At 35.9% G+C, this 144179-nt stretch overlaps 6 protein-coding genes, 3 long non-coding RNA genes and 1 pseudogene across 18 annotated transcripts; 5 read left to right on the forward strand and 5 right to left on the reverse strand.

Annotated features, from left to right (window-relative positions):
- Window positions 1–9873: 9873 nt before the first annotated feature.
- On the forward strand, window positions 9874–37066 carry vangl1 (VANGL planar cell polarity protein 1). Of its 5 annotated transcripts, none has more exons than XM_042763921.1 (10): window positions 9874–10544; window positions 18342–18559; window positions 21571–21706; window positions 27561–27995; window positions 28816–28991; window positions 29970–30103; window positions 31831–31866; window positions 33585–33720; window positions 33847–34081; window positions 35040–37066. In XM_042763921.1, exons 2-10 carry the CDS (start codon window positions 18489–18491, stop codon window positions 35298–35300), a joined length of 1620 nt encoding a protein of 539 aa, XP_042619855.1. In that variant the 5' UTR covers window positions 9874–10544; window positions 18342–18488; the 3' UTR covers window positions 35301–37066. The 5 variants fall into 5 exon arrangements, with proteins under 5 accessions (XP_042619855.1, XP_042619859.1, XP_042619856.1 ...); XM_042763922.1 differs by lacking the exon at window positions 9874–10544 and adding an exon at window positions 11547–12121; XM_042763924.1 differs by lacking the exon at window positions 9874–10544 and adding an exon at window positions 16474–16496.
- A 7583-nt stretch (window positions 37067–44649) lies between these two features.
- On the forward strand, window positions 44650–45149 carry LOC122146245. The gene is made up of 3 exons (XR_006160905.1): window positions 44650–44747; window positions 44881–44948; window positions 45102–45149. It is a non-coding gene; the product is annotated as an uncharacterized LOC122146245 (long non-coding RNA).
- A 24-nt stretch (window positions 45150–45173) lies between these two features.
- On the forward strand, window positions 45174–46101 carry LOC109096163 (galactose-specific lectin nattectin-like). The gene is made up of 4 exons (XM_042764450.1): window positions 45174–45179; window positions 45351–45476; window positions 45636–45744; window positions 45908–46101. Exons 1-4 carry the CDS (start codon window positions 45174–45176, stop codon window positions 45970–45972), a joined length of 306 nt encoding a protein of 101 aa, XP_042620384.1. The 3' UTR covers window positions 45973–46101.
- Window positions 46102–51900: 5799 nt separating this feature from the next.
- LOC109095738 lies at window positions 51901–56323 on the reverse strand (annotated as a pseudogene).
- A 13905-nt stretch (window positions 56324–70228) lies between these two features.
- Window positions 70229–77881, reverse strand: LOC109095737 (sodium/myo-inositol cotransporter-like). The gene is made up of 2 exons (XM_042763926.1): window positions 77550–77881; window positions 70229–75005 (listed from the first exon to the last, which is right to left on the reverse strand). Exon 2 carries the CDS (start codon window positions 74726–74728, stop codon window positions 72602–72604), a length of 2127 nt encoding a protein of 708 aa, XP_042619860.1. The 5' UTR covers window positions 74729–75005; window positions 77550–77881; the 3' UTR covers window positions 70229–72601.
- A 1012-nt stretch (window positions 77882–78893) lies between these two features.
- On the forward strand, window positions 78894–82359 carry LOC109095990 (ATP synthase subunit O, mitochondrial-like). 2 transcript variants are annotated; one of them, XM_019109655.2, is made up of 7 exons: window positions 78894–79027; window positions 79585–79635; window positions 80000–80110; window positions 80214–80343; window positions 81366–81478; window positions 81663–81749; window positions 82118–82359. In XM_019109655.2, the coding sequence occupies exons 1-7, from the start codon at window positions 79001–79003 to the stop codon at window positions 82226–82228; spliced, it is 630 nt and encodes a 209-aa protein (XP_018965200.2). In that variant the 5' UTR covers window positions 78894–79000; the 3' UTR covers window positions 82229–82359. The 2 variants fall into 2 exon arrangements, with proteins under 2 accessions (XP_018965200.2, XP_042619867.1); XM_042763933.1 differs by lacking the exon at window positions 78894–79027 and having other exon boundaries at window positions 79558–79635.
- A 153-nt stretch (window positions 82360–82512) lies between these two features.
- LOC109060246 (protein dopey-2-like) lies at window positions 82513–112656 on the forward strand. 5 transcript variants are annotated; one of them, XM_042763930.1, is made up of 39 exons: window positions 82513–84023; window positions 89073–89243; window positions 90380–90561; window positions 90988–91158; window positions 91776–91965; window positions 92106–92204; window positions 92322–92445; window positions 92829–92938; window positions 93127–93238; window positions 93331–93448; window positions 94627–94746; window positions 94835–94943; window positions 95028–95237; window positions 95640–95962; window positions 96600–97003; window positions 97115–97185; window positions 97921–98118; window positions 98933–99085; window positions 99168–99268; window positions 99378–99568; window positions 100452–102099; window positions 102234–102333; window positions 102668–102838; window positions 102932–103048; window positions 103146–103280; window positions 103515–103570; window positions 104721–104825; window positions 105090–105156; window positions 105362–105515; window positions 105662–105744; window positions 105869–105978; window positions 106206–106355; window positions 107289–107350; window positions 107443–107571; window positions 107665–107801; window positions 107940–107995; window positions 108090–108224; window positions 109398–109530; window positions 111630–112656. In XM_042763930.1, the coding sequence occupies exons 2-39, from the start codon at window positions 89103–89105 to the stop codon at window positions 111873–111875; spliced, it is 6921 nt and encodes a 2306-aa protein (XP_042619864.1). In that variant the 5' UTR covers window positions 82513–84023; window positions 89073–89102; the 3' UTR covers window positions 111876–112656. The 5 variants fall into 5 exon arrangements, with proteins under 5 accessions (XP_042619864.1, XP_042619863.1, XP_042619862.1 ...); XM_042763929.1 differs by lacking the exon at window positions 82513–84023 and adding an exon at window positions 85826–86041; XM_042763928.1 differs by lacking the exon at window positions 82513–84023 and adding an exon at window positions 85826–86037.
- LOC122146144 lies at window positions 92148–94978 on the reverse strand. The gene is made up of 3 exons (XR_006160842.1): window positions 94840–94978; window positions 92393–92451; window positions 92148–92285 (listed from the first exon to the last, which is right to left on the reverse strand). It is a non-coding gene; the product is annotated as an uncharacterized LOC122146144 (long non-coding RNA).
- Window positions 112657–120607: 7951 nt separating the features above from the next.
- On the reverse strand, window positions 120608–123445 carry LOC109089768. Its single transcript, XR_006160906.1, has 4 exons — window positions 123419–123445; window positions 123224–123291; window positions 122837–122931; window positions 120608–120621 (listed from the first exon to the last, which is right to left on the reverse strand). It is a non-coding gene; the product is annotated as an uncharacterized LOC109089768 (long non-coding RNA).
- Window positions 123446–135892: 12447 nt separating this feature from the next.
- On the reverse strand, window positions 135893–137562 carry LOC109075316 (ladderlectin-like). Its single transcript, XM_019091241.2, has 6 exons — window positions 137487–137562; window positions 137275–137342; window positions 136893–136987; window positions 136574–136699; window positions 136304–136412; window positions 135893–136132 (listed from the first exon to the last, which is right to left on the reverse strand). Exons 2-6 carry the CDS (start codon window positions 137333–137335, stop codon window positions 136065–136067), a joined length of 459 nt encoding a protein of 152 aa, XP_018946786.1. The 5' UTR covers window positions 137336–137342; window positions 137487–137562; the 3' UTR covers window positions 135893–136064.
- Between the last annotated feature and the right edge of the window lie 6617 nt (window positions 137563–144179).

Here is a 144179-nt window from a genome sequence, read left to right on the forward strand (position 1 = left end):
AGCCATATGCCTCTTTCTCACATTTGACTCTCTGTATATATATGTGTATGTGTGAGGAGGGGAGGGGTGTGTTGTGGAAATAGTGGACCAGCTGACTTTGTTCACAAACAGAGGACAGAAATAAGAGGTTTTAATGGAATCTAATACTTCCCATCAGCCATGATCAATAACAGTCTAGCACATAATCGGTCTGAGAATGATATGTGAATCTTGAAGAATTCCAATGATTTCATTTTATAGTAAAAAACCTTTTTTCTCTCATCAAACTTGGTATTAAACTATACATTCATTTACTGATTATATTACAACTGTCTTTTCGAATCACATGCACAGACTACTTTAGGTGGATCTATTTGCCACTGACGTGTCTATTAGAGTGAAATAATCTTTACAGGTCTTTTATGAGAAGTTTGGCAATACATTAAACACATTGTCCCTTTTATCTTTTATGAGAAATATCTTATGAAAAAACTGTCTCTAATTGAGAAAAGTAAACCTCTTCAAGTCCGTTCTCTATCCATGTAATCGCATAATCTTGCATCTCACAACATATCATTACTAACTGGAAGATCATGGGTTGATAAATACTCACACAATACTTTCTTATGCACTACACTCTTAAAAATAAAACTTCATAAAGGGGTTTTTGCAGCGATGCTGTAGAAGAACCATTTTTGGTTACCAAAGAATCTTTCAGTACACATTTTTTTTTTCTTAGTGTAAAGAACAAAATTTTTTTTTGAATCTCAAAACCCTTTTTTTCACTAGCCTTTTGGTTCCATGGACGTTAAAGGAACCATAGATGACAATAAAGAACATTTATGTGTGTTGCCTCATCAATGTTTGTGATAAATCATTATTGTGACTTTTTAGATTTTGTGAAAAGGTTTTAAAATTATGTTGACTGAACTTACAATCATGTACATTACATAAGGCAAACAAAGGGTCATCTGCTGAAGAACACAGTCTTACAAATACATTTGTAAACAGGTAGTTGACAAAACAACATGGATGTAACATTTTTACTCTAATTTTTTACTCTGACTTGTTACAATTTCCTTTCAACTTTACACATTTTTAGTGATCTTTAGTGTCTTGCGTTTCATTTTAATAATCCCGTTGTATTACAGTGAACTTTTAGGTCAATTTAGGTCATAAAATGTTTAATTCAATTAAAAATATTAGAGGCAGGCTTGCCGTGACACTCCTGTCAACACTCCTAATATAAAAAGGATTTTCATAAAATATCATAACTAAACACCTAATTCAGCTAAAATGTTCATATGAGTAGCTGAAACTTTTACAAACAACAGCACCACTTTAACACAGGCGTACAACCCATGCGTTACTGCCAAACACTTGAGTCCAGCTCTAGCCTCAAGCGTTCATTTCAATCTGGTCGTGAAAGAACTCGCTGCGTTGAAGGAGAGAGAAAGAGGGGGTGGGACGGAGGTGTGACTCTCGTGGATAAGTGCATAAAGTGAATGATTTGTAGAGGGAGCGACAGAGAGAGAGAGAGAGAGAGAGAGAGAGAGAGAGAGAGAGAGAGAGAGACTTTAAAGGGAGCCAGTGGAACGTTATCTCTCAAATCATCAGAGGCACGAGGACAAGCACGCGTGGCTGTAAGGATGGCTGGAGCAATGTTGTCCTAATCCACGGGAAACAGAAAGGACAGCCTGAGAAGACACTTTCGTGTCTAATCGATCTTATCTGAGGACGCGTATCCATTGTTACCCACACACGGGTCAGAGGGCAACACATCTCCGAGCGTGCGTTACCTGAGCTGTTATTTATATCCATTCTGTAATTCTGCTTATGGAAATTTCATGATATAACAACACGAATCTACGCTGCCGGCTGTGTGGAATTTGTGGCGAGGAAAGAATTACTGAGAAATACTGTTGCTGATGCTGAAATAAATATTCAGAAAGCACAATGGACAGAGGAACATGAATCACTGACTGAAAACATACTTGATAAAAGGGATTTGGGGGAATAAACTGATTCTCGTCTAATTCTTCATCAACAGAGGTGAGCTTTAAATTAATTTAGTAAAATGTTGGTAATACTTTTTACTCATCTTCATGTAAATTGCATTATTCTGAATGATCAGCTATAACAACAGTCTATAAAAAATGTGTAGCTCCGCAAAGCAATTATGTACATCGATACTGAATACTGCCACGTTTTTATGATAACATCTTATTTTTAATCCGTTTAACCTGTCACAATAATTTCCACTGAGTTTTCAGGATTTCATGTGGATTTTGTATAATTAAAGTGAACAAGTGCAAAGAACTGAAAACTGCAGGTTGCCACTTTTTTCTTTAAAATTTAAGACAATTAAACGTACATTTTCAGTTGTAATGTGTAGAATTTTTACAGCGTTAGTTCAGTTGGATCACTCAGTAGTTGTGCAAATAACATGCAAATAAAAGTAACCTGAACAGTGCAATGTACAAATGCGTTAATTATAATAACAATAATAATAATAAACGCAATAACCATCTTATATACTTTTTTTAATGTTCCATGTGACTGAATCCATGAATTGAGATTCACGCACCATTGTGTCATCTGGAGCTATAGGCTTTGCATTTGCATTTGCAACAGATGGTCAGCTCTGACTTTGTTTTTTTTGACAATAATTGATTTCCATTAACTTTTGCATGGAACCAGTGAATATTTATAATCATCTACTGATGGTAATGTGTGCTGAGTGAGCTAAATAACAAATGCACTGACAACAACTAACAAACATTTAGTAACTACTGAACCGTTTTTAAAGTGACAGAAACGAATAGTGTTAGCTTAAAAATGATGGTAAAATACCATCATTTAATCTAGACATTCTATCCATTTCATGAGAAATAATCGTTCGTTTTGTTAGTTAATTATTCTTTGTTGTTTTATTTCAGTTATTGCACTGAATGTATTATGTACATTTGAAAAACAAATCCTTTGTATCTAATTCACCAGGGCAGTTAGCAATCAGTGCACCACTGAAGCCTTGATCAAACGGATCTGAAAATGATGCTGAGCCCCGATCAGACGGATCCTGACCTCACCTGGACACAGCCGGACACGGAGTGTCTGAACGTCATGAGGGTGGAATGTGTGGCTCACGAGCCCTTAGGGGCCGAAGATGGCAAGACTCGCGCACTCGTGCCAGCTGCGCTCACCAGAGAGGAGAAGAGACGGAGGAGGCGCGCGACTGCGAAATACCGTTCTGCGCATGCGACGCGCGAGCGCATCAGAGTGGAAGCGTTCAACATAGCGTTCGCTGAGCTAAGAAAGCTGCTACCAACACTTCCACCCGACAAGAAGCTGTCCAAAATAGAAATACTTCGCCTAGCTATCTGTTACATTTCTTATCTAAACCACGTTTTGGACGTTTAAACAAACTTTCGGCACATTTACCTTAAAACAAAACACTACAAGTGTGTATAAAGAATACTTTTATAGATAGCCTATTGAGAAGTAGCATATTCCAGCAGGTCACAAATAGCCTATTAAAAAAGAAGAAGAAAAAAGGGTAACACTTTATAATTACTTTCAGAAGTAGGCTATGTTTTGTTGTCTGTCTCCACTAATTAAGCCTACTACGAAAAAGGAAATCGGAACAAAAGGATGAGAGGCAGTGTTTTAGTTATTATAAAGCATTACCGAAAATTTTGCTTATCGCAATAAGTGAAGGTTGTTGTTTTTGACACTGTAGCAATCTTTTCAAAGATTAGCTACCCTGTTCAACATCCAATATCATAAGCACATTTGTGGCAATAATTTGTTGTGGAGATATTTGACTTGGGTTGGATATTAATTCATCCCATAAACGAAACATATAACATTTATCTTTCGCAACCCTGTTAAACCAAGCTGATTTAAACGCTACCAACCGTCTGGAAAAATGTATAGGCTACGTCTGGAACATGTGCTGGAACAAATCGTAATGTAGCTGTTAATTTATATTTTCTTGTTTATTTATTTATGGAGTAAATTAAGTTATGTGGGTGTCCTTGAAATAGCATATCTAAAGTGTTTACGTATATATGTAAATATTCAATGTTTTATTAATATTCCTATTTTAGACTGACGTCGTAGAGTTTTGGTGTAGCCTACTGTTGCTTTTCACTTGCACTTTTCATTGGCAGTTTTCTTAGGAGTAGAAGGGCCTTCGCTGTGTGTGCACTACGGTTATTAAAATGGTATTGCTGTTGATGTCCTCTCCTATGATAACGAGAAGCACTTCCCATCGGATAGGATCTATATTGCTGTAGTCTTTATGTTGTTTACAAAGTGCTCATAGATAGCGCTTTTGGGTACCTGATGACTTGTGGCGGATTAAAAGTACAATTAGACTAAATTAAGCCTACATCATAATCAATGTCCGATAAATAATTTGGCCATAGACATAAAAAGCGTGTTGCCTGCCTTCCAAGTCTACAAGCTACCCATAGACACTCTCTCTGCTGCGACCAAAAATGATCTCAAAGTAGTTTATTTTTCTTTTAGAAACTATTTATAGATAGCCTGTTTACGTGTTTCTTGTGAACCTTTTGGAAATTTTATAGTGAACAAATTATCTCACATCTGCCTCATATCCAAAGATCACCCTGTTAATTCAGGGGTTTGTCTGTCATTTTGTAGTGGAATAGCCAGTACACTGGTTTGTATCGCAGTTTTTCATATCTATTTTAGAATAAATAGAAAAAAATATTAATTCAACCCTGATTCGTCTGTTGTAGTTTTTGTAAAAAACTAAATGAAATTAAAGATATTGTGCCAATATATTCTCTGTTCACACGTTCAGACGACAACTGCAATGAACTAATGAACTATGGGCTCACATTACGAAATTCACTGTCGTAAAACATTATTTAACTATTAAAAAGCAATGAAAAAATGCCTTTTCATGCTGTCACACAACACATGCACAGTCCGCTCTGCTCACGGCCCAAAGGCGACTTTCTCCCCAGAGAGGAGACAGGTGCTTGTCCAGACGGGCCAAGGCAACCAAATTGCGACCCGTCTGCTGTCCCGTGGGAAAGAGCAAGAGAGCATGTGCGCGTGCGCGTGCGTGTGGTGTGTACGTGTCCAAGTCTTGGTCATATTTCACATTAAAGATTTTTACTCAACTGAGGGTGTTGCAACGTTAATGTCTATACCGTCGATTTCAACTATGATTGTTTCATTCAATCACTAAAGAAATGGCAGTCTGTGGAAATTTGTTTACAAGATAACAAATATTTTAAGTTTCAAAATTAAACATTTAACGTGTGGTCTAACAGGCTATTCCAGAAGGTACAGCATAAAGTTCTACACCCAGGCAAACAGGCTGATATTCCATGCTGGACGTGAACAGGCCTCGTTAGTGGATTATGTAATGAATGACCCTCATCATTTTTTTTTTTTTTCTGTGATTAACATTACTTTTTACTTTTTTTCTTTTTCAGTCACTCTCACTTTCTTGTGGGTCAGCCAGCTGTTTTTTTTTTTTTTCGTTGTTTTTTGTTTTCCGTATATATATATATATATATATATATATATATATATATATACATATATATATATATATATATATATATATATATATATATATATATATACACGGAATATATATATATACAGAATCTTAATTAAAATGTGTTTGATTTAAGCCTACATTTCAAAAATTTTGTGTCATAAAATTATATCGCGCATCCAGCTCAACTAACGCGATCGTTATAAAGGTGTTTCAACAACAATACACTTCCACTTGCATGTATTTGACAATCGGAAATATCAGATATTTCATGCCATAGCTAACACATTTGTGAATATTCTGAATAAAAAAGGAAAAATTACATAAAAGCAGATCATCATTCATTCGTTCATTTCAGGGGTACTATTTAATTACCATTTGTGCATTTCATTCATTGCGCCTTGACACCAGTTCAAAACTGAGTCCCAAAAGTCCGCGTAAGAAGCATAACACGTACAGACTCCATGTAGGCATATGATTCGCTCTTTTGTTGTTCTGTTTTCTTTCAGGATCAAAAATACAACAAATGAAAGCGTTTATCTGTATTTCCGACTGATGAGAACTATGCATATACATTCATAAATCAGTCGATTTTGTATTTTATTATGAGATATTTTATTCTAATGTGATCAGTGATTCAAGCACTGATGGACCAAAGAGCGCGCATTTCGACATTTGCAGTAAAAACTTGAAATATAAATTCTCAGAAAATGCATTTAATACCAATATATTGAAACGTCTGTTTTATATACTCTATTAATAAAGGAGTCCAGACATTGGAAAAATATCAGTCCACATGCGTTTTATATTTAATATGAGGGAAATAGACATTCATGCATGCGTGACACAAAAAATCTTTAACTTTTATGTAGCAAAATATTTTTTTAGTAATTCGGTCAATTACACTAAAGGTTATTACATTGTCTGCTATATATTTGCTTCTTATTTATTAAATATGGGCAAATTGATTGATAAAACATTGATCAAAATTAAGATACAATTTATACAAAACGAATATCTTTTAAAAAGAGTTTTCTATAAAACAAAACTTAATGAAGTCGTCAAAATCATGTTTTACCAAGAACAGCGCCGTGGCTAGGAGGGCGCCAGCGCCTCTGCCTTTCAGCGCCTATGCCTCGCGAGTGGATGATACCCCTGAAGACGCCTAGCAATGGTATACCTTTAGTGGTAGTATACCTTTAGTTAAGTTATACCTGAAGAGTCTTCGTAGCGCGCTAAGATACAATGTTATCGGGAAACGCAGCCCAGGTATGATGCGTTTCATGCGTAATGGAGATTCCAAAGCGCTCTTCTTTGGTCAGAACCTTGGAGAGCGATCGCGGATAGGTCTGTCCTATGCACCGAAACTTTTAACAATGCAACAAAATATTTAAAGAGCATCAAGCTATTAAAATCTATATTATGTATACGCACAGATAATATAACAGTAATAAATAGCCTGTTATATACTATAACAGGCTATTTATTAGGTTAAGCAGTGATTGGATAAAGGTTTTTTTTTTTTTTTTTTTTTTTTTTTAATTTAACATTTTTAATTTAAGGCCCACCCACGATTGGTCTGGCCCATCCAAAACCGGAATCCTGGCGCCGTGCCTGGGCCACACTGAGCTGTGCGTAACGGCCACAGAGGTGAAGTGAACGAGACAGAGGCTGTCCTGTACTGTCTGAAATGGTTAACTCTGTGGCGATGCATGTGCAAAACAGATTTAACTAATCATAAAGTCAATCAGGATAAATAACACAGCCTACTATAGGCCTACACTAACACCCCCCCCCCCAACCCCCAAAAGAATCCCGCCCCCCCTCTCACAATATAGTTCCCACGTCCCTGCCCTCATCCCCGCTGTAATACCATATGTCTGCGTGCATGTTACGGAGAAGGGTTGAATGCATTAGCCTTAAACTCAAAGAAGCCAGATTAGAGGTTGGCCCTTCATGCAAAGTGCCAGTCGAGCGAAGTATTTTATCAAACACGTAGGCTCAGATATCTATCTATCTATCTATCTAACTATCTATCTATCTATCTATCTATCTATCTATCTATCTATCTATCTATCTATCTATCTATCTATCTATCTATCTGTCTATCTGTTTGTCTGTCTGTCTGTCTGTCTGTCTGTCTGTCTGTCGCTGTCCCGGTTCAATCCATCAGATTTGTTAAATTATCTTTGGCCAGATGGAAACGGACGCATAAGAGACAGACGACTTTAAGGAAAACGCTAGAAAAAAAAACTGCTTAGAGGGGAAAACGAGAGTCAAGTCTGTTCTCATTAGCTCACATAGAAAGTGTCACACTCAGAACAATGCGACCCGGCTGCTCGCGCACTCTCAGACCATCTGTGCACGCGTCAGATTTTCATCACACAATGACACACTGACATAGTCTGCACATGGGTTTGTTGATGCATGCATTGAAGATTACAGAGTTGTAACCTTCCTTCGGATATTTGCACAGGATCAAACACACAAGGCAACCAGGATTGTATAAGAGATTTAGAATAATATTCAAAGACAATAAAGTTGCGGTTGCTCTACAGGCCGCCTGTGATTATAAAAGGTATTTGGTAAATGTTACAAAGCTATTGCATTTTAAAACAAAATATGAAGTACCATATTTTTTCAGTCTTTCTGCGATTTAATATATATATTGTATCCACACTGTATTTACAAAGTTGTATTTTTCACCATGATTACTGACACAATCTCTCTTTATAAAATGCATTAAATAACAATATCATTGACACCCATCGAAATACGTTGGGTGTGACTTGGAACAGAATTATCTATAGAAATAAAAATGACAACAATTAAATAATTTTTAAAAATGACACTTAAAAAAAGACACTTTTATGGGTGCACTGTGCACATTAAACAAATCAATCACAAATTGTTTAATATGATGTCGCCTGGCTCTCTTTTTATATTCATACGTGTCCAAAACTTAAGGCCAGTACAAGCTATCATAGACAATTATCCTTCCATTCAATCCTGGTCATGGGGACCTACAGCGCGCTGCATATATGTCTAACAGACCCGATTCAGATCATAAGCCCATTAGCAGAGAGCTCAATTAACTGAACTGAATGGGTTATTTTTAAGAGACATAAAAATAGTAAGTAGTGTAGTCAGTGGTTCAATTCACAGGATGGAGAAGAAAAAAGCCCTTGCTTACAGTCGAAGTATAACTTGTGTGTGAGGTGTTCGTAGTGCCACTTAGTGGACAAACCCAGTGTCATTTAATTTATCTGATAGATCTGTAAAATAAAGATAACAAATTAAGATACATCACATATTATTATTATTATTATTATTAATATTTTTAATACATTATTATTATTATTATGCTCATTATCAGATTATTATTCATAATAAAAACAATAATATTATTAAAATAAATAATAATTATTAAAAATGTATCAGGGTAGATGTGGGTGAAACTCACAGACTGATCTTTCATCCAGCAACTACAGTGTGTAATAGTGAAGTAGTGTAAAAAATAAACCAACCAAACAAACAAACAAACAAAAAAAAACTTTGCCGCACTCTATTGGTCAATAAGGAGAAGTATTTTTTTTTTCTTGTGTAAAAAGTGACGTGACGTGTAGCCGAGTATTGGTGCCCCATACTCAGAACTGCTCCCTTGTTATGCTGATAAAAGGCCTGTCATATGAAAATTTTATGACTTAAACATAGGTTAGAGAGAGAATGGCTTGTTTATGTATCAGTCTAAAATGTTTCTCAGTATTAAAAGTCAACCTGTCAGTCCTTACATATATTGTTAGTCATTTAGCAGGGACCTAGTACACTACAATACACAGATACAAATGGCTTTACAACAGGCCTATATGACAATGTATATTACCAAAGGTCAATATAGGGCTATGTGTTTGCAACCAAATTCTTACAGAATATATAGCCTATATTTTATAATTTCCTGATTATTCTTTGAGATACTGGACCATCATTCCATGCAACCTTATTTTGGTGACCATTGTGAACGAACACTGAAGAAAAGCTTTAATCGACAGGAACAGTGGAGGGAATATGTGGGGGAAGGAGCTATATTTAATGGCAGAAAGCTCTCAGCATCTCTTTCGCTTCATCAGTTTTTTGGAGTATGATAGCTGGGTGCCATCAGGAAGTCAGTAACGATTGCAGACACAGAGATGTAAAGGAAACAGAGAGAAACGGAGACAGACTGGGGTTTGTAACAAGATGTGGACATGAGATTTGACCTGATTAATATACATAACCATCATGTGCTATTGCTATGCAGTGATCCGACAACATAGACAACAAACAAGCAGTTGATACTGATTAACTTACATTTTTGACACAATTGGCAATTATTACAATTCAGACCAAAACAGATCCAAAGGAAGACAAAATCAGAATAAAATCCAACCGCATGTCTCAGAGCAACACACAAGTGTTTCTGACTAAACGAATCACCGTTTTTTGTGTTTTTGAATGAATGTGTTCAGTGAATGATCCACTGACGTACGAAAAACGAAGGTCGACTTGTGCTCCTGAATTAATTAGTGTGTTTGAACAAATCGCTTGAAGGAATGATTCAAAGACTCACTATTAAAGACAGTCCTTTGTCGCCATCTATTAGGTGAGACGATGTAACTTGCAAAAAGAGTCACTGAAATATCCCATCTAATGCAGCACAGAGTAGTGAGGTGATAAATAATTATTACATTATATATAAAGTTTACTGTTAAAATATTCACGTGTATTATTCAGTTTTGTGGTAAAGCATTCCAGTACCAGTGTAGGTCTAATTAGAGGCGATAACTCCCCCTAGCGCAGCACATTGTAATGAGTCTCCGTCGGTCACTCCACCTCCTCTGCCAGAGTGCATCGCCTTGTGTGCTCCGCCTGTAAAGGATAGGCTACTATCATTACTGCCGTCAGATTGGTCGCAATGCCTGGTAGTGTGTAAACCTGGGTATTGATCATCGAGTAATTTTATCGGGGATGTTGGCGTAGCCGCTGGGTAAGTTTCTTAGGCTACCGATTGTCTATTCTTTTGTGCTCACTGCATTGATCTAAATACAAGTAAACACATTTTGGCATTAGAAGATACTGGGATGCATGTTGTTAAAGTTCTCATGCCCAGCTGCTGTCTGTAAAATGACAGATTTAATCCATTGCTCATAGAGTATTGATTATAGCCCTTATGACAGGGTTAAAACGAAAATCATTAGTGATGCTTCCTGACGAGACGTCAAAGATTAACCCGTTATATTCACTGTGAAAATCAATAAGATTGATACAAATAACACAACGCTTAGATACATTTTATGTAATTTTTCCTTTAATACTAATATAAAAAAAACAGCAAGAGCATTTTTTTCCTAATGTGCAATGGGATGGCTCCTCACGATCATTATTCTCGTGTCTGGTGACATCGACTCTGCTGAGTTGGATCACGCGCGCACCACATAGAGTGTTTATTTATTTGATGATCGGGTGTATTAGAGGCAGTGATGCCCCTCTTTAAAGCACATGGTTGCCATTCCATTGACTTTGGTGGTGTAACCATGCCTAGATGTCCGATTCGCAATAGAATAGAATCATTCTTTTGAGCCGGTTCGTTTTAATGATTCTTTGAAAGCAATTCTCGAAGCAGCAGCGCAAAGGATTTCACGGACAAAGAACATTTCATAAAGAGGGAACTAAATATAGATTTGCAACTGGGGAAAGTAGTGATATTATATATTGATATATTTCATCGATTATATGACCATTGAAAAACATATTAGTTCATTGTATATAGTTCATTTTATTACATTTAAGCATGCATTTTAATTGCATTTATAATGAATTTTAAATTAATTTGAAAGAAAAAGGGCTATTAAAGAATATATTATTATAAAATAGAATATTAACAGATAAGTGACAGCACATTTCTTGTCTATTTTATTATTTCATTCTTATTTTATTTTATTTTATTTTTACGATCACACTTTTTTAGAGTTTCTTGTTATTTTAATATTTATAGGCTACTATTTTATTTCAGAATATGTTTTTATTTATTTAGCCTATTTTATTTTAACATAAAACTGCTACCATTAAAGCTAGGCTAGAATATGGCTATAACAAAAATAGCCTAATGTATATAATTTGTTGGGAAAACGTAGAAATATAAACAGCATTTAACCAAGTATGTATTTATCTAGAAACCACGTAAACATCGCGCTAGGGCTTCCGAAGCGCTGGGAGCTATGGAACGATTTGGTGAATCGTCTTTCAAAAGTACCATTGAGATGATACGTCCGAGCGAACCGATTCTTTAGAATGAACCGATCTTCCCAACGCAACGCTATCATTTACGCCCATGAGCTACATGCGATTTATGACCTCCTGCGGTTCCTGTTTCTTTCCTCACAGACTGCGCTTTGGTTGAGGGGGTTGCTCTCTCATTATTGCAAAAAGAAACGGATATGTTCAATGTCAGAGCGAATTATTTTTGTTTTGAGTGTGTGGTCCGCATGGGAACAACGAACGGCTTGCAGGAATGACAGATCATTGTGCCTTTTCACATTGTGTTGGATTTGATGCAGTAAGAGGGTAAACTGATGCTTATGTTCAACTTTAATCCTTATTGACTTTTTTTTTTATAAATAATCATGACAAAAAGGGGTGGGGTTATCTCTGACCAAAATCTTGATTATCTTTAAAAGGATATTTGGGGGTCAGCAGTCAGAATGAATCTTTCTCCTCTTTTCCATACCATGCCTACACCTATGCATGTGCTTATCCTAATGATCTCTGGCTGACTTTAGCTTCTTTACTTCAACACTTTCTTCTCTGACTTTCAGATGCCTGAAGATGCCTTTAAGATAGAATGTATGTAAAACTGACATCTAAAAGATGCCTATCAGATGTTTGTACACAGCAGATGCTTTCCAGATGAAGCAATCTTTAACAGACATCTTGCAGATGTACGTGTGCTATCTGAGGTTTTTTTTTAAGGTCAGTGTTTAGTTGCATATAGCATCTTGTCAAAATTAAGGTGATGTGAATTAATTTTATTGGGCATACACAGTTTTCTTAAGATACAGGTGTCTTAACTTGATGTGAAATGATATGAACCACATTTTACAATAATATATTCCCTCTCTTGGCTTGTACAGCATGAATGAGTTTGTGTCTATCACACTGTTCACATATGACAAAATCTCTGGACTTTCTTATGCTTATGGTCTCTATAGAAAACTACTGCTAGGTAATGATGTTGGAATCTCTGAAAGATGCCATGCATTTCAGGGGAGACTGAATTGTAAAACCTAAAAAAAGTATTTAAAGTTGATTTAGAATTGAGTTAGTAACATTTTAGCAAACAGGTGTTTTACCAGAATATGTACACCTCTACTATGTGTTGTATGCGGTGTGGTTTTGACTGATAAACAGTGGAAGCCTCTGGAAGTGGAAGAGTTTCTCCTCTTGAAGCACTAGAAATAAGTAATGAGGCGGTCTTTCTTGTAAAGCAGACATTTTATGTCTTTTGCACATCAGAAAACAACCGACTTGCAAACGCTGGGTTTTAATCTGTCAGTACAACTCTTGCATTTTATATCTGACAGCACATGAATTATGCATTGGCCTGTCTAAAAGTTTTATACTCTCATGCGCTAAAATAACACTAAACTTTATCTGAAGAACACGGCAAAGGAACAAGGCTTCCCCATTGTTGTTTGGGTACCTGTAATGTATTTATAAACTGCCTTTCTATTGAGAATGGGATCATTTCTTATGTTTAATGTTTCATTGTTTAAAAAAAAAAAACATTCCAAGAAAGAACACGGAAAAGCATGGAGCCTAAAAGCACTGGCCTTGATAAGAAACTTTTTCTCTCTCTCTCTCTCTCTCTCTCTCTCTCTCTCAAACACACACGCACGCACGCACGCACGCACACACACACACACACACACACACACACTCTCTGTTTTAATTTCATAGTATCTTATACTGTATCACAACATATGCTGACATTTCAACACTTAGTGCCTTAGTATAATAACACTAGTATCCCTTGCCTTCTAGCAAAGTCTTCCTCAAGCAGCACCCAGGGAAGGGAGTGTTAACAATCCTTATAACAGTTAAACTGCTGGGAAGAATTGCTGTAAAATGTGTCATTAGAGCTCATGTGTTGGCCTTAGCTGCAATCACTATGCTAACCACATATGCATGTGGTGTTTTTTTATAGTGAGATGAAGAGCAATGGGGATTTTTTTATTTTATTTTATATACTGTGTATCCCTCTGAATTGGCTGGTACAAGCTTCAGACTGTTTTGTTGGCAGCAATCTGGACAATACACAAAATCTGTATATGTATTTGCATGTGCTTTTAAAGATCTAGAAGTGATATGTGCAGTGTTTATATGATTGCATGTCAAGACACACAATATAATCATCCAAATATTGTGCCATGCAGCTGAGGGCTGCAAGCGTGAGAGCTGCATGTTTTACAAGCACATGAATGAAACGCTTTTTGAATTAAAGCCCGTCTAGTAAATGAGGAATACACTTAAAAAAAAAAAAAAAAAAAACAGCAGCGTTTGTGATGTTTTTTTATATTATTCTTGTTTGTTGGTGTGTGTGTAGTGGTTTCTTCACATCTGTTTTCTTAGAGATGGACTGCACTCACAGCTGGAGAAAGAGAGAGAGTTCAGGATAGCGCTCTGTATGGAGCTGGATTGTGCTGGTTAAATATAGAGCTACCAATGTTTCTGACACAATTATTTAATTTCCATCAGGCCTCAACATCCAGATTAAAGAGAGCAAGGTTCTGTAATGCAATTTTTCTGTTGCACTACTGTAACTCAGTGTCACTCTCTCTTCCTCTGGCCATTTTGCCATAATATAAATGCACACACACAAACATCCTGTTTACATATTCCTGATTCCAGTAACTTTTTGGGAAATGCTGTAGTTGTCTTTAAGAAGAGCCAGTGTGTGTTGAGTACATGGCAAGTGGGAAAGTTGATAATTGTTTAATATTTATTGATTTACTTTGGAGTTTTTGCAGTTTTACATGACAAATAAAACAATTATCAGGAAATTATTAGGAAAAGTGAGAAAAGGCATGTATTACAGGATAGAATAGAACCTGTGCCACCCATATGAGCACTATATCTTCAGTTATTTAGATTTTTTTTTTTAAAACAGTACAATACTACATTTAAAATGATCTTAGCAATAACATTAGTATAGATATAGCAGAATAGTATAGAAGTATACAACTGGCCATTTAACATTTGACATGACTTAAAAATTACATGAAGACACATTTTTACACATTTTTACATTATACATATTTTACAATTACATATATATAGAGAGAGAGACAGAGTGTTTATACATCATATTTAACATATATATTATATATAGAAATAAAATACTGTTCCTTCCACTCTCGCTGTCTCTCCTTCTGCCTGTCTTGTATTCTTGTTTAGTGGGTGAAGAAATGTTATTGTTCTGCCTTTGATCCTCCATGACTGCCTCTAGGGCAAATCTGAAAATCTTGCATGTGCATGTGTGTTTCTACATGAGTGTATATGATATGCCTTACTCAGCGCTTTGAACATATGCTAGCAGCTTCGCTGAGCCTCTCTGTCGAATGACGTTTGTGTTCATGTGTCTAAGCTCTGTAGGTGTAATGGCTGTGAAAATCTGAGTTTTGATGGCTAAATGTAAAAGCCTCCAGGGACTCTCCTGCTCCAGTTAGCAGTACATTCTGACTATAGGCTCTAATAGCAAATGTCCATCAGCTCACGTTAAAATATTCCTGTTTCCTGAATAGACAAACTGTGAACAAAGGACATAGGGTCTTTTTTAATTTATTCACTGGTTGATAATTTGTTAGTTTATTAAAGTTGAAATGGTTGTTTTTTTTTAAGAAAATTATTGTTTATGTGGATCTTTTTATGTCTTCCAAGCCTTCTGAAGCCAATGTGTGACAAAAAGACTGAAATTTAAGGTCACTGGTTATTAAAGGAATCTTCTACATTTATTGGAGCATTCACTTCAAACACAAAGCTGATCTGAAAAGTGACTAAGCAGTTCTATGTGTTCTACAGAAAAAAACTCAGAGAGAACATAAAAAAAAAGCACAGAGAGATTTTATTTTCACAAATAAATGTGCAGTCTATCTGTGTGCGTATTTCTGGTAAATACTGTTCTAAGATGTATGGTGAACACGTAGGTATGATACAGTATCTAAAATACAAATGGTAAATGTTTATATATTTTTGAATATCAATTAAAAAAAAATGAATGCCTGTGATTTGTAGGGAAATAAGCTGAACATGTCTGCTGTTTGTTTGTCCCATTTATTGTTTATCAGAATGCTGAAAACTGATTAAAGTCAACAGAGAAAGCCTGGTAAGATTAGAAAACTATTCACTCTGAATTAGGAATCTGTGTATCGCAATAATAGAATGAATTTTCTATTTAAGATTTCAGTTTTCAACTGCCTCTAGACAGTTAATCTCAATAGATCACAAATCAAAGTCTTCAAAATCTTGCATTCCTGCTTCAACAAAAGAGATTTTGGCCTGTGCTGCCCTGTGAAATATGGAACAACCTCTAAATTGTCTGCAGAGTACTAATGGATCAACACATAGTGCCAGGGCCAAGATAAGAAGAGTGAAACCTGTCTGATGTTATTAAACATTTGGCTGTTATTGCTTTCCTCTCCTTCATAATGGGGTATAATAACATAAAAAAATACTAAGCCCCTGGCCTCCCTAACATGATACACTTTCTGTGAGTGCATATGAGTGCATGGAGTAACTTAAGAGGAATTCTTTGTGTGTGTGTGTGTGTGTGTGTGTGTGTGTGTGTGTGTGTGTGTGTGTGTGTGTGTGTGTGTGTGTGTGTGTGTGTGTTTTCAGGGCACTATGAGGTAACCCCAGAGGAATGCTATGTGTTCTTGTCCAGGTCAGATTTCTCCCATTGATAAGAGAAATGAAGACTTGAAAGTGGTCAGTGCTATCTTGGCAAACTCACATACCACACATTGATCAAGAACGTAGGGGTATTTACCTGTATTTTTAGATAAACTAGCAATTAAGACAATTGTCCCGTTCTAAAAAAGTTCAAAACATGTTTTTTTTCACAGAATAGAATGTTTAATATCATTCTTGTGATTTCTAAATGATGTTCCAAATGCTTACATAAGATATACTGATGTTGATGGGTCATTATTTTTGAAAAGTTTATATGATAAGTCTTAAAGAATACAGATATTTACAGCTAGAGTGAATATTTGCAGGTAGAGGGAATAAATGCAGCGAATTTTAGTTGGACTAATTGTATTAAATCAATTTCTGTGTTCAGTGTGAGTTGCAAAAATAAAGTTTCAAAAATCTCTGTCTGCCATTGTTTGAACAAACAGGTATTAAATTACATTTTCAGTTAAATTTTATCTGCTGAATAGTTTGTCACAAATTAATTAATTAAATGAAGCCCCCAAAACATATTTGAGTGAGACGCAGAAAGTAAAATGCAGAATTTAATTCCATCATGGTTTAATGCGAGTGACTTGTGATGAAATAAATTTGCCTATGCTGGGATCTAATTTTTAGACCTGTAAATCCTCTTATAGGTGTGTATTTGTGAGTGTGCTTTGTGAGTCTGTTGATGTGTTGGTTGCTTGCTTTGAGATGGCAGGTGGCACTAGAGCATGAGTGCACTCCAAATTAGTAATTTATGAGCGGATAAATCAATGCACAAGGTCTGCACTGGAAGTCTCAGTATAAAGCCTTGATACTCACTGCTTGCTAGCCTCATGTGACTCTTTAATGACAGTGTGATGGTTCAAAGGCTTTTTTCTCCAAACTCTTTATGTTTTTGTCCAGGGCTTGTGAGTCACATCACTTTGATACGCCCCTATTCTGGGTCCTAAATAACCAACCAATCAGAATACCCCTTTTTGTAATGCAATGCAATCTGGCATGTCATTCAGGTTTTAGCAGCTAGAAGACCATAACTAGCTAGCAAGCTTAGACTAAATGTGTTTGAACGGTGTGGGAAAGTGCTTATGTCTGCTTTGCTGTGATATAATCTCGCGATTTCAAAGATCAAATTTAAAGTGACACCATGAAACGGAACAGTCAGAATTCCCTGTACTGAGGGCCAAAAAAGCTAAAAAAAAAATACTCAACTAAGAGCAGCTAAGAAAAATAGCTTCCACAACAGCTCGAGTGAGAGGGGTCTGTGGGCACAGTAATGAAAAGGAATAGCTGAATACTAATGAAATACAGTTGATATCCTAAGGATCATACCTTCCGGTCTTTAATAAATTATCACTAGCAGATATATTCCAACTAGGAAGAGGAAGCAGAAAGCAAGTGAAATACATTTATTAGTTTGGCTTCTGTACTGGCTAAAGTTGAGTAGTACTGAAACAGATGCACCTTGATCTTGCCAGCAGAGGTGCTTTACAGTGCTTTAGGCATTGCTGCAGTGAACTCTTGATGCTGCTCTTGAATTTGTTGTCAGTGTATTGGAGAAATGCTGTGTGCATTTACATTTATGCATTTATCCAAAGTGACTTACACTGCATTCAAGGTACACATTTTTATCAGTTTTTGATTGCCCTGGGAATTGAACACATGACCTTTTGGACTGCTGCACTGTATTGCAGTTATTTTTTACTCACCCTAACCTTTTTTAAAAGACTGTGTTTGTGCTCTGAATTAAATTATGTTAATTTTTACGTTTTTGATGTATTTATGGTATAAGGAGTTTGTTAAAAAAACCTTTCTTTCTCTCTCTTTTTAGGTTAATGTTTGACAACAGAAAGCCCCTAGAAACGATCCTGTCATCTTGCGCAGCTTCATGTATGTCCCGATCATTATCTGCACTTTAACAGTCTCCGCATTCCTCCCTCTGCTGCGTTAAACCAATCACAGCACGGACAGTATTACAATGGACACAGATTCCGTCCACTCTGGTTATTCCCACCACTCCAGCAGGTCACGTGGGTCAAACAAACAGAGGTAAAGGGCTGAACTGCCTGTGCACGTGCATGCATACTCACCATACTCTCCTTCTCTCTCTAATGTATCTCTCATGAGGATTTCCCCAGATTTACTCATATGAGATGAAGACTCTATTTGCGTAATTCTGGAATAAACAAAACCAGGCCTGTTGAACTTTTATGGGCATTTTTAGGTATTTTTCAGTATTTTTTAAAGTTGGCTTTATATGATTACATGACCAATATTGTGAGAAGCCCAAAGCTTACATTCTTGTTTAGGTTAGGATAAAGTCAACATGCCTTTTCATCTCCATTTCTATTCCGTTCCATTTCTTTTGTTTAAGTAGTTTCTAATTGCATAGAATTGTTTGTGCTTATGTGACACTTTTCACTCATGCTAACAGATTTGGGCTGAATTTTGGTAGCTGCTGTGATCTGAGCCAGAGTTTTTCACATATTCTCCCAGCTCTCTTTGTCACTGATTACTGATATACTTTAATACTATTAGGCTGTGTTGACCCCACCCACTGTAATTAGGAAGTTATTTATTGAGCTACACTATTGTTCTGTGTCCTATAAAGTCTCCAGTTAAAGGCCCAAACAGGCCTGAGGAATTCCAGCATGAAAGCAGAGAATGTACTGTATGTGTCTTCACTGAGAAGGCCACAAATGAATGTCCTCTTTCTTTTCAGTTGTCTAACGTCCTGCCACTTTTTACTTCATATCCCCCTTTGTTTCACTTAATATTCTTTATCGGTTAGTAACTATTTCTGGATAAATCAGCACATGCATCCTTTCTATCATCTCCACATCTTACCGTAATTTTGTCTGTTCAATACTTAGTCTAGTTTAACTTTTACAGACATGGAAAAAGCAATAATTATCTATAAAATAAGTGCAAATGACAGTTAAAACAATGCTAATTAAAATATTTACTTACTAATATTTTTCACACGTCTCTTTCTGTATATATCTATAACTTGTAGCATACACTCATCTAGCCAGTTTGGATCAGTGGGCAAGCTCAGCTATTTCTTTCTTCCAATTTTCAAATGAAGCTGAACATTTACATCAACACACATGATGTCTGGGTGGGGCTGGACACCTCAGAGTTTCACCAGGGGCTGTCATACTGCCTCTCCCATTCAGCATCAACACCCAGTTTATATAACTTCTAATTACAATCCCATGCTTGCTGCAGGGTATTTAGAATACTGAAATACACCCAGAGTCGAGTAGTTCTGCAATGCTGGGAAAAGGGGCTTTGTTGTTTTCTACACTGATTGCATTTAAATCTCTTCGGAAATCCAGTTGCATGACCTTTAGCACTGTTGAAAGCAAAGTAAATATATGTAGTATGAAGGCCATTTAAATATTTTTAGAAAATGAGAAAAGAAAGAAGAATTAGAGAAAGTGGTGTGGTGTAATTGAAGATCTGGTTGAGGTTTGAAACAATTTTTTTTTAATTAAATTATATATTTATGTATGTATGAGAGAGAGCTATAATATAATATATTACTGGAAAACTAATGTATTTTTCCCACCTCATATACCCAAATCTCCAGGGCTGTGCTTACTGTAGATGGTGGACAATCAGCAGTGAATCTTTCTTCCAAAATTCAAAGTAGTTCAACATTTGATTCTTATATTAATTATCTGTCTACAAAGTTGAATCTTGTGCTTTTGTTGTATGTTGGAGCAGCTGTTAGGTTTAGTCCCTATGTCTCAGCTGTAGACATGTTCTATAATATAACAGGACCAGGCTGTCCAGGATTAGAGTAAAGCAACAGAGGCTAGATGTCTGTGATGAATAGCTATAAAAGAAAAGGGAGCATTTTAAAAACATAAGGGTGGTATTGAAATTAATGTTTTAGTATTAGTTCTTTTAACTGATCAAAACATGTACCTTCATAAACTGTCAGCTAAACATAACAGTTAGAGGACAGTCTTCTAATCTTCATAATGCATTCTCTCTCCTCATGCTCACTGATTTAACATGATCAGATAGTTACTTTAGAAAACTAAAGTTGAGTAGATTTCAGCTGGTGGGTTGCGACCTCAAAATGGGTTGAACATCTGTTCTGACAGGGTCACGGACTTACCACTAACCAATAAAGAATATTAAGAATATATATCAGACAAATATATATATATATATATATATGTGTGTGTGTGTGTGTGTGTGTGTGTGTGTGTGTATATATATGTATGTATGTATGTATGTATGTATGTATATATATAAGTACTGTGCAAAAGTCTTTGGCCATTAGTATTTTCACCAACAAAAAAATAAATAAATAATGGTTTTAAGACAGTTATTTCTATCTTTTGCTGTAGTGTGTCAGTAGGAAATATCAGTTTACATTTTTAAACATTCCTTTTGCCATTAATTGTAATAATCCAGTGAGACTTTTGTATGCACAAGGAGTCTGACAGCAGCCAGTGCTCCACACAGAGATCTGATTTCACCTTCATCCAGTCCGTCTGGGAAACAGAAAACAGAAAACAGAAAAAAGCCCAGAAGAACTATGGCGTCGTCTGCAAGATGCTTGAAGAAACAATATTGTTTTCATGCTTCATTGTGAAAGCTGTATATTATTAAACATAGCCAGTTATTTGCTGATGTTAATAATTACTCAGAGTGAGACGTCTATGTCTGATGCTGATGATAGAATGCATGTGCTGTATTTGTTTGTTTGTCTGTTTTGTTTATTCTAAGGCTGACCAGATATTAGCGATGATGACTAAAAAGACTGAGCGGGAGAGAGAGAGAGAGAGAGAGAGAGAACGCTGTGCTTGGATTAGGGTCGTTACAGCTCACTGCCTCTAACCCAGTTTGCACCAGATGCTCCAGCTAGGGCATGTGCGAGACAGTGCTAGAGGAAGCCAGCGCACGTCAGTGAGAGGATGAGGAGGGAGAATGATGATGGTGGTTATCCTGTCATTAGTCTGAGTGTGTTTCCCCGCTCCCATCACCATGGCGACAGCATTTCCCTCACATACGTCGCTGTGTGTGTCTCTCTCGTGCAGTGAACGCAGCAGCAGGGATCGGCACAAATCACACAGTCGAGACAGCAGCAGCCGCTCTGACAAAAATGTCACCATCAGTGCATCGTCAGCTCAGCCACAGCAGCCGGATCAAAGCTCCGCCCCCACAGACGCCCAGGTGAGTCAGACATTGAATATTTTTAAAGGAATAATTGTGATAGTGAGCATTACCATTGTGACCTGGAAAGTAATTAATATAATCAATATTTTATAAAACAATATTTTATATAATAGCTATTTTTATATAATACATATTTTATTATATTATTAATACACCACTGTTCGAAACTATGGGGGTCAGTATTTATTTATTTTTTTTAAGAAAAAGTGTATCATGGTCTACACAAAACAATGATAATAATAAGAAAATTTCTTAAACTCCAAAGCAACGTATTAGAATTATTTATGATGGATCATGTGACACTGAAAACTGCTCGAAACTCATCTTTACCATCACAGGGATAAATTAAATTTTAAATATTTTCACAATATTACTGTTTTACTGTATTTTTGATCAGCCTTGGTGAACATAAGAGAGTTAAAAACATTTGCCAACCCCATATACATTTGAACTGTAGTGTATATGTCTTATAACTTTTTAAAATGTATTATAATTGTGATATATATATATATATATATATATATATATATATATATATATATATATATATATATATAATTAAATAATTTTCTAATCCTTATTTCACTTATTGTGCACTTTGCAAACTCAGCACAACAAAACAAAATAACAAAACACATGCACATCATTGTATACATACATAGATGCACAAATACAAACATTCTTGTTGTTTTTAATGTTGCATTGCATATGCATTTGTGCAAAATATATATGATGAGACTGTATGTGATGGGGCAGGCGCTTCATCCTGACCTCTGAGCTCCAGCTCAGAAAACACACAGGCCATAGTTAACAGAGTAAAGAGGATAACAGGGATTTCAGACAGCTACATGTTCCAGAAAATAGAAAAATGCATTATATTTATTGAATGCTATGTGCTGGCAGAGTAATTCATTTGTGAAGTGCTCAGTGTTTTGACAGATTAAAGCAATATTCAGAAATTTAGCTTCAAAGAAAAGAAGCAATTTAGTGTCATTTACAGCTCAACTAATGAATGTTATTTGTGTATGTACAGTAGTTCTTTATCAAAATTACAAGCTTCACATTCGTTCCTTTTTTTTTAGTTCATGCTGTTTCACACCGCATGCATAAACAGCATGCGAGGGGTGCTGCATTTTAACTGCTATAGCAGGCTCACATTGTGCTTTCACACAGACTGTGTTTCTGCTGCTTAAAAGAGCTGCAGCTTTATAGAGAAAATAAAATGATTTCTGCTTTACCGCAATGAGTAGATTAGGTGTGTGCTGTTGAGAATTATTATTACAAATATTTGTAAGCAAGGTGGATCACATTAACATCCAAATGATAATTAATAGTAATTAAATTACAATGGACATCTCAGTATGAAAGGATGCCGCTTTGTACTTCCTACTGGGTCTCAGTTATTCTGACCTACTTGGCTCCCCCTCAGGGGCTAAAGGCATACAAAGTTTTCATAGGTCCTCATGGCTGTCTACATTATTTTGTGCAAGTGTGTGTGTGTGTGTGTGTGTGTGTGTGTGTGTGTGTGTCTTTAAATACTGTACATTTCTGCTTGAGAGGAATTTAAGATATGGAGGAATTCTGATTGATCAGACCTAGTTCTGGGTTTTCAGTGCATTATATTTTATAGATCAATGCTGAATAAAATTATATTCATACACTACTGTTCAAAAGTTTTTTTGAATACTTCTATTCAGCAACTTTATATCTATCACGGTTTCCACAAAAAAAGCTGCATAAACTTGTTTTAAACATTGAACTATTATTAACGAAGCATCAATAATAACTCATCATTTGAGCAGCAAATTAGCATATTACAATGTTTTCTGAAGGATCACGTGACACTGAAGACTGGACTAATGGCTGCTGAAAATTCAACTTTGCCATCACAGGAATAAATTACATTTTAAGATATATTAAAAAAAGGACACAGTTATTTTTAAATTGTAGTATTTACATTTGAAAAAAAAAACAACAGTTTTTACTGTATTTTTGATCAAATAAATGCAGCCTTAATGAGCATAAGATTCTTTCAAAACATTAAATTAAATATTATTGACTCCAAACTTCTGAACAGTAGTGTATATGGAAACAAACATTAACTGCCAGATCTTTATATGCCAATACCAACATTTCATAGTCAGCAGACAGTTTTTATCTTCTCATAGATCATTTGAAATATAACAGCAGATCTCTCATAAATAAAGGAGCAAATACACACTGGTCTATTTGGGAAAAATATCATAGTAAATTGAGGAAAGCCCCTGGCAATGCTAAAAGGTTAATGTCATGCCTTGGAACAGCTGTCAGTTCTATTCTTCCCTGTGTAATTTCATCATGTTGGCTATGATCTTCTTTCATCTTCCTGTCATTCAGCCTGGGCCTCTGGAACGTTTTCTCCAGTGAGGAAACTTTAGATGTTAGTGAACAGAATGACTTGGAATAGCAAGCATGTAAGTTATAACTTACTTGCTAAGAAAGGGTCTATGTTTATGTTTCCTTGTTGTGCCCTTGTTTTAGTGTCTTTTTTGCTAGTCTCATTTTTATATTTAAAAGAGACAGCTCAGACTTTGTAATTTGATTGGCTGAATTTCAGTGGTTACATAGATATATCTATTGTTTCAACCATTGTTTTCATCTGTAAGCCTTTTCAGTATTTTTTTAGCACATATTGATGTTGTCTGAAAATAATGTTGCATTGATGACGAATCTTTGTAGGTCAGCCTGGAAGTTAGCATCATGCTGGTTCCTTTAGCGGGAAAAACAGATATATATATATATATATATATATATATATATTATATATATATATATATATATATATATATATATATATATATATATATATATATATATATATACTGAGCTTCCAAAACCTCTTTCAGTCTTTATTTAAAAAACATTTTACCTAAGAGTTTGAGTTAGAATAGTTTGCAAAAGAATGATTACAAACACAATGAAATTGTAAAATAGGAATAGTAGATGGGTTAGCTGTTCAGCATGATGACGTTTTATGTCCCTAACAAGTAAAAGCTTAAAAAAAAAATCACAGAGAGATTTTACTGAGGTATTTTACGTAAAAGATGAAAATATCTTGAGCCTGTGTTAATGATAGACCTTTTTTGGGGCATCTAAAAAAAAGCACTCTGGTCTCTATCAGAGCCTTATCACCAATGACAGATGTCTATTTTAGTCCCTCCTCCCCTTCACCCCAGATTCATCTCGCCTTTTATTCAAGTTAATAGGCCAGGGTCATAATGAGAAATGATCCTTATCTAATGCAATTTCTAACTTTTCAAAGCCAACTACTGTATTAAAAAGAAATAAGTTAAACTCTGTTGAGAGTATCTGAGGCATGCTGTCAATTACTGCTGAATATCATTTTAAATTATTGTGCTGTTAGTCATGTCTGTATTTCTATGATAAAGTCCAAGTTTGTTATGCTCATTTTGAATTGGAATTTTTTTAAGCCTGAGCAATGCGCCTATGCAGGTTTATTTTGGAAAAAAATGAGAGGAAAAGGATGGAGGGTGGAGAGGAGAGGGGTGCAGGAGTTTCTCACACTTGTTTACCACTCCCTCTCTTCCTGCTTTTCTTTCTGTGGTACAGCTCAGATTGTGGCTCTGTGAGAGGAAAATGAGCTGTACTCGAGTCAAGCAGAACGCTAACATACATGCAAACACACTATTAGCTGTGCTGTGTGCTTCTTTTGTCTCTCTCAGTGGGGGAAGCACATTCAGCAGTGTGGACTGTGGGCAAAATAAAACAGCAGTGCTGCACAACAATCTGCCCTCTGGTCACAAAGAAACAACTATATATTTGCAGAATCATATGCTAATAAAATATAATATTGTTGAATTTGGGTTAAAGACAAAGTTCAGCTAAAAAAGAAAAGCCCGTCATAATTTATTCACCCTCATTTCATTGACTATTTAAACTCAAAATCAAGCTTAAAAAAAATCCTTATTCTTTTGAAAAGGTGGTCATTCATTTACCCAAGACCTTTTTTTTATTTAAACTTCACTTTATAAGTGTTGTGTCAAGTTTCATTGGCCCTTTTTTTTTTTTTTTTTTTTGCAAATATCGGTTTATGTTTGATCCTGATCAGTTATTAAGAATATTAATTGTCATTTCAGATTTAGCTCATAAAACAAAGTCATTTTGAACCTTGAACCTAGTAATTTGTATTAAACAATGCTTAAACTGGTTTCTTTTCATTGAAAAGATCTGACTGAAAGGACATCACTACTGATAATTTCAGTCTGATCTAACAGTTTGCACAGTTCAACCTGGCTTCTTGCGTTAACCTTTGAAAAGAGGCTGTTATTGAAGGATGCAACCTGCTAGTAGACATTGTTATTAAGTTGAATATTTTATTTAAACTGTGGAGAGAGAGTCATTTCAAAGGTTAAAGTCTCAAAAGTATGGTAGCAAAAATGGTTTAATTTTAGGGGTCAAAGAGGAGGTGGAAAGTAAAGCAAAGAGGATGGTCAAGTAAAACTGAAAGATTATTTGCTAATCAATTGTAAGATGTGACCTTTTTAACTGTAATCTAAGGTGAGTCTTTTGAGGATTTCAGTAATTTTCCTTCATTGTAAGTTTATGAGTAACTGTGTTAGACTTAAGTGCTCAAAAATTTGAGTGTAAATGTGTTTATTACATATAATGATTGCTGCAGTATTTTACAGTAGTAGTTGCCTCTGGTGCAAGCAAAACTCATTTAGAGGTTGACCGTGTAACTTCATCTAATGGTCTCCATTTTTTTCTTTTTTTAAATAAAAAGTTCATGTCCATCCGTGTTTGTGTTTCCAACAACTTTTAAAACGCACTTTGCTTCTTTAACCTTTTCCATCTGCCATTTCCTCACTTCTGATGATGACCCCAAAGTTATTTTTGCACAAGTGTTGGCACAAACTCTAAACTGTGTAACAAAAAGGGAAATTCTTTTCTTTCTTGAGCTGAAACCATCAGATTTTAGTTTTGATTCTTCTCAATAATCCCTCCCTTTTCTTTCATCACATACAGCATGTGCATATCCGTTATTGTATTTGTTATTTGTCTTATTTTTTATTTCCTTGGCCCAGAAGCTGTGCGTCATGGTTTGAGAATCTAACAATAATAGGTTATGCAAGGCCTGCTGTATTGCAAAGTTGCAGCAGTGTTGTTCCTAAACCCATTGAATTGAGCTTAATAAATATAGCCAATGGTTGGCCCAGTAATTGCTGCATGCAGCTGTATTTTATGTCTGTTATTATTATGGTAATATTATTGCTCTCATTTACATGAATTGAAAACTTTCTCAATTCAGATTAAATTCACTAAACTACATTACCATACAAAATACAGCTTCTATTCATACAAATAGATGCACAAATAAGCAAACAAGTCTATAAATAAATATATAAATATTTGCAGATGAATTACCATCCTTGGTGCAGAATTATCTGTAATGGAATTCCAGTCTGCACTGCATTTCACATTCTACTGGCATTTCCTCAGACGTCCTGCAGTTAGAAAGTTCTCATTTGTTGTGAGTCTGTCTCTCAGTTCTCATGTTCATTTATATGCAGATGTATGTAGGTTTGGGGTATTTGTCATTAATATATGCTGATGAGGGAGACCTGGGTATTTCCGTACTGTCTGTCTGAATTAGCTGTGAAGCAGATTTGTCATCTCACCAGCAGGGATGGAAAAGAGGGCAAATCAGAAGCTGTAAATATGTCTTTTTCTGTAATATCGATCCTGAGTGCTGGGCTTGGGAGTTGGGCCTCTGAGATAGCAGGGCTTTTAGAAGTATGTTGAATTTTTTATGTGTATGATATATCACTGATCCCCTCCCACCTCTTGACAGGATGACAACTGGGGCGAAACCACCACAGCGGTCACTGGAACATCAGACCACAGCTTGTCTCAAGAGGATTTGGCTGGCTTCGGGAAGGAGACGGAAGGTCCAGTAGAGAAATTAAACTGTGTACGCTTCCTTCCTTTGGCCCTCGCCCTCGTCCTGGGCCTGCTGGTTCTGATCACCCCACTGTCCTTCCTGGTGTTGCCACAGCTGATGTGGCCGGAGCGCCTGCAGGCTTGTGGTACTGCCTGTGAGGGGCTGTTTCTCTCGCTGGCTTTCAAGCTCCTCATTCTGCTGCTGGCTGGCTGGGCGCTGTTTGTGCGACCGGCACGAGCCTCCCTGCCCAGGATAGCAGTATTCCGTGCCCTGCTGGGGTTGCTCACGCTCCTTCTGCTGCTTTCCTATTGGCTGTTCTTTGGTGTGCGCATCTTGGATTCACAGGTAGGGGCAAATATAGGGACCATGAAGAATCCAGAGAAACATGGTGAGATTTGTTGAATTGTGTTTGTGTAAATTCAGTTTTTATAAAGTGGATTGTTTCAGCTGTTGATGAGCCACGTTCAAAGCCATATTAAAATATACACAGATATGCACACCTGTAAACGGATCATTATTTTTGCTATTTCATTTGTTAACACTACTGGCACTGAAATTGCACACTTCACTTATAGTGTAACCTACAATTAAGGACTTTATTTTACTTTAATAATCGGCAGGGGTTTTTTTACTCCTAGGCTGCAATAGTTTGATCACAAACAGCAATATAGTGAAAACGTATTACAATTTAAAGTAGCTTTCTATTTATATTTACTAGAATATCTAGATATATTTTAAAATGTAATTTATTCCTGTGATAGTAAAGCTGGGTTTTCAGCAGCCATTACTCCAGTCTTCAGTGTCACACAATCCTTCAGAAATCATTCTAATCTGCTGATTTGGTGCTCAATAAACATTTATTTTTATCAATGTTGAAAATCATGATATATATTTTTTTCAGGATTCTTTGATGAACAGAAAGTTAAAATGAACGGCTTTTATTTTAAATATAAATCTTTTGTAACATAAATGTCTTTAATGCCACTTTTGATTAATTTAAAGCTTCCTTGTTAAAAAAAGTTATAATTTGATACATTATTAAATTATTTTATAACACTAAAAATAAAGATAAAACAGGATGCCTTTTCTTTGAAGAATATCCCTGAATTTAGTGCAGGTCATTTTGTCTCCCTTGGCTTATTGCTTTACTATCTGTGCTTGACAGGATGAGAACTACCAAGGCATAGTGCAGTTTGCAGTATCACTGGTGGATGCTCTGCTGTTCATCCATTACCTGGCAGTAGTTCTGCTGGAGATCCGGCATCTGCAGCCCTGCTTTTCTCTCTGTGTCGTGCGCTCCACCGATGGAGAGACTCACCACTACAACCTGGGACAGCTCAGGTGCCAGCTGATTACAGTGACTAAACTTTTATTAAAACAAACACTGTTCAATATGCCGTTTAATGGTCTGTTAAATGCTCTTAGTTACTTAAAGTAAATAGAAAAAGTAAGTCATTAGTCACACTTCATAATAAAGGTTCCAACTAATACTAAAAATTTCTACAGAACATTGGAAAATCATTTTTATGGTCTAGTTTTGTAGAAAACCATTTATTTATTGATGTGTTCAAGAATCTAGAAAGCAGTAAGGAACCTTTTAGCAAATAAAGAAGCATAGACAGTGAAAATGTTTTTTTTTTTCTTTTTTTTATTAGAAGTGGCTTGTTCATTGAAACCTAAGGATCATTGAAGATCCTTTATTTTTAAAATGTTATACATAATTTTATTGTTTTTATACATCAAATCTGCAAACCAACTGTATAAATTAACATGGAAATATTTTTTTCAGAACATTAAAGGTTTTGTCTCTGTAATTGCATTGATTATGAGCTGTTTTTTTGCTGAGATATTATATTTGCTTGTCTATATACACAAAACTGTATGCGTGTGTGTGTACTGTTTAATGCATTAATAATGAGTTGAGGCTGGGCCAAGGGAAAAAGGTCCATTAATCACTCCATTCCAGACACTCCCTACTTTTCCTTGCGTTGCTTCCCCTCTCCCTTCCTCTTTCCTGCCCATCGCTTTCCTTTGTTCTAGCTCTCATTGTTTCATTGGCTGAACATTTTTGATCCAGTGCTGCCGCAGTGTCAAGTGACAGCACACACACACACACACTCACAAAACAGAATGAAATCTATTATTATCTGACTCTGTTTAATGAAATACATGATGGGATTGTCTGTTCCTGTGTTTAAATAGACACCCAAACCCATATTACAAGTTGTTTTTTTGTTTTTTTTTACAATGCTGATCATTCTCTCTCTCTCTCTCTCTCTTTCTCTCTCTCTCTCTCTCTCTCTCTCTCTGTGTGTGTAGCATTCAGCGGGCAGCCCTGGTAATTCTTGAACACTATTACAAGGATTTCTCAGTTCACAACCCTGCCCTACTGACGGCTGCAAAGTCCAGGGCAGCTAAACATCTGGCTGGGCTAAAAGTCTATAATGTAGATGGTGAGTTTAATCTGTGTAAAATCACTGTCTATTTCCTGATCTGACTCTTATTGTTCCAAAAATTCTGAAATTATTTTGGAATGCCTATAGGAAAGGCATCAAAATTGAGATGTCCTAAATATTTCAAATGTTTCTCCTAGACAGCAATGAGAGCTGCTTCGCAGATTATTGTCCTGAGAAAAACTAATGCAACATGTCTCCTCTAGAGTATCAGAAAAGATCAGTGTCACAAACTGCCAATCAAATGTCAGCTTTCAACATGAACCTTTCTCAGCTATAAGAGATAATCTGAGAAATGCTATCCACATTAAATGTTAACCCTTATAATCGGTAAACCTCAGTACAACTTTATGAATTTCATTTAAAATGTCATTTTAAAGCATGCATTGAATCATAATACATTCATTGTTCGGTTGACTCACTGATGTTAAAGGAATATCAAAATTCACACAAAAATGTACTCACCCTCATGGCATCTAAGATGAATTTGTTAATTCATCGGAACAGATTTGGAGAAATTTAGCATTACATCACTTGATCACCAATGGATCTTCTGCAGTGAATGGGTGCCATCAGAATGTCCAAACAGCTGATAAAAACATCACAATATTCTACAGGTAATGCCCATGACTTCAGTCCATCAGTTAATGTCTTGTGAAGTGAAAAGCTTTGTGTTTTTTAAAAAAACAAACCCATCATTAAGGCGTTTTAACTTTAAACTGTCGATTCTGGCCAAAATCATTTATAATTCTTAATAATACTTCCTCCAGTAAAAACTCCATACACTGTTGTCCTCTCACAAAATCAATTGACATATTTAGAAATGTTATAGACTGTTTTCATTTGTAAACAGTGCTTTATCTGTGCATATTCCTCTCCTGATTCAGATGAGGTGACTTTTTTTTTTTTTTTTACTAGAGAAACCGGTATTATGGATAGAAGTGTTCTATTTTAGCCAGAAGGAATAGTTTGAAGTTAAAAACATCTTAATTATAGATTTGTTTATTACAAACATGCAGCTTTTTGCTTCAGAAGATGTTAATTGATCAGCTGGACTCATGGATTATTGTGATGGATTTTATCAGTCGTAATCAGTAGACTCTGATTCTGACAGCACCCATTCACTGCACTGGATCCATTGGTGAGCAAGTGATGTAATGCCACATTTCTCCAAATCTGTTTTGATAAAGAAACAAACTAATCTACATGTTGGGTAGCCTGAGGCTAAGTCAATTTTAAACAAATTTTCATTTTTGGGTGAACTATTCCTTTAACCTTTGTATATTAATATGTATAACAAATGACATATAGAGCATTATAACTAAAATCAATTTTGACTCATTGTTATTTTTTAATTATATATTTCAAGTATATTATTTCATTTATTTATTGTTTTTGTTTTGTATTTGACCAACCCTGCTCTTCTCCACTATATATAACCAATTGACTCAGTTTTTTCTATTTGTATGCCTCAAGAGGAATTTTAATAGAAACATCTGAGACAAGTTGAGAAGGTTGATACTTGGTATGAGGATAAAATCTTACAGCTGGTTAAATCAACTTAACCCTTCAGCTGTGAAGTAATATTATTCTGAATGTATTAAATGTGTGTAGACGTACCAAAACAAACTCTCAAAAAAAACTCTCATCACACTTTTAATGCAGCAACCGTGTCAATCAGTCACCACCAACACCTAATGAATCTTCTGTAACGTTTCTTTCTGCAGAGTTTAAAGCCAAACTGAAAAGCTATCTTTTGGATTGTAAGTTCAGACTGTGTAATACATTCAGAAATCCTTTCACTGAGACACTGAATTGTCGAGTGCTCCACATGTCTTGGTTATTTGCTTGTGCATGCAGTCACTGTACACTGTGCACAATGTCACAGACTCATTCAAAAAAAGAAGACTCATTTCTGCACTTACCATGCTCTAAAAATCTGTCAAAAAAGTCAATAATTCTTACTCACCCCAGATCTCAAAAACACCCAATCTCTCTCTTTGTTTGACATCTATGATGTGCTATCAGCACAAGAAATGTACATACACCATGATGCAGAGATGCATACTTGGAATCAGGAGTACCCCTTAAGCACTCAAACCTTCCTTTGTGCCTGTGGCTATCGAACCAGGCCAGGAATGTGTGTGTATGAGTGTGCATGTATATGAAAATCAGCAGTGTGTAGCTCTTTATGCTTTGCACGGATTGTCAGAGTATTAATAATGCATTACTAGGAAGTAATCCCCAACACACACCAAAAAAAAAAAAAAAAATGCAACATTTCTGTTTTTCCAGGTTTCAAAGAACCCTGAAATAGTCTACACTCAACTACATGTTTTTGTCTGTGTAAAAATAGTTTATTATCTTGTTCCTCTTGATCCTCCTCTTTATTTTTATGTGTATGTACATTTTTGTCTTTGTTGTTATTCACAAATAACAACTGAGGAAAGGGTGGTCTCAAGATTTGTTGGTCCAATTTCAGTATATGTGATTTTGAAGGTGATTCAGTGAGCTACAGAAGAGATCACAGACCTGCCCTGCTACCAAGGAGAGTAATGGTGCCCTTGTCATGCATTATTAATTATATCTGTGATCTGAATATGGATAAATATGCATAAATTATTCTGTTCACCACATTATGCACAAAGAGCTAATATGCATAATGTGTGATCATCTTAACCTGATTCCAAATAAAGATGTGATTGGCTGCCAAGTGATCTTTTTGCAGTAGATAAACCATACTTTTCAAAAGTTTGGGGTTTGTTAATTTAAAATAACCATTTTTCATTTTAATATATTTTAAAATGTAATTTATTCCTGTGATGGCAAAACTGAATTTTCAGCAGCCATTACTGCAGTCTTCAGTGTCACATGATCTTTCAGAAATTATTCTAAATCACTGATTTGGTGCTCCATAAGCATTTCTTATTATTACAAATGTTGAAAACAGTTGTGCTGCTTAATACTTTTTGTGAAAACTAGGATTATTTAATGAATAGGAAGTTCAAAATAACAGCATTTATTTGGAATATTATTCTTTTGAATTTGAACATGAATGTCTTGACTGACCCTTTAATCTATTAAATACATCCGTGCTGAATAAAAGTTTTATTTCTTTCAAAGCAAAAACATCTTACAGAACCCAAACTTATGAACAGTAATGTATATGACCTGCCTGATAGGAAATAACCTGACTATAAAATGACAATGAATGTAAAAAAAAAAAAAAAAAAAAAAAAAAAAAAAAAAGGATTAGTGAATTATATTAATTATTAATCATCGTAATTATAACTGCCGTTAAATGACACATTTACATGATAATCTGCAAAGCTATCTGTCTTTCTTGTAATATAGAACAATGTCAAGGTGATATTTGTAGGGTTGTTTTTTTTTTTTTTTGAATGAAAAATTTTATTGAATTTTTTTCATTGAATTGCATTCTTTCTGTTCTGTCCCATAATGCTAATATTTCTCTTTCCAGGTGCTGGTAGCGATGCTGCAAGCGCTCAGTCTCGGGCTAAAATAGCAGCTGCTGCCCGACAGAGAGACACCAGCCACAATGAGCTGTACTACGAGGAAGCAGAGCATGACAGAAGAGTCCGAAAGCGCAAAGCACGGTAAGAGGGACAGAGTTTGTGGAAAAACAAAGTATGTGATACAGAGCATGCAATTCAATTAAAGAATAAAGTTGTGGTTTCAATGAAAACTCCTGCAGCTTAATATGCAAAATTTCTCCATTCTAGGCTGGTAGTGGCAGTAGAGGAGGCATTCACACATGTAAGACGGCTGCAGGAGGAGGAGAAAAAGAAGCCGCCAGGAGATGAGATGGATCCACGGGAGGCAGCGCAGGCCATCTTCCCCTCCATGGCTCGAGCACTGCAGAAATACCTGCGCACCACCCGTCAGCAGCACTGCCACAGCATGGACAGCATTCAGGCCCACCTGGCATTCTGCATTACAAACAACATGACCCCAAAGGTGAGACAAACACAGACACAACATAATGTGTGTGACATGAATCTAAACTTCTTCCATTTGGCAACATCAAAAATGTCCTCAAATATATTTGATTCAAGCACCCATAACAGGAGTCACACTCAAAAAATATTTAGGTCTACATTAAGATTAAAGGGATACTCCACCCCAAAATGAACATTTTGTCATTAATCACTTACCCCCATGTCGTTCCAAACCCATAAAAGCTCTGTTCGTCTTTGGAACACAATTTAAGATATTTTGGATGAAAACCGGGAGGCCTGTAAATAGCAGTGTCAAGGTCCATAAAAGGTATGAAAGTCATCGTCAGAATATTCCATCTGCTTTCAGACGTGCAATCTGGGTTATATGAAGTGATGGGAACAATTTTTGTAAACAATGAAAACAAAAATAATGACTTTATTCAACAATTCCTTTGTCAACAGTCTCCTTTGTCTCTTCATATCACCGTATGCTGTGTATGCTCTTCTGTGTCATCTGTGCCACAAGGATGCACTGTTTCTACATGTATTAAGCTTTGATTTGAAAGACAACAGCGCATCCTTGTGGCGTGACTGACACAGAAGAGCATACACAGCATACGGTGATATGGAGTGACACAGAGGAGACTGTTGACAAAGGAATTGTTGAATAAAGTCGTTATTTTTGTTTTCTTCGCTTACAAAAAGTGTTCCCGTCGCTTCATATGACCCAGATTGCATGTTTAATGGCAGATGGAGTATTCTGACGACGACTTTCATACCTTTTATGGACCTTGACACTGTTATTTACTTGGCAGTCTATGACCAAAAAATTCATATCTAGTTCTTTTTGGTCTTGAAAAAAGAAAAAAACACATTCCCAGTCCCAAATATTACACACAACTTCTAATCAAGTCAGATCACTGTAGAATACTAGCAGACATCAGTGAACAGATATGGGTGGTGTTGTTCCCTGCTAGGCATTTCTGGAGAGCTATCTGATGACTGGGCCCACACTGCAGTACACGAGAGAGTGCTGGCAGACCCGGCATTGGACGCTGGTCAGCGAAGCGTCGGTCACCAGTCCCCTCCGTCACGGCTCTGAATTCCAGCTCAAATCATCTGACTTCAGCTTAGTGGTCACCAGCAAAGCTATCCCTCACCTCAAACTCATTGAGGAGTACGTCCATCCCAAGTCCCACAAGTTTGTACTACAGCTACAGTCGGAGACCTCTGTCTGATGGATTCAGTTGCTTTTGTCTGTTTGGTTTTGTACACTTGTAAATTTTGGACTACTACTATTTTGTTTGAATTCTTTTTCACTTTTCCAGTTTATAAATGGCATTTTACATAATGGATGTATTTTGATACAACATTTGTTATTAACAAGAACAGAAGAGGGAATCCCCGCCCCCCCCCAAAAAAAAAAAATATATATATATATACATGTCCTGTATGTATCCAATTACTTAGTGCTGACTGGTGTGTTTGTGCTGCTTGTCTGTATGTTTGTTTCTGCATAGAGCAGATGCTAATTACGTACTGTGATAAGCATCAGACTGAGGCATCATGGGTAAAGTTTTGGCAAGTAGATATTGTTTAGGATATCTATGTTGGCGAAACATTTATTTTTTTCTGTTGACCACAACATAAATGAGGATCAGAGCACACCGGAGATTCTGTGAGATCTAGTAAGGTCGGAAACATTGGTTAGAGAGTTGGATTTGTTAGTGCCATTATAGTAATATAATAACCAAACATACATGATCATTTTCAGCCTGTTGGATGGTTTGATTTCTGCCACTTTTATATGTTTGGAAGAAAAATGGGTAATATATTGTGAGGAAAAAAAAAAACAGCATTTCATTTGTGATTAATAAATTGTTATTTGTAGTTTGCCTCTAATTGTGAATAAGGTATTTTTATGTTTATTTTTTTTTCAATGTGTGTATCATCCTTAAAACAATGATGTGTTTGTAAAATATAAGCCCATTAATGCTGCCTAACACATTTATAAACCTCGCTATTGACCGTTTTTGTCCAAGCTTGATGTTTTTTGCTTATGAAGCAAAAATAGAAAATAATAAATAAATAAATAAACCTGTCATGCCTTTTTTTGTACTGCTCTAGTGAAGTTTTCCACTAGGGATTACATATGATTTTTTTTTTTTTTTGTATTTAATGCTAATAAAAGTATGTTTTATATTATTTCTACATTTTTTTTTTAGTTATGTTACAGCATATATTATTTTCCCATTGTGTATTGTCAGTTCTGTCCTATCAGATCATACAAACCCATTCCCTTTTGTTTGTCAGGAATTATCAAACAATCTATGTCGTAACCCGTAACAAGCTACAAACCTGCTTCAAATATTATTTATTAATGTTACATTTATAAAAGTGAAATATTGCAGATTTATTTTACTGAAGAACCTGTTTGTATTCGAGAATCAGAGAAATTCAACAGATCCTCTCAGATTCTGTGAGCATTAAACAAACTGAACAAAAGAGGCACAAAAGTGTTTTCTGGTGAAACGTTTTCTGGTAAGACTGGTCAAAGATCAAAACCAGGACATCCTGTGCCAATTTTTTGACTGTATAATACTTAATGTTGGACAAAAGTATTGGGCATGTATTTTCATCATATGTTCAGCAAAAACATGTTATGATTTGTGGTGAATTCTTAGTCACTTTTAAATTGGAATTTGTTATCTTCTTCAGTTACCCATATATCTGTATGTATGTGTGTGTGTGTGTGTGTGTGTGTGTGTGTGTGTGTGTGTGTGTGTGTGTGTGTGTGTATATATATATATATATTTATATATATATACATATATGTGTGTGTGTGTGTGTCTGGAATATTTCATCATGTATTAAAAATGTACATGTATTTATTTATTAGTGTATGTAGTTTACAATAATTTTTTTGTACACCTCTGCTTGTGAATTTATGATTTATTACTGTAATTGCCATAATTTCCACTGTGGATATAAAAATATAAAATCATTTTTGAGAATTGCATTGTCACTTGCATTAAACTGTTTAGATGAAATGATGCACAGGGCATAGTGTTTCCTGATTAATATTTGAGCAACCCAATTTTTCTCACCAAAGTATGAATTTCATTTTTCTTTTTGACATTTTATTTTTATTGTGTGTGTGTTTGTATTGGTTTTTTTTTATTTTTAGTTTCAGTTTAGTTTCTGTCCTAAATATATAATGTCAATTCTGTCATTTCAACTAGAGCCATAAGAGCTGACTGAAACCAGCTAGGTAACAATTCTTTAAAGCACATATTACAAATTATCACTAAGCGAACAGCAGTGCTATTATTTTAGCAAGCTGTCTGAAGGATCCATTGTTGACATCTTGTCAAGTTAAAGCTTGATTGATCAGACCTGTTTTTTTTTTTCAGAAGTCCACGTATACCTGAAATGTTTCAACTACACCATTGGTAAAAGTGACTCAGAGGGCCTATAAGTTTGCTTTCATCAGTGTACTAAATGTAGCTAATTACAGATTTTGTGGGTATGTGTTAAAAACATTTAAAGACAGCAGAAGGACAAAACAGATTTATGTGCAGTAGATAGTTTTGTCGCTTATTTCTTCATCATACCTAATCCAAGAAGGTAAGATATACCTTCATGCTGTGGAAATACAAACCAGAAGTAGGGATGGACACATTAATAATGCAGTATTGATACAAGCTACTTATTTGGTATCGATGTCTTTGAAAATATACTGATATTAAATACTGATACTTTTCACTTTGAATCAGTGGTGTTTATTGTAATGTTTCTAAAGCAGCTGTTAAAATGACAGTTCAATCACTTAAAAGTATTATCACTCATTCTTAATATTAATTAATTTTTGATTAAGGCAATGTATGTTACATAATACAAACATATTACCACAGTGATATTTAACACATGCATGCTATTGTTGTGGAAATAATCTAATTTTTAGGGTTATTCGTGGAATGTTGAAAGTCATTTGTTAATGTTTTTACACTTATAAATTTCCTTTTGATGATCGATGGTTGAATAGAATAATGTCACCTTATTGTTTACAGCTTCCGGTGTCATCCACTTCCAGCTATTTCTAGATGTACAAATCAGTCATTTTGCTGCTTGATATTGCAAACTGATGTTTCTGACCATACTATTTGAATATATTGTCTTAATATAAACACACGTGTTTGTAGCGCAAACAGTTGTTAACTGCACTTTGTTATTCTTCTCATTATTTCTCTACAGCTGCTAATGAATCGGAAGTCTCACACGTTCACAGAACACAGCTTAATTCTGAGTTGAAAAATAAGGTGGATACTATATACCAAAAACTGATATCTTCTGGCAGGATCCAGGATCCGGAGTCGGATAGGACATTTCTGATTTAGAGAAGTGATCAAATATATGTTTTCGTATTTACAGTATCATATTTCATTGTTATTTAATGATCAGGTTTCCTGTTCATGTGTGTATATGGAAATATGATTTCTGTTGACAGTTACTGAGGTGTTGGTTTTTTTTGTGGTGGATTGAATTAATTAGTCAGAGGGTGTGTCTGTCAATAATATTTTGTGGTTCAAACAATTTGACTTTTTAATCAAACTGTGAATCAAATGAATCATGAAACATATTTTTGAATAATGAATCATATTTTCCACTTGTGTATTCCATTATGCATTTAGTTCTTCAAAAACATTCTTCAAAACTTTTTTTTCTTCAAAAGCGTTCGGATCAATTATTATCTGTCATAGAAAGCCTTTGCAAATATTGACATTGACAAATAATATTATAATTATCAAGGTGTTTCTCAGTATACTTAAAAAAAGAATGCTTTATGCCAAAAAGGTTCTATGTAAGGAGAAATGTATTAAATAATTGCATAATAATTTTATGTTTAACAGGTTATTTCAAATGTTTTCTTGCAATGAAGTATGTTTATGAGCTGTGTAATTCATAAAATATAAACACACTCTATCTCTCTATATAACTTTATATTACTATATATATATTATAATACATATTAGTTATGGAAAAAGTAACATGTTAAAATGATTAATGCATTAAATGCATTGGCCGCATATCTATATGTATATATTTATTTATATATGTAAATTACAGTCATTTTGTGTTCACCTCTGCGTGTGAATATATTTTTCATTACTGTAATCTTAAATCATAATTTCCACTGTGGGTATAAAACTATACAATTATTTTGGACAGTTGAATTGCATTGCAATGGATTGTTTAGATTTGACTGGAATTAAACCTTGACTGATTTGACCTTTTTTCAGCAGTCCAGCTACACTATTGGTGAAAGTGACTCAGGGGACCTATAAGTTTGCTTTCATCAGTTAACTAAATGTAGATACTGTAATTACAAATGTTGTAGATATGTCTTAAAATCATTTAAAGACAGCAAAAGAACAAAACTGATTCATATGCAATAGACAGGTTTTTCACTTGTTTGTTCATCATGTCTCCACGTACACTCTCAGAAATAAAGCTGTCACTGGGGGCAGTACCTTTTCAAACGGTACAGTTTTGTTCCTATTAGGTTCTAATATGTACACTTTAAGTACTAATATGTACCTTTAAGGTACCAAAATGGACCATTTAGGTACAAACATGTACCTTTTGAAAAGGGACCACCCCAGTGACAGCTTTTGTACCTTTATTTCTGAGAGTGTAGGATACAGTGTCAGTACAGAATCCAGTCAAAAGCAGGCCTTTTATGTTTTAAGAAAACTTAACAACTTAACAACTTGATCACTCAGACCTTTAGAACATGGTGTCAGGAGAACCATCTCTCACTCAACATCGACAAGACCAAGGAGTTGGTGGTGGATTTCAGGAGACAGAGCAGAGAACACACCCATCACCATCGACAAGACACCTGTGAAGCGGGTAAACAGCTTTAAATTCATTGGCGTTAACATCAGTGAGGATCTCACATGGTCTACACACACTGATGCAGTGCTGAAAAGGCACATCAATGCCTCTTCTTCCTGAGACGCCTGAGGAAGTTTGGAATGAGCCCCAGCATCCTCAGAACATTCTACACCTGCACTAGAGAGCATCCTGACGGGCTGCATCACTGCCTGGTTTGGAAACAGCACTGCTGGCAAGAGCAAAACTCTGCAAAGGGTCGTGCAAACTGCCCGCCACATTGTAGGAGGTGAGCTTCCTCCCTCCAGGACATCTACACCAGGTGGTGCATAAGGAAAGCCCGGAGGATCATCAGTGACCCCAGCCACCCGTCCCACAGACTGCTCTCTTAGGAAGACGTCTCCACAGCATCCGATCCCACACTAGCCAACTGAGGGGTAGCTTTTTCCCTCAGGCTATCAGACTAATGAACAATCAAAATTAATACACCCTACAGCATACTCCCACAATATGGTATACCACACACTGCACTTTAACTTTAACAGTTCAACACTAGACTATACATACACACTGCATTTACAATAATCATATACAATAATCTACCTGCTACCACTGGATACCATCCAATGCACATCCATGACATTTTGTGTATCCAGTTCATGTATAATCTGTTGCACCTTAGCATATTTTATGTGTATATATGTCTACGTAATGTAGAATGTGAACATACTGTTTATAGTGTATAATGTGTAGTGCTAACTGTAAGTATGTCTTACTTGACTATATGTATGTGCATATTGCACATTGTCATCTGTTGAAGTCTGTATGGTTATATGTAAATTGTTTCTGCAATTTCTGGAGCACGCTCCCAAAAATTTCAATCACCAAGGCAAATGTGCTGTGGTGATGTGACAATAAGAGTGATTTGACTTGACAAATAATATTATTGTGATGTTTCACTGGGACACTAGATGTCACTGCAGTGGCATAATCTAGACTCTAGTCTAAAGAATAGTACCGTGATAGTAGATGTTGAGTTATAAAACCTAAATTTATCTTACATTAACCATGGAAGCCCGTTTCCACCTCAAACTAGTAAAATAAATAAATTAAATGAAATATTTTACAACTGCAACTTCATATACTGCAATTCACAACGTAACCTTTTTTCATTTTTACCAAAAACAGTAGAAGGCAGTGTGTCCACCAAAGCGTTTTTAGCCAGATGAAAACACCAGGCACTCTGCTGAAATCATCTACACTCTAAAAATTTAAACACTTGCATTTTTGTACACTATAAGTGTGTCCCATCAGGTAATGAAAAGTTCTACACACACTTGTGGTCTTCATGGTCACTTGAACACTTGGACCAAATACAGGATATACAGTCATGGCCAAAAGTTTTGGCAGTAACGTAAATGTTGTGTTTTGCAAACTTTGCTGCTTAAGCTGTAGTGGTGTTCATTCACATAGTTTCTAGATGATTGTGTAGAGTGATCAGATGCATTTTAAATAATTGCTAAAAACTTCATTGGCCAAAAAAATTAACTTTTCAAAAAAAAAAAAAATTAACTTTTCAAAAAAAAAATAATGTAATTAGTTTTTGATAGCTAACATTATTTGACTAAACATATCAGCAACACATGAGTACTAGTCAGGTGAAATCACTATCATACTTATTAGATTGTAAGAGCAGACTGATTGCTATAAAAGAAGGGAAGAAGCGCTTCCAATCATTGTGTTCTTGTTAGCAATGGTTACCTCCAAAGAAACACGTGCATCCATCATTGCTTTGCATCAAAATGGCCTCAGATGCAAGGAAATTGCTACAAAGAATATTGCACCTGAAAGAACCATTTACTGGATCATCAAGAACTTCAAGGAGAGAGGTTCGACTGCAGTGAAGAAGTCTTCAGGACTGTGTCCTCCTGAGGAGTCAGCTACAGAATCTAGTCACCAGCAAAGTGCATGCAAGACCATTATGCAAATATTGAAGAAATATTTAAATAAGTAAAATCGGCTTTAAATGTTGACTTTAACAAATAATATTATCTCCATTATCACTGACTGTCATGGATCGATGCTAGCATAAATAAAGTTTTGTTGGTCTTGCTGGTTTTCCTGTGAACACATTTTGTCAGATCTGTTTCCTTTTGTTGTACAAACAGACCACACCACACAGCAGTGAGTTAAGTCACAATTTATTTTGCTCTTACTGTCTTGCCGATGTCATTCCCATCCTACTCTACCACCTTAATTTCTTTTTCTTTTCTTCTTTTTTTTAATCAGATAGTTAAGATAATTTGCATTAGTTTAGAGGGAAATCGAATACCAACCTGGACAAAAAAATTATTCTTTGGCAACATTTTTGGGAATTGGGTTAATGTAAACTTAAATGTGTAATTCTCCCCAAAATTAAAATTCAGGTTTTATTTACTCACCACGGTGTTGTTCTAAAGCTGTATGACCTTTCTTTTTAGGGGTGAATTATCCCTTTAACATATAAAGTGGCAACAGAAATAAAAAAAAGAAGGCCAAGTGAAAAAACAGCAGAAACAAACTTGGTAACACTTTACAGGTTCCCTTTGTAAAGGGTTAATAAAGGTGTTCATAAATGACTAATAGCTCATTTACAAATGCATTATAAATCATTGATAAGCAGTTGTAAATGCATGAATAAAAAGGGTGATTTTAATGCAATACCTGCCAAATAGTAAGCCATTTTTAACTCACATGTTATAAATGCTTAATAAATATTAATTCATACTTATACGCAAAACTAGATTTCAGATTTTTACATTTATAACCAAACCATAACAAAATAAGTCAGAAGCCACACGCAACTGCAGCTTGACAATATTTATTTAACTAAAGAAATAAGCGTGAAATTAGTTATATCAGTGTAAATGTATGTCAGTATGTCAGAAAATGAATGTAAGTACAACCAATGACAACACAACCAACGAAAACTACAGAGGGTAGATGGTCAAGATGGGATACCTATGGCCACTTTGATCCTCCGTCATCCTCACATCCAGGCAGCTCGTCGGAGGTCTCAAGAGGCACCAACAAACAATAACGCGTGCTACTGTATGTCTATTTGGCTCAGTCCCTTATAAAGCACCATAATCCAATTCAGGTGCAAACCATGCCCATCAGCAAATCACCTGCAACTCTGAGACAAACACACACTAATATTCACTGAAACGTGACTTAACATTATCATATTAATAAGCAATCAATAATTATTTTTGATATCATGATCATTTCAAACATTTGAATGTGTTTTACTGCTGGTTTGAAAAACTCAGGGGCCGTTTACACCACAATGTTTTCAGCCAAAAACAGAAACTTTTTATGCATTTTGCCTGTTCGTTTACATGACAACGGCGTTTTGGAGACTGAAAACATATTTTTGAAAACGGGTTTCAAAGTGCAAGTTTTTGGAAACGACACTGTTATCATTTCCGTGTAAACAACCAATACTGGAATTTTTTTAAACGGTAACATCATGTGTGTGCGCTGTATGTGTAAGCTATGTAGACATGCGCAGTACATGCTGATTTTAAAGGCAAGCGCGAACAAACATACACAACAATGGCAGAGTATATGGTACTGTTGTTGCTGCTCAAGAGTTTGCTAACGCTTCTTCAGCAAAGTGTGGATATTTCAACCAACAGTGGAGACGCATCATATACATCATATAATCGTCATTTTCCTTCAGGTGTTGTTTACTAACAAGGTGACAGCGTCAGCTTTTGGCCTGGCATATGTACTACAGCATTTTTGGCTGTTTTCGAGGAATTTGTGTAAACAGGAATCGTTTTGAAAGCATTGTCGTGTATACGTGAAACTTTTTAAAAACGCAAGGGAAAAACTTTTTTTGACTACATCATTGTATGTAAAAGTAGCCTCAGTCTCACACCCTACACCCACTCTGATCATACTTCAAACATACACCTACCCCTCCTGCAACCCCCCTCCCTCCTTTTCCCACCATTCAACCATGCACAGAGGATGTGAAGCAGGTCTTCAGAAAACAGAAGACTAAGAAAGCTTTAGGCCCAGATGGTGTTTTGCCTGCCAGTTTAAAAGCCTGTGCTTCACACAGATCTTCAACAGATCACTGGAGCAGTGTGAACTTCTTTGCTGCTTCAAACACTCCACTATCATTCCAGTCCCCAAAAAATCCAAGATCACTGGTCTTAACGACTACAAACTTGTCACTCTCACATCTTTGGTCATAAAGTCGTTTGAGAGACTGGTCTTGGCCTATCTGAAAGACATCACTGGAGCCTTGCTGGATCCTCTTTAGTTCGCGTACAGAGCAAACAGGTTTGTGAATGATGCAGTCTACATGGCTGCACTATATTCTGCAATATCTCAATAGACCTGGTACTTATTACCCATAATGCACTTTGAGTCTCATGAGTGTGAAATCACCTGACAAAAGGTTGTTTTTTTTTTCTCTCGCCTTGTCCTTCATATCTTCTCACAAGATTGGGGACTAATATTTAACTATTAATATATTTCTAACACGTTTCAAATATTATTTTCAAATATTTAATTAGGCTAATGTTGTATTTTTGGACAGGCTCGTCTTACCCCATTCTCCCATATTTGATTTTTATTTTATGTGTACTCAAGTCCACAGATCAAACAACGACATCCTGTGTCATCCTTGTGACTTATATAAACTTGACATCAAGTAAAGTATAAAAGCAGGGCTCTTTCTGGAACTTCACAAAATCATCTTCTAAGATTCTGAAGGCAACGATCTGAAAATCAAGGTGAGTTTTTGGCTTACAGACCTACTGAAAAACGTTTCTTCTTAAAGTATTTAAGTTTTTAAAATACATTGAGAATCCAAAGTATGCAGTATTTTAATGCAGACATTTAATTTTCCTGCTTATTAATTTTCAGGTTCATCATGGCAATGCTGAGAAGTCTGCTGCTTGTTTTTATTGTGTTCTCCATGGGGAATGCAGAAGGTAACCAAAGCATTTATTTGTACAAACCCTTGTTAATCCATTTTAAAAGTTTGTTTGCCAAATCTCTGATGTTTTGTAGCCTTTTGGAGAGGAATAGGAGGAAATAAGATATTCCATTGACTAATATTTGCATAACATACAATTGTTATACAGTTGAAATAGTTGAAAAATGCCCCTTTTGTTGGTAATATTTTGGTGTCATGTGGTACTAGTTGTTATATTGGTATGTTTGTTTGATAGTATGTGAGGTAAAGTGTTAAGATGATTTTTATTATTTTAAAAGAAAAAATTCCTTTTCTGCAAATAAAATTGACTGAAAACTTATGCCGAGTAAATAATCAATCAGACAAGACTGATTAGAAGATTAGATTTTGTATTGACAATAACAATGTGTCTCTTTAGAGAAATTGCCAAAGTCTGGATGCCAATCTCGCATCTGTGCACAGTAAAGCGGAACAGGATTTTCTGCTGAGTCTGTTGCCTTCTTCTTCCACACGTTGTTGGATTGGTTGTCAAGATGGTGTACAAGTAAGTAAAGTTGTGTGGCCTAAAGTTTGTTTGTCTAGACTGAAATCTCTAAAGTTTGTAATGAGATGGTTTGACTTCTTCAGAGCCAAGCTAAATTTCCTTTTTTATGGAGTCTGAGAACAGTAGTGCACTCTTATAATAACTGTCTTTGCTCTTTAGGAAGGACAGTGGGTGTGGAGTGATGGAACTCCCTACGACTTTACCTACTGGGGCTCCGGAGAACCTAACAATCTGGGTACTGAGAATTGCGGGGAGCTCAACTGGAGCTGTAAGAATGCAGTGTTTTGTTTCATTTTAACTTAGAATTCTATATTTTCATATCATACAATAACACAATGGCTCATTTGTCAAAAATGCCTTAAGTTGAACATATTTTATTTTGTTTCTACCACACTATAATGATCAGAATAACTCCTGTTTCCACCCCACAGCTAACCGTTGGAATGATGCAGCCTGTTCAACTTCCCTGAGCTATGTTTGTGCTAAAGACCTGTGAGATCTACAGTCATCCTGCTCCACAGTTACTTGATTGTACTACATTTACATGTTCTAATCTTATCTTTACAAAAACTGTTGTTCTTTTCAAATTGGTCTTCAAATCAATAAAAAAAGCATTGAAAAATCATTTGTAGTGTGGACCAAAATCATGTACAACATTGTGCAGCAAGATTTAAGAATATGGTTATTATAATGCATTATAGCATGTAGTATACTCTTGGGGTGGGATTCAGTGGGGTTCTGTACACCCATAGGGTTCTATATAAAGAGAAATGTCTTAAATGATTGCATAATACTTTCGTTTAAACTTTAAAAACATAGTGGGTATATGTTTATATATAAAATAAATCACATTTTGTTGCGTTGCAGCCTGAAATGAAGAGACACATAACATCTAAGTGAAAGATATAACACCAACATGTCAGAGAAAAAAAAAAAAAAAAAAAAAAAAAAAAAAAAAAAAAAGACCACCCCCTTGTGTTATTTTGTTGGACCACCTTTTTGCTTTAACTACTGTAAAGGAGTTTAGGATTTAGGGAATGGCTGGCTTGAGTACAGCAGGAATGTCGACAAAAATGCAGAGTCCAGTAATACAATGCCATACGACCACTTTATTTATCCACCAAAAAAGGCCTTGCACAGATAAAAAGGGTATGTGGTCTCTAAAACAAGAACAAAAATACAAGAGGTTAAATCAAATAAACCATACTAAGTTTACAAAGTCAAAAATACACAATATAAACAACCTTACATTGCTCATGTATACACATACACCACACAAACACGCAATAGGATCAGAGTCTCTCTCTACTGTGCATCATTACAGGCATTTATAAATCAGGACCCATTAGTACATGGCTGCAGTGATTGGCTAACTAGCAGAGAGCATGATTAGTTAATTAACCAAGGGCATATACAGACCAATGGGCAGCTAATTAAGGAAAAAACAGAAATAAAAAAATGAAGTTGAAGCATATTAGAAAAATAAACAAAAAGAATATGTACAATGACAAATAAATTTCAATACATCGACAAAAAGAAATAATCTTTGATACAACTACAGCTTTTAGTCTGTTGGGATACGTCTCTGTCTCTACTAACTTTGCACATCTGGACTTTCCTATATTTGCTGACTCTTCTTTGCAGATCTTCTTTGCGTTAATTTTAATTTTATGTTGTACATTTGTGGACTGCAGTCTTCAGTTCATTTCACAGATTTTCATGGGGTTTAAGTCTGGGCTCTGACTAGACTATGCAAGGATATTCACCTTCTTCTCTTTCAACTACTGTGTGCTTAGTTTTGCTGTCTGTTAGCAGATTTTGGCTTTTTTCTTGCAACGCTCCATCCAATACAAGCCACATTTGTGGAGAATTTGTGATATTGTCACATGCACACAATGACCACTCTTTCTCATAAATTCCTGCAGCTGCTTCAGAGTTGCTGTAGGCCTCTTGGTCACCTCTCTAAACAGTTTCCGCCTGGCGCTTTCATCCAGTTTAGAGCGACATCCTGATCCAGGGAGGGTCTGTGGTGTACCAAATACCTTCCACTTTTTAATAATAGACTTCACTGCGCTTCTGGGCATTTATAAAGTCTTTGAATTTTTTCTAGTATCCATCTCCTGACTTGCCTGACCACAACTGAAAGGATTAGTCCACTTTCAGAATAAACATTTCCTGATAATTTATTCACCCCATGTCATCTGAGATGTTCATGTCCTTGTTCATGCCAGACGAGAAATAAGGGTCTTAGATAGCAAAACGACAAGTCATTTTCTAAAAATAAAATAAAAAATAAAAAAACAATGTATATGCTTTATAAACACAAATGCTAGTTGTGCACCAGCTCGACTTTACGCATCATGTTGGAAAGGTCACGTGTGATGTAGGCAGAAGCACAGACCCAGTGTTTACAAAGCAAACGTGCAAAGAAAATCAAACACCCTTTGCCAAAAAAAACAACAACAGAAAAAAAGCAACAATGTCGGTCAATTTTGAAGTTGGAGGATAAAATGAGATTGAATTTTTCACGCTACCCTACCTTTCTGAACTGGAGTACACAGACAAAGAGCTAACTGTGCATGACCTTTCCAACAGGATTACGTAATACATGAAGACTTGCATGCAAAAGCAGAGCTAAAGCAAGACGAGCATTTGTGGTTAAAAAGTATATAAATAATAAACTTTTTTAAAGAAAATTACTGATGGTTTGGCTAGATAAGACCCTTATCCCTCGGCTGGGATCGTGTAGAGTCCTTTGAAGCTGCACTGAAACTGCAATTTCGACCTTCAACCATTTGGTAACTGTTGAAGTCCACTATATGGACAAAAATTCTGATGTTTTCCTCAAAAATCTTAATTTCCTTTTCAACTGAAGACAGAAAGACACGAACATCTTGGATGACATGGGGGTGAATAAATTATCAGGAAATTTTAATTTGAAAGTGAACTAATCCTTTAATCCCGGAGATCTTTTGACAGTGTCTTGCCACCCATAGCTGATTGTTCACTTCGGTTACACTACCAAGGACTGAAATACTCCAGGAAATCTATTTTCATGCTGAGCTAATCAAAATGATCACAGCTGATCACAGTTGAATGCCAAATGGCTTTGTGTGCAACTGAGAAGGTGATTAACTACACCTGATTGAGTTTACAAGTCATTTTAAGGAGGGGGTGATCCTTTTTACAACTCAGTTTTTTTTTTCTTTCTGACATGTTGGTGTTATATCTTTCACTTGGATGTTTTAAGTTGCACTAAATAAATACAGTTGGATAAAACAAAAACTTTCTCTTTCTTCATTTCAGGCTGCAAAGCAACAAAATGTGATTATTTTAAAGGAGATGTGATTGTTTTCTATAACCACTGTGTGTAAATATATATATATATATATATATATATATATGCAATTTTTTTTTAAATACACCTCTACATGTCATTATCATGAGCTTATTGACACTGCAGTGTCAAGACTAATTTGTCACAGCAAATTGAATTAAACACTACTGTATTAAATATTTGAACAACAATAATTGTTTTTTTTATTACTAATTAATGTATTTTTAAACACTCACAGATTTTGATTACTGATCATCAGCCTTTATCCACAATGGTAATACTTTCCACATAGAACCATTGTTTGTATAGAAGCAATTTAAACCTGTTTATATTGACTTAAACAGTTTGAGTAAGAGAGTAAATATTTTCACAATGCATTCTAAACTGACACACCTGTCAACCCAACCTTAAGTCTTAATCTAACTACATAAAAATATCTGATTATTTTAATAAATGATCAAATAATACTTATATGCAAATTCTTAAACAGGCACTGTTCGCTGGATTTTCTAATAAGTTCATCGATCATTGCTAAATTCATAATCAGAATTTAGATCAGAATATATTTTGCTGCGGATTTGACTAATCAAATCTGTCAAATGTCCTGTCAAATTGTATAAATATGAAACCCCATAAGGCCTTACATAATTAAATATGACCACACTTTTCTAACCAGTTGTAAAGTTTTGTTATTGTAAATGTGTGATTATGGTAGAAAATGTGTAGTAGGGTGATATACTTCATTTGAATCCCTTTAAAAATTTCCAGTATAGAGTTGATTATAATAAATGGAAATGTAAAAGACATAGAAAAGTTCTTTCAGCAGATTTGTTTGAGGTTTACAGTATCTGAATATCGTTGTTGTTGTCGTTATCATCATCGATATCATCATCATCAATCAAACACTGTTTGCCTGACAGTCCACCACTCATATAAGTTTTCATTAAATCACATTATATTTGTCTAAAAGTATTGTTAATGTACATAATGATTTCATTTTTAGGCTGGAAGATTGTGTATAATGGATTTTTTTTTTTTTAACAAAACGTTTGTATTTTGTGACTAATAAAGTCTGTGCTTCATATAGAATGCTATACTGTCGCATTCTAGGCTAGAAGATTGTGTACTGTGCATTTTTATTCAACAAAACATCTCTTAAAAAGCTCATTCCAATCCTCAATATCCCCTAAAAATAATCTCACTGCATTTTATGAGAATTCAAATCTGTCATCTTGCTAGAATCTTCACCCTTCATCTTGCTCATGGGTAAATTAATTTAAAGGACCCCGGCTGCCCTTCCATTTCGCTGTCCTTTAAATGAATCCACCCCATCAGCAAACTATGAGATTGGAAGTCCCCCTTGCTTCTTTTTGGTCTTCATTCTACATTTACAATTTTTTTGTTTGATTTCTACCATTTTTACATGTTTTTGGTATTAGTTGTTATTTTGTATTTTTTTTTTTTTTTTTTTGTGTGTGTGCATCATTTTTAACACAATGATCTGTGTATGTAAAATATAAGCTTATTAATCCTGCATTAAACATATTAATGAAGATATAATATACTGACTGTGTATACTTATCCAGCATTTTCTAATGTTCACTTAAGACATAGCTAACTGTGAAAACCCACCAAGACATATATATATAGCGCATATATAAATATATAATTATATTGAATCAAATATTCTATATATAATTATTATTCTTGTAGGGTGACAGCACACCATTTTAAAGGAAAGGAACATTCTTTTATAATTGTTGGTAGCAAAAATCAAAAACAAAACCTGGTGTATTTAAAATTATGCGTATTTGGTATTAATATGGTTATTAGAATGGCATTAGGTATTGTGATGTTCGTTTTTTTGTTTGTTTTACTATGTAGATACAAAAAGACAATTAGTATTGTGCAATTCTTATGCAATTCTCTGGCATAGATAGAAGAAAAGTTTGATTAAAATACACCCTATATGTCATTATCATAGCTTATTAAGAATGCAGTGTAAAAAATAATTTGTGACAATAAATTGAATTAAATACTACTGCATTAAATATTTGAGCAACCCTTTTAAATTACTATAATAAAACATACCTTGAGTGTTGATTCGTTTGTAATTAATTACTGATCGTCCGACTTTATTCACAATGACAATAATCTTGACACAATAAACATTGTTTACACAGAAGCAATTTAAAGAAACTTATTTTGACCACTTGCCCCAATGTCACTGTTTATGAAGGTCTTGAAAACAAATTATGAAACAAATCCATCCCCATTCCCATAGACCCTCTTCAGTTTGCCTACCGTCACAACAGGTCTACTGAGGATGCTATCACTCATGTCCTGCTCTCTTCCTTTACCCACATCCTCACAGGCAGACCCCATGCAGGTAGTGAGGGTAGTTCATCTCCAGCCTCACAGGATTGTGTCCTGAGTCCCCTGCTCTACTCTCTCTACACATCTGACCACTTCTATTGGCAAACTTGCTGATGACATGGTGGTTCTGGGCTTCATCTCCAACAATGGGAAACCAAGGAGCTGACTGTAGACTTCAGAAAGAGATAGCAGCAGACCTACTGCCCATCCATATTACCCTTATCAATCATGGCCTCCTAATAATCCCCGTCCACTGAACTGAACTTATCACTCTCTCTCCTCTCCATCTATAGCTAGTGTATGGTGAGTGTATGCATTGTGGTGGATGAGAAGAGACCACTGATATGATTGTAAAGCACTTTGGGTATACAGTAGTACATAATAAAACGCTATATAAATTCCTAATTCATTCATTCAATCATTCATTCATTCACTCACTCATGATTGACGGGACCCTCATGGAGAGGGTGAGCAGCTTTAAATACCTTGGAGTACACATCTCTCAAAACCTGAACTGGACTGTACACACAAGCTCAGGTGAATAAAGCCATACAATGGCTGTAGCATCTGCGACTGCTGAGGAAATGATGATTCAGAACTGCAAAAATCATCAAGGACTCTAACCACCCAGGTCACTGTCTGTTCTGTGTCAAATCGTATAGATATGAAACCCCATAAGGCCTTACATGGTTAAATAGGAACACGCTTTCCTTCCCAGTTGTAAAGTTTTATTGTCTTGTGTAATTGATTACAGTAGAAAATGTACATATATATAATGCTGTGACAAAATTACACCACAGTGTTTCATTTGAATCCCTTTATCAATTTCCAGTTTAGAAGGGATTAAAATAAATGATTTTCACCTATATAAATAAGAGTCATTTTGACGTGTATAATTTCAGTTTACCATTAAGAACACTGCAGTTTATCCACTGATGTACAAAATGTACAAAATGATTTTGCTGTAAAAGACAAATTCTTTCAGCAGATTTGCTTTAAGTTCACAGTATATGAATCATTCATCATCGTCATCATCATCGTCATCATCATCGTCATCACCACCATGGTCGTCATCATCATCATCGTCGTCATCATCATCATCGTCATCTTTGTAATGATATTGATTTTGATTTTAATGTTCTTTTTCGTCATCATCATCATCCTCTGTATTCACTTTTCCAGAGAGCACATCTTCTATCCAGTTTTCCAGCTCTTCGGGTGATGGCAACTCATCATCATCAGGTATCTCCAACCAGACACTGTCCGCCTGTCATAGAGGACATAACAGTGGGACCAATAAGTATGAGAAAGTGGGCTTTCATAATGAATTCTGCAGACTGGGTTAAAAATGAAAGTAAAGCACTTACATCTGTAACATTAACTACACCAATCTGTGGTCTGAAGAGGTCAACCTTGAAGGTCTTCTCCCAGTAAGGAATGAGCTAAGAAAAGAAACAAATTTTTATTTCAATTTTTGTCATCCATTTCACATCACAGCAGTAATGACACAATATATCGTCATGCATCTATCCAGACTTGTTTTAGTCACCAGTGGGAAGTTGTCTGGGTCGATCCACACAATACTCAAGTCTGGATTGTGTGTGTTGTCTCTGGCCACCTCCTTCAAAATCTCCAAGAATTCAAAACCATCTGAAAACCATATTCAAGGTCAAGTCCTTTTGATGATGCTCACACTAAATGAATATAATTTGGGTTCATAATGAATGAAGAGATGCCCTGAAATTATACATACCAGGGTCCTCCTCTTCTGCAAAGGCTACAATATGAATTCCATTCAAATCATCCTCCTGCAAAAAAAAAAAAAAAGCAATTATTTTAGTGTGTCAATGCTTTATGATATCCACAGGTATTCCTCTTTTTGGGATAAAGCTGACTTTCACTATTCCACTTATTACATGAGCAGACTGATAAGAGCATTGCCATGGATGGTATTAGTACTGTAAGTATCTGACCACCAGATTGAAAGTTTTTCAGATAGTTGTGCAATGAATGATTATAGTCATATAAAATATAACTATCATACAATTCCATAAAATTTTCTTTTAAAAACTATTGCTCACCCAGGTCTCAAACATGTCTTCTGCCCTGAGCTTTCTTAGAGTTGGTCTGTGGAGGTCAACAGATACCATCAGTATGTACTGTAAGATCAGTATCACATATCTGTCTATCCAACCTTCAGAATATCATTAGATTAGCTTTTGCTGATTACCGTCTGTGTTCGGCTATGAAGGCCACCAGCTCTTCCTCTGAGTGTGGTTTGTCTGAAATGGTGACTGGCTCCTCCATGAAGGGCTCATAGAAGTCCACCTCATTCATCTTCAGAGTCAGCTCTTTTGCAACCTGAAATGCAACAATTAAAATCTACCATCAGTGGTTTTAAGAGAATTCTCCAGTCCCCAAAAGACAATAATGGCACAATGATAGCCTGAAGATCTTCTGAACATAAACAGAATATAAAAAATGCAATACTCACAGATTTCTCAAAGGTGGCAAAAAATTTGATAAAAGGCTGAAACTGTTCAGCTGCCTCCTGGAATGCAAGATAATCTGAGGAAATGAGAGAAAATTAAAATGAACAAGCATTTATTTGTTTGTTTACTAAAAGGCAACTGCATCAAAAAATGTAAATTCCCTTTTGATCATAACTGGAACCTTTATTTTTGTAGCCTTCCAGAGTGGTGACTTGAAATAAATGACCTCTAAATGTCAACTATAGCTTGAAAGAGTAGTAGCCCTACAATGCTCAAGAGAGCTTATAAGGTTTCATTGTGCATTTAAAAAGCATAACTGGAATGTACAGATATTTAAAAATGAATGTGTTAACATTTATTGCATGGTATTAATTTATTGCATACTATGTAGGTATGTGTTTTGAAAGTGCAGAGATCAGATAACCGCAGCTGAAGGATATAATTGTCGCTCATAGTCTGCACACACATACATACGTTCAGAGTCACGACTTTTGAAGAAACCAATGAGTTTGATGTCTTCTTCCATACGGTCAAAAGCTCGCAACTCCTGAGCATTGTCAATTATCTCAACTGGATCTTCCATCAGCTAAAGAATGAGGGAGAGAGGGTGGCAGAAAGTTGAAATGACATATAAAAGCACTACAACAATTAGATGTCTAGATTTATGATAAATACAGATTCTTTACATCCAGAAGGAATTCCACAAGAGTGTCTGCAGCGAGCAGGCCATCAAATTCAATCAATCCACACACGTCCTCCTTAAAACAAGAATCAATCACACGGTCATGCTACCTTCCTCATGCAAACCTTCCAATGAAACATATGGACATTCATCATTGCAGTAAAACGTACACTGTACAGTTTATTGGCATCCATTCGTGCAAATCTCCCAAAAGTCATTGATGTTGTTCTAAAATTTGTTTTACTGGGATATTTACTGAGGATTTTAGGAGATGTTTTAAGGCAATGCTTATCCTGGACTAAGATGCAATGAAGACAGATGGCTGAAAAGTGTTTAAAATGTTTGACATCTTATCTTAATACTTCACGGGGCCTGTAAATTCCATAAATACATTTATAATAACAATATAATTGTTAGACATTTATAGCCAAAATAATTGTTAAACATTTTTTTAAAAATTAGTTTTTTTAATTAGTTTATTCGGATTTTTTCTGTAATTTTTTGTGTTTTTTTTGTTAATTTTGTTTTTAATGATTTCATTGTTGTTTTTATATTTTACAATATGTTTCACGAATTTTCTAGTTTCTTGGCAACCTTAGCATCTTTTTGGGAGTCAACGATTCCGAAGCCAATATCCTTTTCCTCTAATACTTGAGCAGCTAACTGTGGAAAAACAAATCATGATTAGTACTGTAACAGCATTTTATGTATTTATTTGTTTGTTTCTTTGTGTGTGTGTTCAATTAAAAAAAAAACTAAATTAAAGTAACTAATAAAATATATATAACCTATTTATATACATAAATGTATGCATGTTTCAGTGAAAATTAGAAGTACATGGAGTACATCCAGTCACACTGGCATTGTTGTCTAGATGTGAACCTGTGAGCCATGAATTTAGACTTAAGGAGGCCACACTTATGTAATCATTTTAGAAGTGTTCTTGTTCCATAAATACCCTCAGTGTTCTGGTTTCATTGTGATGCGAGTAGTTTAAATGGCTGAATTTTAAAAGCCAATTCTCTACTGCCGACATTCAGAAGGCCCTTAGAAACAGGTGTCCTGAACATGAAGTGCCTGATTAACATGGTGACTGATGATTTCCACTTTTTTAATCCAGATAATTACAGAACTGAAAAGGGGATATGAAGATAGGCATGTCAGTGAGCTGCAGCCTGTGGGCCTCTAAACTGCTATTACATAGGACATGCAAAAAAAATTATTTTAACCTATATTCTGTTACATTTATATTTATTATTACATGCAACCCACTTACTCCAAAATTTCATATTGAATACTGAATATTTGTAATTATTTAAAAACATAGTAATCAAGTTTACTGCCCCCTTTCAAAAACTCCACTCTCTGAAATCCTTTCAGTCTTATATCTTACACTCTACATTCACTCTTGTTTTGTCCTCTCTTACCTCCAGCACTAATTCAGTCATTTGTAACTGTTTCTGCAGCTCTTTTGCAGTTGGCGGAGGAGCGTGGTAGAACAGACACAGCATGTCGTATTTCTTCAGGGCTTTGCGGTAGTTTTTCTCATTTATGTCCAGGACACGATCTTTGCCATCATAACGCGGGAATTCTAGGCCTTTCTCAGTGCCAGCCAGGGTAGAGAGGCCCAGAGAGGCAAGCAGCAGGATCCAGGTGGTCTGCATGGTCTATACTAGTAACTTAAGACCTTTCCAAAAAGAAACGGTGGCTCTTCATGCAGCTCCACTAGGTTTAAGAGAGCTCTGGTCAAGTAGTGTGAGAAATAGAAAATAAGTCAAGAGCTGATAACAGAAATAATGATAGTGGAAACTGTCCAGGCCTTCTTCCACCGCTCTTTCCGAGGGTTTACCTAAAAGTTTTCTAAAAATTCAGCTTTCTTCAGGCAAACCCTTGACTCTCTGCCTTCTCTCCTGGCTAGAGACAACGAGTGGCCGGTGGATTGTGCTGGTAATAGGATGGGAGAGAGCAGGCAGGATACCTTACATAGCAGTGTTCCTCTAACCCTTTTTTAGAAGCCCAGTTGTTTCAGAGCTAAAAATACCCCAGTTGGACAGCAAAGGGACAAGAGCACTATAGAAGAGTGATTAGACCTCAGCTAATGACATTTGATGCTGAGAAGGGAAAGGAGTGATATGAAGACTTCACTGCAACATAAAACAGGTGTAAAAAAGAGAAATGCACTCTTTCCTGTATGTTTATGTGTGCAAGATGGAAAACAGCTTACTGTTAATGACAAAGTCATTGTGCAAAGTAGTGTACTGTACTGTAACCGGACACCTCTGTGTGTGTGTGTGTGTGTGTGTGTGTGTGTGTGTGTGTGTGTGTGTGTGTGTGTGTGTGTGTGTGTGTGTGTGTGTGTGTGTGTGTGTGTGTGTGTGTGTGTGTGTGTGTGTGTGTGTGTGTTTTTTGGAATCAGTGCTTTTTTTTTTTTTTTTTTTTTTAGTTTAGGAATGTCTCTCCAGGCAAGTTAAGCTCACAATGTACATTTGCTGTTGTGTTTGGTGATTGGTGTTTTGAGCTGTGGAAAGCCATTTGGACAAAAAGTTGCCAAAAGTCTTAACTGGGATCCCTAAAGGAGGCAGGAACCCTCACATTATTCCCATACAGGACATGTGGCTGTTTGTCAAATACACTATAAAATTGTAGAAACAATTTTCACTCAGAAATTCCTAGTAAATTTCTCAAATAATTACAAAGACACAAAATTAAAGGTCAGTTTTTGAAGTAGAAAGACTGAAATAGCATTTTCTTGTAAAACATATTCCAGTAATATTTGTTTTATTTACAACTCGAAAAATCACTTTTGTATAGTGTACATGTACAATCAGTTATTAGAACTGTAAGAGGTCTAGTTGAAGTCAGACTGTCTTTCACGCTTCTCTGAAAACAGACAATTGACAAAGAGACCCATTAAACTTGCGTTATACTATGTGTGTTTAATCTTTTTAAATTGGATTTTTCTAATTGGATTTTGGATTTTTATATAAATAAATAAATTATTTCATAAAAAATAAATCAATTAAATAAATAATCAATTAATTAATAAGTAATCAAATTATGCCCATAGGCTTCTATAAATGTTCTTTTGTCTCCATTCCTCACACTTGTTACGTTTAAATCAAAATCACATATTATAACTGAAACTTTGAAGTCTGTTTGACTTTAAATAGAGTTTGTTGTCACAGAAATGAGCCAGCAATGCTCATGCCCAAATTAGGACCAGCTGTCTCAAGGATTCCTGTCGAATAACTGTCTAATGTTCCATTGCTTAGTATTCACAACAATATAACAAGCATCACAGTTAGCAGATTACACTGTAAATGTTTTTCTCACTAGGCCGTTGGTTTAGGCTATGCTTGAACTTGGTGTTAGTTCTTAAGGATTTTAGTCGTGCCATTTGTGACGAGTTGTACAGGTGGAGGCTTTAAGATTTAGCCAATCAGCCATCACAATGGAAAACAGAAAGAAAACACTAGAGAGAGAACTTGTTCATTGTTCTCTGTTCTATATTTGTTCAATTTAAGTTGCTAAATGAAACCACTAGATGGCATGCGTGTCCTATGCCAGACACATTTACAGTAAATCATATCCTAGCTTTATTGAATTCAGTTCCATTTTGTTTCCATAATTTGGGGTTAAAAGAAAGGACGTTCCTTTTATGTGTTTTAAAGTGAATGAAATGTGAATGAAAATCACACCCCAGAATTTCCCAATTTTTTATGTTTACATTCATGAATGCTTATTTCCAGTTACACGTGTATTGTTCCTTTCAATTTATCACACAAAAGATTTGAAGATTTGAAACAATAAAGCCATTCAGAAATTGCAGTGCAACCCAATTCTCCATGGTTTCTACATTTCACAAAGCAATGTAAACATTTAGCTGAACGCTGAGTGTTTTCTGCATTGGTCTGTATTGACATTTAAAGCAATTTAGCATACCTAACAGTACTGCTTTGGAATGCTGGGGATTTTTTTCTTAAAGCGTCTACATTACTGGCAGCACTGAACAACCTCTCAAATCGCCTCTCTTTACTTTACATAATGTCATACTTTTCTCTCTTGGTCATTTCAGTTCCAGATTTGAACCAAGTGATGCTCTGTGAATGATTTTGAATCACATTTGAATGACAAATGAATATGTACTCATAAAAGTACTAGTTAAATTAATTATTTAATGAGTTTGGACAGATGAGTAATCTTTTTGGATACAGTATAAAGCATGTCTCAGATACACACTATATTTCCTCTCTTTTCCAGCACAGAAAAGTATGATGTTGTTCCTTTAAGACATACTCAAGGACATGAGAAAAATATGAGAAATGGAGTGAGAGAGAGAGATGAGAGAGGAGAGAGAGAGAGAGGAGCGAGAGAGAGAGAGAGAGAGGTGATGGAAATTTCTGACTTTCCACTGGAGCATGAAATGTTTAAAAATGCAGAAGAATACAAGTATGTGAGATGTGCTATACACTGCATCGCATTTCACATGTAAGCATGGGTACACCAGTATACCTCCAACCATCAAATTAATCTATCCAGTAAAACAGGGCCATAGTACAACTCACATAATTAGCAAAACAATGCTTCTCTGCAAGTAATTTGCTGTTTTATGATAGAGGTTACGTTATGTTGTGTTACTTTATTTCAGTATATTGTAACAAAAAAGGATTGCATTGAGGAGATACATTATTTCTGAGATACATTACTTCATTACTATTCCTTAAAGTCAGAGGTTGGTACCAATTACAGTTAATTTTTAAGCAGCCATGTCATTTGCATGTATGTTTGCCTGAGTACCTGATTTTGTTGTGCTGATATTAATGGAGCTGTTATGTCCTGTTTGTGTTAACTCAGGTATTCCACGGTGGCCACCATAGTATTCTCCTCAGAATGTCAAATATATTAAAAATAAAAGAGTTACCAGTCTAGAACCTTATGCTGTGATACATTCTGGGTACTGTACTATTCTGAACCATAATGGATAGCTTCTATTACTCTCATTTGTACTTAACAATCATTTATTTATAAACTATATTTTTTATATTTAGATTCTGGTTAGATGCTAATACTTTTATTGTTGTACCAAGGTATACTATACTATATATTATTTTGGATTTCTCAGAAAAGACAGCATGGTACTTTTCCATTAAGTCTGTCTGTCCTTCTAGTGTTAATGCCATATGCCTCAGCCTCAGCCCAGTTTTCTATCATTAGATGGTGACAACTTCTTTTAACCCCCCAAAGCCAACCTCTAACAAAACCCCACCCCCCCCACCACCCACCCACCCACACACTAAAGCAAACTAAAAAATTGCAATGAAAGGTTTTTATTTTTTATTGCAAGGCAGTGCTAAACTCTTCTTTACATTTACTTGTTTTAGAAATATCTTTAATTACAGTACATAATGTTTCACTAAAGATAACTAGAAGGTGCATGCAGCTGCATTATTCATTTGGAGGATCACGGACCTTAAAAAGAAAGCTAATGAAATTAGAATCAAAAGTGTCAATTAATATGTAACCACAATATCATTTGACCTGAGGGGTGCGTGTGGGCATGCCATGGTTTCAGTGAAAATTAGAAGTACATGGAGTAACATCCCAGTTTCCCCAACAACTGGGCATTGGTTGTCTAGATGTGAACCGGTGAGCCATGAATTTAGACTTAAGGAGGCCACACTTATGTAATCATTTTAGAAAGTGTTCTTGTTCCATAAAATACCCTCAGTGTTCTGGTTTCATTGTGATGCGAGTAGTTTTTAAATGGCTGAATTTTTAAAAGCCAATTCTCTACTGCCGACCATTCAGAAGGCCCCTTAGAAACAGGTGTCCTTGAACATGAAGTGCCTGATTAACATGGTGACTGATGATTTCCACTTTTTTAATCCAGATAATTACAGAACTGAAAAGGGGATATGAAGATAGGCATGTCAGTGAGCTGCCAGGCCTGTGGGCCTCTAAACTGCTATTACATAGGACATGCAAAAAAAATTATTTTAACCTATATTCTGTTACATTTATAATTTATTATTACATGCAAACCCACCTTACTCCAAAATTTCATATTGAATACTGAATATTTGTAATTATTTAAAACATAGTAATCAAGTTTACTGCCCCCTTTCAAAAACTCCACTCTTCTGAAATCCTTTCAGTCTTATATCCTTACACTCTACATTCTCACTCTTGTTTTGTCCTCTCTTACCTCCAGCACTAAATTCAGTCCATTTGTAACTGTTTCTGCAGCTCTTTTGCAGTTGGGCGGAGGAGCATGGTAGAACAGAACAGCAGCATGTCGTATTTCTTCAGGGCTTGCGGTAGTTTTTCTCATTTATGTCCAGGACACGATCTTTGCCATCATAAACGCGGGAATTCTAGGCCTTTCTCAGTGCCAGGCCCAGGGTAGAGAGGCCCAGAGAGGCAAGCAGCAGGGAAATCCCAGGTGGTCTGCATGGTCTATACTAGTAACTTAAGACCTTTCCAAAAAGAAAACGGTGGCTCTTCATGCAGCTTTCCACTAGGTTTTAAGAGAGCTCTGGTCAAGTAGTGTGGTTGGAGAAATAGAAAAAATAAGTCAAGAGCTGATAACAGAAATAATGATAGTGGAAACTGTCCAGGCCTTCTTCCACCGCCCTCTTTCCGAGGGTTTACCTAAAAGTTTTCTAAAAATTCAGCTTTCTTCAGGCAAAACCCTTGACTCTCTGCCTTCTCTCCTGGCTAGAGACAACGAGTGGCCGGTGGATTGTGCTGGTAATAGGATGGGAGAGAGCCAGGCAGGGATACCTTACATAGCAGTGTTCCTCTAACCCTTTTTTAGGAAGCCCAGTTGTTTCAGAGCTAAAAAAAATACCCCAGTTGGACAGCAAAGGGACAAGAGCACTATAGAAGAGTGATTAGACCTCAGCTAATGACATTTGATGGCTGAGAAGGGAAAGGAGTGATTTATGAAGACTTCACTGCAACATAAAACAGGTGTAAAAAAGAGAAATGCAACTCTTTCCTGTATGTTTTATGTTTGTGCAAGATGGAAAACAGCTTACTGTTTAATGACAAAGTCAATTGTGCAAAGTAGTGTACTGTACTGTAACCGGACACCTCTGTGTGTGTGTGTGTGTGTGTGTGTTTGTGTGTGTGTGTGGGTGTGTGGTGTGTGTGGTGTGTGTGGTGTGTGTTGTGTGTGTGGGTGTGTGTGTGTGTGTGTGTGTGTGTGTGTGTGGTGTGTGTGTGTGTGGTTTTTTTTTTTTTTTTTTTTTTTAGTTTAGGAATGTCTCTCCAGGCAAGTTAAGCTCACAATGTACATTTGCTGTTGTGTTTTGGTGATTGGTGTTTTGAGGCTGTGGGGAAAGCCATTTGGACAAAAAGGTTGCCAAAAGTCTTAAAACTGGGGATTCCCTAAAGGAGGCAGGAACCCTCACATTATTCCCATACAGGACATGTGGCTGTTTGTCAAATACACTATAAAATTGTAGAAACAATTTTCACTCAGAAATTCCTAGTAAATTTAATTTTCACTCAGAAATTCCTAGTAAATTTCATATTTAATTACAAAGAATTAGCAATAACTACACAACACAAGATGAATTTCTTGTAAAACAATCATATTCCAGTAATATTTGTTTTATATTTACAAACTCGAAAAATCACTTTTGTATAGTGTAACATGTACAATCAGTTATTAGAACTGGGGGTAAAGAGGTCTAGTTGAAGTCCAGACTGTCTTTCACGGCTTCTCTGAAAACAGACAATTTGACACAAGAGCACCATTAAACTTGCGTTATACTATGTGTGTTTAATCTTTTTAAATTGGATTTTTTCCTAATTGGATTTTTTGGATTTTTATATAAATAAATTTTTTAAAATATTTCATTTTAAAAATAAATCAATTAAATAAAATAATCAATTAATTAATAAGTAATCAAATTATGCCCATAGGCTTTTCTATAAATGTTCTTTTGTCTCCATTCCTCACACTTGTTACGTTTAAATCAAAATCACATATTATAACTGAAACTTTGAAGTCTGTTTGACTTTAAATAGAGTTTGTTGTCACAGAAATGAGCCAGCAATGCTCATGCCCAAATTAGGACCAGCTGTCTCAAGGATTCCTGTCGAATAACTGTCTAATGTTCCCATTGCTTAGTATTTCACAAACAATATAAACAAGCATCACAGTTAGCAGATTACACTGTAAATGTTTTTCTCACTAGGCCGTTGGTTTAGGCTATGCTTGAACTTGGTGTTAGTTCTTAAGGATTTTAGTCGTGCCATTTGTACGAGTTGTACAGGTGGAGGCTTTAAGATTTTTAGCCAATCAGCCATCACAATGGAAAACAGAAAGAAAAAACACTAGAGAGAGAAAAACTTGTTCATTGTTCTCTGTTCTAATATTTGTTCAATTTAAAGTTGCTAAATGAAACCACTAGATGGCATGCGTGTCCTATGGCCAGACACATTTACAGTAAATCATATCCTAGCTTTATTGAATTCAGTTCCATTTTGTTTCCATAATTTGGGGTTAAAAGAAAGGACGTTCCTTTTATGTGTTTTTAAAGTGAATGAAATGTGAATGAAAATCCACACCCCAGAATTTCCCAACTTTTTTATGTTTACATTCATGAATGCTTATTTCCAGTTACACGTGTATTGTTCCTTTCAATTTATCACACAAAAGATTTGAAGATTTGAAACAATAAAGCCATTCAGAAATTGCAGTGCAACCCAATTCTCCATGGTTTTTTTACATTTCACTTTCACAAAGCAAATGTAAACATTTAGCTGAAACGCTGAGTGTGTTTTTCTGCATTGGTCTGTATTGACATTTAAAGCAATTTAGCATACCTAACAGTACTGCTTTGGAATGCTGGGGATTTTTTTCTTAAAGCGTCTACATTACTGGCAGCACTGAACAACCTCTCAAATCGCCTCTCTTTACTTTACATAATGTCATATTTTCTCTCTTGGTTCATTTCAGTTCCAGATTTGAACCAAGTGATGCTCTGTGAATGATTTTGAATCACATTTGAATGACAAATGAATATGTACTCATAAAAGTACTAGTTAAATTAATTATTTAATGAGTTTGGACAGATGAGTAATCTTTTTGGATACAGTATAAAGCATGTCTCAGATACACACTATATTTCCTCTCTTTCCAGCACAGAAAAGGTATGATGTTGTTCCTTTAAGACATACTCAAGGACATGAGAAAAATATGAGAAATGGAGTGAGAGAGAGAGAGAGAGAGAGAGAGAGAGAGAGAGAGAGAGAGAGAGAGAGAGAGAGAGAGAGAGGTGATGGAAATTTCTGACTTTCCACTGGAGCATGAAATGTTTAAAAATGCAGAAGAATACAAGTATGTGAGATGTGCTATACCACTGAGAAGCATCGCATTTCACATGTAAGCATGGGGTACACCAGTATACCCTCCAAACCATCAAATTAATCTATCCAGTAAAACAGGGCCATAGTACAACTCACATAATTAGCAAAACAATGCTTCTCTGCAAGTAATTTGCTGTTTTATGATAGAGGTTACGTTATGTTGTGTTACTTTATTTCAGTATATTGTAACAAAAAAGGATTGCATTGAGGAGATACATTATTTCTGAGATACATTACTTCATTACTATTCCTTAAAGTCAGAGGTTGTTACAAATTACAGTTAATTTTTAAGCCATGTCATTTGCATGTATGTTTGCCTGAGTACCTGATTTAATGATGCACTGATATTAATGGAGCTGTTATGTCCTGTTTGTGTTAACTCAGGTATTCCACGGTGGCCACCATAGTATTCTCCTCAGAATGTCAAATATATTAAAAATAAAAGTTCCAGTTAGAACCTTATTGCTTTATACATTCTGGTACTGTACTATTCTGAACCATAATGATAGCTTCTATTACTCTCATTTGTACTTAACAATCATTTATTTATAAACTATATTTTTTATATTTAGATTCTGGTTAGATGCTAATACTTTTATTGTTGTACCAAGGTATACTATACTATATATTATTTTGGATTTCTCAGAAAAGACAGCATGGTACTTTTCCATTAAGTCTGTCCCTTCTAGTGTCATAATGCCTCAGCCTCAGCCAGTTTCTATCATTAGACTGGTGACAACTTCTTTACCCCCCCAAAGCCAACCTCTAACCAACCCCCCCCCCCCCCCCCCACCACCCACCCACCCACCCGGCACACTAAAGCAAACTAAAAAATTGCAATGAAAGGTTTTTATTTTTTTTATTGCAAGGCAGTGCTAAACTCTTCTTTACATTTACTTTGTTTTAGAAATATCTTTAATTACAGTACATAATGTTTCACTAAAGATAACTAGAAGGTGCATGCAGCTGCATTATTCATTGGAGGACACGGACCTTAAAAAGACAGCTAATGATTAGAATCAAAAAGGCAATTTAATATGTAACACAATACATTGACCTGAGGGGTGTGGAGCAATGTAACATTCCAAAGTACTGGAGCAGAAAAACAGCAGCATGAGATGGAGAACTAATGGTAATGACTGGCCAAGGGCTGATCATCAGTTATACAGGAAGCAAGAGCAGATGTAAGATGATCCATCTTTACTACTGTTGATTCAAATAGTAATTTCAGAAGCGTTCAGTAGTTAAATATGTGTTCAGCACCTTGTGAAAAACCGGTTTGGTCCTCTGATGACGGAGCATCAGTGTGGCTCCTCTGAGGTCAGTTTCCACAGGCCTGAACTCACTCCTAAAGCCTCTTGATTAACCCAGCATCCATAAATATATCCCTTTTCCATTCAGATGCCTTTTTGTGGAATGATTTCATTAGTTGAGGAATCTCCTGCACAGTGGAACCATTTAACCAGCCATCTATATTGAATTTTGGGAATGTGTGGCATCCGTGTTTGTTTTGCTGTGGGTTATGGTGGAGAACAGTATGATTCATCATATGAGATACTGAACAATGCTGTTTTCCGTGTGTCTCTTCCCTGGTGTGTGATTGCTTGTGACAGGTTTACATTACTACATTACCTAAGGCTTGACAGGGATGTTATCTTTGAGGAATTGTTCACATTATATGATTCAGTTAACTGGCTTATAATATAAACACAAGCATGATGAAAAAAGTTTTTCATAATGTTACAGTATTTACACAAGTTGATATATATACAGAAAAATAAATACACTGTAAAAAGAAAGAAAGAAAGAAAGAAAGAGAGAAAAAAAGAAAGAAAGAAAGAGAAAGAAAGAGAAAAAAAGAAAGAAAGAGAAAGAAAAGAAAGAAAGAGAAAAGAAAGAAAAAAAATTAAGAATAGAAAGAAAGAAATCCATAAGATTTTTTTTCCCTTTAAGAAAGAAAGAAAGAAATCCATAAAAACTTATTGATTTTTTTTGGAGTTTTTTTCTTTATTGCATTTTTTTTGCCTTTTTTCAGAGTTTTTTTGTGTGTGTGTGTGTGTGTGTGCGTGTATATTAAGGTTCCAAATGTTATAAAAGATATATATATATAAGAAATTATAAATTATATAAATTATATCCATGTGTTTTCAAATAAATTAAATAGGAATTGTGGATGATACAAGAATGACATGCTTGAAAATGTTCTCACTAACATTAAAGACATGCTGTTAAGTAAAAGTCATTTCATAATCAAATGTTTGAGTTATCATTTGCATTTTATGGTGAATCATACCTCAGTGTCTTGGTTGTTAGATTTTTTTATTTGCAAATAAAGACAATACCACAATAATATGTTGCCCAAACCTATTTGCCCAAACTGTAGTATCAGTTTTGATTTATGAAGTAAATTTCCTCATAACTAGAAAAACTAGAAAGAAAAAAAAAGTTTGTTCCATCAAAATGTCAATATCTTTTAAAAGACCAAAGTCTAACGGTAGTTTGTTATTTCCCATAAATAAAAACTTAAAATCCGGGAAAAGAAAAATTAAATAACGTACATGTGCTGAGTTTATCACAACACAGAAAAATGCGTTAATGACCAAAAATTAAGACCTAAATAATTTTTTTTATAGTTGTTAAAATGGAGATGCTGGTACTCAGATGCCATTCAATAGTGCTTTGGGGTGATAATGGTGAGACAGAAACAGTCAAAACCCCTTTTAGGGGTAATTCTACATTTGTTCCTCCCATCAATAGGAATGCTTCTCTTGACACATATTGAAGACTTATCGAACATGAGGTTGAATCATTATTGAAACACAAAAGGCAGTTCAAACTTTTGCATAATCTAACAGATGGGCAAAGAAATGAATTGGAAGCCCTTCATAAAGATGTGGTTATTCAAAATGCGGATAAAGGAGGGGCCGTTGTTATATTGGATAGACATGCTTATGAGGCAGAGATACAAAGACAACTTTCTGTTACTACTTTTTATGAGAATTTTCTCTCAGTAACCTCATTTAAAACATCAGTTTATGACTCTTTGAAACAACTGTTAGAGCATGGCTGTATTACCAAATCTGAGTTTGAGTTTGTGTGGGTTGAACATCTAATAACACCTGTCTTATATACGCTGCACAAAATTCATAAGGCTTATAAAGATGTTCCTCCTGGTAGACCAATTGTGTCAGCCATTGGCTCTTTGTCTGAGAAAATTTCTGCGTTCATAGATTTTTTCTTGCAACCTGTAGTTTGTTCTTTGCCTTCTTACATCAGAGATACAATGGACTTTATTGAATTTATTTGAGCTGCACAATTACCTTCGACTTCCGGGCTTTTAGTCACAATGGATGTTGAAGCTTTATATACCAATGTCCCTTTTGAAGGGGGTTTACAATCAGCAGAGTATTATTTAAATCAACATGCTCATCGGGTCCCTAATACTGCTTGTTTAACTGATCTCGTGAAACTTGTGCTTACTCATAACTATTTTTTGTTTGGATCTGATTTCTTTTTGCAGATTTCTGGAGTTAGCATTGGCTCTAAAATGGCTCCAAGTTTTGCATCCCTATTTTGTGGGCTGTTTGAAGAACAGTTTGTATTCAATCAAGCATTTAATTCAATCTGCCGCCGTATGTTTCATGTTGGTTAGGGAAGATCTGTCCGTTCCACAACCAACACATTTCTTGAGCCATATAACTTTTGGTAATTTCAAGTGTGGTGACTGTCAACAATGTAATTTTACGTATAAAATGCAAACTTTTCATCATCCCTCTTCTGGTAAAACTTTTAAGATCCGAGGAACGATTTCTTGTACACTCTCAGAAAAAAAGGTCCAATTTTGTACCAAAGAAGGTACAGACCCTTGTCACTGGGGCAGTCCCTTTTAAGGGTACAGAATTGCACCTTAATATAAAGGAACAAATTTGTACCATTCCAATTTGTACCTTAAAGAACATGATTTGTACCATGGGGAACCAAAATGTACCTTTTCGTTTTTAAAACTTGTTGGTACAATATTGTACCTTCATCAAAGGTACAAATCTTGTCCTTTAAGGTACCACCCCAGTGACAAGCCCATTTGTACCTTAACTGTGGCAAATATGTTCCTTCAAGAACTATTAAAGGCCATTTTCCTATTGAGTAACATGCACATTCAACAACTGAAACCAACAGATATTTTAATGTCAGTAAATGCAAATACATATCAAATACACACGTGGTTGAACAGTAAAATATTTCTTAGTGTAAATGCATCTTTCCAGATTACAATTAAGACTTAAAAAATGAACAGAGTATCACTTAAAAAAAAGCTGCAAAACATTTCACATTATGTAAAAAAATAAAATAGAAACCCCCCCCCCCACCCTTTTTTTCCCTGAGTGTGTAAAACAACCAACGTTATTTATATGTTGCATTGTCCTTGTGGACTGGGCTATGTGGGGAAAATAAGTAGACAACTTAAAACAAGTATTGAACATAGATGTGCAATTAGGCACCATGACCCTAAATGTCCAGTAGCACAACATTTTTACAAGTTTAAACATTCGGTTTCAACTCTGCAATATATTGGTATCAAAACAATTAAATTACCTCAAAGAGGGGGTGATATTCAAAATCTACTTTTAAAACGTGAAGCATATTAGATTTATACTTTGAATGCTTTATTTCCTAATGGTCTCAATGAAGATTTTGATTTGCACCCTTATCTTTAATAATTATAGTGATTAAGATGGTAAGATTAACCACATGTTATATAATGCCTTTTTTGTTTTGGATGTATTTTTTGCATTTTGTGCATTCTTGCATTTTGGCATTTTCTTTGGTGTAATTTTGCACATTTTGTCATATATGTTCATTGTCTGATGAAGAGCGTTTAAGCTTGAAACGTCACCTGTGGTGAGAACACAATTAAATATTTCTCACTCTCTTTGGAGCTGTGGTGTGCCTACTTTGATGTTTTTTTTCTCATTTTTGTGTGGTAGAGCACCCACATTGAGCTTTTTTGGCCTAATTGATGTGCACTCTTGGACTGTAAAAATATGCTTTAAAATATGCTTTCTGAACTAACAATCACCCTTGCTTATACCTTATTTGCATGCAAAGTGCATTCTCTTATTTAAATTGGTCATTAACTGGAGTGTATTCTGCTATGAGTGCAATTCACACAGCTATTACCTTTAGTTGTAAAAATGAAGTGGTCAGTCCAAATGTCCATGTTTAATAAATGCTGAAATAGATTTGTTGTTTTTCACGGTTGCGCTCCTGCTGCAACAATGAACAAAGAGCAGCCCACAGTATTGTTTTGCCAGTACTTTTCCACTGTCTGTAGTAGCAGCACCAGCCACAGGAGGAAATACAGAGATAGAAAAAGAGGTCATAGTAACATTAACTAAACAGTGGAGCAAATAAAAGGGTATAAGTTTTCATATAGAATAGCTCTATCTGATAAGATGCTGTTAGGCTGAGTGGTATGGAAGAGGTAAAATATCACCTGATGAATGGATGCAATCAGAATGCCCAGTATTAATCATTAGACATCAGTTGAATTTCCATGCATGTATAACACCAAGCCACAGGATCTACTGCATCTGCTCAGTTTGAAGAGCTCGCTGCATTTTTAGATTTTCATGTATTTTGAACATTGTCAAAACAAATTCTTGGGAGTTTTTTATATTTCTTAGAAACATCAAATAGAGTACTGACACACCCTAATAACCTGCAGGGCTTTGCCAAACAAAGGTGCAAGGTGAAGGTTAGCTCCAAACATTTATATTCACCTACACATTTTCATCCTCAAAGTTTTCCACTCAGTCACCTCCATTTCTAACATGCAATCTGAATGCAAAATAAATGGAAGCTGTCAGTGGAAAACTACTGTGCACAGATACAAACTGTCATGCTCTGTGTGTGCGTGTGCGTGTGTGTGTGGGGGGGGGGGGGGGGGCACACTGCAAATCACTTTTTCCTTTACAGTTCAATTCAAAGCAATGCATAATCTGAAATCTTTATTTTATATTCTTTCAAAGACAAATTTATATTTGATAGACCACTAGTGTCTATATAGTTCTGCTAATATACACTACTGAGTGACTTTACAACTAACGTGTATATTATTCAAATGGTTGATACTCTGCATATGTGTATATAGAGTAATTGCCTTTATATTGTAGGTGAATTGTCATATTTATGCAGAATAATCATTTAGGGAAAAATCAACAGGACTAAATAACTTTGTGCAGTATTTTGGTGGTGTGTTATTGCAATGCCGCATTACAAGACAGGATCATCATTTCTACAAGACATTACGGAGCCATGAATGACTGATAAACAAGACTGTAAAACTGTCATTTAGAAATGCAGTGGTGTTTTACTCAATTGTTTGGAACAGAACAAAAGTAATTAAAGAATTAAAACAACACCATGCAAGTAAATGACACAATATGTAAGATTTAATGTCAAATAACCAAGCTCATACAGTTTGTTCTTCTCAAATGAATGTCTTTTTATTCATCCACAACTTTTGATAATAAAAGTAGCAAATGTACAATGTACAAATCATTTGCGTATGATAAGATCAAAGATTGAAAGCAATAAACTCTTTTTAACTCATGGAACTCGATTTCTGCAACACAAGGAATCGTGATAAATGTACACAACAGAAATATGTGGAAACTATACACTATTCAATTACAAATTATACAAACAAAATGAGCTACTGAAAACAAACAAAACCAAATAAACACAAAACCCTTTTGTTGTTATGAAAGGCAGTGTTAAAAAAGTACCTCAGAGTGATGATAAATGAAATAATGTAACAGTCAATTAAAATTCACATTATCAAACACAAACAACATACTGTATAAGTGCACTCGGAAAAAAAATAATAATAATTTCACTATTAAATGCATGGATAAATATTTAAAAACTTTGGGTGTTGGTTTGAAAATCTGTGGTGTATCCAAAACCAACAATCACTTCCACACCCTTAAGCAAGTAGTATGGCACTGCCAGAAAAAAAGGACATATATGCATACAAGTGTTCATTGTGTGCTAAAAAGATGTTTTGTTGGAGCATAAAGTCTACTACAAGCAACACATGAAAACTGAACTTTTATTTTGTAATTACAAGGAGATCATGTCAGGTTTGGATGATAAGAACAATTAATCTGAATTAATTAGGCCTCAGATAATCACAACAGTTCCTAAACTTTGTACATTTACCTTTAAGTTATTTCATTCCATCTTAAGCAGTGATGTGACTGTGATTTTTCACTCTGAGATTGAGAATACATCTACAAATAAAAACAAGATGAGCTGATAGCTGCAAAGAAATGGGAATCGCTTCAGTAACATTCTCAAGAATCACAAGAATTCAAACCATTAATTTGGGGAAAATATATATATAAAAGAACAAATCTCCACTGAACATTTTATTTTTTATTAATGTACCTCTTTTACAAAGAGATTATCTGTACAAAAATGGATTTAAACACAGTGATTTACATATATTTAATTTACAATGCAAAACATTAGCCCTCCAATGACTTTATCCCAGTCTAATTTTATTTGGAATTATTAAAAAAAAAAATACTCTCCTCCTGCACCTCTCCATATAACTCTTGACATAACTTCTGAATTCAAATTTCATTACAATTAAGGGCTTTTTGAGGTATTAACACAACATTGTAAATTTGTACTTAAAAAAGAAGTTACAGCTGTCTAAAAGATCCCGCACATTTCATATTCAGCAAGGCCATCCAGCAGTTCCCCTTTGTCTGAACAAATAGTGCGTTCAACAGCAGATTAAAAACAGGCAATGCCTGTTACTGCAGCCACAATCAAATTCTTCTTTTAGAAGAACAAGATACTATTTTGCGCAGCAAAATTGGACATCCTAGTCTTAATGACCCTTTTGGGGAAATCATAATATCAGTTATGAAATCAGTTATTAACACATTAATGATAGTGTTCTCTAGTTAGCAAGTCTTTTCTGTGGCGGTTCTGATGGTCATTTAGTAACATCCACATAACCAGTCTGTGTTTTATAGTTGTTGTTAGCGTTGTTTTGTAGTGAAAACATCTTGGAAGTCTTTTCACATTAACTGTTAAATTCCCAAAATGAAGACAGAGCAGTCTTATGCTCTGCACAAAAGGCATTTTGGTGTTGGTTTTTTTTTTTTTGGAAAGGATGAAAGGAGGTATAAATACAAAGAAATGAAAGCAAATTACATACAGAGTTACAGTTACAATTTACATGAATGGACCTAAATACTTGTATTTGGGAATGTACATCAAGGTACCAGGTTTAATCAGATGGCACAACATTATTTTCACAATTTCTATTTAACATTAAAACTTTGGACACACTATTCCAGTTACGCAGGTGACAGATTTACAAGTGAGGTCAAGTTTTAGAAATTTGGTATTCCTAAGAGTGCTTACAATTACAAGTGCATATACAAAAGACAAATTCCTTCCACATTTAAGTACTATTATATGAATGGTCTGTTGAGAAAAAAACAAACTGACCTCATTTCGGTTTGGAGGAGTGCACACATTAAGGCAAAATTCACCAAGGAAAAAATAATAGTATATTCTCATTAGCTTAGCTCAACCAACTATAAAAAAGCTACCATTTCAACAACGCATTTGGTCATCAACATACCACAAAGAAGAGTTGAATATTTTCAAGGAGATGTAACAGAGCCAAAGTGAAAATGCTAAAAGGAAGTTATAAAAAGAAAGATAAACCACACTGTAAATATTACAGACCCTAAATGGCTTGTAGTAACAAATAGTTCATATAAATATGCGGTCTCTCACACAGGCCTTAAGGTAGTGCAAGAGCAACATATTACAAGGAGAAGTACACAAACATGAAAACACCCAGTGAACAGACGATTACCAGGCCTACATTAAGTAAGATCTTGATTTTAGGAGGTTCATAAAGCATTTCACGTACAGCTCCTTCATCTCCTCCAATGACTTTGGGCTCGATATCAGACGTTTTCTCTTTGTGACAACAAATCCAGTCAAACACTTGAAGGCAGCTCTCTTCATCATTGCCTTGATTCTTCTGTTTTACAAGATTTGCATGACCATTGGCATACAGCTCCATCGGTGTGGATGCTTCTGTGCTAGGGGCCATGGGATCTTGGTCACAAGAGGAGGGCATAAGGAGTTTCATGTCAGCCCCATCAAGACATCTCTCCTTCTGGATGTCTTCAGGAACATCTTTCTTGAGAACACTGTCGCCACTGCCATTAGTGAGTTTGTACATCTCGTCTCGTCCAGTCACAGGAAGGCGCTTAAGTTCTTTCAAGCCCCAGATTGTGGTCCGCTTGATATTCTCCTCTTCTGGGGGTGATGTGCACAGACTGACACACACAGCCACCAGCCCGGAGATCCAAAACAGCCCAGCAGCAATGTACATGTAGTGGACATGTGTGATGAAAGCCGGACGTACATCTGGCTGGTCACATCTTGGCTCACGATATATAAACCCAAGGAAGAGGCGGGTGGTGCCAAGTACAAACCCAGTCATGCTGCCCCAAAATGCGCCAGTCTCATTGCAACGTTTCCAGAAGACTCCAAGCAGGAATAGGGCAGCAATGGGAGGCGTGAGGTATCCTGCCATTTCCTGAATGTACAAGTACATCTGGCCACCTTGCATCTCAATAATGGCAGGCACCCAAGCGATGCTGATAGCCACCATGAATATCACAAACAACCTGCCGACGACCACCAGCTCACAGGAGGAGGCACATCTACGCAGCATTTTATAAATGTCTAATGTGAAGATGGTGCTAGCGCTGTTAAAAATCGAGTCCAGGTCACTCATGAGGGCAGCGATCATCACAGCCATCATCAACCCTCTGAGACCCACCGGCATCACGCTCATGACCAGCCGAGGGTAGGCGATGTTGGAACAGCCAGCCTGACTGCCACATACAGCCATGCAGTGCTCTGGTCCAATGCATGCTAGCTCATCAGGGAACAATATTCGGGAGATCATTCCTGGAATAACGATGATGAACATAGGAAGGATTTTAAGCATTCCCGCCATAAGTGTGGAGCCTTTAGCATGGGCAATATTCTTGGCAGCCAACACTCTCTGCACGATAACCTGGTCAGCACACCAGTACCAAATGGATGAGGGTGTCTGACCCAAAAGGAAGCCTGGCCAAGGGATGTCCTCATCAAGCGGCCCTCGTAGGAGCTTGAGGGAATCTGGCTTGGGATGAATTCGGCAGGAGTTTGTGTACTGAAAGCTGAAGTTGCTGTTAGCCAGGATGGCTGTGACGTTGGGAATCGCTTCCATGTATTTTTCCCGCACCCCTTCCAAACCGCCTACCTTGACCAGGCTGATGATGGTAAGGGTTAACGCACCGCCAATCATGAGCACGGCCTGCAGAGTGTCTGTGTAGATCACAGCTGTCAGTCCACCGGTTACTGTTAGCAAGGCGGTCATGGAGATAAGCAAGATGATTGACAGGTAGAGGTTCCAGCCAAGAGACTCCTGGATGAAAAGAGCTCCTGCGTACAAGTCCACTGAGAGTTTAGTAAAGATGTACAGTAGAAGTGAGAGGGCTGCGAAGTAAACCTTTAGCCGCTTGCCTCCATAGCGCTTGGAGAGGTACTCTGGCATGGTGTAAACTCCAGAGTAGATGTAGACTGGGACGAACACCCAACCGAGCAGCTGCAGAAGCAGGAGGGCATTGAACTCCCAGGCACCCACTGCAAAACCACTGGCTGCACCAGAACCAGCAAGTCCAATGAAATGCTCGCTGCCGATGTTGCTGACAAACAGTGAGGCACCGATCACCACCCAATTCATAGTTCGACCTGCCAGGAAGTAGCCGCTGACAGTGCTACGATTGGCCTTCAACATGGAGAGGAGACCAATTGCAAGCACAAGGACAAAATAAAGTGCAACAACTGCAATATCCACTGCCTCCATCGCTGGTCCCGTTTTTAACATGTTTAAGCTACTATCACAGTTCAAAATGCAATTGTCTGAAATTATTTGGGCTTATTTGGGCAAAGATGCAAGCAAAATAAAAATCTCTTATTCCTTTGGTTTGCTGTCTTTCTAGAAGGAAACGGAAGCATCCACCATCTGTCAGATGAGTTTCTACTTGGTTTTGTGTTTGGTTTTGATTTGATTGGTTATCCAACGGTGCTCTCATGAAGCACAAGAGTTATTTTGGGGAGGATGTCTCTGGCTTCTGGTCTAGAAATGGCAAGAGTTTACATTCCTGCAAGACAGCAAACACAGAAAGAAAGAGAGAGAGACAGTGCATGCATTAGATTACTAGCCACTGACTATTATCACCACAAAACAGGAAAATATCATTTTGGTAAAGATTTTATTTATATCATTGTTACAGTTGTTATTCTGTTGAGGAATACACAAAGATTTACAAAGGCAGAAAATAGAAATAATGCACAATGGTTACAAAATTAGTAATTGGAAGATTTTAAACATTTGACTAATTTATTGGTATTCAACAATACTGAGTATATAATTGTGCATTCACATTTCCCTTATTTTACATTTAGATTAACTTTCCCTCACTTAAATTTTTAAAAAACTAATAACACTGTTAAAAACAACCTTCAGCAAATCCCAAAATGAATATAACTGTACATTATAATGGCTTCTCGAATTCATCTTTCAGTCTTTATTAAAACAATCATTATCCCAAGTTTATTAAACCTCACTTACAGCATGTATAAGTATTTAGCTCAATACGCCCTGGATTTTTTTTTTTTTGCATAAACTGTTGTTGTTACATCTTTGTCTCCAATAATCACTGCCTGCCTGGTTTTTATGTTTGCATAACTTAAATGTGCCGCAACACTTCCCAATCCATTGCTCTGCCATTTGAAAGTATACCAGCTCTGACTTCAGGCACTAATTCCTTGCATGAATCATAGGGCAGATTATTACATAACACTACACTGGTTGGTTCTGACAGCTAGCTTAACATCCTATGATATCTAACAGCAAGCTAAAGGTCAGACTGCAACAGCCCTGCCATCTATCCAATCAGTTTTGTCATATTACTGTTGAGGTCTTAAATGGAAACGAGAAAACAAAGATTTTAAAGTAATCAATGGTAAAACACATGACCAGATGCTTCTGCTAATAAAACAAAAAAATTCTCAAGAAATGTAAATAAGCAGTGACTGCTGTCTCCTATTGGTATTACTGTGAAATTGCTCCTATAACTCACTCAATATGCATATCACATATGTATCTGATGTATGCTGTCAGAATAATGCCAACTATGTTCCTCTTACATTACAGTCCAACATGGGAAGCCAAGAGCCCAACCCTTACCAAACAAAATCCCTTATCACCAATCTAGGTTAAATTCACATGATAGAAAAAACGTCCCTTACATTTCTTTACATAGCCCAAGCTTTTTATAAAACAGGTAAGTTATGCTCTATCTGTATTTCATGAAGTTTTCACTTGTACAGTTTTCTCAGATACTGTATGTGCATGTGCATTGAGACACATAATTATTGTAAAACACATTAAGAAATAATGATTACAACATACCATGCCTTATCTGTGTATCAAGGCACAACCATGATACCATGAGACTAATCGTATGACAGGACTTATCAGGTTGCATTTTCTCATCAGCGTTGATATAAACTTAGCATAACTGACAACAAATCACAAATGACAAAACACTAAGTCAGCTAGATCTTAAAGGGACAGCTAAACTAATTTATGTCATAATTTTCTGCCCCTCATGTTGTTCCAAACCTAACACGACCTTCACAAAAAGAGATGTTAGGCAGAATGTAAGTCTTGGTAATTATTAGGTTTAATGTATAGGAAACGATGAAATTGAAAGTGAAAGGTGACCTTGACAGTCACAAATATTCTGCCTAACATCTCCAAGAAAGAGTCAAAAAGGGTGAGTGAATGATGACACTGACAATTCTGTGACAATTCTGAATTTTGAATGAACCATCAGATCCCTAACAACCAGCCAGACTGGGATAATCTGCTTATGGATCCTCTGGTTGGCCAAGGGGGGAAAATTTTCCATTTGCAGCACCTCACTACAACCTCAAATGTGCTCTAGCAACAAGTGGCAACGACTTTCAACATATAACAAACATACATGACAGTAAATACTGAAGAGAACTAGTTCTTCAAGGATGGGTGACTAAATAGACCCTATTAAAAACAATGCCCTATTACACTGCGTATTGACACGCATATCGTGTTGGGTTCTTTCAGCGTGGAATTTTACTCTGAGTGACAAAAAAACAAGCTCCAACACCAGCCCACTGCGACTCCTGCGAAATTTCTAGAAGCAGCGCTCGCCGGACAGAACGCTGAGTTATGCTGCAATATTTCTGTAGCGACCAAGACAGTCATTATTTACTTATCCTCAAAACATGTACGACTTTATTGCAAAAACAGCCTCCATCACCATTCACTTTCAAAGATGCTAAATAATTAAGGTGATGATGACAACAATGCTGTCACGCCTCCTTGCTCATTTTTAAATGAAATATGCGTTTAATTCAAGACGTATTTTGCGTGACGTCATTTGAAACGCAGCATCTTAAAACACTATTGAATATTTAGGCCTATATTGCAGGCATTTAGGCTAACGTTACTACTAAATGACGAAATTCTTCACATATGGCGCATTTTTACGCCGCAACAAATACAGTCTCTTTACAACTCCAAGTTCGCAAAGGTCATTGGTTTATTTACGTTTTTATAATTTGATTAATACAGTGGTTACACTTGAGATACAACTTACCATTTTCATGATACAGACTTGAAATGATCAGCACATGTTCATAGATGATCGAACGGCTCCAAGTGAAGTGATCGTCTAAGTACAGTTTCTGACAGCTTCAACGCGGAAGGATGCAGGGTATATTCGTTGTCAGAAGAGGTCTTTAAAAGTTCAGAAATGGAAGATTTCATTCCTTCGGAATGAATGGTTCTCCAAACGCGCCTTTTATAAACGTCCATCCACTCTTCCGCTGTAAACGCCCTTGTACATTTTTCAGTGCGTAAACGTGTCTGTAAGTAATTTGCATATTAAGCCACGCCTGCCATCTCACGACAGAGACAGAGTCTATTCTAAACGAGCCTTTGTTAATGACTTATCACCTCTTATAGCCCCTTATGGAAACGACTAGAAATCTCCCTCTGTAGTCACGATCAAAACTTCAGGACTCAATGAGACACAGTCTGTGGAAAGGCTAATTCTAAGCCTCTTAGATTTTGCAGTCAAAAGAACAATGTGGAAATGCACCATAAGGGTCCTTGTTATAATGCTCATTAAGAATGTTCTTTACCAAGTTCGTTTACCTTAGTTTTAGTGTTTGCATGCTATCATTTCATCCCGCATAGCAACAGATTTCACAGCCTTTCTGTCATCAGGAATTAGTTTAGTAAATAAATAGAATTCTAGTCTATTAACAGATCCGCAGGGTCCCGATCATCCCACAGGTGCAAACGATGTGCCCACCTACACATTAAAACTGAAATAAAACACAAAAATAAACACAATTACTCACTGGTTATGTTATATCTCAATAGTCTGTATCTGGGTGAAAGGATCAAGATCATTTTTTGACATGATGTCATCTGAGCTGCATCTGTCTTCACACACAATGAACAGATGAAAAAGTGCAGAGTAATTAAATTGCAGCCATGTAAGTGTAAGAATTTTTTTATTTTTTTTATTTATTTATTTGACAAAGATATTCTGTCTGCAGTCAGCAATGACCTTGATCACTTTACAATAATAAACACAAGACTGGAAGCTAAGAACTGTGATCTTTAGGTCCAAGCCTCTGTAATACCAGTATATCAGGTTCGGTAAAAATAAATTGATTTGATTTTGGACTGACCATCAGATTTAAGATGAATGCTACATAAGACTTTAACTTAAGACGCTTCACATACGTTGATTCATTGGTTTGGCCTGTATAAAATAACAAAAAAAAAATAATAATAATAATAATAATAATAATAATAATAATAATAATAATAATAATGATAATAACAAATAGGGGATGTTATTTAAATAAGTTTCCAAAACGTCTTCTTTGTTAAGTATCCCGCAATCTTTCCGAGTAATTTTCCACTGATATGTCTAACCACATTTCCCACAATGCATGAGCGCAGCTCTTGCGTGTTTCTTCTGAGACTTTCACGCATGCGCAGTGCTTTTGACCTACACAGTAGCAGGAGAAAATGGCAGCGCTTGGAGCTGGGCTGCAGGTATGACATTCTGATAAAACTTGGTGTTTGTATGGAAAACCACGAGATGTTTGGCTTGGTGTAGGTCACTCTATGTAATAATTTGAAACTGAAATTATTTGGCCTTTGGAACCAACATGATTTGTCTGATAACTGAACGAGGCCTTGACAGTCAGTGTCTTGTTTGCGGCATGAAACGTTACAGTCATCCAAACCGTCTGCTGTCGTGAGACCTTAACAATCCACTATATAGTTAATAATATTCATTCGCATCTCTCATCTTGAGCTGCAGTAGCTAAATTTATTTATTTGCTTGTATTGCAAGGGACCTGATGAATTTGTGCTCCAGATATGCTCATTCTGAAAGATTAAACACTGAAAATGAGATTGAACATACGTCTTAAAACTTATAACAGTTAGAAGCGAGACGGCTATAGAAGTCATATGATGCCGTTATAAAGGTTTTGCAATAAGTGACACTGCTGAAATGAAAAGCTTAGAATTTATATTTATAACCAGGTAGTGTTTGTCATGTTTGATAAATCTTCCTGCATGTTATTTTCTTTATGTCTGTGCAGGTGCGTCAGTTTAGCACCTCTGTGATCCGACCAGTAGCAAAACTTGTCAAGGTAAAAAAAAAAAGAAATTCATTTTAAATAACATTATATACCAGGAAAAGTTACCATGTCATATTCTGAAAACATTTTACTCAGTATAAGTGTTATTCTGCAGTACTGACATTATAGTAACTATATAGTATTTTGTGTAATGTACAGAGATTTCTTTGTGTAATAGTATTTAATTTGTAGTGTTGATTCAACTGCATGTTTTAATTCTGATGCATTTGTTGTATGTACTGTGACATGATGCCAAAGTAGTTATAAGCTTTCAGATGTCTTTAATTTTTTAAAATGTATTTATTTAATCACTTTGTAATAGTATAAATGTTTTTTGCACACCAGGCTGCATTCTTACCATAGTATGTTTCTTCAGCCCCCTATCCAGGTCTATGGGGTGGAGGGACGTTATGCTACTGCCCTGTTCTCTGCTGCCAGCAAGCAGAAGAGCCTCGATAAGGTTGAACAGGAGCTTGGTCGTGTATTTGTGAGTTTCACTTTAGGATTTCCATCTCTTTGTTTGTGCTTGTTTGTTTTACACAATGCTTCAATCGTTCAATAGTCTTATCTTTCATTTTCCCACTTCCTAGAGCCTGATTAAGGATCCTAAGCTGTCCAGTATCGTGATGAACCCCCATGTCAATTTAATTTTTAATAATATTTCTTTCATTAATGCTATGACCAATGCAAAACTCTCCCCCATCACCATCAACCTCGTCAGTGAGTTTTCTGACCAGCCTTTATTCTCTCTATATCCCAGGTTGATTCAGTGAGAACCATGTAAGGCTGCCCGATAAATCGAAATGGAATCGAAATCATGATTAGGCAGGGACTGCGATTGGCATGCATATCTTTCAGTGAAGCACGGTTCTGTGATCAGCAGTAAATCTCCATCTGAAGGCCAGAGGGCGCTCTCGCACCGAAAGTCCATATATGCCCCACAGAAGAAGCCCAGGAAATGACTATTGCTGCAGCTGAATAAACAGAAGATTTAACTGCTTTTATTGATTCAGCGTTACTAATAAACACACGATTTTGACAAAATATGGTTTATCTGAGTTATACGTTTCATTAAAATAAAGTATATTTATAATGCAGTGCCTTAGAATGCTATGAAATATGTTGCATGCCTTATTCTGTGTAAGAAAGCCACATATCACAGAAGGATTTTAGAAGGATGTTTTGAAGTGAGTTTGGAGTAAAAATATGTTATTAAATGTGGTATTTTCACATGCTTTCAGATGGAGCAGCATTTACTACACAGAGCCGTCGTTCACTGAGAAGCTATGCAAACAACTGTTATTATTGCAAACGATTTCTTCGATTTCATAATCGCGCAATAAAATCGTCTAGGGTTTTTTTTTCTTCTTTTTTTCATAACTTGTCAGTGAACTACGGCTCTGTGTAGAAAATGCTGCTCCACCTGAAACCTCGTGATGATTTACTGCTGATTACAGAACCGCTTTACTTTAATGATGAGATTGACAATCGCATTCGATTAATCGTGCAGCCCTAGAACCATTATGTGATTAAAATAAATAGTTTGCACTATAGAGCTTGCACATTAAGTGAAAAGTCTGTTGGTTGATATATATATATATATATATATATATATATATATATATATATATATATATATAAATGAATATTGAAAATGATGATAGTTGCGTTTAGAAAATTCAGAGCATTTTATGGGTTTGAATATGTATTGTATATGAATATGTAATAATTTTTGTTTACAGATGTCCTAGCAGAAAATGGTCGCTTGACCTTGACCTCTGATGTCATCACAGCCTTTGGCAAAATGATGAGTGCCCACAGAGGAGAGGTCACATGCTCAGTCACCACCGCACAGGTAAGCCGTGTATACATTTATGTTTGTGCATATATTTTTGCGTTCACCTTGTACACGTTTTTTTTTTTTTTAACCTTAATATCACCACTAAAGTAAATATTATGTTTTAAAAGATTTTTGATTTGTGTGAAAACGATTTTCGATTAATTTTTCATTAAAGTTTTGAATGAAACTTTGTGAACAGCCTCTGGATGAAGCTAATCTTGCAGAGCTGAAGACGGCACTGAATGGTTTCCTGGCAAAGGGAGAAACCATCAAGCTTGAGACCAAGGTAGGAGGGCTTGTTCCAGAAGCTGGGCTTCATTTTAGAGTTCATTTTAAAACAAACAAACTTATTTTTAAAGAGGGTACAGCCTAATGTTTTGATTTTAATTTTGCACTAAAGTTTAAAAAGACTATAATCTTCGCTTCCTTGCTTAATTTCTAATGTATCGTAACCGAGAAAGAGTCCTAAAATGTTCACATTGAGTTAGAATTAGTCAAAACCTTTTGAAAACCTTTTTAATGTCTTTTGTCATTTGCCCATCGTTGTGAAATTGACCACACAAAATAAATGATTGTTTTTATCAAAGAGGTTTTGTTATATTTATTGCACTGTAATACTGATATGTAATGTGTTTCTCTTCCTCCTTCCCACAGTCTGATCCCTCTATCCTTGGGGGCATGATCGTGAGCATTGGTGATAAGTATGTGGACATGTCTACCAAGACAAAGGTCCAGAAGCTCACAAAGCTAATCAGGGAGACCTAAGTCCTGTGGACTGACCAGATCTAATCAAATCAAGATTCAGTGGGTGAAGAAAGAACGACCTCTCTCTGCTGTTGTGTAGTTCTATGACCTTGTGCAGTTGTGTTCAAAATAAATATTATGTAACAGTTAAACTTTATTATTTTTTTTTATTAAATGACATGATGCTATTTTCATATATACATGCACACACAATGCCTATAGAAAATCATCATACCCCTTTGAAAGTTACTTTATTTTTCATACAGCCTCAAATCAAAACCCATTCCAAAACGAACAAAAAAAAACCTTTTCCAGCATTATTTACACATTTTGCCTTATAAACATCAAATTAATCAAAGAAAAAGCATTCCTCCTTGTAGAATTGTTCAAGTTCAGAAAAAATTCCATGGTGAGGGGTGATGGACTGCTCTCTTCAAGTCCATCCACAGATTTAACTCAAGGACATTCACCTTCCTATCCTTAAGCCATTGTGTTATTGTTTTAGCTGTATGTTTAGGATCAATGTGTTGGAAGGTGAATGACCTGCCCATCTTCAGCTGTCTAGCAGACGGATGCTGGTTTCCTCAAGAATTTGTACATATATTGTATAAATTCATATTATGGTAAGAAACACGCAGTTAAGTAAAGAGAAAAGACAGTCGATCATTACTTTGGGAAATTAAGGTTTTTGAATGTATCCCCAAGTGCAGTCACCAAAACCATCAAATGACATCGGCTCTCATGAGGACCATCCCAGAAAAGGAAGACCAAGAGCTACCTCTGCTGCAGAGGATGTGTTTATTAGAATTACTAGCCTCAGAAACTGCCTATTGACGGCACCCCAGATTACAATCCACATAAATGCTTCTTGGAGTTCAAGTGGCAGTCATATTTCAACATTCACAGTTCAGAGTAGACGGAGACAGGCCTTCATGGTAGAACTGCAGCAAATAAACCATTACTTTGAAAAAAAAAAAACAAACAAGCAGTAAAGACTTTTGTTTCAAGAAACACAAGAAAGGGACATTAGATTAAACTCTGATAAATCGGCAGCTTTTCCCATTCTGACTGAATTGTCCTTTGGTCTGATGAGTGCAAATTTGAGATTTTTGGTTCTAACCACTGTGTCTTTGTTAGACGTAGAGAGGGTGGTGTGATGATCCATCAAAGAGGAGGTGTGATGGTGCTTTGCTGATGACACTGTTGGTCACTTAGTCAAAATTGAGGGCACACTTAACCAACATGGCTACCACAGGGAAGTCGTGGCCTAATAGTTAGAGAGTCGAACTCGAGTCTCGGGCTGGCAGGGATTGTAGGTGGGGGGAGTGAATGTACAAAGCTCTCTCCCACCCTCAATACCATGACTGAGTTGCTCTTGAGCAATGAACTGAACCCCTGACTGCTCCCCGGGCGCCGCAGCATAAATGGCTGCCCACTGGGTGTGTGTTCACTGCTATGTGTGTGCACTTTGGATGGGATAAATGCAGAGCACTAATTCCGAGTATGGGTCACCATTCTTGGCCACATGCATTGTCACTTTCACTTTCACAGCATTTTGCAGCGACATGTCATCCCATCTGGTTTGCACTTAATGGGGCCATCATTTGATTTCCAACAGGACAATGACCCCAAACACACCACTAGGTTATGTAAGAGCTATTTGTCCAAGAAGGAGAGTGATCGAGAGCTTCATCAGATGACCTGACCTCCACAATCATCCAGTCTAAATCCAACTGAGATGTTTTGGGATGAGTTGGACCGAAGAGTGAAGGAAAAGCAGCCAACAAGTACTCAACACCTCTGGGAACTCCTTCAGGTTTGTTGGAAAACCATTCTAGTTGACTAGGGAGAATGCCAAGAGTGTGCAAAGCTGTCATCAAAACAAAAGGTGGCTACTTTGGAGAATCTGGATCTGAATCTGACTGGATAATTCGGTGTTCGTTCTGTCATAATTTCAATGACTTCAGTATTAATTTACAATGTTGAAAACAATAAAAATAAAGAAAAATCATTGTATAAGAAGGTGTACCCCAATTTTTGGCTGGTACTCTCTCTTGAAATTTTTAATCTTTTAAACCTTACTACCTTTGCAATTGAGGAAGACCTTAATGCAAACACACCAAACGTGTGGATGCAAATTCAAATTTATGCCCTAGTTGATGTGACAAAAATGTTGAAGGTAAAACACTAAAGAATTTATTATTATTATTATTATTTAGCATTAGCAACACTACATTAATTACTATATTTATATTGGGTCCTTTTTTGTAAATTTGATTTCGCATGTTGGTCTCTAAATGTTTTTATAGATTTTGAAATTATCCACTGACTCTTTAGCAGGTGTAGTTGGTAATTTCTCAGGGTTTTCAATTTTTTTTTATTTCATTAATATTTAGTTTAGTGAAGTCTTTTTAAATGGATCTTCATCTAAATTATGCCTTGGATCATAAATTTTCACTTTGAATAGGTTTGCTTTCATTGTCATTTTTCTCATGGTCAATATTCTGAGTTCATGATAAACAAGAGAGGGCGCCAGCAACTTTGTACATGGAATTTGATCAGTGTACTCAAACGGTACTCATTTCAGATGAGCTTTGTATTCCTTTCCTGTCAACAGTGTTTAATATTTCTTTCATATATAACAAGTTTTAATCCCAGAATAAAAGTGTAGACCATTGTGTTATCTTAAAATACTTTAGAACTCAAACAGCGCGCAGGGTAAAAAAAAGCTGCTTTGCATAACCAAATAGAAATAATTAAAGGGCAACCTACTGAGGTATTATCTGGATTGCCATTTTTCAGTAGCCAAAGTGTTTTGTTACTGAGAGCTTAATTTATAACTTAATTACGCCTTTTAATTATACCAGAGTTTACTATGAATCTGCAGCAAACAGTGAAAATATCTTATGGTTTCTGCAGGTTATCTCACTGGGACAACTTGTGTTAAAGCCTACGCATTAATTAATTTTTCAGGATTCTTTTGATGAATATAAAGTTCAAAACAACAACATTTAGGCTATTTGAAATAGAAATCTTGTGTAATGTTATTTCTTTACTCTCATTTTTGGTAAATTTAAAGCGTCGTTGCTAAATAAAAGTATTAATTTCTTCTTTTTCAATACATAAAAAAAGAAAGGTAGTGTATTATATAGGCCCTATGTGACTTTTACATAATGTTACATATGTATTTGTCTGACAGTTCATCCATCCATGTTTTCAGTTGATTGTCATGCAGCTGCATCTCACATTAAAAGTCATTTATGGTATAACGAGGCCTTGGTAAACTATGTTTCATATGTCATAGTCAAACGTTGTTATCACTAATGCACTGCTGGTCAGCCAGCCTCCTCAAAATGTGTCAGGTTGGTTGGAGCAAGAAAAGTAAACAGATGACATCCTGGAAGATACTAACGAATGGAGTGAAGCTGTTAAAGAATGTAGCCGTCTAATAAATACAGTGTTTTCGCCCAGCACTAAAACGCACAACAAGTTCAATACTATTACAAATAACTTATCTTTATTTAAACGAACTCATTATAATTTAGGAATGAATAAAAGCGTTTAATAATGTGTGTCAGCGCCACACCCCCGTGTCATCGCCGCATGGTTCGTCCCCCTCCGCCCCTTAGGAAATGTACACAACTTAACTGTTTGGTGGAAATCAGCTGAGCGATTCAATTCATGCTGGCTGCAGCTTTGAATATTAATATGACGCACTTGTCCTTTCTCGCGCTCGCTTTTTACTGTTTTTAAACCGTCGATTTATCTAAAATCGTGAGGTTATTTGGCACGAGACCCTGTGATCTGTCGACCATCCCTGTTTTGCTGCAGTGAGTGAGTCATTCAGTTCTCACAATAACATATGACATGTTGTTATGCATGTCATACAATTTTAATGGGTAGTTTATGGTAAATACTGTACTAATAGTATATCTGTAATCATGACTGTAGTTCAAACAGAAGATTTATATGTGATGTTGGATGCTACTTATTGTTCCCCCAGCAGTAGGTGAAAAAGTTTTAAGATGTGTATTTCTTTAATTTCCATTTATTATTTTTATTTAAATGCATTTAACAAACCAGCATAATGCCACACGTTTTCCTCTTTAAATACTTTTAAGGATGAATATGCATATGATGGATATGATGTTCTGTGTGGTAGCCATTAAGTCAATGGATGCAAAAAGGACAGATTTGTCTGGTCTCTGTATGTTGTGTTGCTTCTTGAATGAAACTGTTCTCAAAAATTGCTCAAACATTGTGAAAGAAGTATAGCAGAGACCCCTCCTCCATACCCGTTGAAATTAAGGCCTTTGTATTTATCACATGCACATCTATAGCCATTTGCTGTACGTTTCTCTGGCTCCCGTTGCACTGTTTTCACTGGTATGCTGCTAAGAGGAGCACTGTTAATGACCAGATCAATAGACCAATATCATTACGCACAACTTTATTTGTACCATAAGTAAATGGTCTGGGGAGAGCTGGTTGTGTATATGTTTTGTAGAGTGGAAATGGACAATTATACATGACATTTACATTAACGTTCCAAAGTGTGGGTCAGTAAGTTTTTTTTTAAGTATTTCTATTAATAATTTTGCTTATATCTTTGTTCAGCATAAGCACATTAAATTGATCAAAAGTAACAGTAAAGACATTTATAATGTTACAGAAATAAACACTCTTCTTTAGAACTTTCTATTCATCAAAGAATCCTGAAAAAAAGTAACAATGTGTTTAAAACTGTGTGTATATAAAATATAGAAACTGGATAATAATAACAATGTACACTCTCAGTAAAAATGTCCAAACACTGCCACTGGGGCAGTAGTACCTTTTTCAAAACTTTTATACCTTTCAGGTACTAATATTTGGGTAAGCACCCTTAGGTATAAAAAGGTTTACCTTTTGAAAAGGTACCGTACCACCCCAGGAAGTTTTGTAATGTGTAATTTTTAAGACATAACCAACCACCATCATAATTTTCAAGACTGGTTGTTGTTTGTAACCTTTTTAATGAGCTGCTATTATATTGACTGTAAGCTCCTGATGATATTAAGAACATAAGCCGGGGTAATTGTGTGAGTGTTGCTATATTGTGTGTGTTTGCTATATTGGCTTTGTGTCTCCCCCTGCCAGACACAGAATCCCTTTGATGTGTGAATGAAGTGCAGGAACTGAAATTAGTACTTGATATTCAGCAGCTTACTAATTGGACTGTAATGAGTCTAAATCCATCATCAGAGCTGTCGTGTGCATTTCTGGGTGGTAAGAACAGAAAGCTGAACAAGTAGTATCAAGACTACTGGTAGACATGAATCAGATTGTTCAACAGGCACGTGTTTTGGGGTTTGCTTCTGTCTGTTAAATCCTCTGTAAATCTCTCGATGCCCATTTGATGCTCACAGCATCAGATTGAACAGATGTAAGTGTCACAGTGTGTGTTTGCATGCGTGTATGTGTGTGTTCTCAGGGCTTTAATCACCGGAGAGCTAACAGATGACACCATATCTAATCAGAGACCATAATCTATCTTACACTGTCTGTTGTTTTTGGTGTGTATTTATTTGCAATGTCTGTTTCTAAGCTGGCCAACACAGAATAATGCAGATGCATTTTCTGCAATTATTTTGTCAATATGTCATTTGATGGAGACTGGTTATGTTCAGAGTCATTGCTCTGCAATTAATCCATCCATTTCCACCAGTCTGACTCATTCAGGCTGATTTGCAGATTAATGAATATGACTACACTGACAGTGTAATAAGCCAATCATGGTGCTATGGATGCACTGACTCCTCTCATGTGATTTATCGCCCGTATTTTGCTGTAATCCCCTGCATTCATGGCACGTATTAGAAGCTCTGTGAGAGGCAAAAGGGATGCTGTGTCCTTCTGTAATCCACTGATGTCTTTGTTGGACATTATTACTTTAGAAAAATTTGTGGATTATATGCTAGTGCTTTGATTTATTTTTGTACTGTCTATTTTTTTTTAATCATCCAATTTTTTCAGAAGGCAGTGCCTCCCTTCAGAGAATGGATGCCTGATATGTGCACTACACTACCATTCAATCTTTTTTTGTTTTTTTTTTTGCTGAGAAATTGAGTACTGGAAATGGAGGATTATAAATGACATTTACACTACTGATTGGGTAGTTTGGAGTAACGGCTGCGGAAAATTCAGCTTTACATCACAGGAATAAATGACATTTTAAAACATGAAATTATATAAACCGTCATTTTAAATTGTAATTATATTTATACTCTATTTATACTCTCTTGCCATATTCTCATGTTATAGATGCACTTAGTTTACACAGAATTGTCTGTTTATTGTGGCATGATTTTGTTCAGCATCATTTATATAGTCCAACCCCACAATGAAAAGCTGCTCTCTTCTTGCATTTAGGTTTGATTCAACTTCAACATGAAATCTGGAAAATTGTTTAGGAGTTGCTAGGGTTGCTTACTCTCCTTACTCCCTACACTTAACTCTCAACATAAGTCTCTGTGATTTCTGGGAACTAAATTTGTCTTGGTTTTCTCTTTTCGTATACTTACTGTAGTGATTTTTTTTTTCTCCCATGTGTTGGTTGTGAGGTAAAAATCATAAGCCTGATGGCTTATAAAAGTGATAGCACACCACTCCTTAATAACCCACACATGATTTATGAATTCACATAAGGTTCATAACACATAAGGTTAGGGGTTTGTTCAAACCCATACTTGTGTAAGCATGCACCACTATAGCTATTCACCTTTTGTACATTTCTATATCAGAAATCGATTGTCATTAGTTTATTATGCAATTTGTTTCTTTGTGCAGTCAAGAGTTGTGATGATCTATTTTGTCTCATGGACAGATGCTAAGCATGCTGGGACATGTCTGAGGCATGATGGATCCTGAGGAAGCCGAGCTTCTGAATGACTACCGTTATCGTAGTTACGCAGCTGTCATTGAGAAGGCGCTGCGAAACTTTGAATCATCGAGTGAATGGGCCGATCTCATCTCCTCACTAGGAAAACTCAACAAGGTAAAGTCTGAAGAAAACAAAGCCATACACTTGGGTTAGCTTTTGCTTCAGTTAAAAAAACAGAATCAACACAAGCAACTCTTTAAAAACTCTTTCAGCTCTTTACTGATTTTTTTGTTTTTAAAAACTCAAAAAGCTCCACAGAGACAGTTTTACATGTGTCAGAGAAATCAATGTTGCACATTAAACATATAAAAAATTTAAAAAGACACTCTTTAGCTTTACTTTCCTCTCCAAGTAAAGGAGAAAGTTTGCTTGGTACAGTTTAAGTTCATTTTTTTTGAAGAAGAAGAAGAAGTGAGAGACTTTCCTTTATGATCATTTATTGTTGAATGAAGGTGCTGGGTATAACATTACTGCTTGACCTCAAACACATCACACATGTTCAAAGTGCAGCTGATTTGAATAGGCTGAACAGGACTTGTGTACACTGTCCTTAAGATTAGACAAAAACCTTTCCTCTCAACCTTCCACTTTTTTTTTCAAAACACATTTCCATGTTTATGTGCAGATGTGGGGAAAAAAAACTGTTGTCTTATTTAAATTTCTCTCTTTCTCTCTCTCTCTCTCTTTGCATGGCATGTGATTTTCTTGTTTGCTTAATGGGACTTTCCGGATATTATGCGAGTTACAAAACAACGTGAATGAGTGATAACTATTAGGTTTTGCGTATTTGTATCAGATATTTGACATCTAACATGATGCTATGATCAACAGTCTCCATTTTAACACACTCAAAGTATGTTCATTTTGTATACCGGGTGACATTATTGATGGCATGCTTGTAAAACATGTTTCAAGTGCTGTGCAATAACAAACTAAGCCCAGTTCCTTCTCTGAGCTAGTTCTTTGGATGATTACATAACGCTGTTTAAATACTAGCTTTCATTTTATACTGGTTTAATCAATCTACAAATAACCTTGTTTTAGTGGTATAGAATGTGTATTTATGTGCAATAATTTTCTATCACTTTATATATACACTACTGTTCATGTTGGAGTTGGTAACATTTTATTTTACTATAGATTCATATAGAAAATCATTTAAAAGCTTTCACCACTCAGTATAATTTTAACTTAAAATAAGTTATTTACATTGTCCATCTTACAGTACTTCCACTCTTTGTGTTTCTCAGGCTCTCCAGAGTAATCTAAAGTACTCGCTGTTACCGCGGCGGCTTATCATCGGGAAGCGTCTGGCTCAGTGTTTGCATCCTGCCCTGCCCAGCGGTGTCCATCTCAAAGCACTAGAGACCTATGAGGTCATTTTTAAAATCATAGGCACAAAATGGCTAGCCAAGGATCTCTTCATATACAGGTTGGTGTCAACTGGTTTAATTTTACATGGAAATGTAAAGGTCATATTTCAACCCTCCCAAAAAAAAAAAAAAAAAAAACTTTCCATATTCATGACAATTAAGCACATTTACAGCATTGCAGAAAATTATAATAAAGTTTATTAATATCAGCATAAATTTATATTTTAAATTATATTTTATATGATATAAATGTATTAATATATTTTTTATGTGAATTAATGGTATCTTATAGTAATATCTATGTATTTTTTTAATTAATTTATTAATTCTATTAATTAATTTATTATTTAATTCTAATAATGAAAATTAACACAAATTAGGCAAATCGCATGTTTTGGATTTTTGAAATAATTTTTGAAAACAAAAGTTATTATGGTGGTACTGAGATTATTGGTGAAATCATTTGTGTGTTCATGTGTGTACAGTTCAGGGCTGTTTCCATTGTTGGGTCATGCAGCGATGTCGGTGAAGCCGGTTCTGTTGGCGCTGTACGAGCGGTACTTCCTGCCTCTCCAGAGGACGCTTTTACCCAGCCTGCAGGCCTTTATCATGGGCCTGCTGCCAGGACTGGAGGAGGGCGCGGAGGTCTATGAGAGGTGCAACTTAACACCACACATCAATAAATGATTCTCATGTTGACACTCCAGAGATTTCATCCTAAACCTTCCTAATATTTATTTTAATAAGTTCTTTAAAATGAATTATCTAACCACTTTAATAGACTTACATTAGTCAAGAGCTAAAGTTTGTCAGAGAATATGGTGGATGGCAACAGTTGCCAACTTGGAAGGTCAGGAATGTTTTAAAAAGCAAGCTTAAAAAACATGGACTAAGCATTGACTAATGTTAGAAGTTATTGTTTGAAAGTGTTGAAAATGTTACACTGAAAATGTTAAAAACCCTATATTATTTAAACAATGTTACATAAAGGGATAGTCCATCCAAAAATGAAAATTCTGTCATCATTTATTCACCCTCATGTCGTTCCAAACCTGTATGACTTTCTTTCCTCTCTTGAGCCCAAAATATATTTTAAAGAATGTTGGTAACCAAACATTTTTTGGTTCCAATTGACTTCTGACAAATATATGACATGAGGGTGAGTAAATGATGACTGAATTAAAAATTTTGGGTTAACAATTCCTTTAAGAAAATTCTGTGTTATCATTACAGCACGTGTTATTGTTTATAACTGTCTTTCTTCCTGTCTCAGGACGGATGCGTTGCTTGTGAAGTTGTCAGGTTTGGTGGGTCAGTCTGTGTTTTATGGGGCGCTGTGGGGTTCAGTGCTTATATGTCCTCTGGTACGGCTCCCAGCCTCCCTCTTCATTGTGGCACACTTTGACCACTCAATTATTGCTCGAGAACAGAAGTATATGCTTGGGACAGACCACAGACTAGTGGTGAGTGTGTACTTTAAAGACTGTACTTTATTTCCTCACAGCTAGTCGTTGGGTACAAATAACACATGTTGTCTAAGGTCTGATGTTTTAAAGGAGTTGCGTATAACTGAAATGAACACCTCCCCATCTCTCTGCTCCAGGTGAAAGCTGTTTGTCTTGCCTTAGAAGACTCTAATGTTCTGGTCCAGAGAAACATGTTGGAAATCCTTCTCTACTTCTTCCCTTTCACATCCTGCCAGGTTATCCCTCTTCTTTTTCTTTCTTTCTTCACGTCCATCTATATTTGTGTGGTCATCACACATGAACTTGTCCCAGATTTCCTGTAAAACATTTTATTAAAATAATCATATCTGTAGGATCCTGAGGAATGTGCCTTTCCACTAAAGCAAGATGAGCTGATCAGTGTGGTGTCTGCTGCCTCACTCACTCTGCTCAGGAGAGACATGTCTCTGAATCGACGCCTCTATGCATGGATGCTTGGTACCGCTGAAAAATTTCCAGAAAATTACAGAATATCACAGAAATACTTAAGTATTGTTTAATAAAATAAATGGCACTTATCTATTAAAGGTATAGTTTGGCCCAAAATTGAAAAATGTCCTGAATAAGTGATTCTATGGATAATAAAGGGAAGTTCTATTAAAGTAAGAGATCTTTTCTGGTGAATTTTAGTCCTTTTCATAGCACGGAAAAGGAAATTCTGGTATTGATCTAATTTTTCTATGAAAGAAAAGTAAAACATACAGGTTTTGAACAATATGGTTGAGGGTTTGTTTTTGGATGAACTATCATTTTAAGTAGTTTTCAAAATTTTTGTCATGGGTGTGTCACGTCTTAGTATTTCCATTTGTGTGTATTGTTAGGCTTAGATATCAAAGGAGGAATGGTGGCTGCAGACTCCAGTCGCTTTAACACTGTGGAGGAATACACTGCATTCTACTTCAGTACACACTCCAGAGAATTACTGGTGCAGGTATAGAAGATAACACGCACTCACTTAAGCTCAAATTACATTACATAACAGCTTATTCAGTACCTTAAAGTAGAGGTTTTCAATTAGAATTGCAGTTGATTTTCACCTAACACATTCCCTGTATGTTAGTGTATGCATTTTATACATGCATGGTAAACACAACTCATATTTTGATATTTTCTTCATAGGCTGTGGTGAATATTCTGAAGCAGAAAGATATAGAGGCCAACCCAGACAATCTAATAGAGTATCTCAGACCGTTTCGCATCATCATTAGTCTGCTGGACAAATCTGAAATCGGTAAAGACACCCATGTGGTTCAGACTTTAAAATGCTTTACTTCTGACCTGTTATACATAATTATTTATATTTCTGCATTCTCCCACACACAGGGCCATTGGTGTTGTCTGATGTGTTGCTGGAGGTGGTCAGAGCTTTTTACAGCTACTGTAAAGTGATGCTGGGAGAGGACAGTCTCAACTCCAGCCTCAGTGGCACCCAGCTTAACAGGTCAGAGAGAACAAATCAATGCTCATATTTTTACAGTGCACAGGTTTTTTTTTTTTTAGCTTAACTAGTAGAGAATTGTATTAACAACACTGGTGTCTTGGTTTTGATTCCCAGAAATCACAAATATTGTCAGGGTCATGAATTGACACTCAGAAAGAGTCAGATACAAGTAAAAACTGGCTTTGGAGACTAAACAACTATGTGTAATGTTCATTATTCTAAAAAACCTGACATGGTGATCAATGACTGCCAGATTGTACATTATCCTACGTAATACATGCCCATTTACCAAATAAATAGACATTAAAAATTGATTGAATTTTTTTTTTAATTGATTTTAGGACAATATTTGGCCAAGATACAACTATTTGAAAATCTGAAATCTAAGGGTGCAAAAATATTACAATACAATCTAAATATTGAGAAAATTGCTATTAAGGTTGTCCAAATTAAGTTCTTAGCAATGCATATTACTAATCAAAAATTAAGACAAATTTTTAAACGGTAAATTTACAAAATATCTTCATGGAACATGATCTTTACTTGACATCCTAATGATTTTTGGCATAAAAGAAAAATCGATAATTCTGACCCATACAATGTATTTTTGGCTATTGCTACAAATATACTTGTGCTACTTAAGACTGGCTTTGTGGTCCAGGGTCACATATATCCTGTTTAATGGTTCATTACAGAAAAATAATTGACTGCAAAATGCTCAATTGATCAATCAGATCTGAACCCTACATACTAATAAGATGTATATTTTGAATTTGCTGTAAGTGGATATACACTACTGTTCAGAAGTTTGGGGTCAGTAAGATTTTTTTTAAAAGAAATTAATACTTTCATTTACCAAAGATGCATTACGTAGCAGCATATTTACATTGTTACAAAGTTCCGTTTTAAATAAATGCTATTCTTTCAAACTTTCAATTCATCATAGAATCCTGAAAACTTTTATTTTTTATTATAATCATTATAATCATATCATTTATAATATTACTTTTTACTGTATTTTTTTGATCAAATAAATGCAGCCTTGGTAAACATAAGAGACTTCTTAAAAAATCGTACCTACCTTAAACTTTTGAGCAGTGATATGGATGTATAAAATGAATTAATAATATGTGAATAAATGCTGTTTCTGACTGTTGACTGTCTATTCATCTGTGCAGTAAAATCAAGGAGAATAAAAATTCCTCAGAGATCATAAAGACCGTCAATATGCTGGTGAGTGCAATGAGCAGCAATTATCTCTGGGACTATATGACAAGGCATTTCCAAATTTGTCTGAGGTAAATAAACACAAACCCATAATAAACAGCATTACATGAATGAAAATGAGATGATGTGATCATGTCTAGTGTTATGGTTGTTTCTCAGCTCACCGAATGATCCAGCCGGGAAGCATCCATCTAAAGCCTGGAGTAGCCCTCCCTCAGTGACTGAACTCTCAACACTCATTATCTTCCTGTTGAATGTTATTCCTTTGGTATGATCTGGTGATTCATCTTTGGAAAACTTTTCCGAACTTTTGGTCATTTGGTCTCATTCCACTTCTTGGCTTTCTTATTAGGAACTCTATGCAGAGATTCAAACGCAATTGCTGCCACAGATGCTGGGCAGCATGCTGCAGTCGCTGCGTAGTCACATGACATCCCTTAGCCTTCAGGAGCTCACGCAGGCCATGAGAGCATGTTTTAAAGTGCTCAGTAAGATCCAGATGCCAGTGGTTTATATGGACATAGAGGCTGAATCACAGATGCAAGATCTGGAGCAAACACAGGTATGATGGGTCAGTTTTACTGCACACTATAGTTTAAAAGTTTAGTGGTTGGTATGATTTTTTTTTATGTTTCTCTTATGTTCACCAAGCCTGCATTTATTTTATTATTAATAGAGTAAAAACAGTAATATTGTGAAATTTTACTACAGTTTAAAATAACAATGGCAAAGCGGAATTTTCAGCAGCCATTACTCCCGTCTTCAGTATCATTTTTTTTATTTTATTTTTTGGAACAATGGAAATCTTAACTGTCATTTAATGCATCCTACTGAATAAAAAAAAAGTAATGCATTTAGTTTATCATTTTGATAATCAGACCATTTAAAGTTTACATTTAAATGCCATTCATATTATGGTTTGGAAATGTGTGTTTTAAAGAGCTCTATTTTTGTACAAATATAGATTGTGATGACAGACAACAATAAAGTGAAGGAAAGTGACCAGGTGAATGGTAACCATGATGACAGCTCCAGTGAGGTCGATCTGAATGGACAGGAGAGACAGGAGGCGGAGCCAGGTGTAGTCCCATATCCTGCTTTGCGCTCTGAAGACAGTGGATTAGGCCTGAGTGCATCTCCATCGGAACAGCACCTCCTGCCAGGCTGTAATGGATCAGATGCTGCTTCTGGTGTGAACCCTGAAGCAGAGGACGTGTGGAGAAGAGGAGGAACTATAGAAAACATGTCCAAATGTGTGCAGGACATACTGGCATCTGTGATCACAAGGTAATTCAGTGTATACTGTGCCCAGTATACATATTTTCACATTGAATACCAAAATTACTTGCTAGATTTGTGCATATACAGTACAACCAGAACATACTGCAAGGAATTAGTGTATTACAGAATGCAATTCAATTTGCATTGTGACAAATACACAAAAAGTGTGATTTTTACATATCCAGTTTAACGTAATTGGATAAAAAAAGAAAAATACAGTTTTACTGTGATAACTGGATGGATGAAATACAATGCTACATAGTGAGGTAATGTGACAATAATGTAACATTTGGCATTACATTTTGCATTCATACTAATGATAAGGATTTAAACATATATATAATATATATATATATATATATATATATATATATATATATATATATATATATATATATATATATATATATATATATATATATATAATTTTTTTTTTTTTTTTTTTTTTTTTTTACTCAAAATTTAAGTAAAATTAAAGTAATCCATCTTTGAAGTTTGTTGAGGCCCCCTAGAGGGCCCCGGCTCCCTGGTTGAAGATGCTGCTAGTATTCGTTTCTGGCCCTGCAACTAGCAGCATGCGTGCTCACTGTACTTGCCTTTTCTTTTCTTTTTTCTCTCTGTCTCACTCATGTTCATCTCTCAGGCATTTGTTAGATGTCGTGGATCCAGAGAAGAAGAAGAAACAGGAAGAAGCAAATCAGCTAGATCCTAATGCTTCTCCTAGAGGCAGTAAACAGTCTCCATTGAAACAGAAAGGCAGTCGAGACTTGGGTCTTATCAAAGACAGACTTGCTGAGTTCTTTAACCCTAGTAAACTGAGGATTCATGCTCTTCATGGGTCTTCTAGAGATGGGGATGAAAACCACAGACCAGTAGTGTTGGAGTGGATGGGAAATTTCCAATCAAAGAGCAAAGGGGAGATATCGGAGTCGTGCCGCCAGGCCTTCACCGTGGTCTGCCAGCTTCTACTGGAATGCACAACATTTCCCGTCTATTTTACTGAGGAAGAGAACCAAGACCTGCAGACATCTATGTTCAACAAGACAGGTAAATAAAAGAATTGTATTCCACTTCTATGTTAAACTATGTTTTCTCATGTAGCATGTCACAGCACATAGATATGTTTTTCTGGAAAAAACTGAGTGCTTCTCTCATCAGGGATTGAGGGAACCCTTCCTGATTGGCTGAGGTCCTTGATGACTCTGTGTTGCCTGACAAAAGACTACCAGGTACAAGTTCTCAATGCTGGAAATTAAAAGGAATAGTTCACCCAGAAATGAAAATTCTGTAATCATCTCGACCTCATGTTGTTCCAAGACTGTAAGACTTTCTTTCTTCAAAGGAACACATAAGAGGATATTTTTAATTGGAAGTCAATGGACTCCAAAGTTGTTTTGTCCCCAAAGTATGTTCTTTCGTGTTCTGCAGAAGAAAAATAAGCCTACAGGTTTGGAACAACATGAGGGTGAGTAAATGATAGCAGATGTTAAATTTTTGGGTGGACTATCCCTTTTAGATTAACAATCATTTTTCTAGACATAAATAGTAATAAAATTTCACCCGTTTAATATTCATACTCATAGACACTGATGTTGTAATGTTAGTTAGTTGTTAATGTGGAATCTCTGTACTGTGACCTTGTTGTCTGTTATTTTCACATTTGATTTCATTTTTTTCCATATAAATATCTCAACCGTCTACCAATATTCTGAGAAACAGGTATTCCCCCCTCCAAACCCTCACGATCGGTTGAGTCTGAAGTTGACTTGTCAAACAAGCAGAACAATGTTTTGATAGCGATGCACTGTTTACAATCTTCAGGAGAGTCAGCCTACGAATGGTTACTTAGAGTTGCCTCTTCACAGTGAATTGGGATAGGTGTTTTGTCATGGAAAAATTACCTTTAATGGTTGCATTGCCAAAACGGAATCATTTCATTTTTTTTTTTTTTTATGTGTCTGTAGGTGCAACATGTTGCCATCTCCTCTTTGCTGGAGCTGATCAATCACTCTCAGTCTTTAGCCCTCGTCATTCAGGATAAAAATCAACGTTATAAGAACTCTGATGCGAACCCACTCAGTGGACAGCTGCAAATGGTCACCCTGCCTCCCATCTACCCAGTCGTTCTCAAAACTCTGGAGGATTCCACAGACTTTTACTTGGTAATGCACATTATGATTAACAGGTGGCATTTGTTATAGCTTCATCTGTTGTGAATTGAAAAAATTGATATAGAAATGGCTAATTCCAGAGACATTAAGAAGGGTCAGGAAATGGACCGGATGGATTTTTATGATTTTTTTTTAAATAAGTGGAAGTCCTGCTTTTTAGTTAAAATAGCTAATTGCCCTTTTGATAGAGGCATCACTTATTTTCCTTTTATCCTGTATGGGTGGATGTATGTTAGCTACCCAGACTAGCATGATTTGAGTTTAAAGCAACACTATGTACATTTTGGCGCTCTAGCGGTTATTAAACAGAACTGCACGCATTCCGCAGAAGAACATTCTAACTGGAGCTACTTCTCTAAGTTTATGTCTATGGTGATTCACGCAGGAATGTGTTACTCCGCAGCGGTGATGACCCGAACAGGCTACAATAGTCCAAAAATAATCACTTATAAATGTACCATAGTTATTTGGGATAAGACAAAAAGGCGGTTTGGTAGATGAATTTATAATGTACTCGCTCATCATATACAGTTTGCAAATTTTGAACACAGAAAAAGTTACATAGTGTTGCTTTAAAAAAAAACAATTATGATGCTATTACAATTTTAGTGCTAATTTGGCATATGTTATTGAAACTTAATATTGACTGTTTTAATAAAATTTTTTGAGGTTTCAGTCTTTGTCCATTCAAGTAGATATTTGTACTCGTCTACATAGAAAATAGCTGCCAGGGGGTGTCATGAAGATGGGGAGTGATCTGACTTCCTTAATGTGACTTCTTTTCTTCACTTGTATTATCTTTTAGCGTGTCTCTCAAGTTTTATGGGCTCAGCTTGACACAGAGCGTAGAGAGCATCACGTATCCTGTGTGGAGCTATTCTATCGGCTTCACTGCTTGGCTCCATCTGCATCTATCTGTGAGGACATCATCTGCTTGGGTTTACTCAGTGTAGACAAGGTACTGTATTCCCTCATTTAATACATCTACAGTACACACACTCATAAATATTTATTAAAATGTGTATGTGTATTTGTGTCAGGTTGTGTGTCTAGAGGCGCTCCACAGGTTCTCAGTTTTGTGGCACCTGACACGAGAGATCCAGACCAATCGCAGCACATCTCTCAACCGCTCCTTTGACAGGTCATATATATATGCTTATATATAAATACTTTGCTTACTTCAGTAATATTCGCCCATATTTTTTGTGCCACATATACTCAGTGTTAACTGTATATTTCTGTATTCTCAGGTCTTTGTTTGTGGTACTAGATAGTTTAAACAATCAGGATGGGAGTGTTAGTGCCGCAGCACAGAACTGGTTGGTGCGGGCTCTCTCCCTCAGTGATGTGATCCGTATCTTGGAACCGGTGCTGCTCTTACTGTTGGACCCAAGAACACAGAGATCACCAATACAAAGCATCAGACAGAATCTCTCTGTTGGTATGGAATCAAAACACACACATATACACACACCAGATCAATGCATGCAGTGGTACCAGTGATTGAGTTTGGAAGTTAAATTTTAGGTCTGCTGGCTAAAAACTGAAATGAAACCGAATTTAGCAGTAAAATTTCAATCAGTAATTAGTAATAAAAATTCAGTTTAAATTGTTGTACAGCGATTACAATATGAAGTGAACTGTATTGTACGATTATATTTAAAATAATCAACATAGTAACTTTTACAAATAGTGTTCAAGACTGAAAGCAATAGCAAGAGTTCATTCTTGTTCTTGCTACATACAGTATACATTGATCAAAAGTGACACTTATAATGTTGCATAATATTTCTTTCAAATAATGAACTTTCTATTTATCAAAGTATCCTGAAAAGATATAAAAATGTTATGCAACAGAACTGTTTTTAACACTGATAATAATAAGGAATGGTTCTTGAGCAGCAAATCAGCATATTAGAAAAAATCCTAAAGGATCATGTGACACTGTAGACTCATCCCATCACAGGAATATCTTACATTTCAAAATATATAAAAATAGAAAAGTTATTTTCAATGTAGTAATATTTCACAACATCACTGTTTTTACTGTATTTTGTTTAAATAAATGTACGCTTGGTGAGCATAAGAGACGGTTGAACTGCATATGTGGTGTTAATATGTGATGAAAGTTATGTAAATTATTGTGCTTTAATTATGCAATGATTGGAGATATTTAATTTAGCATATGAAAAGTTAAATGCATGAAAGCTTAAGTACGGACCATGGGAAATAACATGAAATGGAGGTAATGGGCATGATGGAAATGATGTCAAGTGATGATATTTATATTTTTGGGGTCTAATTTTACTGTATATGTGATTTAGGTCATTTAAAGGCACTGACCTGGAGAGACAGATCCATCACAAAAAGTGCTGGAGACAACATGACTCCCGGTTGCCAAACAGAAGAAAGCTTTGTCAGGCACATCACCATAGTAGACCGTGAAGCATTGTGGGCAGAGTTGGAACGAGATCCAGAACTAACACCTCCAGACTCCCCAACAATGTCTCAGAGTGAGAGCGAAGAGACTGAGGGAGAGGATGAAGAAGTAGAGGAAGAAGAGGAAAGTGAACACACCAAATCTGCAGATACCAGTGGCACTCAGAACTCCACTGAAAACTCCGGCTCAAGCTCCGCCCCTTACTTAGAGCGCCATGATGATGGTAGTGTAGAGGAGAAGGGTGTGGCCAACGGTCTGCAGAGGGTGGATTCAGAACACACTCAGGTTTCGGATTCGCTCTCTAGTGATGAAGACGATGGGCAGTTGGAGGCCATGGCCAAGTCCCGGTTGCTCAAGCGACAACGGGAGAAACGTGAGGCAGTGAGCTCACTGTTCCGCCATGTTCTGCTCTATAAGCAGCAGTACGAGAGCAGCCGCATTCTCTATGCCTTCACTATTTTAGAGACCATCCTCCGGACAAGTGCAGGGCCATTTGTGGAGGCTCTCTCCAGTACTTCTCTGGACTGCAGCTCCATTGCCCATCTCAACCTCATCCAGAACCTTCTGCAGAGGCACCGTCAGGCTCAGGACGGTGGCAGCTTCTATGGGCGATTGCAGACCTCAACTCCACCAAGGGGAGCCACTCCTGACCCATCCCAACCTCCTCTCCATTCACCATCTTCTCCTTCTTCTCCACCAACTCTTCTGCTAGAGCTACTCACCTGCCTTTGCATGCATTATCTCCGCTCTCACTATCCCTCCTATGCTAGCATTCCCACTCGCCAACTCCAGGCCAATCGGGAGGTCCAGGTGAAAAGCGTGGAGGTGCTGACAGAGTTAATGATCCAGTTGGTGTGGGTAGCCCAGCAAGCTCAAAAGGGAACTGCTAGCCTGGAGGCGGTACGCAACCTTCTTTGGGGCTATAAGGTGCAACAGTATGTCCTTCTGACGCTTTCCGCCTCCATGTATGTCTGCCAAAGAGCTGATCGGCCAGACCAGCATACAATGCCCGAAGAAGACCAGGGAGGAGACTTGGGTGAGATCTCGGAAGAGAGCCTGATCAATTTTGGCCTGGATGGGATCTGGGTTGAACACCCACTTCAGATTGCCCTACTGAAGCTTCTGAAGGTCCTTATTGTATTGGAGCACCACGTGTGTCCACCACACACCAAAGCACAAGATCACAATCAAAGCAATTCTAACCCACAGCGACTTGCAGAACCACCATGTTCAGCCTTGGCTCGAGAGTGGCAAACATCTGTGATGTTCCAGCAGTCCATCAAAGCAGTGCGTTATGTAGCCAGCCAGCCTATCACCGCTCAGGGCATGTTTGTGTCAGCAGCAGCCCAAGCTTTGCACCCGCAGTATGGCTGTGCCATGCACCCAGCCTGGGTGACTCTTCTATGTGAAGTGTTGCCATATTTAGGACATTCACTGGCCATTATTGTATCACCCATAATTGCCCAGATCTGCAGGAACCTGGACGAGCTTGTTAAACAGCATGAGCATGATGGAATCAAAGCTTCACACAAGTAAGTTAGGTGGTTGTTTGCGTTTTTGTGTGAGAGTGGGTGCACATGAAGTGTTTGATATGTTTTTAGTAAACCGTCATTGTTTTATTGCAACCATAGCTTGAATTGGGTGCATATTGTTTGGTTTTCTTTAGTGGTACCTTAAATAGGGAGAACATAGCACCTGACTATCCTCTGACACTACTGGAAGGACTGACCACTATCACACACTACTGTCTTCTAGACCACAAGAAAGTAAGACATACAAGCACCTGTTGAAGAAAATAGTGGTGGATCCTGGCATAGGTGACATGGACATTCTCCTAGGGAGCCAAATTCCTGTTGTGTCCTCCACCATACATAGCTCTCAAGGTCCATTTACACTGACATAAAGTCACTGTCTTGTTGGCTTTTGCTAATGTACATCCACTGACCTACCGCTGTAGATGCAAGTAAGTCTAAACTTGTCATGGGCATCAAAACGCCAGGATCACCACTGAACATGTTGGTCTTCAAAATCTTCAAAACACTAATGTGACTTATGTTACAATTTAATTGTTTTGTGGGTTTTGTTTGTTTTGTTTTGTAGACAACTGCAGGCTGTGATGTTCCAGACTTACGGAATGCTAGCAATGCCATTCTGGAGGAGTTTCCACACATGATTAGCAGCATGGCCTTAGTTTGGGGTGTGGTCAAGGGCTGTGACTCCACCCATGGCAGCAGAGCCTCACCCACCTCTGTCTATTTTAAAGGCACAAAGGTATATCTGATGCTTGAAGTAAAATCAGTTAAGTTTACTTGAATGATGATGCTTACTGTAGTGCTGCCAGTCATGCGTTTTTGTTTTCTGTAGATCTTGAGGCAAAAGGTTCTGGAGTTCTTAATGCCACTTGCTCAGCGGTTTGGGGTGCAGGTCATGGCCTCTGTGGCCGCTGTATGGAGTAGCAGGAAGAGTCGTTCCAGAAACAAGGTGAACAATAGAAATCTGAATGCAAAAATGGCATCATCCAATAGGCGTTTGGAATTACATTTTTAAATTTTGTGGATGTTTGTGTATGCATACATAGTTTTTACCAGATGCTACTGATTCTCAAATTACCTTGGTGGACCTAGTGAAGGCACTAAACACACTCCGTACAGACACCATACTGCAGCTAATCAGAGAGGTGGTGAAGAAACCCCATCAGATCAAAGGAGACCAGGTACTGCATACACACATTAACGTAGCTATCTAAATGGTGACATTCCATATAAACATCTATTGATTTTATATACAGCTAATTAAAAAATACTATATCTTAACCCTAAGTAAGAAAAATTTGGTTTTTTTTTTTTAAAATAAATTAATTAATAATGGTGTTGTGTTAAAATGAAGATTTGTTTGTATGTGTAAGTCAATTTAATGTATTGATGTTCACTCTCTTTCTCTTTATCAGAAGACTACATTAGTTGACATTCCAGTGCTACAGTTCAGCTATTTTTACATTCAAAGGTAACCGTTTCAGTTGACATCATTCTCTTCTTTTAATTGTACCTTACTTGCTATCATACAATGTCATTTACTTTAAAACGACCAAAGTCCAGTGAACTGTTGCATTCCAATTCATGCCAATGGCTAAAGTTGATGCTAGTTTCTGTTCAATGAAACAGGGTGTCCGCGGGGTCTTAAAAAGTATTAAAAGTTGATAAATCAATTTAGAGAAAATTAAGGCCCTTAAAAAGTATTAAAAAGTCTTAAATGCCATTTACCAAAGTATTAAATTTTGTATCATCTTTTCATTATGTATATTTGTCCGAATAGTGGGGTTCTGACTTCTGCAACTCGTGTTGGATGCAGGTTTTTTTTTTGTTTTTGTTTTTTTCATGAAATTGGGCTGCTTTTAAACTGTTGCAATGGGTTGATTTTCTCCAGTGGGTTAAAGGTTTGAAAGATTGCATTAATTACATTTGGTTGAAATGCTTGCACTGAAACATTTTGGATTCTACCTGTAATAAAACTGTGCTAAATGTTTTGGGCCACACTAGTAGGAAGCATTTGAGTTGTGTTTATGATAAATGTGCATAACAGTGACTGTAAAATATGTATTTTATGGATGGAAATGACATTTTTATATTTGGGACATGGTAAATGCGCTAGTTTGGGGTGTTTTTTTATTTTGTTTTTATTTTTTTATTATTATACTGACATGGGCTTGGGATGCACAATTAAAAGGATGTCATAGTTGTGATTATTATTTTACCTTCCATGATCATTCACACTTGATCAGGTGCAGTACTGACACTATCAAATCAAGCACTCCATAATCAAAGGTAAACTGTCTGATCAGTCAGATGTTTGATGAGAAGTGTTCCACAAAATATCTATGGTTTGCAGAGAGTAATAAGAGCTGATGTTACAAATACATCTTTTATAGTAAATGTAAGTTAAAGTGTCGCCGATGTAACCGGTTAAAACTTGGAGTGGTGATGAGGTCTTAAAATGTATGAAAAGAGTCTTAAAAAAGGTCTTAAAAGGTATTAAATTTAACTCCATGATTCCTGTATATACCCTGTGAAAGATCCACGCTTGACTATATTGTCCTAAAAGGTTATTGTTTTTAGTGGAATGTTGATGGAAATGTCCTGAATGGTCTTTTTTACAGTCTCACCGCTCAAGCTCTTCAGGAGAACATCAATCCTCTCCTCTGTCTGCTCAGAGAATCTGTCCAGCTTAACCTCACCCCTACTGGACACTTCTTGCTCCTCGGGTAAATAAAATAATGTGGTCACTATTACAATTTCTCATAATTAGGGCTAGAGATGTGAACAAACCCTACCTCTGAACCCTGGTGCCTAACTGGAGCCTGTGCAAAAAGATCAGTATGAAACCGCTTAGTTGTTTGATCCAACATTTCAAGAAGGCAGTGAGAAAACTCTTATAGAGATCTCTTATTAATTACATGAAACAGTTGTTATTGAAAGGTAAAACGTCTTTTGATACTCTAATCTCACTGTTTACTTTACTGTTGCAGCATCCTTAATGACTGTGTAAATAGACTTCCCAGTATTGACAACAAGAGGGATACTAAAGAACTGCAGGTAAGACCGGTACAGCGAGTGACAGCAAAACCAGTATTTTGTTGATATAGTAAGTGAAAAGTAAAAGTTTAAATGGACATAATATCTTACTGCTCATTGTCTGGATTGCTAAGCATGAGAAAAACATTACCCAACAAATTTCTTGACCAACCTGTTAGAGTACATAGTAATCGTACATAGTACATAGTAATCGTACCCTCAACAGGAAGTGAGCCAGCGCATACTAGAAGCGGTGGGAGCTGTGGCCGGCTCGTCTCTTGAGCAGACTAGCTGGCTGAGTCGTAACCTGGAAGTAAAAGCACAGCCTCAAGTCTGTCTTCAGGGAGATGAAGATGAGCATGATGGCAGTGAGTTAGAGGGTAAACCTACGCTAAATTACATATGCTTTTAGTTTAATGCCCATTGTTGTATTGCAGTCATAATCTGATAATATAAATGGCTAACTGTATTGCATACTGGAAGCAGAGGCAGTTTTAAAATGCATTCTGTTCTGTCTTTCTCTCAGAGTGTGCAGGTCAGGGCAGCGCTATGGTGTCATCTTCAGCACCATCTGTATTCAGCGTACAAGCTCTTGCTCTGCTGGCTGAGGTAAGAAACACACACACACACTTAAGATTCTAACTCAATTTAATTTATGCTGACTTAAAAAAAATTGACAGATAACAAGGTGTAACAGATGAACTGTGTTTCCACTTGTGCTCATTGTTTGCAGGTCCTGGCTCCTCTTCTGGACATGGTCTATCGTAGTGATGAGAAGGAGAAAGCCGTGCCTCTCATTTCCCGTCTTATGTATTATGTTTTTCCCTATCTAAAAAATCATAGGTGTGTATGCAAAAGATGCACATCAGTTGAAAATATAATTGTGGTCATGATGAATAATACAGATTAGTATTTAATTCAAATACTCTGGTCTATTTATTGTTATATGGCACATAATGGTACTGGTCATATTTATACATATACAGTATATGGCAGTTTTCATTTTCAACTCCAACTCGTTTTTGATGTTTCAATAACGGTTTCTCAATTTCTATCTTTCTATCTCTCAGTGCCTATAACATGCCTAGTTTCTGTGCGGGTGCTCAGTTGTTGAGCAGTCTGAGTGGATATGCCTACACTAAGCGAGCGTGGAAGAAAGAGGTGCTGGAGCTCTTCATGGACCCAATGTTTTTCACAATGGAGTCCTCGTGTTCCTGCCAGTAAGATGGACACTTACACAACGCTCCAAATTTTTAAGACATACGATAATATCAAAAGGCTAAAATATTGGTCGGATAATTTGCCTGTCTTGTCAAATGTTCACCAAGGCTGCATTTATTTGATCAAAAACACAGTAAAAAAGCAATATTGTGAAATAGTATTACAATTGTTTTCTATTTTAATATATATTAAAATGTAATTTATTCCTGTAATGGCAAAGCTGAATTTTCAGCAGCCATTACTCCATTCACAGAATCATTTTAATATGCTGATATGGTCCTCAATTATTATGGGTATTCAATTATTAATGTTGGTTCTAATTAATATCTATGTTAAAAATTGTTTTTGCTGTTAAATATTTTTGTTATCATTTTTTTTTTCAGGATTATTTGATTAATAGGCATTTTAAAAGAACAGAATTTATTTGAAATGGAAATCTTTAGTAAAATTATAAATATCTTTACTGTCACTTTTATTCAATTTAATGCATCCTTGCTGAATAAATGTAGTCAACACTGTTTTTTTTTATTTATTTTTTTATCTAACTTACCCCAAACCTTTGATGGTTTATCATGGTTTCCACAAAAATATTAAGCAGCGAAAACTGTTTTCAACATTGATAATAATAAGAGATGTTTATTGAGTACCAAATCAGCATATTAGATTGATTTCTGAAGGATCATGTGACTCTGGAGTAATGGCTGCTGAATAAAAATTCAGCTTTTATTTTAAACTATATTAAAAAAAAAAACACTAATTTAAAATGTTAATAATAATTGACAATATTAACTGTATTTTTGATCAAATAAATGCAGCAAATAAACAACATTAAAAACGTATTTCAAAATCTTGACCAGTACAGTGTACAGTATATAAATCAATCATTTCACTAAAATATTCAAAAGACACTAAACTCAGATATTGTCCTTTAGTTGGAGATCCATCATAGACCATCTTCTGACTCATGAGAAGACCATGTTCAAAGACTTGATGAGTGAGTATATGTACATACTTTTGCTTTGGTTATTTGTTGTATGATCAGTGTATTGACTTGTATTGTGTGTGTTCATGTTGTACCAAATGCAGGCATGCAGAGCAGTTCTTTGAAGCTCTTCAACTGCGCTGAGCAGAAGCCTATGTTACTAAAAAGACAGGCTTTTGCCATGTTTAGCGGAGAGAATGACCAGTACCACTTCTATTTGCCTCTCATACAAGGTATCACTCAGTCTGTGTGGAAAACAAATATTGTTTAGTAATGTAGAATAGGAAATTGTCAAGCTAACACTTACTTTGCCGAATATATTCTAGAGCGTCTAACAGAGAACCTGCGTGTGGGACAAACCCCATCAGCGTCAGCTCAGATGTTCCTCGTGTTCCGTGTTCTCCTGTTAAGGATCTCACCGCAACATCTCACCTCTCTCTGGCCAGTCATGGTCACTGAACTGGTAAGAAATATGCCTGTGGTCCTCTCTTCTCTTCAGAGTGTTTGTTCTGTGATTGTGTTCAAATGCTTCATCAGGTGTTTTGGATGTTCTTTCTACTTTAGTTGTGCGCAGTTTGAATATTTATGTTGAATATTTCAGATACGCATTTTTAACCGCCTTGAGAAGACCTTGCTGGATGATAAAGATGTTTCAAAGTGAGTCTTCCTTAATGAAAAATGCTGTTAGTATATATTATGTTATTTTATTTTAATTTTTAAACAAAACAAACAAAAAAACTTTCTGTTTCAGGAGTAAATTGCAGGGTGGCCATGACAAGAATGGGCTGCTCTTCCCTCAGGCAGAGCTGGACATGTACCTGTCAGCCTGCAAGTTCCTGGACACCGCTGTGTCCTTCCCACCTGAGCACATGCCTCTGTTTCAAATGTGAGACTCCAATGAATTGTTTGTGTGAATTGTGTGCATATCACCATTTACTCTTGTCATACCAGTGATAAATTATAGTAAAAAAAATTATGAATTGTCAAATTTTAGTCAAAACGTCAAAAAAAAAAAAAAAAAATTAGTCAAAACGTGTAGGTTGGACATTCTATAATGGCACATGAGAAAACACACTACTGTTCAAAAGTTTGGGGGTCAGTAAAATTAATACTTTCACTTTTAAATTAATCATAAGTGACAGTTAAGACATTGAAACTTTATTTTTTAAAATTCAGTTTGAAATAAATTCTGTTCTTTTCGACTTTGTATTCATCAAATAATCCTAAAATGAAAAAAGTATCATGGTTTTCAGAAATATATCAAGCACCACATCTGTTTTTAATATTCATAATGATAATAAGAAATGTTTCTTGAGCTCCAAATCCGCATATTAGAATGATTTCTGAGGGATCATGTGCCACTGAAAACTCAACTTAGCCATCACAGGAATAAATTGCATTTTAAAATGAAATAATATTTCAAAATATTAATGTTTTTATAGTATTTTTGATCAAATATGTGCAGCTTTTGTGCGCATAAGACACTTCTTTGACTTGAAATATAGCACACAGTTCATGTGGACTATTTTTATCATAATTTTATTCCACTTCTATTCTTTTATGGAGCTCAGCAATAAAAAAAAAAAGACAACCACTGATCTACTGTATACATGACTGGACTGCTCATAGAATTCTAAACTGCCAGCAAACGGTGATATTATAGATCAGTGATTCTAACCCACTTTTATTGCATAGAAAACAATATGGCTTAGACATTCTGCAGAATAGGTTCATTTGTGTTCCACAGAAGGAAACAATTCTGGATGAATAAATCATGAGAGAAATTTCATTTTTTAATGAACAAGATTTCTTTATTCCTTTTCCTTATGCACCTAAACTCACAAATAACTTTTATTTAAAGTATTGGCATCTTCTATTAATATAACAGCTCATGGGTAACTCCTTATTAGGTCTTTTGACCTTTTTAACCAAAGTGGACTGCCATGATTGCCCCAACATTGACAGCCGTCGGTAAAAAGAACAATACGTTCCCTCTTACTTCTAGGTGACCCTTCGTACCGTAAAATAAAGATTTATGTATTTATTTATTTGTATGCAGGTATCGCTGGGCTTTCATTCCTGAAGTAGATGTTGACCGTTATGATGGACCAGGAAACACTCTGCTAGAAGGCGAACAAGAGTGTAAACCTCATATTGTTAGAATACTGGATGGAATAAACCGATGCTATGGGGTAAGATCTCCATGCACAGGAACACATGCTCTAATGCAGGGGTGTCAAACTCATTTTCACTGAGGGCCACTTCAACATTATGGCTGCCATCAAAGGGCCGGCTGTAACTTTAAGACTGCACAAACGTTAAAACTCCTTAAAATATTATTAAATAACTGTTTCTTTATTTTCTTATTACTTATTTAAGTTACAAATATTGTATATGCATTTGCATAGATGTAAAAAGACAAATATCATCAAACACAAGTCATTACATTAACTTTGTTAAAACTTTTTTGTTACATCTATGGTAGGATACAACAAACTATTGTGTACTGCCAAAAACGTGTGACAGATATGGCATTTAAAAAACAAATGAGTCTGGTCTCATGAAAATGCGTATCAATAGCATGATTTTCTGTTTCTATTTGCCGTGCAGTTTATACGCAGAAATTGACTTTGGCGTACATATGATACACATGTGTTTGGCATGAATATGATACGCAATCAGTACTTGAAGTAGAATAAATTAAATAAATAAATACAAACTAAAGTACTAAAAAAGTACATTTTAATTTTCATAATTTCCAATGAATGTATATAATGCCACAATAAATAAATAAATAATTGTATGCAATTCAATTGACATTTATTTATATGATACACTGTTGCAAAGCTTTCTATATTACATTTAGTAGTTTACAGCACAAGTCAATCTGAGAATGATAACGGGAACAAAGAGGAACAGAGGGGGGTGCAATAAAGGAGATTAAATTGGCTTGATTGTTCTGGATTTTCTAGAATTATTAATACTGTGTATTCTTGATTTATATAATTTTTAAGTTAGTATCCACTATAAAACACTTGTGCTTTTAAGCCAGCAAGCTCTTGCTTGGATTAAAAGCACAAGTGTTTTTTGGTTGTGTGTTGAATGAGTTTTAAATTTAGATTATGCAGTAGTCAGTGGTTTAGTAATTCTGGAACAGTCAGAATTTATTTATTTATTTATTTTTACTGACATCTGTACGTAAATAGCTATACTATTAACCTATCTTAGCCATCTCTGATGAAATTGGCCTTGTTTTCTCTGCATTAGAGCTTTTTTAAACTTACTGTTGAATGCATTCACTTTCTGGAACCTTAGACATTCCAGGAGTTTACCGGTTGATCTGATCGCAAAAAAAAAACAAAAAAAAAACTGCTTTTCATTTTTATAATGTATTGTTTTCATTAAAATCTACTGATTCAGATTAGTAATTATTTTACTACTCCGTGCTAGGGTGACCACCTGGTTATAGATCTGTTTCAGGACAGTAGATGTGATTTTACGGGACAATGCAGGACATGTGTGAGATACATTTATTACTCTTATGCTATGTAAATACTGATTTACATTTGTTTCTGGGATGCCCACACTCCAGGTTGTGCTTCTAGCAACATTACATTCAGGAGAGAAGATAATTTATGAGCGAACACATGTATTGTCTGACCGATAGAGAGCGTGTCCGTTTTCTGTTTGAGTTAATGAATGGAAATCCACCGGCGAGCAGAGAGATTTGCGCTCGTGCATTTGATGCACTCTTGCAGGCTATAATGCACTCTGGACATTTGTCATTAAAAAAACTCCATAGAAAAAGGAGAAGAAAGTCATGTCTGACAAGCTTCAATCGATTTTTAATTTGTTAACTGAATGGAGAATATTGTGTTTTTCCGTCGGTGGTGTGCGAGCACTGAGGTCCGCACTTATTCCTTTGAGCCGTCCACGCAGGCATCATCAACGGAAAAACCCCACACCCCTAATCCTAATCATTGTGTATCATATGCACACCAAAGTCAATTTCTGTGTATAAATACAATGGCAAATAGAAACAGAAGCTTGTGTTATTGATATTGATAATTTATGATATAAAGCAGCATAGATTTTTTTTATTTTAAGACAATGATATGCTCTCGCGGGCCACATAAAATAACGTGGCAGGCCGGAACAGGTCTGCAGGCCTTGAGTTTGACACACGTGCTCTAATGTATCTGTGAAAGAGCACCACTTAACCAGAAAAGTTGGTGGTTTGTCACAAATAGACCTAATTCTTAGTCTATAAATATCTTGAATGTGTGTTTAGCAGCTGAATGGAACAGTGGGAGAGTCAAACACGGATCGAGTGGAGTTTCCTCTGCTCACACTACGTTCCCTCTGTTCTATTGTGGATCTCGTGCCGTTCTTCAGCACCCTCTGCTGTTCTTTTAATGGCTCCTCTGTGCACCTCCCGCATTATGTCGCTGACTACCCGCCGTCAAGCAGTGATCAGGTCATGAAACGCCTAGAGCACATCACTGAAGGAGAGTTCCTCGATGGAATGGACAATTAGATGATAGATGACATTCCAAATGTGAAATTCCTAAAATGTTTTACCCAAATTCTGTTTGCTTTTGTATTTAATGTAATCTACATGCTGTGAATGTATATCATCTTTATATTTTAATTTGGCTTAAGGTGGGTGTTCTGTTCATTCTGTGCATATTCCATTATTGTTTGTTATTGAATAAGCCAAATTAATGTTTATTTGGCCATGTTTCATCGGCCATATTGGTCAAAACAAACAGAAAATGCATTTATTGTTCGAACCATGGGATTTTTAACTTGTATGTAGGGTTGTCAGTCATTTCTTGACTTGAAATCCCTTTGCAGTATTTCCTTTCTATATACTTTCTGATCTGCTTTTTCCTGTAGGCTATAGCTTATGTCTTTTGGGAAATATTGACAATGTCAGTTGTTTATTGTTTAGTGTCTGTTTATAAGACTTTCTGTTGCATTCTGTATGTCTTTTATTCTGCCATATTTCTCCAGTCACTTTAAATTAAGGATATGTTTTTATTCTTATGTGGATATTAAATGACTTCTTTTCTGTGAAGAGTCTGTTAATATTTACAGCAAAGGAATTGTAATGCACTTTTTTTTCTGTACCCAAGGGAATGTTTTTGATTCATGTTTGTGTTTTTCATCCTTTGTAGGACCTCAGAGATATTTTTATGCTGTTGCTTTCATTTTAGAGTGCATTTGACTTGCCAGTTATAGTCTAAAATCTTTCTGCTAGTTTATGACCTTGGCCTTTGATTAAAGTGCCTAAAAATAAATTATCTAGTTATGAGCATCTTTGTTCTGTAGTTGCTATATGCAATTGACCTATCGTAAGCCCCGCCCCCCTTAGTTACTGTTGCTCCCTCGGGAGTTGCTCACTGTCTCACAATGACAGCTGTCAGTGTGAAAACCTTGTCCCACAATGTTTTTGCACAATTTTGGACACAGAAGGGCCACCGTTCAAGTGGGAATTAAATATTCCATGGAGGGATATATAAAAGATCTTAAAATAAATATGGTGGGTGTAAGAGTTACAGGACCTCAGACACTTTGATCTTCTGACATATGCATGTAGTTGTATGATGACACCTATTGGCTCGTAGGCTACGACGCACGTTTCTGTAGAAGAATAAATCCTCATTAGCATGCGCTAGTGGTGAACAAAAGGAGCATAATGAATCACACTTTGACAGTTGTAGTTTTTGTGTGTGCTGAAAAAAAGTGGTAGCGTTAGTTGTTAGTGGAAGAAATAAGAGCTTGAGGTAAGCAGTTTTGTGTTTTAGCGCCATGTCGCATTTTTACTGGTTGGTCAATAAACGTGGGTCGTAACTGCAAATACTTTGTGCAATGAACATGATGAATTTCTGACACTTCCAGAAAATTATCGTAGGCTATCTTTGGTCACAAGACTGTGACAATGGCCATCTTTGAACCTCTCTCACTGTACGACATTGGACCACCGATTAGGAGCCACGATCACAGAAATCGCCACGATTGTTTCACGATGCCAATCTTTTGTCTGGGACAGCTGAAAATCGTGCAGTGTGTCTCGGGCTTAAGGCCTGGTTGTCCAATGCGGATAGCTGTAATTCTTATCAGAATTGTCTAAGGCCTGTGTGGTCAGAGAAGTCACCTGAGGATAATTTTTGGTGTCGGGAGACAGCTGGTTTAACTTAAGTCAGGTGCGTAGGGGAATTTCTACCACACTACACAAAGTGTGGTGACATTGAGGCTCTGCCCAGAGAATAGAGACCTAATCAAGGCTTTGTCTGGTGTGCATATGGAAAGGATGGTCACATTGCAAGACGTTGTTTGGAGAAAAGAAGAAAAGATCAGGAGGCTGTTTATTTTGCACGTAGAAGGATGAGACACAAGGCAAGTATCACTTTGCACACAAAAGAAAGATCCTGATTTACTTAAGAAAATAGTCAGTTTAGAAACCCAGTTGCCTCTGTTGAAAGGCAAAAAGAAAGAAGCCGTTCACACCTTTCCAGACACATCATTGCATGAACAACATGACTGTAGCTCCCTCACAAGATGCTGATGTGATTTAGAATTGTTTTATGATTGTAGCCACATATTAAAACTATTAAAAGTGACTCTTTATCATTTCTGGTTTTAATGGCATTTATTTTATAACCAACTTTTATGACATTTGATGGGAAATTTTTTCAGAAAGAGTCCTGCTTTTATACTTTACTTCATGTCAAGTGTGTATAAGTCACAAGGAGGATACAGGATGTGACTGTTTGACCTGTGGACTTAATAAAATCCAAATATGCGAGAATGGGTTAAGATGAGCTTTTATTAAAAAAAAAAAAAGTTAATATTAGTTTAGGTTATGTGTGGTTGTGTGTGTGTGTGTGTGTGTGTGTGTGTGTGTGTGTGTGTGTGTGTGTGTGTGTGTGTGTGTGTGTGTCATGTGTGATGGTTGGGGGGTTATTGGTATTTTGGTAATTGTTGATTATAAGTTTGTGATATTATTTTGATTTTGTGTAATTTTTGTTTTTTTTTTTCTTCTATATGTGAATGGTGGCTATTTAAGTTTTTTTGTTGTTGTTGTTATAATGTCTGATTCAAGAAGAAAGAATGACAATTTGAAATATTTTTTTTTTATTTTCACTTTGCTACTTTCACATCCATCTGATATGTGCTGAAATCAAACACAACAAAAGACAGACATTTTCTTTCCACCCAGAAATTTAAAACACAATTGAAAGCAGGGATTTAAAAACAAATCTTTTTCTATTCTGATTTATTTTGAGGAAAAACTATTTTTCGTTCTGGTTCCAGAATTCTGAGGTCTCTTTTCTCCTTTCACAGTGGTGTTTTGTTACTTAATAAATCCCCACTGTTAAACAGATCGGTCCATCTTGTATAGATGTTTTTGAAACATGCAGCTTTGAAACTTAAAAATAAAGAAATAAATAATTGTTGCATTATAATGTTTTGAAATGTTTCGAAATTTCAGTACCTCACTGCTTTGGAGTGTTGATCTGGTGAACCTATACAGTATGTCCAGTGTCTAATATATGGTTTCATGATCTCATACATGTGAACAAATGTGTAATAGGCAAATGGAGAGTAATAATGTTCACTGGCTTTCCTGATTAGCCAAGCCCAGAGCCAAGCCATAGACCAATGAATTTCCCCCCCAGGTAGGCTAAAACAAATGGGTTCAGTAAGTCCATTATGAAAAATGTCCTTAGTGCAATATCATCAAAGCCCACCACATGACATGGTCCGTAAAATTCTGCTACATAATCCTCATTGGGATGATCTCCCTGCCCCATCCTTCCATGTGGAAAACAACCTTGTGATATTTCCTTCTTTATCCCAAGCAATGCCTTACAAAATGTCCATCCTTTCCACATGCATGGTAGAAAAAGCCTTGATAATGTTTCTCATTCCCTGGACAAAGCCTGGAAATGTCACCAGTTGTGACATACATGCACATACAAAGCTCAACACCTATTTGGATTTTATTAAGTCCACAGATCAACAATCACATCCTGTATCATCTTCATGATTTATGCACACTTGGCATCAAGTAGGCCTATAAAAGCAGGGCTTTTTCTGGAACTTCACAAATCTTCCTCTGAGATTCGGAAGGCAAGTTTTTGGCAAAGAGACCTACTGAATAACCTTTCTAGATTAAGTATCTTTGTGCTTTCTCTTAAAAAAACATTGAGAATCCACAGTGTGCAGAATATGAGTACAGACATTACATTTTTCTGCATATTAATTTTCAGGTTCATCATGGCAATGCTGAGAAATCTTCTGCTTCTTGTCATCATGTTCTCTATGAGGAATGCAGATGTATTTGTAATAATAATAATAATAATAACAAAAAAACTCATTATTTAAATTTAATAGTTTGTTCTGTCAAACCTTTTATGTTTTGTAGCTGTATGGAAAGGACATATACCATGTTATTCACCAATATTTGCATGATTAGTTAGAGATCTACTGTGCCCTGTTGTACAGTAGTGCACTCTTTTCACTCTCTTCACTCATTAGCTAGGACTCATTAGCTTCCTGAGAACTGTGTGGAAATCAGCTTGACCTGCAAGAATGAAGTCTGTTTTTTTTAAAATACTTTCAATAATTATCTACAATCATGTAATTGCAAATCGTACAGTAACATCAAATGTCTCATTTGTCAAAAATGCCTCAAGTTAAACATTCTATTTTATTTTGATTTTAACACGACTATAATGATCAGTATAACTTATTTAATTTTCCCACCCTAGAGCTTACTGTTGCTGGAATGATGCAACTTGTTTGTTCCAAACAGGTTATATGTTTGTGCTACAGAACTGTGAGATCATATCATCCTACTCCCAGTCATCCTGCTCCACTGTTACTTTGATTGTACTGCATTCACATTTACACTTTCTGATCTTTTCTTTACAGAAATGTTGTTCTGAAATGAAACTTGACTTGAGTAGTTCATACTCTGTGTTGCAAAATTTAAGGAAATGGAATGGTATTCAATGATTTCATCATCAGGGGAGGTGCTCGCAAAAACCAATGACCTGAAGGTGAAAATCTGTCCCATTTGCTTATTTTAATGTTACATTTAATTTAATTAGCTTTTCATCAACTCATGAACCCCCTGCAGTTCCCTTGCAAACCTCTATTTCCTTCCAATGTAGAAAAAATGAAGCCAAAATGTCCCAGAAATTACTGTCATATTGTGCTGATGACATCATTAGCAACCAGAGTCTGCTGTAGTGATTGTGTGATCAAATTTATTGATTAAATAACTATAAACCAAACTCATTAGAAAAACAAACCATTGATCCTCCACATCATGTGAAAAAAAAAAAAAAAAATATATATATATATATATATATATATATATATAATTATATATATATATATATATAGATATATATATATATATATATATATATATATATATATATATATATATATATACACACTCACCTAAAGGATTATTAGGAACACCATATAATACTGTGTTTGACCCCCTTTCGCCTTCAGAACTGCCTTAATTCTACATTGCATTGATTCAACTAGGTGCTGAAAGCATTCTTTAGAAATGTTGGCCCATATTGACAGGATAGCATCTTGCAGTTGATAGAGATTTGTGGGATGCACATCCAGGGCACGAAGCTCCTGTTCCACCACATCCCAAAGATGCTTTATTGGGTTGCGATCTGGTGACTGTGGGGGCCATTTTAGTACAGTGAACTCATTGTCATGTTCAAGAAACCAATTTGAAATGATTCAAGCTTTGTGACATGGTGCATTATCCTGCTGGAAGTAGCCATCAGAGGATGGGTACATGGTGGTCATAAAGGGATGGACATGGTCAGAAACAATGCTCAGGTAGGCCGTGGCATTTAAACGATGCCCAATTGGCACTAAGGGGCCTAAAGTGTGCCAAGAAAACATCCCCTACACCACCACCACCAGCCTGCACAGTGGTAACAAGGCATGATGGATCCATGTTCTCATTCTGTTTACGTCGAATTCTGACTGTACCATCTGAATGTCTTAACAGAAATTGAGACTCATCAGACCAGGCAACATTTTTCCAGTCTTCAACTGTCCAATTTTGGTGAGCTCGTGCAAATTGTAGCCTCTTTTTCCTATTTGTAGTGGAGATGAGTGGTACCCTGGTGGGGTCTTCTGCTGTTGTAGCCCATCCGCCTCAAGGTTGTGTGTGTTGTGGCTTCACAAATGCTTTTGCTGCATACCTCGGTTGTAACGAGTGGTTATTTCAGTCAAAGTTGCTCTTCTATCAGCTTGAATCAGTCGGCCCATTCTCCTCTGACCTCTAGCATCAACAAGGCATTTTGGCCCACAGGACTGCCGCATACTGGATGTTTTTCCCTTTTTCACACCATTCTTTGTAAACCCTAGAAATGGTTGTGCGTGAAAATCCCAGTAACTGAGCAGATTGTGAAATACTCAGACTGAACCCTCTGGCACCAACAACCATGCCACGCTCAAAATTGCTTAAATCACCTTTCTTTCCCATTCTGACATTCAGTTTGGAGTTCAGGAGATTGTCTTGACCAGGACCACACCCCTAAATGCATTGAAGCAACTGCCATGTGATTGGTTGATTAGATAATTGCATTAATGAGAAATTGAACAGGTGTTCCTAATAATCCTTTAGGTGAGTGTATATATATATATATATATATATATATATATATATATATATATATATATATATTCTTATTTATTTATTTATATTTATTTTGTTTGTTTGTTTGTTTGTTTGAAGTGTAATAAAGATGGTATTCAGTTTGGCTCATGACCCCTTCGTTAACATGGAGAGGGTGGGGTTTATAACCTAATGGCTACTGCAGTCATCACCAGGGGGAACTAATATGGCTTTACTTTTCAGCACCTGTGCATCACACTTCCTCTAGATCAGCAGTGTTCGAACCTGTTCCTGGAGGCTCTGGAATGAACGGGAGACAGTAAAAATGCTAACAGTCTCACAGTGTGTTTAGTAAACATAGGAATAAGGACATGAAGAATAGTCTGAAGAATAAGGACTGTGTAATAAGGAATACGCAGCCCCATATTGTCTATCAAAGAAATAATTGTTTTGGTTTTCATCAGTGTTTTATATTGTTTTATACAGGGAAAGCATGAACAGTTTTAGGGGCTTATAATTCCAGAGCTGCAATTTTAACCAGTTATGTATACACTTTCTAAACCAGACAGGGGTTCAACCTTTTGGCCAGTAGTATACAGCAGTATACACTCGAGTGAAACAGCTGTAAATTTTAGATTTTGCTAGCAAATCTTTAGTCATCCACTAGAGGGGGCCACAGAATGCACAAAGCAGGATAGGACAGCATGACAGTAATGTATATAAAGGAAAGAACTTTGACACATACAAAAAAAGGAGAGAAAAGAAAGAGGAGGCAACAACACATAGATACAATAATTTGCATAGGTACAGTGATAATTTATGCAATAATGTAATAATAATAATAATTCTTGTTAATATTTACATTTTCCTGATTTTTTTTTTTTACAATGTTATGGAGACTGAGGAAAAAATGTATATAGACTAGTTATAAATGCACTGATAGATCTCATGATAATTTAGAATGATAGTAGTAGCAGTAGTAATAACAGTGATGACAACAATAACTATCTGGACAAATGATCTAGGAAAAAAAAAAATTCACTTTACTATTTTCACACTCATCTGATGATAGGTGTGTTGACAAACTTAAATAAAAATAAAACCAAAGCCGATTAAGGGGAAGATGGGTGGGTCAAATCTTTCATTCAACTTTAGCTTCAAGTCTAGAGATACAGCAATTCTAGTAAAAAAAAAAAGGGGCATACGATTTATTGCAACAAATGTTATTTCTACAATGGATGATATGTTACAGTAGCAGAAAAACTTTATAACACACCAATATTGTTTGTTAATATATACGTTCCCAAAACAGATGATGAACAACTTATATCTTCTTTTTTTTCTCACATTAATATAATTATTATTTTTCCTCACATTATTATTATTATTATTATTATTACTTTTATTTTATTTTTTTACCAATAGGCTAGTCTTAGCCACACCTACATATTAACCAGCTGTCTTTGATGATTCATTAATTACCACTAGTTTAAGAATATCTGTTTGAGCAATTGATGTGTGTCCTGAAGAAGGCTGTTTTGCCGTAAACATGTAGATCTACTTTTAACTAATTGTAATTATTTAAGCCCAGTTCATTAAAGGCTTTTTATCTTACCACATGAGTGCCTTGGAAGCATTTCGTCTACATAACTTATATCTTCTATCTTGCCTAATCTAGATACTCAACAAATAATAATGGGGGGTGATTTTAACTTTGTGTTAGACCCAATTATAGTCAGATCTTCAAATAGAACAATGCCCCCACCCAAATCAGCCAAATTGCTACAGATGTTTATGAAAACCTTTAAAAGAATAGATCCATGGAGATTCACCTTTCCAAACCAATGAAAATATTCATTTTTTTCACTAGTCCATCACACATTCTCTAGGAAAGATTATTTTTTAATACATTACAAACTTTTGTCAGCAGTCACACATTGTGATCATGAAGCTATGGTATTTTCATACCAAAGCTCCTTAGATCTTCAGGTATTATTTCAAATGAAATATGACATTATTAAATGGAGATTTGATCATAATTTATTAGTAGACAAGACATTCGTAGAAATAAGATTTTATTTAGAGACAAACAATACAGCAGACATTTCCAAATCCACAATTTGGGAGGCATTTAAAGTTTATATGCACGGGCAAATAATTTCTCATATGTCTCACATAAAAAACGAAATTAACTGACAGAATAGTAGAAATAGTCCACATAGACATCAATCTTCTTGATGTTGACAACAAAATTTTGGCCAAAGTTTGTCACCCATCTTGAAAAAGTTCTTCCCTCTGTGATCTCCACAGATCAAACTGGATTCATCAAGAATCGCCTCCTGTTTTTTAATATTAGAAGATTATTAAATATTATTTGCACACCAAATCCCAATCCCACTCAGCCCAAGTCTCTATGGATGCAGAGAACCGATCGGGTTGGTTATAACTTTATTTCATTTATTAAATTACTGTATTATATGCCCACCCTCAAGCTTCTATACAAACAAACAATAATAACTCTGGTTATTTTCCATTAAGTTGCTCTACGAGACAGGGTGGTCCTCTTTCACCCCTGATATTTGCTTTAGTTATAGAACCCTTAGCAATTTCTCTGTGTGCATCTACGGTGAACGTGATTTCACCAAGAACCATACAACATGTTCCTGGATCAACATCCTTGTTGATCCTGGAACAACATTCCAATCCACCAATCAGAATTGAGATATAACTTTTCAGGAAATATTAGTTTAGGCTTAAAATCAGGGTTAGGTGCTTCTACTCTCTTGTTAATCAGCTATCATTCCACACTGATTTTAGGATATACCATAAAATATACCTTCAGTGTATATTTGCACCACTTGTTTGCTTGTGGACCCAAAACAGTGACATATGATGTCACACCTACAGTTGGTGGAGTAGCAGACCTAACTGGATTCAAGATTATAATGATACATTTCTGAAAGTTAAGTGTCTTTCAGACCCCAAATAAGCAAGGTGAATGTGACAAGGAACCCAAACTCTCTTAATCAAGCAGTTCAAGTCAATATAAATGTAAACAATGTTCATTATCAATATCGCATCGTATAGGCAGGCTGACCGTTAGATATTCATTGAGTTAATGAGCCATTGTAAGTCAACATCTGGGAGTCAGTCCCTTAATGTAATTTCAATATAATTTAAAAGTGTTGTTTAAATATTTAATACAGTATAAATACAGACACAGTGTAGTTACATTTTTATACATCAATTTGATTTAATTCCACAATACACAATATTTGCTTTATCAATGGTTTTATTGATTTGAGAAGTGCTTCAGTATTGAGGTGGGATTAAAGTTGAGAGCATATTTATAAAAAGTTTAATTTCAGAATTACATTTTTTGTAAAGATAAGATTGGAACATGTAAATATAGTGCAATCAAAGTAACTGTGGAGAAGGATGACTGCATGTGATCTCACAGGATTTTAGCACAAGCATAGCCTAATTGATTCGAACAGGGTAGATCGTTCCAACAACGATTAGCAGTAAGGTGAAAAAATTAATTCAACACATTCTTGTATTCTGTCTGGAATATATTTCTAGCCTCTCCATCACATCTTGCTCTTCAAAGGGATAGTTCACCCAAAAATGAAAATTCTCTCACCATTTACTGAACCTCTGTTATCCCAGATGTTTATGACTTTCTTTCTTCACATGAACACAAGCAAAGATTTTTAGTCCATATAATGCATGGGGACAGGACCACTTCAGAAATCACACAAAGTGAACATGACAGTCAAGATTAAAATATTGGTATTTGTATTTTTCTTACATATGCCTATCCTTTCACTTAAGAAGACAGTGATTCATTAACAGGGGTTGCATGAGTTACTGTCATAATCACTTTGTGTATAGTTTTTGAAGTGTCATTTTTGGATGTCCCATACACTTGCATTATATGAAGAGAAATTATTTTTTTTCTAAAACTCTTAGTTTGTGTTCATCTGATAAATGAAAGTCATGAGGGTGGAAAGGATGGAGTTTCCTTTTAATCCCTTTCACTGTTTTTTTCTTTTCTTTTCTTTTTTTTCTTTTTTTTGGTGTTCCGCTGTGTTTCATTTTAATTGTTTTTGTTGAACTAAATATACATGTTTGACCTGTGCCATTGCATTTTTTCATTCTCTCCCTTTAACCATTCTTCTGTATGTCTGTCAGAAGAAAAAGAACTTCTACTTTTTTAATACTTGAGTACAATTTAAAGTTGAACTTTTTTACTTTTACTCAAGTATGTTTTTGACCAGATACTTGTACTTTTACTTGAGTAAAATTTTTGAGTACTTTTTACACCTCTGGACTTAAGTCATTTTCAACAAAGCCTGGTCTGATTGATTATTTGCTCAGTATCAGTTTTCTTTATTTTCTATTTGCAGAAAAGAAAGTTCTACTTAAAAATAAAAAACTTTCAGTATGTTCAACTTTGTGATATCCAATTGATCCATTTCATGTTATATGAAATTATAGCATTGTAAATTATTAAAGTATTCCAAAAAAAATGAAAAATCTTCATGAAATTTTCATAAAGGCATTACATTCTTGACAAATAAATAAGTCTCTCTAGACCACACTTAACTTACTTGTTCATCATCATGAAAAACAACCCAAGAATGTGTGGAAGAAGAAGAGATAGAGATTTTTTATTGTCAATACAAAATATAATCTTTTTAGCAAAAAGCATAAATTACTTTTTAAATAACATTTTAAGTAATTTTCAAACTAAATCTGTTGTAAAAGAATATTTACTTTAATAATAATAATAATAAAACACCTTGTTTTAACTTACACTTTACCTCTGCTGTGATCCAGTTAACCGACTGAGAGAAGTACTTGAAGCATCGGACTCCAAAAATTGTCCATCCATTGGGGCATTTTTCAGCTATCTCAGCTGCATACAGTACATAAACATTAGGGCTCTTGTAATATTCACTGCAAAAAAGTTTTTAATATTATTATTTTATGAAGCTTATTTTATGTTTGTGTGATTACATGCAATAATACATGTACTTTAGACTCTGTAGGTCCTTCATTAATCATGCAAATATTAATCTTTTAATCTCTTAAATATTATAACATTTCCTGCTACCCCTTTGCATAAAACTACAAAATGTCAAAGTTTTGGCAGAACAAGCTTTTCAGAAAGGGATAACAAGGGTTTTTACAAATAAATGTCTTGTTACCATCTGCATTCCCCATGGAGAATACAATAAAAAGAAGCAGCAGACTTCTCAGCATTGCCATGATGAACCTAAAAATTAAATGTCTGCATTCATTTACTGCACACTGTGAATTCTCAATGTAGTTTAAAAACAAAGAACAAAGATATTTTATATATAAAGGTTATTCTGTAGTAAGTCTCTTTGCCAAAAACTCACCTTGGTATTCCAATTGTTGCCTTCAGAATCTCAAAGGAAGATTTTATGAAGCTCCATAAAGAACCCTGCTTTTATACTTTACTTGATGTCAAGTGTTTATAAGTCACCAGGATTATACAGAATGTGACTGTTTGAACTGTGGAGTTGTGTACACATAAAATCCAAATATAGGCGAATGGGGAAAGATAAGACTTAATAAAAATTAAATATTAGGTTAACTAAATAATTATTTACTATTTTGAATATTTATAGTTATTAGTTTAAATATAAGTCATAAGGGTCATTCCGTTTAAAATATAATAGCATAAATTACTAATTATACTCATTTTCTTTTATAAGGAGTATAACTGTTAAATGAAATTTAACCCCCTACTGTTGTCTTTTCTGATGTAAATAACATTACATGACTATTTACAAGCTGTTATAAATGGTTGAAAATAATATTTAACGTTTTCAAATCATTATTCATTATTTGTAGCGCACCAGCCACCCAATAATCGCAATAAGCCTGTTACTTTTAATATAACACAAATCGTGGCCTTTAAATTCTGTCAGTTTGATCACAAACAGTATTTTATAGCTATAGTTTTTTTACAGTATAAAGTAGCTCTTTAATGTGGCATGAGATCACTGTATTTGCCTCAGTTCAAGCGGCATTTGAATAAATCATCTTTTCCTCTTTTCTAGCACAAAATAAACATGAATGAATATCAGAAGACATGTTGAAAATAATCAGAACAACTTAATAAAATGAATGTCTCATGTAATTAAGTCTCATGTAGCCTATTTAAGGCTTCATGTATTTTAAATGGAAAGAATTATACTTTCGAGTCTTTCGATAAAAAATAATTAAAATGAAAGAAAGAGAATTAAAACTGTGCAGGTGTCTCTGAAGCTATGTGATACAGTTGTGATACAGTCTTTTCAACTAGCTAATACCAACCTCACACACTTTTTATTATTATTATTATTATTATTCATTTTTATTTTATTTGGCCTTGGCCTTGGCAATGCAGCATTTACACATATAGTTTTAAAAAATGAAGCTGTTCTACGGCAGCAATATAACAAATGCACAAAAAGAAATTACAGAGCCCTGCACATGACACGCAGACAAAAAATATTTTTATTGTGGCCACAAATTAAGAATACATTCCTTAGTTTTAATTAAAAGGTCCCCCTAGGTGGGCCACCAATCAGCACAGGCCCATATGTATGTGCATACCCTGCATACCAAGACACTATACCATACGATACGATATACATGTATGTATGTATGTATGTATGTATATATATATATATATATATATATATATATATATATATATATATATATATATATATATATATATATATATATATATATCGGGGCTGTCAATCGATTAAAATTTTTAATCAGATTAAAGGGTTAGTTCACCCAAATATTAAAATTATGTCATTAATGACTCACCCTCATGTCGTTCCAAACCCGTAAGACCTCCGTTCATCTTCGGAACACAGTTTAAGATATTTTAGATTTAGTCTGAGACCTTTCAGTCCCTCCATTGAGAATGTATGTATGGTATACTGTCAACATCCAGAAAGGTTATAAAAACATCTTCAAAGTAGTCCATGTGACATCAGAGGGTCCGTTAGAATTTTCTGAAGCATCGAAAATACATTTTGGTCCAAAAATAGCAAAAACTACGACTTTAGTTCTCTTCCGTGTCTGTTATGAGCGCGTTCACAGCACTGCAGTTTAGTGATATCCGGTTCGCGAACGACTCACTCGATGTAACCGGATCTTCTTGAACCAGTTCACCAAATCGAACTGAATCATTTGAAACGGTTCGCGTCTACAATAAGCATTAATCCACAAATGACTTAAGCTGTTTACTTTTTTAATGTGGCTGACACTCCCTCTGAGTTCAAATAAACCAATATCCCGGAGTAATTCATTTACTCAAACAGTACACTGACTGAACTGCTGTGAAGAGAGAACTGAAGATGAACACCGAGCCGAGCCAGATAACGAACAAAACATTGACTCGTTCTCGAGTGAAGAACCGGTTGCATGGGTTTTCGGATCACTAGTAGTGATGGGAAGTTCGGTTCTTTTCCGCGAACCGGTTCTTTCGGACAGTTCGATTCAATAAACCGGTTGAAGAAAACTGCTGGTCAGTTCTTTTGCGCTCGACGTAATGACTTCATTGGCGATGATTGCCCTTGATTCATGCCTTCGGTTTTACCCGCGCTCATAACATTAGCACAGAATCAGTTCAGAATCAATCACCAAAAGAACCAGTTCAGTTCAGACGCGCTGTGTGTCAGTCTGCTTCACGCTGAATCACGCATGCGCAGTATCATCAGCTCCTCGGTTCTCGAATCGGAAGCGTCTGACAGAAACGGTTCTTGACTCGAGAACGAGTCAATCTTTCGTTCGTTATCTGGCTCAGCTCGGTGTTCATCTTCAGTTCTCTCTTCACAGCAGTTCAGTCAGTGTACTGTTTGAGTAAATGGATTACTCCGGGATATTGGTTTATTTGAACTCAGAGGGAGTGTCAGCCACATTAAAAAAGTTAACAGCTTAAGTCATTTGTGGATTAATGCCTATTGGAGACGCGAACCATTTCAAACGATTCAGTTCGATTTGGTGAACTGGTTCAAGAAGATCCGGTTACATCGAGTGATTCGTTCGCGAACCGGATATCACTACACTGCAGTGTTGTGAACCCGCTCATAACAGACACGGAAGAAAAGACAACGCTGAATAAAGTCGTAGTTTTTGCTATCTTTGGACCAAAATGTATTTTCGAAGCTTCAAAAAATTCTAACGGACCCTCTGATGTCACATGGACTACTTTGAAGATGTTTTTATTACCTTTCTGGACGTGGACAGTATACCGTACATACATTCTCAATGGAGGGACTGAAAGCTCTCGGACTAAATCTAAAATATCTTAAACTGTGTTCCGAAGATGTACGGAGGTCTTACGGGTTTGGAACGACATGAGGGTGAGTCATTAATGACATAATTTTAATATTTGGGTGAACTAACCCTTTAATCACACCCTTTTTCTGTGATTAATCGCGATTAATCGCACACTTGAAAATTAAGCATAGACTATTTATCTTGTTTCAAATGTTTATTTTGTCATTATTTGCTATATCCAGCAAAGTAAACCAAAAGATTAAAGGGTGATTCTCAAAAATCTGTATTTTCTGCAAGCTTTTCTCAATATAAATTTAGATCTTTCCAAAAAAGGACACTTGCATACTCCAAAAGGACACCAAAAGAGCCCATATAAGCACATATGAAAGACTTTTTTTTTATTTATTTTTTTATAGTATGTGTACAGTGCAACAGCAAAGAGTCAAGTTGCGATACTGAACAGGACCACATGGAGATGGCAAAAAAAAAAAAAAAAAACTAGAATTTCTATTTTTTCATTGGTTAAATATTAGAATATGCTTTAGTATTTTAATATATATATTTTTTATGCTTTAATATTTGTTTTGAATGTGTGAGTGGCCCTGAAACACCTTGTACGCCCCTTCAGTTCATAATTCCAAAGTATAGACTATAATTGGGCCTAAAGACATTGCAGTAGACTAATTATTCTTGTGAAAACTTAAGTAGGCCTAAAGTTTATTTATAAATTATTAATAAAAATAAATATTAGTTATTTTTATGTGGGGTTAGGTTTTTCCCCATGAAACACAAACTGTTATTTTAGCATGCACTGAAAGGTATTTTGTTTTCAAGGTAATGTGAGAAAAAATATGTGTATTTAATATTATAGTTATTGGTTGAATCCAGTGATGTAGATAAATAAAATTTAAAAAAAAATTATGGAAAAATATTTTAAAAACTGCATCAATATAATTATAATAGTTTATATAATTAGTTGGTATATGATTTCTGGACAGAAAAAAAGGAACAGATTTTTTTTTTTCTCCAGAAATGAACACTTTATTTATGCATTAAGACATTTTACAGGAGAACGTAAGGACAGCAGTTGCAGTTGCAGTGATGCAACAAGACAATTAACCAAAGCACACAAATAAAAACCAACACTAAAAAAATATTTGGAATCCTTTTGCATGATTTCTCAGAAATATGTGGTCAAACCTGGACCGGAAACTGGCTTAAAAATATGACATGTTTGAACTCAGCCAGAATGTGTATGTTGAGAAACACGTTCAAATTTGTTCTCTCAGTGTGGTCAAACTGTGCGTCTTTACCAAGCGGCAACCTCCCGCTCTCTCTCATGAAGCCAACAAGGAAGTGACAAAAACTGCAATTCATCGACTGGCCGCTAGAGGCTGGCTGCAAAAGGTAGTCAGTCCCATAGACTCCCCATGTTAAAATGCCAAACTTTACAGCAGAAAAAAACATGTTTACAGCCTGGTTCAAAAAATTATTTTGGTCTATATACCTAATTTTGCCCTTCATGACAACTGTGAGGGGGGTGAATTTTTTTTTATAACTCTTCCGTTTAAATTATATTAAGCCTTAAAGTTCTACATAATTAAGGGCGTGGCCACTTGAGTGACAGGTAGATTGTGGCTGCTGATGATGCTGTCGTGGTGGTTGGTTGTTGTTTTTTGAGGAGAGATCTCGCGCATATTTTCGATTATCCGGGAGAGTCGCACAGTGACACGATGCCAAGATGGTGACGGCCCGCTCTGCACACTTTGAGCTTCAAACACGCTCTTCAGGAGTCTATGGGTGATGTCACGGACACTACGTCCATGTTTTTATACAGTCTATGGTCTTTACACGTACCAAATAAACGCGGCAAAAACTGACGCCTTAACATGGCCAAAATGTGCGTGTCTACACTTAAATAAGAAACGCGTAATAATTGCCGCTTTAACACGGTCAAATTCCACGCGTTCCGTTTAAAGACTATCCCAGAATATGACAGCTCTGCAATCTCTGTTGTAATCAGCCTGGTTTCCTTTATATTAGCCCTGTTTTGGACAGATTGTTTGAACGCATTCGCTTCCTGGATCAATGGACTGAAAACTTTCCCAGAATTTAGCAGCTTGAAATGATCTGATCGCAAGCAGAGAAGCAAAATTGGGCTAAAGTGTTAGAATAGAAATAGTGCTTCAGTAATTTTGTGTTAACTGCGTTAAATTATTTTAACGCATTAAGGATTGCAAAATTAATCGCATGCGTTAACGCGTTTTATGATGACAGCCCTAATACATATAGTGCATTTAACAATACAGATTTTGTCAAGAGTTTTCCAGTTGTTGCCTTCAGAATCTTTGAAGATTTTGTGAAGTTCCAGAAAGATCCCTGCTTTCATATTTTACTTGATATCAAATCTGTATTAGTCACGAGGATCATACAGAATGTGACTGTTTGATCTGTGGAGTTGTGTACACATAAAATCCAAATATTGGCGATTGTGGAAAGATAAGACTTAATAGAAATGAAATATTAGTTTAACTAAATAATTATTTACTATTTTGAATATGTAGCCTATAGTCTAGTTAATTTAACTTTAAGTCATAAGAGTCATTCCATTAAAATTTTGAAATAGCATAAATTAGTAATTATACTCCTTTTTATATGTATATTTCTTTCCTTCTATACAAAATGCATAAGGTTTGCAAGAACAACCTTTTAAAATAGAATAATGAGAGTTTTTACAAATAATTTTTTATTTTCCCCATGAAGAACATAAAGAAACGAAGCAGAGAATTTTTCAGCATTGCCATTGTAGCAGAGTGAGGTATAGCTCCGGTATGATTGGCTGGCGTTCCCCAAACAGGTTAACATATCAGTGTTTATACTCAATTTATGATTGGTCAGTTGTGTATGTTTCATGAGTCTAGTTTACAAATGAAGATTATCACAAGGTTTAAGGCTCCTCTTTCAAAGTGAAACCAAAAATCCCTGAACACCTGGATGATTACATCTAATCTAATCCATCTAGTACCATAGATACATGTGCACCAACCATTTCAACTATTTATTGCTATGCTCTTCTGTTACCTTAAGTTTTAAAACAGTCATCCTTTGGTAATGAATAAAATAACATCCACCACCATATCAGTGGCCTTTTAAACATTTTGCAACCTATGTTGTTATGTCATCTCTTCTTTGACCATGTGTTGCACTGTGTACCTGGATGACAAACTGATGATCATTGATTCAAATGCATGATCTAGTTTTGATGCACAACAAATAGTCATTCAACATAATTTATAAATCATAAAGTTTCATAAAAACATATATTCTTAATTTGGATTTATTTTGAGGCATTTATTAAATTAAAGTGGAATAAATATTGGATCATGGACATGGTCTTGATTAGATTTTGCTAACTAGATGTTGGTATAATATTGGTGTGGATGTTTAATATTATGTGACACAGCGACATTTTGGCTTTAAAAATATGAATTCAATAGTGATTTACGCTCAAAATCCAGAATCCAGACATGGATTCCAATAACCACTATTGAATTGTTGTTACAAACTAAAGATTTATGAACCATACACTGAAAAAAGTTTTTCAAGCAGTACGTCATCCAATAAATAATTTGTCTTTCAATTCAGTTTACTATTGTTTTACTTTTCAAGTTATTTTTTTCATTCAAAACATTAAATATAAATATTTTTCATTAACCGCTAAACTAAAAAAATTGTTTTGACGAAAGTAAAATATCATGGTTAGATTAACTCCTATTATTGAGTGTCTATTTACACCAAGTGCAAATAGCCTGCCTTATTGGCAGAGGCTATTTACACTAACTCCACCCACCAACATGTAGTCAAGATGACAAAAGACAGTTGAAGCTCGTTAGCTCCAGTTAGCTATTTGCACTTAGTGTAAATAGCATATCACTAAAAAATTCTGCTATTTGCACTTAGGCTGCATTTACACTTGGGATTAACATGCAATCACCATGATCCGATCAAGCATATTTTTACAACATTTTACAAATCAAAGATAAGTGTAGTAGACTCCACACGGGTGTTCTCCATCTTTTTTTCTGACAGTTCGCAAGAGAGGGGGCAGCGTTTTGCGTGATGTTGGCCTGCGAATGCAGACACAATGGTTGGATTGTGTTTACATTACATTGAGATCCGATCACAATGCGTCCTTGACTACCTCTGGACCAGGACATGCTGATCGGATGACATTCCGATCAAAAGTGCATTTACACTTGTCTTTTCAATGTGTAAGTGGACAACATCCTGATACAGGTCGCATGTTAATGCCAAATGTAAATGCAGCCTTAGTATAAATAGCATCTAATGCTATTTACACTTATTATTAATTAGTATATAGTACAGTATATAGTACCTAGTAGTGTGTGTGTGTGTGTGTGTGTGTGTGTGTGTGTGTGTGTGTGTGTGTGTGTGTGTGTATGTATAGGTTGTTGAAATTTAGCTCAGGAGCATTCATATTGCTTATAGATGTTACTACACTTCAAGTGAAGTTAACCTGTGGCAAAAAATAATTGAATGGGCATGATTTGGAAAGGCATATCAGAGCAAAAATCAAGCACTGAGGTCAAAAGAACTGCCTGTACAGCTCAGAAACAGGTTTGTTTCAAGCCACACGTCTGGGGAAGAGTTCCGAAAAAAAAAATCTGCTTCATTGAACGGTCACAGAAGCATGTAGTCTCTGTTACCTTTAATGGAAGAAGTTTGAAACAACCAGGACTCTACCTAGAGCTAGCCTTCTGGCCAAACTGAGCAACTGATGGAGAAAATCTTTGGTTAGTGTGGTGACCAAGAACCTGATGGCCACTCTAGTTGAGCTCCATGATCATATGTGGAGATAGGAGAAATCTACAGAAGGACAAACATCACTGCAACACTCCACCAATCTGGGCTTTATGGCGGTGTTGATATGTTGAGTTAGGGTTAATTTCAGTTAAGACACATGAAAACACACTTTAATGTGTATCAGTCCTTAATGTGTATCAGTCACTCCTCTCTTCCTTTTCTGCTAATGTCTCCACTGCTAAAAAGACATACTACCATAACAAAATTAACAATTCGTCTAACTCTCGCATTCTTTTTAAAACATTTTCCTCGCTCCTTTGTCCTCCTCCTCCCCCTCCTGCTTCATCTCTAATAGCTGACGACTTTGCCACGTTTTTCATTAATAAAATTACAAACATCAGTGCACAATTTTCCACACCACAATCCATCAAGCACATCTCACCAGCAAACATACATTCATTCACATCCTTCTCTTCAAGTCTCCAAACTCATCCTTTCTAATCATCCTACTACTTGTCCGCTTGATCCTATTCCATCTCATCTCCTTCAAGCCATTTCTCCTGCAGTTGTACCTGCACTCACTCACATCATTAACACATCCCTTCATACAGGTGTTTTCCCCTCATCATTTAGACAGGCTCGTATAACTCCACTCCTTAAGAAACCCACCCTCAACCCATCTCTTTTAGAGAACTACAGACCAGTTTCCCTTCTTCCTTTCATTGCAAAAACACTTGAACAAGCTGTGTTCAACCAAGTCTCTACCTTTCTCAAACAGAACAACCTCCTTGACAGCAACCAATCTGGCTTCAGAAGTGGACATTCAACTGAGACTGCCTTGCTCTCAGTTGTTGAAGCCCTAAGACTGGCAAGAGCGGAATCCAAATCTTCAATACTTATCTTGCTTGATCTATCCTCTGCTTTTGACAAGGTTAACCACCAGATCCTCCTGTCAACCCTACTGACAAAGGGCATCTCAGGAACCGCACTCCAGTGGTTTGAGTCTTACCTATCAGATAGGTCCTTCAAAGTATCTTAGAGAGGTGAGGTGTCCAAGTCGCAACATCTAACTACTGGGGTGCCTCAGGGCTCAGTTCTTGGACCACTTCTCTTCTCTGTCTACATGGCATCATTAAGTTCTGTCATTCAGAAACATGGCTTTTCATACCATTGCTATGCTGATGACACTCAACTCTACCTCTCATTCCATTCTGATGATCCATCGGTAGCTGCTCGCATCTCAGCTTGTCTAACAGACATTTCTTGCTGGATGAAGGACCATCACCTTCAACTCAACCTTGCCAAGACAGAACTGCTTGTGGTTCCAGCAAACCCATCGTTTCATCACAATTTCACCATCAAGTTAGGCACATAAACCATAACTGCTTCAAAAACAGCCAGAAACCTTGGAGTTATGATTGATGATCAGCTAACTTTCTCAGACCACATTGCTAAAACTGTCCGGTCCTGCAGATTTGCTTTATTCAACATTAAGAAGATCAGGCCCTTTCTTTCGGAACATGCTGCACAACTCCCTGTTCAAGCTCTTGTTCTGTCCAGGCTAGACTATTGCAACGCTCTCTTGGCAGGTCTTCCAGCCAGTTCTATCAAACCTTTACAATTAATCCAGAACGCGGCAGCAAGATTAATTTTTAATGAGCCGAAAAGAATACACGTCACACCTCTATTTATCAATTTGCACTGGCTACCAATAGCTGCTCGCATAAAATTCAAGGCATTGATGTTTGCATACAAAACCACCACTGGCTCTGCACCCCTTTACCTAAATTCATTACTTCAGACTTATGTGCCCTCTAGAAGCTTACGTTCTGCAAGTGAACATCGCTTGATTGTGCCATCTCAAAGAAGCACAAAGTCACTTTTACGGACTTTTAAATTAAATGTTCCCTCCTGGTGGAATGACCCGCCCAACTCAATCCGAGCACCTGAGTCCTTAGCCATCTTCAAGAATCGGCTTAAAACACATCTCTTCCATCTTTATTTGTAAGTATAACTTTTTCACTCACTATTCTAATTCTATTAAAAAAAAAAAAAAAAGAAATCTAACTACCTTTCTAATCTTTTTGTATTCTATCTATTTTCTTTTCATTTATTATACACTTATAAAAAAGACCTCTAACACTAGCTTGCTCTATTCTTTTTCTATTCTATCTGTTTTCTTTTTATTTATTATATTATTTAAAAGCCCTTGCTACGTATACTGTGTTTAGGCTAACTGAGACTTGTTATAGCACTTATATATCATTGCTCTTTTGTTGTTTTTGATTGCTTCCATTGTCCTCATTTGTAAGTCGCTTTGGATAAAAGCGTCTGCTAAATGACTAAATGTAAATGTAAATGTAAATAATTATCATATGACTTATTACATACCTGTAAATGCGAAGGAAAAAAGCATTTCCATTGCAGTTTGGCGAAATATTCCTTTTTTGCATTGCCTGAAAAACCACCTCATGCGAGCATAAAAACTTTTTTGCCTATTTGGGAGTTTTTGCGAAATTGACGCATTTCCATTAGGCGTATTTTCAATTTGCGTGATTTGAAGGGTAATGGAAATGCGCCTACAAAAAGACTAGCATGTTTATTTTTATTTCCATCGTAAGTTACTTGACAAGTTCCATCACACCTATGACACTGGCCAATAGGAGCACAGAAGCGCCTTTGTACAAGCTTTCAAACATGCTGAAACGAAAGGAAGACAACAGTATCGGTCCTGCTAACGTTAGGTGTAATTTTACAACAGAGGAAAATGTTTGTGAAGCTACGGCAACAATACTCCTGCATTTATGATGAGAGACTACCGCGACACAGAACATGCTGTTTGCCAGCCATTGTTTGTTTACGCTCAAAGCACCTTCTGTCTTGTCTAGCGCTATTGATGACAGCACGCACGTAGTTAATGGTTGGGTAGCATCGTAAAGTCTGACATGTTTCTTGTTCACGACATGACAAGATTTTATGAATCAAATCTGACACAGTGACTGTAGTAACCGACAAAAAAAATCGTGTAGTCTGAACGGGGCTTAAGAATCCTCAGCGTTGATCAAGCCCACAGCAAAACCCATTAGTGGGAATCATCTTGGAAGAAAATATGTCAGGGTTTTTTTTTCTTTTTGGATTGATTTATGTATTTCAGGTGTTCTAAGTGTATGAAAAGCACTTTATATTTTATTCAGCAGGTAATGCTCAACCTTGGAAAAGGTGAGCTAGCACCTAAAATTCAGCACTGCCAATATTGTGAACACAGAGGGGAATAAAACCATATAGTTTTGATGCTGTTTCTGGTGATTCTGAGATAGACTGTTTTATGTTAGTTTGTTGAACTACAAACCCGATTCCAAAAAAGTTGGAACACTGTACAAATAGTGAGTAAAAAAAAACGGAATAACTTACAAATTTCATAAACTCTTATTTTATTCACAATGGAATATAGATAACATATCAAATGTTGAAAGTGAGACATTTTGAAATATATAATGCCAAATATTGGCTCATTTTGGATTTCATGAGAGCTACACATTCCAAAAAAGTTGGGACAGGTAGCAATAAGAGGATGGAAAAGTTAAATGAACATATAAGGAACAGCTGGAGGACAAGTTTGCAACTTATTAGTTCAATTGGCAGAGGATCACCAATTCCCCCAATGCTGCAGTGAAAAATAGTGGAGCAATGTCAGAAAGGAGTTTCTCAGAGAAAAAATGCAAAGAGTTTGAAGTTATCATCATCTACAGTGCATAATATCATCCAAAGATTCAGAGAATCTGGAACAATCTCTGTGCGTGAGGGTCAAGGCCGGAAAACCATACTGGATGCCCGTGATCTTTGGGCCCTTAGACGGTACTGCATCATATACATAAAAGAGTTTGGGTGTAACCCAGTGGTTATTTCTGGTACAGTGCCCAAAGAAAATCTCACAGGAAGCAAATTTTTGTAATATGGAATTAAAATTTTGGTGATTATTAGGTTAGAATTTTGAATTTGATTTTATAGCAATTTTAGAGTGCAACATATTTTATAAAATATTTATTTTATATAAAATAAAAACAATTAGTATACTACATTCTCTTTCCTGTAAACCTATACTTTTAAAACTTTTTTATACTTTTCTTTTTTAAATGCTTTCACTTCAGCAATAATCTGCTATGTCTCCTTTAAAAAGAGACCAACGTTAGGACTGTACTCCAAAGCGATCAGTAATTACAACCATGCTATAACAAGCATTGATAAACAAGTGTTCTGTTTCCAGTGAATTCATTTAAAATCAAATATAAGAGTCAGGTTTAGAAAAAATCATGAAAATCATGAAATTGTATTATTTGAGTCCCAAGATGGAAAATAGCATTAAATTAATTTTCTGATGTCTTTTTATGGGTTTGCCCTTTTTAGGGTTAAATACGTATATCTGAAATACTGCCCATCCGTGACGCTCACACACTGAATATTTTGAGGAGGTTTATTTAATTGTAAGGGTATATTTTGTAAGACCGAAAACAAAAGGAGGGCATGAGTTGGATATTTGCTTACGATCCATTGTAGGAAACAAAACATACAAATGTTTTACAAGTGTTTTGAGTGACGAAGTAGCTGTGAAGCTTGCCTGAACCCCGCACCCTGATGATGAGATAATTAAATGCTAGTCGAATAACCAACCTTGCTACAGTGTACTTAACTTTTTATACATGAATTTGATTTAACACCACAACATGCCACAACACATATGATTTGCTTTATCAATGCTTTTATTGATTTGAAGAGTGTAGCAGATAAGGTATTCAGAAGAAATTAAACTTTAGGAGAGATTTTTTTTTTTTTTTTTTTTTTTACAGATAAGAACAGAAAATGCAAATGTAGTATAATCAAAGTAACTGTGGAGCAGGATGATTGCGTATGATCTCACAGGTCTTTAGCACAAACATAGCTTATTTGGTATGAACAGGGCAGATCGTTCCAGCAACGGTTAGCTATAGAATGGAAATATAAAATAAGTTATTCTGATCACTATAGGAGTGTTAGACTCAAAATAAAATAGTATGTTCAACTTTGTGATATCAGTTGAGCCATTTTATGTTGTATGATATGAAACTATAGCATTGTAAATTATTATTGAAAGTATATATAGAAAAAAGACTTACAGGTCCAGTTGATGTCCATACAATTCTCGACACCAGCATTGTTAGGTTCCCCAGCACACCAGTTGGTATAGTCATATGAAGTTCCATCAGACCACAACCACTGTCCTTCCTAAAGAGCAAAGTAATTCCAGTAAACAGCTCATTAAGTTCACCTTTGAACTTACCTCAAATCGTCTTCATTAGAAACTTTGTCTTACGCTGAAATCTTCATAAAGACATTTCATTATAGACAAACAAACAAGTCTCTGTAGGCTACACAACTTAACTTACTTGTTCACCATCATGAACACCAACCCAAATATGTGTGCTAGAAGAAGGCAACAGACTCATCAGAAAATCGTTCTCCAGTTTATTGTGCACAGATGCAAGATTTGCATCCAGACTTTGACAGTTTCTCTAAAAAAATAGATATTTTCATGTCAATACATAATATCTTGTTAGCATAAAGTATAAGTGACTTGTTAAGTCATTTTCAAATAATGCCTGGTCTGATTGATTATTTGCTCAGTATCAGTTTTATTCATTCTCTGTTTGCAGAAAATAAAGTTCTACTTAAAAAAAAATCACCTTGTTGTAACTAACAGTTTACCTCTGCTGTGATCCAGTTAACCGATGCAGAGAAGAACTTGTAGCATCGGACTCCAAAATTTGTCCATCCATTGGGGCATTTTACAGCTATATCAACTGTACATAAACATTAGGGCTCTTGTAATATGCACAGCAAAAAAAGTTTTTAATATTATTATTTTATGAAGCTTATTTTATGTTAGTGTGATTATGTGCTGCAAATACATGTACTTTAGACTCTGTAGGTCCTTCATTAATCATGCAAATATTAATCTTCTCTTAATCTCTTACATATTATAACATTTCCTACTACCCCTTTCCATTAAACAAAACCTCAAAGGCTAGGCAGAACAAGCTTTTAGAAAGGGATAACAAGGGTTTTTACAAATAAATATATTGTTTACTTTCTGCATTCCCCATGGAGAACACAATGAAAAGAAGAAGAAGACTTCTCAGCATCACCATGATGAACCTAAAAAAAAAAAAATGAATAAGCAGGAAATTTAAATGTCTGTACTCATATGCTGCACACTGTGGATTCTCATTCTATTTTAAAAACAATACACAAAGATATTTTATAAAGGTTATTCAGAAGTTCTCTGTGCCAAAAACTCACCTTGGTTTTCAGATCGTTGCTTTCAGAATCTCAGAGGAAAATTTTGTGAAGTTCCAGAAAGAGCCCTGCTTTTATACTTTTCTTGATGTCAAGTGTGTATAAGTCACAAGGATCATATAGCATGTGACTGTTTGATTTGGAGATGTGTACACATAAAATCCAAATATGGGAGAATGGGGAAAGATGAGACCTGTATTAAAAAAATAAATATTAGGTTAACTAAATAATTATAGAAGTTTGAATATTTATAGTTAAGTCAGTAAGTCATAAGGGACAGCCTCCCTTTTTATAAATCGTTATAGGCCTATGGCAAGGTTTTGCTGCTGATGTATAAGACACCGCAAACATCAGAACAATCCAAATGTGTTTCTTATTACCTGAATTATGTAATAATAAATTAGAGTTTAGAGATGCCTGTTCTGTGTGTTTTCGCCATGTTATTTTTTTGATGGCGTCGATGGTGATGACAACGATGATGATGCTGAGGGTTCATACATACTGTGAAAATCAAACAAATCTGTTGAGAGAAGTATTTTGTGTCTTTTACAACAAAATAATTTTGTACATCAGTGGATAGACTACATAGTGCCTTTCATGTGGAACCATATGGTGGTTTTTCAAGAAGTACAGCATGGTGTGTTGTCATAGTCATGGATGTTCGATGTTATTTGGATTACCATCGTCTTTGTGTGCCTCCCTTCACAAGAGTGTGACAAGTGTATGGTTCCTTTTTTATGAGTTTTAAAGGAAAAGAGAATTATCTGATTTGTGTAATCCTCTTTTCCTTTACTGACTAATATTAACATGAATGAGGGATCTACTGTGTCTTTAAAAAAAGACACAGTAGATCCCTCATTCATGTAAATATTAGTCAAAAGAATTGTACATTTTCCTGCAATTCATCTTTATAAAGCAATACAATTTCAACGGCTTGGCAGAACAAGCTTTTAGAACGGGATAACAAGCATTTTTAGAAATAAATGTCTTGGTTATCTTCTGCATTTCCCACTGAGAACATAATGAAAAGAAGCAGCATTCCTGTGATGAACCTGAAAATTAATAAGAAAGTTACATATCTGCATTTGTAGGTTGTAGGAGATGTTGGGTTGTTTCAACCCATTTTTTGGTTATATTTTGTATATCCCAACTTTTGGGTTAAAAATAGAATGTAAAAATTTAACCCAATGGTTGGGTTAGTCCATATTTGACCCAAAGTTGGGTTGAAACAACCCAGCATTTTTTAGAGTGTATACTGCATACTGTGGGTTCTCAATGTATTTTAAAGCACAAATTTACTTTAACTACAAAGGTTATGCAGTAGTAAGTCTCTTTGCCAACAATTCACCTTGGTTTCAGATCGTTGCCTTGCTTAATGACAGGTATGTAGAAATCATGGTGATGATTTTTTTGGAAATAATATATGTATCATAAGTATGCCTGTTCTGTCAGTAACATGATTTTTTTGGATGGCACTGTGGAAGTGTAATAGCTCAACAACAAAATAATATTAATAATAATAAAACTTACTCCAAACACCACAATGGCTCAGAAGGTTGCACTGCCTCACAGCAAGAAGGTCCCTGATTCGAATCCCAGTGGTGGTGGATTTGCATGTTCTCCCTGTGTCTGCATGGGTTTTCTCCGGGTGCTTTGGTTTCACCATCCAAAAACATCCAGCATATAGGCAAATTGGAGACACTACATTGTCCATAGGAGTGTGTGAATGGGTTTTTATCCATGTGATGGACTGGTCATCTGTCCAGGCTGTGGCCCAAGATGGTGGAATAGGGTTCAACCCTCTGCGACCCTTCAGAGGACAAGTGGTTTGGAAAAACTTTAGACCAATATATGCCCAAATGTCCCAGAGCTGTGGAGATCTGTGTACATTTGTAATTCAAATATTGTATCATTTAGTATTATGAATCTTTATAGAGAACTGTGAACAATATCTGTTATATGAATATATATTCAGTTGATGTCATTCTCTATGACTGAGAGTTACTTTTAATGCTGAAAACATCTCCTTTCTGTCCGTCAAAAATTTTCTTTATATTGCAGTTAAAATGATGATGATTATACATTATGATCAATGTATATAAGGTGCTAGACATGTGACTGTATTAAATTTTCATGTTGCGATAATTGCTTAAGCTTTTATCACTGTATACGGTATTATCACGATAATAAACTGAACATTTAAATACAAAAAAGCAATACACAAAAAGTATAAAGTAAACCAATCTTTCAAAAGTGCAAAAGAATTATAAAGAACAATATATAAAGAACTTTACAATAAGATATCATTAGCTAACCTTAGTTAACGCACATAACATTAACAATGAGCAAAAACAACTGTTAGTTCATGTTAGCTTGGGTCCATTAAATAATTTACAACTTTTGCTTTTAATATTGCATCATTAAATGTTGAAATTTACTAAGACTAATTAATGCTTTAGAATTTCTCGTTGGTGATTTATGTTAACTAATGCACTAGCTAAAGTTAACTAATGGAGATAAATTGGGTGATTCTGTTTATATTTTTCACCTTCAACAGAGGACCCATGACCACTAGGGGATCTGTGATAGTACTGCAGGGTTCCTCAAATAACCTTAATTATTAAAATATTCATTATCATCTTTCAATCAAAGCTCAAGTTAAGAAGCTGAAGTTCAGCTACATATTCATTGTCACTTAAACATTACAGTATTTCACTGATGCTGGAGCAAAGTGAAAAATAAATAGACATGAAGAATGATATTGTAAATATTAAAAGGTATCCCTTACCAAAAGTAACAATGGTTTTACCACAAATAAAACAAAAAAATAAAAAACATGTTTACTATATTTAAACCATGGTAACCACAAATTTACCATGGTTTTGCTGCACTAACCATAGTTTAGCCATGGTATTTGTAGTAAAATGTGGTTATACAAATGGTAATCAATATGGCAAAAAAAAAACATGGTTACTACACTTTTACTACAATAAAACCATGGTTAATTTCTTTGTTCAAAGCTGTGGCCTGTTTGTACAATACAAGGAAACTGAGAAAGGGGAAAACCTTCACAAGAAACGCAGCAAGACCAACAAAACTTTTTTTTTTTTGTTAGTTGTAATCTACAATGACAGTCACTGATAATGGAGATAATACTATTAAAGTCAACATTTAAAGACATGTTTAAATGTTTTCAATATTTGTAGGCTAAAATTGTTTTAAATATTTGCTAAATGTGTCACGCAAAGCAGATGACCTTGGTTAACATGGATATTTTTACACCTCGTCACAACTGCACTAACTGAACTGTTTTTCTCAGCTGGATCTTTCTACATATGAATGGTGTAAGAGTCTTGGAATTGTTCATTGTTAGGGCTGTCATTAACGATCATTTGGTAATCGAGTGACGATCAATCCAGTAACCAGATAATTATTATTATTATAATTATTTATCTATTTATTCATTTTATTTATTATATTTTTTTGTGGTAATATATACATACATATATATATATATATATATATATATATATATATATACTATATATATATATATATATCTAAGCAAATAATAGCCTTTAAGATTACTTAGAATCAGAATTAGCTTTATTCACCAAGTGTGTGCAAACACATGGAATTTGTTGTGGTTTTTTAGGAGCTCTTTGTACATACACACACATACATACATACATGACATGAGAACAGAAAGAACAATTAAATAAGTAAGACTAAAGAAATATTAATAATAATAATAATAATTTAGTAAAATCTGAAACAGAAGATATATGTACAGATTTGTGCATTATTTACTGTAAAGTTGTATAAATAAAATATGCATATGTATTTACATAATACTTAAAAGACTGGAAGTGGATAAATGAATTACAGAAAACAGGTAATCAATTGTGTTAGCTGTTAAGATGGAGATGGCATTGGGCCAAAAAAACCCAACATTTTTTATGCCTAGATGTTCTAGTGCACAGAGATCTGTAACGTCTGCCTGAGGGGAGAAGTGCAAACAGATTGTGGCTGTGGTGAGAGGGGTATGTGATGATGTTTCCTGCCCGTTTCTTCACTCTGGAGTTGTACAAGTCCTGAAGGTTGGGCAGGTGCACACCAATTATCCTTTCAGCTATCCTAACAGTCCATTGCAGTCTTCTTATTTATGATTTGCTGGCTGACCCAAACCAGACAGATATACATAGAAGAGCACAGAACCGACTCAATAATAGCTGAGTAAAACTGTGTCATCTGCGCCTGTGGCAGATTGAACTTTTTCAGCTGGTGAAGGAAGTACAACCTCTGATGGGCCTTTTTTACAATAGAGTCAATGTTATTGTCCCACTTCAGGTCCTGAGAGATGGTGGTGCCCAGGAACCTGAAGGACTCTACTGCTGTCACAGTGCTGTTCATGATGGTGAGTGGGGGAGTGCAGGGGGTTTCACCTGAAGTCCACTATCATCTCCACAGTTTTGAGTGTGTTCAGCTCCAGGTTGTTTTGACTGCACCAGACAGACATTTGCTCAACCTCTTGTCTGTAAGCAGACTCTCAACTGTCCAGGATGAGGCCGATGACTGTCGTCAGAACTTCAGAAGCTTGACGGCGGGGTCAGTAGAGGTGCAATCATTTGTGTAGAGGAAGAAGAGCAGTGGGGAGAGCACACATCCCTGAGCAGCTCCACTGCTGATGGTGCGTGTGTTGGATGTGAGTTTCCCCAGCCTCACTAGCTGCTGCCTGTCTGTCATGAAGCTGGTGATCCACTGACAGATGGAAGTGGGTACAGAGAGCTGTGTCAGTTTAATCAGGAGGGTATCTGGGATGATGGTGTTGAAAGCAGAGCTGAAGTCCACAAACAGGATCCTTGCAAGTCCCTGGTTTGTCCAGATGTTGGAGGATGTAGTGCACTCCCATGTTGACTGCATCATCCACAGACCTGTTTGCTCTGTAAGTTAACTTACAGGGGGTCCAGCAAGTGTCCAGTAATGTCCTTCAAGAAGGCCAACACCAGTCACTCAAATGACTTCAGGATCACAGACATTAAAGCAACAGGTCTGTAGTCATTTAGCCCTGTTATTTTTGGTTTCTTGAGTACAGGGATTATGATGGAGCATTTGAAGCAGGGGGGGACTTCACACAGCTCCAGTGATCTGTTGAAAATGGATGACTGCTGGACAGCACAGGCTTTGAGGCAGGCTGGAGAGACACCATATGGGCCTTTGGCTTTCTTTGTCTTCTGTTTCCTGAAGTCTTTGTGTACATCCTCTTCATAGATCTTAAGGATAGTCTAACAATCAGTAGAGGGGAGGGAGGGTGTTGATGGCTGTGTTGTGAGACGGTCAGAGTGGGTGTGGGGTGTGAGACCAGGCTTTTCAAACCTGCAGTAGAACTCCTTCAAGTCTTCAGCCAGTTGTTGATTGGCCTCAGTTCCGGGGGATGGGGTCTTATAGCCTGGTGATGGTTTTCAGGCCCTTCCACACTGATGAAGAGTCGTTGCTTGAAAACAGTTTTTTTCAGCTTTTCAGAGTAGATTCTCTTAGCTACTCTTATCTCACTATTCAGTGTATATTTGGCCTGTTTGTACAAGGCTTTGTCCCCACTCCTGTAGGCATCCTCTTTGGCCTGGTGAAGCTGTTTGAGTTTTGCACTGAACCAAGTTTTTTCAGTGTTAAATGTTAAATGAGTCCTGGTGGGAACATATATGTTGTTGATGGTTTTGATGTAGTTTGTCACTGTTTAAGTGAGCTCATCTAGATCAGTGGCTGCAGCCTCAAAAACACTCCTATAGGTACAGTCGAAGCAGATCTCACTACAGGCTTAGCAGATTTACGTTTCTGCTTGTAGGCTGGTAGTAGATGGACCAAACAGTGATCGGAGAGTCCCGGGGCTGCTATGGGTACATAGTGGTATGCATCCTTTAAGACTGTGTAGCAATGGTCCAGTATATAGCACACATACACACACTCACATACACATCAGGAAAAATGTATGCACTCACCAGAATAAGCGAGGAAAACTGCCACGACAAATAAAAAGGCTTACAGTTAATAAAGAGAGCTTCCAAAAAGTGGCTTTCTCAGTCCAAAGGTTTTTGCCAGCATCATCTGAAGATTTTGGTGACAGTCCAATGAACACTTCAGAATGCCTTCAAAGAAGATTGTTTTTAACAAAATTCAAAAGGCCAGTGGATTCAAATCAAGACATAACATACTTTTTCATGGTTAGTTAACATAACCTTAAAGTTGCAGTTCACTTAAGAATTAAAGGCTGTCAGTCGAAGAATCAGCATAAACAGAAATATTCTTTTTATATATATATATATGTATATATATATATATATATATATATATATATATATATATATATATATTACATGCAAAATCAATAAATTAGATGGTGTTGTGTGTAAGATGTAAGAGGACCGTGATAAATCATTTATTAAATTATATTTTAATTTTACTTATTACTGTATTTCTGAATGTTGGAGGGACAATGAACTTTAGCTTCTTAAATTTAGATATGATTGAAGGAAACAATATTTATTACACATAAGAACAGAAAACCTGATAACTCATAAGATCTAATGTAAATATAAAAAGATATCATCTCAAAATAACTCTCTGTTCAGAGTCTGTTTGTACAAATACAAGGAAACTGAGTAAAGGATTTCACAGGAAATCTCAAATGATCCATGACAG

Source organism: Cyprinus carpio, chromosome A9, assembly GCF_018340385.1.
Source record: "Cyprinus carpio isolate SPL01 chromosome A9, ASM1834038v1, whole genome shotgun sequence".
Taxonomy (NCBI): domain Eukaryota; kingdom Metazoa; phylum Chordata; class Actinopteri; order Cypriniformes; family Cyprinidae; genus Cyprinus; species Cyprinus carpio.

What these genes read in the sequence shown, in the direction of transcription:
- vangl1 (XM_042763921.1), top strand. Translation starts at nt 18,489, where the DNA reads ATGGACACAGATTCCGTCCACTCTGGTTATTCCCACCACTCCAGCAGG. An exon ending in TGCGCATCTTGGATTCACAG is followed by an intron (nt 27,996 to 28,815) that starts GTAGGGGCAAAT and finishes TGTGCTTGACAG; the next exon opens with GATGAGAACTACCAAGGCAT. An exon ending in GTCCGAAAGCGCAAAGCACG is followed by an intron (nt 33,721 to 33,846) that starts GTAAGAGGGACA and finishes TCTCCATTCTAG; the next exon opens with GCTGGTAGTGGCAGTAGAGG.
- LOC109096163 (XM_042764450.1), top strand. An exon ending in GTTGTCAAGATGGTGTACAA is followed by an intron (nt 45,477 to 45,635) that starts GTAAGTAAAGTT and finishes TTTGCTCTTTAG; the next exon opens with GAAGGACAGTGGGTGTGGAG. An exon ending in CGGGGAGCTCAACTGGAGCT is followed by an intron (nt 45,745 to 45,907) that starts GTAAGAATGCAG and finishes TCCACCCCACAG; the next exon opens with CTAACCGTTGGAATGATGCA.
- LOC109095737 (XM_042763926.1), bottom strand. Translation starts at nt 74,728, where the DNA reads ATGTTAAAAACGGGACCAGCGATGGAGGCAGTGGATATTGCAGTTGTT.
- LOC109095990 (XM_019109655.2), top strand. Translation starts at nt 79,001, where the DNA reads ATGGCAGCGCTTGGAGCTGGGCTGCAG. An exon ending in CGCTTGGAGCTGGGCTGCAG is followed by an intron (nt 79,028 to 79,584) that starts GTATGACATTCT and finishes ATGTCTGTGCAG; the next exon opens with GTGCGTCAGTTTAGCACCTC. An exon ending in CATCACCATCAACCTCGTCA is followed by an intron (nt 80,344 to 81,365) that starts GTGAGTTTTCTG and finishes TTTTGTTTACAG; the next exon opens with ATGTCCTAGCAGAAAATGGT.
- LOC109060246 (XM_042763930.1), top strand. Translation starts at nt 89,103, where the DNA reads ATGATGGATCCTGAGGAAGCCGAGCTTCTGAATGACTACCGTTATCGT. An exon ending in AAGATCTGGAGCAAACACAG is followed by an intron (nt 95,238 to 95,639) that starts GTATGATGGGTC and finishes GTACAAATATAG; the next exon opens with ATTGTGATGACAGACAACAA. An exon ending in CACATGCCTCTGTTTCAAAT is followed by an intron (nt 108,225 to 109,397) that starts GTGAGACTCCAA and finishes ATTTGTATGCAG; the next exon opens with GTATCGCTGGGCTTTCATTC.
- LOC109075316 (XM_019091241.2), bottom strand. Translation starts at nt 137,335, where the DNA reads ATGGTGATGCTGAGAAGTCTTCTTCTTCTTTTCATTGTGTTCTCCATG. An exon ending in TTAACTGGATCACAGCAGAG is followed by an intron (nt 136,700 to 136,892) that starts GTAAACTGTTAG and finishes CTATTTTTTTAG; the next exon opens with AGAAACTGTCAAAGTCTGGA. An exon ending in GTGTTCATGATGGTGAACAA is followed by an intron (nt 136,413 to 136,573) that starts GTAAGTTAAGTT and finishes TTTGCTCTTTAG; the next exon opens with GAAGGACAGTGGTTGTGGTC.